The following is a 139,684-nucleotide window of genomic DNA, read 5'->3' as shown; positions in this document are numbered from 1 at the left end:
CCCAAAAATGATAAAAAAAATTTATACCAAAACCATCTGGCCCAGGGGCTTTATTTTCAGCCATATTAAAAACAGTCTAATAAATCTCCTCTTCACTGAAAGGAGCCACTAAAACATCAGCTTTATTTAGCTCCAATTTATCTTGAGTCTAAATCTCCTCAATCATAGTTAATCTCTAATTGGTCACAGTCCCAAACAACTGTTTATAATAACTAGTGATATGCTCTCTAATTTCCTTCCAATTCATAGATTGTTCCCCTTCAATATCAATTGAAAATATGTTATTTCTTTTTTTCCTCCCATTAGCCACTTTATGAAAAAATGAGGTATTAAAATCTCCAATAGTCAACCATAACTAACTAGATATTTGTTGCCACCTCATTTCCTTCTCTTTATACAATTGATATAACTGAACCACATCATTTTCTCTAGCCTGCACCTCCTCGTTTCCTTCTCTTTATACAATTGTTTTTTGAGCCTAATCCTCCTTTAATTTCTTACTACACCCTCTCATGCTTTGTCTTAAATTTTTATCTTTTCAATCCACACATCAATTTCAAAAACTCACACTGTCTCATGAGCCCACCATTTCTTAACCAAATCATCAAATTCAGCTTTGTAAAACCAAAAATATTCCAATCTAGAATAATGAGAATGATATCCCACATCCCTGGTATCCACAAGCAGAGGAACATAGTCAGAGTATAGTCTTAGTAATGCCTTCAGTGAAATTAAAGGATAACATCCTTCCCACTCAGTTGAAGCAAAAACTCTATCAAGTAGAGCAAAAACATGGTCTTCTCTTATATTAGTCCACGAAAACCTTCTACTAGAAAGCTTTAGCTCTATAATTTCCAAATCATTAATAATAGTATTGAAAATTCTCCTCTTTATTGCTTGATTTTTTTTCCTTTTCTATCTCTTTCAAATCTAGTGGTATTGAAATCACCACCTAGCAGCCAATAATTTCCACTTCGATTTTTTATTTCTTTGAGATCTTCCCAAAGAACTTTTTTATTGCTCCACTCTTGGGGCCCACACACATTTGTTAAAACCCACTTTTCTTTGCTGCACAGACTCATAGAAATAGCATGAGTCCCTTTCTTCCGGTCCAGTACTGCTAATTTCTCCACACTCACTCCAATGAGAATCCCTTTAGAAGCACCAACTGAAGGCAAATAGGACCAGCAATAGACCTTACCTCCTCCCATAACCATTAGCATCCTATCTTTACAAGTCTCCATTTTTGTTTCTTGAATGAAAACAAAATCCAAAGCCTCTTGAACAATTAACTCTTTAATTCTTTTCTTCTTTCAAGTATTCTCATAACCCTTATATTCCATAAAATGCCCTTCATATCCCTCTTGTCTGAGCCCCCTCTGTCTCTTTGGTTCCACCCAAATAGTTTACATATTTTTCTGTCATTTTTCTCTCAAGGGCTTTTAAAATTCTCAAATTTCTTCTTTGGTAATACCCAAATTAATACCACAAGTATAAGCAATAGATAACAATTCTTCATCTGAAAATTTTGAAAAACTCAAATAATGTAGAAAAGGGTCTTTACCTGTTTGTGTTCTCCTTCTTCCCACCACTTCCAAAGCCTTAACTTTGCTCACTTCCTCTGTTGCTAAATAGGCTTTTCTTGTCCTCTTTACTTAATAATATTTCTTATACTTCTTCTGGTTGGCATTTGCGGTGATTTATTAAGCCTCTTCCTTGTGTATTTCTTAATATCTGGTGATCCAATTGATTGCAGAGGCTCCACATCCAATATACTATCATCTGAATACAGTGTCATTTGACTGTCATCATGTTCCTTTTCTTCCATGTGCTAAAATTCCACATCTTCAATTTCTTCTTCAGTAGCTTCTCCCCTTTCTACCATCTTGGCCTAAGTCTACTTCTGAATAAGGATTCTCTTTCCTATCCACACTTTCTCAATGATTTCTAACTTCTCAGCACCCTTTACTTCCTCTTCAGGTTTTGGTGAATTAACAGACCAATCCTCTACCATTTTTTGTTTTCCTTTTACATCCAATTTGCTTTCTTGTTTCAGATCCACTTTTTTGCCTTGTTCAACTGGTGGGTCTATTAATTTTCTAGTAATATTTTCCTTCTCAGAGCAACTTCCATAGGCACCTTCGTGGGTCTATCTTTGTATTTTTCCCCCTCGGTGCATTTTTTCGGAACCAACTTAGGGGAAGCTTTCCCCAGCTTCCCCAACCATGATTGCTACTCCTGTCTGACCCTAATCTAGGCCCTTTTTGGACCCATGTGTAAGATTAAAACTATCTTCACTACCCTCCATCTCACGTTTAAATCAGCCCTTCAATCATGAGTGCAAGTTTAACAGGGACATCCCCAATGTTTTTTATCATCAACCCTCAATCTTACCCATAGATTTTCCTTCTTTATTGTTCTATCATCTACCATCACCAAGGTTCCAAAGGATTCTACTATTTTCATGAAATGAATATAATTCCAACAATGAAGAGGAATACTTGATAATCAGAATAACCTTCTTCTCCATCTTCTATCCAAGATTGCAAGACGCCGCATGATGACCGAACTTGTTACACTTGTAACACAAGACACCATTGTGACATGCAGCCACCTAATGACCAGGATCACCACACCGGAAACACCCCGATTGCCTCCTTCTCTTAGCACCAAAATCTTTAGATTATTTTTGAACCTTAGAGGCTTAGATTGCGCTCTCGATGGTTCACCTATAAACATATCTCGGTATAATGGCTTTTTAGCCTCCTTCCCTGAGTTTCCCAAGCCACACTCTCGTGTGAGGCGTGCACTATCCAGAAAGTTCGCTTCTTTGTTATCTCAGCCCGGCGTGAGAATAACCGGCTCACCTTCTGAGGTATCACATCTCCAGTGCTCGCCAGATCCTCCAAATGCTGGTAGCAATCCTGCTCCATAATCTCCGTAATCCGAAGGATGGATTCGGATTTCACCACGGACTGGGCTTTGGGCTTTCGAGTGGGTCAGGGTTTTGAAGGGATCACAAGAGCCCATCGCTCTCTTGGAATAGAAGTTTCTTGGAAAAATATTGCAGAAAGTAGGACATTGTGCTGCAGCTATGATATCTAATTCTCACTGCTACTAATTAATTTGCTAGAGTAATCTTGACATATTGCTACGGAGTCTCAAAATAATTATTAGCCACCCAGCAAAATAAATAGAATCACATATAATGCACTTTATTATTGGGCTTGCTGAATTGAAAAAAGCCCTGAATCACTGATAAAATAAGAACCATCCATCTATTCATTTAAATTGAAAGGTGCTTATTAAAAAGAATATATCAGAAAACTTGTACATATGATAAAGTTTAATCTCTAAATAGACAGTAATGACTGCACATCACACTAACCCACTCTTCACTAGATAACGTTGTGGCGAATCAAGAGATATAACATCCAGGCAACAATCTACACATTCACACACATAAGATAACATTTCTTAAGAAATATGTTTCTGAGTCTTGGAATTTAAGACTTGCTAAGAGGAAAGAAAAGAAGAAGATGAACTAATATATCAATTATTATCTCAACAATTGAGAAACACTAACACAATAGTCTGTAGGTAAGATCTGACCAACAGTTATCCATCTTAAATGCACTTAAAGACTACAGCACTTCAATTGCAAGCAGATCTAAATTGTTTATCTCCCTACAACGGATAACAATCCAGAAATAGATAACCGTCCAGAAACTATTGAGGACTTAACCTTCCTACAGTTATTCACAATCCTTTAACTTTCAAATGAGGGTAAGGCTACGTATATCCTCCCTCCCCAGACTCACGTAGGTGGGAGCCCTGTACAATAGGATGGCCTTTTTCATATTAAATTTCAAAATTACCCTTAAAGAATCCTTGAAATCACACAGAATCTGCTAATCACACTCTTAAAATGTAGTCTCATATTGACCAGTGAAAAGAACAATAAAGGCCAATATCCACAATAGTTTAACAAAAAAGATCATCCTAAAGATGAAATAAAACAAATCTCCAGACAATTACTAAGGATATATACCCAAACAAAAATCATAAAGGAAAGATGGGATTGGAGAACCAACTCTGTAACAAGTACACATAAAATGCTAATGCAGTTACATCTAAATCTTTTCCTAGTGTAGGGTTTAGGACCTTTGCCAATTTAGTGTTTATAATAATTCAACAGGAAAATGGCATGGGCCGTAAAACCAGTAGTATAAAAGTCAAGCCATGAAAACATTTCTTCCTTCTAGTTTTTTGAATAGTTTTCAGTTAATAAGGATAGTTCCACAGGATATAAAGGACTCCAAAAATTCTGTAGCAATCATCTTTTCCAGGAAAAACCCTTGGAGATTCAAATGATAGCCAGCATAAATCCATATTATTTATTAATTAGCCAGAGATGAAGTCCCATACATAATCAGTAAATGAGTAGAATGAGATAAATGATTTACAGTTCTAAAATAAATACAACTTCAAAGTTAAAAAAATCTCACCTTGGTTGTAACCTCCAAATGACGCCAAAGCTCTTCATCATGCCTCTTTAAGAGCTGAGATAATTTGGCAATTGTTGAACGGATACCAACATTGCTATTGTCAAGCTGCTTGCAAAAGTTGTCTCTGAACCCGCTTAGTACCTCTACAAAACAAAAAAATGTGTCTGCTTCGGCGAATGCCTGTTCACCATATAATGATATAGTAAGCAAGTTGCCCACAAGAGAAATATCTAGAAAATGTAACAGCAGTTGCAAGGAGAGAAAGGAGCATGCTGATATGAATGCCAAACTTTGATGCATGAATTCATTCATGTTTTTATTTCTCCAAAAAAGAAATCAATCATGCTTTTCTTCATCAATACAAGTGACAATATAGTACTCCTGAAACCTACTCTTTTAAAATTTCTCCAATATAAGAGACCCTACATCAGACGTCCATGTAAACTTGTAAAGCACTGGCAACCATGATCTCATAAATCAAGGCAGTAATGACAAGCCACGCATATCGCTATGGAATCCAAGACAAATTTACGACATTCCACAATCTCTAGTAAGGACGGTTGAAAGTTGTAGTCTCTACAATGAGTCACGCCATATATGTGTGATGATACAAAGAACAATAGAACACCTCAGTAGGTGTCAGAAGACATTTGTATGAATTTTTTAGAATGTAGATAGACCCAAGGATAGTCGTGCCGACTCATGCTAGGTGCATACCAGACTGGCAAATGCCTTGTGTCGACCCGTGCCGATAGGCACGTTCTTTTATTTTTACATTTCAGAAAATTATAGCTTCATCTTGCTAGATCTATTATCTGTAAGGGTCTTTTTACATAAATCTAGCATTTTGGTATTATATCTCTAAAAAATACTCTTTAAAATGTAGGAATCAAAGGCAAAATTTGATTTCCCCCAGATTTAAAGAAATTTGAAATTCATGTGTTAAATTCATTCAAATTGGTTTCCAATCGGCTTAGGAATATGTTAGACATAATTAGATTTCTTCCAAAAAATTTCCAAATATTAAAAATTCAAAATTAATATGTTAAATTCATTCAAAATGGGTCAAAATTGATATAAAAATATGTTAGATTAACTATGTTCAACTAGGTTTTAGTTTTAACTATTGAACTATTTTAATAAATGTATTCAATCATATTAAGTATTAAATCATGTTTCTACTTGATTATTACTATATCTTTAATAAAATAGGTCATTTACAACAATATCTAAGGATAAGAGATTAATATAGGCTTTAATATTTATATATATAAATAGATATGCATATATTCAAACCAAAAAAATATGTATAAAGACAATAAAATATATATTAAAGACATGTCAAAGGCATGCTAGTGTGTGTATCGGCATGACAATCCTTTGTAGATCAAAAAAGCAAATGAAAGGTGAGCCTACTTTCTCCGTTGCAAACTTGTGGCTTTAATTAACTGGTATTCTTTTTGTGGGGCAAATGAGGCCACCCTAATCTAACATCCATTTTGCTGAAAGCTGCTTTGGGGTAATTTTTGTTAGGATAATTGGTTGTATTTTGGGCCTATGGCCAATTTAACTTAATGGAACCTTAATTTTTTTAAGTTTTAAAAAGTAAATAGTTTGGGCTAAATTGTTGGTGATGTAGCATCACATGCATTGATTGGATTTCAATTTTAGGAGCTAAATGTATGAAGTTTAGCCCTTGCTTGCTTCAATTTTAAGGGGGATCCCTTAGAACCCTTAGCTAAGTTTAGTAACCAAACATTTTTTTAATTCTTTTCATCCCAAACCAAATTCACTCTCCAATAAATAAAATAAAAGTTCTAATAAAAATTCATATTGATTTTAATTTTACCCTTGAAATGATATAATTCTATCACTTTTATTATTAAAGTCAAAAGGGTATTTTGGTCCATTAATTTTTATAAATCATTTATTTCTCACCAAAACTAATATTTTTTCTTTACTTTTTCACATTACATCAAGTAATAATTACATTTTAGCCTAGTTCACAACCAAACACCATATTTTCTTAGCCTAGTTCAAGGCACCTAAATCAAAATTATAAAATTGGGCAAATTAATCAAGTTTGGGGCTTAGAATCAAACCATATGGCCTTTCACAGACTAGTACAGTAGAAACAATGCTCCCAATTGGCCTATTTTGCAATTATGCTATTTCCTAGGTATTTAATTGGACTCAAATGGTTGTTGAAGGAGGGTCTGTACTCCAAGAAATTTAGGGGAAAAGAGCAATCAAACTCCAACAAATTTATGTTTGTCAAGTTCGAAAACAAACACTTTCTTTCTTCCCAGGTCCCACTCCAAGAAATTCATGCCTGTCAAATATAAAAATGAGACTTTTTTTCTTCCCATGTCCCGCTGCTGCTTGTTTTGTACAGCCCTATTTAGATCCCTTCTTCTACCACCGCATCTGATTCTTTCTAAATGCGCTTTCAGTTTATTTACTGCATAATAATACAAATAGAAGTACAAATTGAGAAATTTGTATTTCTCTTAGAATGAAACTAAAATCTTCAACCACAAATATAGACAGACAATAAAGTGCATGAGGTTCCCACCGGGAACTATCATTACTTGGTTGTGAGGACTGAGGAGGCAAGTCTTGGCGGAGGTATAATCTTTCATGTTTGTGAGTCACCTAGTCTGAATCAATCTCTTCCCTGGTCATTCTGTAGGCACACAGATGAGGTATCCATAGATGGTTGCAAGAGTTCAGGGATAGCCATAGCTCCTCATAGGCCTATTCTGGTAGCTTATTATAGGCCTTGTAAGCTATATGAAAGTCAGGTTGGAGGGCTCAGTTTCCCCTCCCCCTCCCCCTCCCCCTCCCCCTCCCCCTCCTTTTGCGGGTTAACACAACAAGTGAACTTCCAGCTTCAAGTTGAGTGTTCTGCCTAAGCCTAAAACATAATCAGAGTTTTGGTGACAAGTACATTGTTATTAAATGCTTCTATTTGGTACAAATCTGACTTACAAATTAGTTTTAGTATATAGCAACTATGCTAATTTTCATCTGGTTTGCTTCTAATATGATTGATCTTTCTTATTTTTTGGCCTTTTGCAATTACAGCAGTTTGATAGTTGAATGCAAAAATCCATCTGGTCTGGTAACCAAGTGAATATTGAATCAATAGTTTACTGAGAACCTTTTGAAAAAGGGTTGCATCCACATTAATTTCAATTTTCAACCATAGGGCAGGTGTATTGAGCTTCTTTAATTCCTCAATAAGCCTTTTTGTTGTTACTCAGCCTACTATAGTAGAAAACTGATGCATTTAAAACTCAAATAGGACACTTTCTTTGACTCATCTATAATTCAACATGTCAGTAACCCTGCATCATCAAGTGACAAAAGAATCAAATCATCAACCAAAAATTATGTACAATTTTGACTACCTAATTTGCTTTATGATTTGATATCACTGTTGTTTTATAGGCATCTGAAAAGAAAAGTTCTGATGCATGAATACAGAAATCAATTTTGGAGCCACCATCACATTCGCAGCTCACCTGGATCTCAAAGGTTTACCAATATCTACACTTTCTTCCTTAAGCTAGTTTTCTTTCATCTAAGTTCTAATTATAAGGCTTCCTCCTTTATGTTTGACTTGTATCACTGCATATTCCCTTGAGATGAAAAATGGCCTACAAATATTTGTTCATTTAGCAGAATGGGAATTCAGGTTAACTCTCTTTTCTCTCATTTAAATTTGTAAGTCCTCTGCAAGCTGCAAGCCTTCAATTACTTCAACAGAAATTTGTAGTCCGTATTATTATTCTCAAAAAATAAATACTATCTAGTGGGGATTTGTGGTAAAGATTTTCTATATATTGCTGAGAAAGCTCCTAAGCAATGTATCACAAACCATGGGCAACACTTTCATTTTATCAAGATCCAGTTCATGGAAAAACCAGTAAAGCCACTTAAAGAGAAAATCAGCAATAAATAAATGTACAAATCCCTTACTGCGTTACTCCAGTCTGGGTCATTCCTGAATACATAGAAGAGAGGTGCCAAAACTTCATTCATTCCTTGTACATATCTTATACCAGGATTCAACTTCGCAAAGATAATGAGTATGCGTCTCAATGATTCCTGAAAGGAATTGCAATCAGAAAGTCGAACTCATGTTAAAAAGTTAATCCGGATTCAACAATGAATAATCACTAATCACCTGGGTAGACTTGGCAAGGGAAGAATCCCCAGAGAAAAATTGCATCTCTGGATGCGTACGCTTGACATCTCGATCAATCTGCTCTATGATCTCTGATTCCTGATATATGAAAAAATGTTATCCCACTCGGCACTTCAACATTCAGTGGTAAAGAGACATCTGCATGAATTTCTAAGCATCTGTGTAACTATATCTATAGAAGGAGATTATGAATTTACATGACATGTCCAAATTCTATCACAATCTTATCATCTCAAAAAAGCTCATTTGCAGCCAGATGGAAAAGGAGACATCTCAAATTTGAGAATAAGGTTGCAACTAATTCACAACACCGTTTGAAATAAACATTTCTATAAACCTCACTTTTTTTACATGCTCAAACTTTTAAACATTCCTCGTTCTCTCCTTTATCTATAAGAAGTCCATTTTTCTTGAGTATCAGAAAACTAATGCACCTGCAACGTGTAGTCCAATAAAATTTGGCAATAGGCTATTTAATTATACAGTGAGGGTGTGTTTAGCTGCAGGATTCGATAAGAAAGAATAAGTCATTCTTAAGTTTATCCTAGATAACATATCTCTTAAGATTACTAGTCATATATTCAAATTTTAGTCTAATGTTTGGTTTATACAGGACTATGAATAAGATAATTAAATAAAATTATATTATTATCCTCAATAAAGAAAAAAACTAATGACACCAATTATTATTTTAAATTGATGTTGATTATCTTGAACTTAACTTATATCAATTAAACAGATAATTTTATATCTAAAAATAAAAAGTAAGTAAGAATATAAAAATACAAAATATAAATGAAATATATATTAAAAAGGCATATAGTAATAAGATCCTTATTTCTCCACTCTGAATATACCATCCCACCCCCAATGTGCGATGTTATATCCTTTCTTTTGTGGATATGACATTCATTATGAACTCCTAGTCTGTTATTATTTTCATACCAAACATAGGATATATGAAGCCCACGGGTTAATTAATCCAATCCCATATTTATATCCCCTAAACAAATGTACCCCAAGGGAAATCAACTAATGCTCCTTAAATTTTTTGGAACAATAAAATATTAATCTCCTATAAATTCTAGGCTTGTAGCAAATTACTAATAAAATAATAAGCGTGATTTTAGTAATTAAGTTGAAGATATGATCAATGCCTCCTGATCGAGTGTAAAGACACCAAATATAGGCCGCCCAAGTTTCTCTAGCTAGCATGTCGAAATTGACAAAAATTACTTAATGAGTTAGCTTACAATGTAAACTATCAATACTAGAGCATAAAAGATCACAACCTATTGTTAGCTAGAAATAATGAATTCACATGGTAAAATTGCACCTTATTGAACATGTAAAGTTTGTAATCTAGTTTCCTTCCAAATAGAAAATGCTTTAGATGGATTGAGTTATAGTCGATCTCAAAGGAGTACCTGGAAGTATTGGTTCCATACACTAGTTTTTCCAAGACTCAAAGGGTGTTCTCCATGAGTAATCTCTGACCTAGGAAGAAAGCCTGTTCCCTCATAATTCAACTCTTGGCTTTTCGAACATTCTGATTCTTCCATTCTTCGGGTAATTTCTGTCTGACCACAACAAAATTATAAAAGACCATCAGCAACGCTAGAGTGAAGCAAACCAACAATTTAGAGAGTTCACAGAAGTGATAAAATATCGCTTAACTGTTCAAAATATTTGTTCATTAAGAACCAAAAACTTACTGGGTTAAGAAGAAGTTCATCTCGAAATGCATTATATTGAGACCGTTTCTTCTCCAATTCATGTACCCACAATGCATGATCATTTGGCAAATATCCCAAAAGAAGCTGCTCTCTATCAAAAGAATTGAATAAATTTCCATCTTAACAAGATAAAGAGAAGCAAATGGAAGTGAAAATTTCCTTTTGACATTCAAATACTTAAATGTTTTTCCAGATTTTTGGTGCATTCATGCCAATATGTAATAGGAATCCTGGAATCATGTCAAAAATATAATTCAACTTTCCTCTTTCAGGTAGTGCTCTATTTAGAACACTTCCCAATATAGAGTCGAAGTTATCATTCTGGAAATCAAACTGAGGGTTCTAAAACATCCCGGTTTCAACTGGAAGTACATCCATATGCATGCCAGCAAGGTAACTAAATTCTCGAAATTATTTTATATTTTACACATATTCAGACTTACTAGGATTCCTGTAACTTTGTAAGTACCCTAGCATAGCAGAATAATTAAAAAAAATCTGTGAAAGATGTAAATTATTTCATCTATTCACTTTTGGGCAATACAGTAACAAAGTAACAAACTAATGTACAAGCAATTCACACAACTCATTTTCCATTTTCTAGTATTCTGTCATACATACATTTGTCCTGAAATTTTGGTGACATCTTCATATTTCTTCAGACCAAAATATTGGCCCTAAACAAATTCTGTCATAGTACAACGAATGACAACAAGGTAACACATTAATTAAATAGCTCTTTCTTTTTGTTGTAAATTTATCTTCATTAATCATGTTCCACTTATATATAAACGAATCATATATGTTCCACTATTATAACGTAAATAAGCTCAAGTTGAAGATTGCATAATTCACAAATTTCCCGAAGATACCAAACTAGGTTAAAAACAGCCAAAAATTAATTCAGCAGAAAAATAGTAATAAATCGGGAAAAGGAACCAATCAAGACCTTCCAAACGGTCGCACGGATCCCGGCCCCATCGGGAACTCCCTGGCATGCCAATCTCCGCAACTCGCCAAGATTCACCACCCTCTTCGACAGCTAATACACAAACAACATCTCAAATCAACGATCAAACACCAACAGGAGTGAGCATCAAGAAGGCAACACAAGCATCGTGCCGAAACCCTAACCGCGATCTTGAACTCGGCCAGGAGGTGGGACAGGCTCGCTTCGGCCTCGGGGGACGCCCCCGACGGGCTCGGGGGCTCCTCGGCCGGCTCCGGCCTCCGCACCGCCGGAGGCGCCGATCTCCGAGCGGGCGGGGGACGCGGAGGCTGCGGAGGAGGAGGAGGCGGATCTTCTGGGACGACATAGGGGGAGGAGAGGCGGGTGTCGGCGGGAGGGGAGTACCAGAGAGGACTGTTGAGCCACTCGGGCAAGGCCTTCGTCTTCTTCCCCTCCCCCATCACGCGATCGGTTTTCCCGCTTCGCGTTTCCCCCCCCAACTCCGGACGATTCCCCTCGGGGACGGACGTGTCGTAACGTATCGGGCACAACGGGTAGTTGCTCTTTTGGGCTGCGGAATGGGATGGAAGAGGTGGGGGGGAAGAGAAGGACGAAAGATCTAGAAGTGGAAGCGGGCTGCTGCCAGCTTGGGATCGGGATCTTCTGTTTATTTTTGTCGGGCGTCGTCACAGCCGTCCATCTACCAGTCAACGGCTGTGGAGGTGTCAATCTAGTAATTTGTTACCGAAGGGTCTAATCCATCCGTCAATTTATCTTAAATGCTATTGATAAAAGAGGATCACAACCTTATAAATTGTAAATAATAATAATATGGCTTAATTAAGATAATAACCTTTCTTCTCTTGTGTTACTACTTTTCCTTTTCTCTACTAATATATTTACTATATAGTTTAATTAAATTAGTTTCGTAATTAGTTATTGGGAAGGGCAACCCACGTCACGTGACTCTTTCAAGTCCGTTACAAATTTTAAGTGTATTTAAAAATCTTATTCCTATCAAATGGTCTACCATAATTTTAAATTTAATCAAATCCTAAAGGAAATAGGTTTGTAGATGACATTCTGACTACAAGATAGAAATAAAAATCAAATTAATAAAATTATTTAAATCTTAGAATACTGATTAGTTTTAATTTTATTTATTTTTAATATTGATAAGGTTTTGTTTTAATTATAGTGATTCTTTTAAAGAAAAAATAGTGAATTTCTATCAATTTCCTAAAATCAAGCATATTTTAAGCTTGAAACTAGGCTATTTTTAAGCCAAGCCTATCGATCCTATCTTTGGATTAAAGATCTAGGCGTTGACTTGAAATTTAAGTGGAGTCCACAAATTTATTTAAACTGAACCGAGCTAAATTTTAGTCTAGTAAAACCTAGGCTGTAGAGACTCGTTTATTTTTAACACACTTAGTCACAACCTACTCACAAAGTATAGATGTTAAAATACATACTTTTGACTTCGATGCTAGTATTTCTCTCATATTTAACTTTTACAAAATAGGGTGGTAGCCTAGATGTTAATCACAATGGAAACACCTAACAATCTTTTTGTTGGAAAATTGACTTAAAATTCTTATGATTTATAGCTTCTTCCTTTCGACACTTATATTAGCTCCCTTATATTTTTAAAAAAAAAAATAAAGTCTATGCTAATTATATACCTCACTACCACTGCACCACACCACCACCATCGCTACCAAACCTTTTTTTTTATTCCCAACCCAAATTCTATATAAATATCATTATCATTGCAACTATCATTATCACCGTAATTAATCTCATTGCCAATAAGGCAACAATCCCTTAATGCCCTACAAATCCTTCAATAATAACTATCTATCATACTCTAGATCAACATGATCTTTAATTGTGGTAACACATTTGCCAAAGGAGTGAATGTTTGAGTGTATAATAAGTATTTCATAATCTTAGTTGAGACTACTAAAAGTGACGGTTTTGTATATTAATTGTATTAAAATTTTTAATTTATAATAATAGACTATGTGTATTGTATATATATATTATCTACACTCCGTTATAATAAAATATAGAGTTTTTGACCAAATTAGCTCTTTTTTATATTTTATTTACATAACATATCACACCTCAATCTTAATATAAAAATATGTTTATGGTACCGTAGTCCTAGATTAAACACTAATAAGTTTAGTGTTCTAACTTTAGATGAAAATGCTAAAAAGTTTAATTTATAATAAGCACAATTATTTAACATTTATACTTAGAAAACGAATTGAACATTATATACAAAAGAATTGAAAAAAGTTAAAATAAAATGTGGAGGAGCTAATGTTTTTTTTTTTAACAATTCTGAGCATAGTTGAATGTGGTAAATAATTTTGACTTATAGAACTTTTTTAAATCTTTATATCGACATATTTTATAACTAAAATAGATAACTCAACACAACACAAAATTATGATATTATAATTTTATCTATATTTTAGTGTTTTTAACAATAAAACACTTTAGTTTTTAGTTTTTTTAATGTGTATCATCCTTTTCTAATAAATACTAAATTGTTGAGCATTTTTTTGAATAAAAATGCTAATTATATCTGCACTTCATATGAAAATATATTGATTTCATTAGCATTTTATTTTTTTACTAGGTAAACACTCAATAATTTAATGTTTTATCTAGAGCTACAGTGAAATAAACCCCTTTTGATATTTAGTTGGGGGTGTAGACTATCTCGATAAATAATAAAATGTGCATCAATTATAGAAAATATGTGCACTCATTATACTAAATTAAAATTTTTTAATATATTTATATTACAAATGCCCCACTAAAGGCATTTGTAATTGCTAAATTGGTGAATATTTAGAGATATAATATATATTATAGATGAAATGGTTATTAATCCTATTTAAAATTTTAAGTGCTACTTTTGAAAGAGTGTCTAGAGATTAAAAATTCTTAGATTTTAGTATTAGAAAGATTGAACTTTTAAAATCAAATTTATATCAACCAACTCTAACAAAGTTAGTAGGTACCTTTTATATAACCAAAACCTTTTATATAACCAAAAAAGTCATGAGTTTAACTCTAACTTTAAATAATATTATGGAGAAATTATTTAGTGGTTTAGTAATTTGGCCCAATCCAGTTGATGACTCGACAGTGCAATTAGTTTAAAAAAACAGCTCGACAACGCATATAATTGAAGCGTAGACTATAGATAGCTGAAAGCTTAATGGAGCCTAAGTGCTTAGTTGAGTCTAGTCCATATCTAGTATCTATTTTTTATACTAATTATATGTATATATTTCTTCTAATAAAAAAATATATAATTTACAACAAAGAGATGCGTTAGGAATGCACACAAAAGCCTAGATTTACTAAAAGTTAATTTTTATACAAATGCCTCCACTTTCTAAATAATAGCTCATATTATTATATTTTTCTTTCTTTTTCTCCTTCCTTATAAATATTTTTCTCTCTCTGTATCTCTCCCACTTTCTCAGCCGACTTCTTGAAGTGACTCCACATTTTTTTTCTTTTATTTTATTCCCCCGTCCTTATCTCCCTCCCCCCCCCTCCCCCACCTCCCCTCTCTCTCTCGTTTCTCTTAACTCCTACTCACCAAACCCACCGCCTAAGCCACACCTCCGTCTCCGCCCTTCCCTCGGCTCCCCAGCGACACCGGAGACTTCCTCCTTCCCGCAAGCCGGTAATCCTTCCCTCCTTCCTCTCCTCTCTTTCCTCCTCCTCCTCCTCCTCCTCCTCCTCCTGTTTCTTCCTCTCCTCCTTCTCTCCCTTGTTATTTCCTATCGAGCCACCACCTCCCCCGGCCGCCACCTCCCCAACCTCCTTCTCCGTTCCTCTCTCTCTTCTCTTCTCCGCTCCCTTCCTCCTCCTCCTCCTCTATCTCGGGTTGTTTTCAACAGTGCTGGGCTCGGCCCATCACTGTAACCGTGATATAGTCTCCTTTTTCTTATTTGAGTAAGTTATTTTTACTTCCTCTAATTTAAATGTCTGTAAATTCGAATTAATTAGTTATTTTAATAATTTCTTAAAGCATACGCAGGTCAAATGCAAATAATATACCCATTAATGCAAATCATCAGCTAGTTATAATTATCTTAATTCTTATTTACTTTTTATTATCATTAGTACGTAGTTAAAGTTAATGATTTAGCTCATTACGATGCAAATTATGCAAGAACTATGGAAAAGATGTATAATAGTTACACCCTAATTAGTGTATTAGATATATGATATAACATATAATTCTATATAAAATATATATATTGAGTGAATTTATTTACCTAGGGCATATTCTCGATAACTTGTTAAAGTTTATTTTTAATACAACATACATGACTAATTACATATTTGTACATTTCAGGACCACTAAATAATATGCAAGTATAAGTACAAACAGCATATGAAATCCTAATTTGTGGTTATTGAGTGAATACATAGATATATATGGAATGCTGGATATATACATATCATTAATTGTGTGTACCTACTAATACATATGTAAGTATAAATGTATAGGTATATATTTACAAAAGGATAAGCGTTTGTTAAGATATATATAATCAAATAAGCACATTGAAGTTAGATGGGAAATCTAACTGATTATTAATCCTAACGACTACAGATTCGTGACATGATTGAATCCCTGCAATTCGAGAGCATGATGACTTGGTCGTGAATTGTGGTAGAGCAATTAAAATTGTAGCGGGCGTCCTAAATCGACTGTGAGTAGTCTCACCCTTTATATATATTTTTAAGTTAATATATGTTATGTAATTAATTATATGCATGCATCTTTTTTACCTCCATAGTATACAAAGATAATTAGGGATGAGCACATTATTCATACTTTATTTGTTGAGTTGATCTTGAGCATGACTCTGCATATCATATGTAAATGATTTTGGAGTGAGTTCGACTCTTCTACTACTTAAATTCTTAAAATGCATGATCTATGAAAGTATTAGATAATCACATAATTTACTCATTCTAAAGAAAATTATGAAATCACATAAGTACGGTTAGAAAGTATGTGGGTACTCGAGTAGGTGTCTGATTTTAGGGTCTTCAATTATTATCGTTAATATGTGATTTCGTGGCCTATATTTGAGGGCAGTTGGGTCTTGTGCATTGACAATCAGACATATATTGTGCGTGGACATTTGACGAGTTATCCTATGTGCTTTCTATATGCTAAAGTGATACACTTGTTTAGATGGATAATTGATGTACTCTTATGATCGATTGAGTAATTGAGCATTCATGTATGATTGTGAGATCTGGTACTATGTGTGTGTGTGTCATTTATAAATGTTTATTATCGTTCTTTCTTTCACAATTAATATTGATAATTGAAATATTAAAAAATACATTAATTCTATTTTTGTGACATAAATATTTGTGGAGTAATTGTCATGAATATCTATTGCTAAATTTAGTCATTTTATGACATAGCTATATGTGTCAGGGCTTTTGTAATTTAATTACATTTAGTTTTTAAATTTAGCATATAAAATTGAGTATATATATTTTCTATAGTTGATATATATTTTATTAGAATGAAGTATACAGAATTTACATATACAGTGAGCACTAAAGTCTATCATTACAAATAGAAAAACCAAAAGCAATTACAAAAATCTCTATATATATCATGTGTTATATGAATTGTCTATAATGTATTTAGGGATATATTTACATATTGCTTTGTTGTTCTGACTTATATTATCCGGTATGTGATTTATATTCTGCTTAGCCTCTAATTTCTATTCACTAACTTTTTAATTGGAATAGCCAGGAGTAGAATTATTTTTTGTCTGAATTGCCAAATACACTTATATGTGATATTTGATTCATGCATAAGGATTACTTATTCATAAATTATGACTCTCTTAAATATATTTTACAGTCCAATACTCACTTATGCATATTTTGGTCAAATCTTTTATAAGGTAAGTTCATAATAAGTTATACATAAAATTTTATCATGTATAGAATGTGTGATAAAGTTATACATATTCTCTAAATAAGATTCTATTACATTTAATATACTTATTTATAACCAGTAACCAAACACAAATTATTACATAAACTTATTCAAGATAGTTTTACATTTTACAACCAACAATAAATTATGAGAAAAATTATAAGTCAATTTCCTCTTTTTTCTGCTCCATCCATCGCCCTTTTTTCGCTTCACCTAATTTATATTTAAGAGATGCGCATAAAGTCACCTTTAAAATATTTTTATGCTAGTTTGATTCGTAAATTTGTGGAATATAAATAACCTTATTCTCAAATAAGCATTTTTCTTCTAAGATAATTAAACAATAACTTAGTTAAATTCATTTCAATAGTTTAAAATTATTATTTTGTCTTTAGATTAGATAATATCTAATTACTACTTGCTAATTACATTCAAGTAAGAGTATTTTCATCATTTAATTTAAAATATTACCAATTTTTTTATATAAATTTACTATTCTTTGTTAGTTTAGTGTTAACTTTATATCGCATTAAAATTATAATATTCTTTTTTAATTGAATGGGGTTTTTTATGAACATGTTCATGTTTGTAGTTAATATTATAGAATCATTTTTTTAAAGAAAGTTCGTAGACCGGTGATTCATTCCATTTAGCAAATACAAGTTATACAATGACAAAAAATAAAGTAGGGTGACTAACTTTTTCACAAGTCCTTCGCTTGGCTGCTTGGCTAATAAACAGACTAAATTACGAATAAGTATAGTATCAATTCTCTTTGTATCTTTGCGAGATAACTTGTATTAGTCTTGTTTTTATTCAACACGAAAGTAGACCCCCTTAATTATATTAGTTAGTGGGTAATAAATTACCTTCATTAGGATTAGGAGGACAAATCTAACCGTCGCAAAATTCAAATCAAAGAGACATAAAATCCCATAGACCTTTTTAGTGAGGAAAAAAAGAAAGAAAGAAAAAGAACTTAATATTTGCCACATTTTACCAAGTAAAATTCTGCCCCCGTACTAAGATTTTAAGATGTTTTGGTTTTTTATTCTTCTCGAAGTGCGAGCCTCACCGCTCTAGACTCTTCCGCTTTTGTCTGTTGGTAGCCACGCAACGACAGCCACCGTGCCTCCTCTCACAGTGCAGGAATTATTTCTGTAGTACTAATTGGTACCCATCTGTAGTCCAATAGGTCCAAAAAGAAACAAGATTTTTAAATTAAAAAAAAATAAAACGTACATTTTATTTTTATTATCATTTGAATCCGAATATTTTGTCTTTAAATGCCCTTAAAATTTATTCTAATTCAGCTTTAACTTAACCACAGACATGTAAATTATTTATGTGGTAATGATTAGTTAAGGAAACTAAGATGTAAAATAAATATGCATACGAATAATAATTAATTTGTAAGGCAAAGTAAGAGGATTATTTATCTTGGCTTGAGGAAGAAATTGGGCCGGAATGCAATTATCCAAGGCGAACGTTTATGATAAAGGTACATGGTCGTTAAAAGACTCTTTCCAGAAATCCGTCCATCGAACGGCCCGTATCACGAGTTCAATCGTTTGTACGGTAGTGATGTTTTCTTATATCCTGATCCCTCTCCGTATTTAACCCCGTCGTTTACGGCGAATAAATCAAACGGTCTGATACTAAAACACCGAGATTTTACTCTTCGCCTAAATAATATTCCCTCGGTCTTGGTTAAACTCTACTGCATGTTAATGGATGAAAAGTACAATGGTGGGCGTGAGGTTATCATTGTAAATGGACGGAATTGCCCAGGAGGACGACGTCGCGTCACCAAAAGCGTGGCATGTTATCCATGGGCCACGGGGGAGGGAAAAGGTACAGGGGTAATCTCGTTGTTCCGTAGAGTGAATAGGGACATTTCTGTCTTATGGACCTTTATATACTGACACGTTTCGCAATCTCATACGTGGCTATGGTCGCGACCACGCCTCCATGTTGTAGTTAATAGGGCTAATTTGGTAAATTAATTGGGTTAATTTGTATTTTGGTGTACTAAGTTTATCTTTGTTTCCAGGGTAGGACACGCAGCGATACGGAAAGATTACTGGGTGCAGGTTTTACTGCGGTAAGAATAGTGAAACGATTACCACGGCTCGTGCCTTAGAAAAAGCGAAGTAGAGAGGTCGGAGACGAAGAGAAGCTCTCGCTCTTTTTCTCTCTTTGGATTCGTTCTCTCTTCTTCCTCCCTTGCTGCTGATCGATGTGCACCGAGGAAGGATTTAGTAAGAGATGAGAACCCTAATCTGTTTTTGTTTCGTAAATCTCCGTTCTCTTTGTAGGCTGTTGTTGATCTTTCGTTGTTCATCTAGATCTTTACTCTTTCTTCTGTGGTCATCGAGATCAGATCTTGGTCATGGAAGTGCTTCGTTGCCTCGATCCGAGGTGGTGCTATATTTCTGTCGTTCTTCTGGTGGTTTGATTCCAATCTTTCGATCAAATGGGTGTGGAGGAATTAAATGGGTTTGTATCTTTTGATCTTACTGTGTTATGCGGCTTTTTGGTTGCAGACGAGGTGTTCGATGTGGTGCTTTGCTAGGCGTGGTAGGTTGACAACGAGAGAGAGCACACCGGTCGGCAGTCATGCTTGGGTTGCCGTGGCTGTGTACTAGCGTGCTCTTTCTCGTTGCCACCCCGGTTTGCCTCGCAAAAATTTGATCCTCCTCCTACCCTACTTCTTCTCGGATTCTACTTCGGTCCAACAAGGTAACTTCTCTGTGCAAGACTTTTATTTTGCACGAATTAGTGCTACAAAGTTATGTGTTGCCGCTTACGTTTGCATTCTATGTGGGTTGTCTCAGTTAGGACTTAGTCGAAGTTTTTGGTCTACCTTTTGACCTTTCCATTTTATCACATTCTCAACGTGTATGCAAGCTTCTTTGTCTTGTCTCTTTGGTGTGTGTTTTTTTTTTCTCATTGTACTTTGTACGTTTCTTGCTCTTTGTGTTTGAAGAAAGATGTTTTTCTGCCTCGAGTACCAGATAATCAATAAATAGAGTATTAGAATATGGCATGTGGAGAAACTATATCGCCTTTTGCTGTCTGGGCGACAGAAGTAGCAATTTAGACTTGTAAATTAGTCTATAAGAAGGATGTTGGCTCTTCAGTGCTTCTGGTTAGTCGTACCAAAGTTTCTTGTAAATGTGACTATGTTGATATACCATACCTGTATAAGATTTCCATGTATTGAAGAAATATAAACTGCCAACTTTATTCGGCTGCAAACTTAGTCAAGTCACATAGTATTCTATCATATAAAAATCTGCTGAAGTGTTGTGTTCATCTAGAATAAAAAGGTTCTTACTTCTTGGACAATATACCATCTTCTTTCTCATTACAAATTTCAGGTGCCTCTCGAAGGATCCTTTTTAGCTTGCACTTATTTTCCAAGTCGTGTTGATCTGCTACAACATCCATGGTACTTTCTGCAGTCCTTGTTTCACTTGAGAAAAGTTTTGCATTCTACATGGGCATAGTGATCAGTTTAACCGGGAGCATTTGGCATTTACTTTACCTTATATTCAACCACTTGACATATCTTTGGTCTAGATTGAACTTTTGTATGTTCTTAATTTCACATTTAACAAGGGTTGAGTTGAAAACATTGTGACTTATGCGAGTATGAATGACTAGAATCTCTGAGCAACCAATGGATTTACTTTGACATAAATGATGTGAATTTGTCTATATTGCAAGGGTATAAGAATTAAATAAGATTTAAGGTAGGTAAGTATATGTTTATGCTATTTATACATCCCACAGCTCTTTCTGGTGTGATATGCCCTCATGATGCGAGTAAACAAGATAAGACTGGAGGAATTAAGTTTTATCTGTGTTCCAGTTGGGTTAGTAGACTAGCTAACATATAGAATTAACCTTGAGAGGGCTGTGTAAATCAAATAAAGTTTAGATATTAGATGTGTACCAATTCCTAATTCGGACATGATTTAGGTATAATTTCTAGTATTCTTTTTAACAACAGTTGGACATTTCAATCTTATGTAGGCATGAAGGCCTGTATTTTTTATTTCGGTCGGGTTTGGATGAACCGACATAATCTGATTTAGCCTATTGTGGGTGTTGTTCATGTCAACTTAGCTTATTTGTTAGCTCAACTATTAGATCACTAACTAACTCGAATTTCATTTAGAAATATATTTTACTTTTATCTTCAATTGGCACTCTTATTATTTAGAGGTAGTGGCGGCTGTAAGGCTTGCCCCCTACATCCAACAAGTTATTGTTTTACATTTTGAATACAACCTTTTCAGAAACATGGATCATTGTTTTAAACTTTCACCTTTTAACGCCTAGGCTCTTGTCTTAGATAGAATATAACTAGACTCTGATTAGGTCCCGCGCAAGTGAATGCCTTAACATTACTATATTTCTTAATAAGAATACATTAGTTTATAGTTTAGATTGTAGGTATTAATTTTAACTGCTCTAACATTTTTTTTTATTTAACCGTTTTGAATTTTGGGTGCTCCCCTAGGCACCCACCTAGTGCCTAGGCGCAATAGTTTTTAAAACCTTGATGTGAGTATAATTGAGAATATCTGTTCTTACTGGACCATTTATAGGTAAGAGCTCCATGCATTAAGACACCCTTTTTTTTTTCTTTTTGAGTAAACCCTTATCAACAAACACTTTACAAACATTTTACAAAGTATGCATATGTGGCATTATTGATAAAGATGAGTGTGAGATGCAGAGATAAACTATTAAGAGTTAAAAGATTGCCACATCATATTATTTGTAGACTAATTATAAAATATTTGTAAGTATTGCATTACTCTTACTTTTTATTGTTTCCTTAATCAAGCCCTCATCCACTTCCCTAGTTGTACCTAAAATTTTCCAATTGGGAGTCCTAATTGTGTCCTGATTGAACATTTTGAAAGCTTTCCTTGTTTGATCCTTGTTAGAGTGATGTCTTTTAGAAATATTTGAGCATTCTAATTATATATATATATATATATATATATATATATATAATACATCCAAAGCCTATCTTAACCGAAAGGTGCAAAAGAGTCTACAGCAGCAATGACAGAAGATTTGAGAATATATATATATATATTTTTAATTTTATGAAGATCACTTTTACTGGGCTTTTCTTCTCCTCTCCTTAGCGCCCCACTGCCCCTTTTTGACTCTTTTTTTTTTCTTTTCTCTCCATAGTGTAAGACCCTTTTTGATGTCATGCAGCCTGCCGTTTCTCACTTTTCCCCTGTCAACCAGTATTTACATCTTCTCTTCACGCTTATGAGTTGTCTTGACTCACAAAAAGAGAGTATGCCTTTATATCTTGGTTCCAGAAATGGAGCTCTTCTTCCTTCCCTCCCTATCCTTTTCTGCTGTTTCTGCTTCTCTCCCGATGCACCCCTCTTGTGCTGCTCATTTTCTCTTCCTTTCCTCTCTTCTACTCTATTATCTACCAAGTTATTTTGTTGGCATCTGACTGCACTTTTTTTGAAGGATTTACTGCTGCAGATAGAGCCTTCTGAGGCCTCAAGAGAAGATAAAGGTCCAAGATTGATAACTACAGATTGCTAAATGAAATTACTGAGATCTAAACCTAAAACATTTCTTAAAAACTTCTTTTCAATATTTATTTCTATTATAATATTCCTATTGGCGAATATTTTTATATGATCTTAGGCCTATGCATATACTTAATACTCATCCTCTTTGTCCAACTGCTGATTTTTAGGCATATCTTTCTTCCAAACGACAGTCTTTAGATGTATTTCATGATGAGTGAGCCTCTTTAACAAATTCTTATTTGCATTACGATGCCCATAACTTGTTGGCAAGGATTAGTTTAACCTGCTGATTGACACGTGGTTGCATGACCATCCTTGAATTCAAGGACATGCCAATCGTGTAGCTTTTGCACAATCTTATTGGGGTAATTCCCAAAGGCATACATATTACATGTGTCAAGAATGAGACACTAGTGAACATTATTTTAACGTACATCTTTCTCATTTTAAAATAATTGGATGCGGAATCTTTTAAAATGAATGGACTACATAACCGACATCAAGTTGCTCAATAGAATTAATATTTGTTATTTGATAGAACATTAATTGGTTACATAGAAAGATAAATGCACATCTCTATAAGCTTGTTCCTTTTATTCAATTGCATGAGGCTTGCTTAGAAAATTAAAACATTTCTTAAAAAAATTAAGGAGTAGGTATTATTTGTCTCCCCCTTTCTTGATAGAGTGTGACTTGGTGTCACCATAAGGCTTGCCTCTTGCGTCTAAATGGGCACAAGTTCATATTTAATGGAAACAACCTTTTCCATATTGAAGGTAAGGTTGTGTAAATCCTGCATCCAGTCCCAAGACCCCAGCATTGGGGGTAGCCTCATGCATTGGAATTTTCCCAAAGGAAATCCACTTTGATCTTGTAACCTACAAATTGTTCACCAAATTGTATCAAAAGAAGCGCAATAAGCAACCAACAACACCACCTAATACTTTTTCTCAACCAAAAAAAAACACCTAATATTTTCTTGCTTACATCTTAATGTCATATAAGAGTTTCTTTGTAAATATATTGGTGTGGTCATTAAGGCTTGCCCATGTACCTATCTGGTTCAGTGCAGGTTCTTCTCATAAATAAAACCCATCCAGCAATAGGGAAATTTTAATATCCTTCCCTCCCCAAAACCTACTCTGATAGTAGCCTCATCCAAAAGTATAACCATATTTCTCTATGCATGACTTTTTTTAGTAAAATTTCTATCTGCATGGTTGTTTAGCAAATTCGATTTGATTCCGTGATTTTGATTTCGCACTATCCCAAGTATGGTTTCATTGTTTTAGCAAGAGATGAGGAGCTGTGTGGATCATAGCATGTCCTCGAGATATTAGCATGTAATGGTACTTATGTTAGTCAGAGTGTACGAGATGGATATATCAGGAACCCATAGTTCGCATGATGACCTACCTTCTTAATTTCTTTCTTAATCTATGTTAAGCATGAGCAGGGGTAGACAACCTATTATGGCTATCAGTCATGATTGAATAGAATGAATGGTGACACATCAACTTAGGGTTTACTTGATTGATTGAATTTGGTCCTCGTAGTACAATTAACTTTTCTAGTACTCACGTGTACTTGTGTTTTTGTTCCTTAGACATTAGCGTATAAATAAAGTTGAAATATGTTGTTATATTAGTCTTGGTTTAGCGTGGCCCTTTGCACTTGCAATTATTAATAGTTTGTAGCCCTCTCATTTCTTCCAGTCTTGATCCAACATCATCTTGCTATTGCAATAAATTTTTAATAATATTTGGAACAATGATGGTTGTGCCGATCGACATGTCTGACACGTCCCTGTATGCCACTGACACACATTTAATATTTTTTAGTATATTTAAAGATGGTTTTAAGCCTTCAGTACGTCAATTCTTATTTTTTATTTGAATATATATAATAAAATCTACAGTCTTTAGATTATTTTTATAAATAATTTATTTTACCAAATATATATTAATAATTAAATAAAAATATTATTCAACATATAATATGAGTGAACATATTTATTAAAACTAATATTAATAATTAAACGTTGTATAATATAATTAAATACTTTATAATATGATTAAAATAGTAAAAAATTTTAGAAAAGGGCTCTATATCTGATATCATGCTTGTCACGTGATAAAAAAAAATTCTATAGAATATTTTAAATTTACCACTCTAATAGATTTATTTCACATCAATAAAATTCGTTTCAAATTAGTAAAATCCGTTCCAAACGTAATGCGGCCTTATGCCAATCTATATGGGTTGGCACTGAAACCGTGCCTTTTGGCATGGCATGGCATGGCATAGCGGCATGGAGGGTGCCGACCGGCACAACTGTCATTGATTTGGATAATTCCAAATGCTTAATGTGGCTTCTTTCATTTCATTTCAGTGCAGCATTCCTCGTGGAACTATTGCGATAGTTAAAATTTTAATTGAAATAGTCAGGTAGGATTTTGGGTATATAGTTTGTTTAACCTTTTAATTTGATTTTCGATTTTCCGAACTTGTGACATTTGTGCATGCTTATCGAATGACATAATTGGGTAATGATTTTTACACTGCCTACTGTTTCAAATTGCCTTTCCATCGCTGGATACATTTGGTTTCTTGTATAATGTTGTATAAATTTGCTGATAAAAAACAACCAAATAGATGTTATATATTTCCGTATCTTATGGCCTGTTTGGCAACTCTGGATTGAGAATCCAAAGTATTACAATTACTAAAGAAATTGGATTGCCTTCCGTGTGATTACTCTGAAGATTACTTTAGCTTAATCTCAGAGATGGCATTGTTTGGGGCCTTTGGGCAGCTGGGAGGATTGTATAGGAACAAAGGAACATGGAGGTTAAACGAGTGGGAATGGGAATCGACTCCTATCAGCTCGTCTTCCTCCATTCTGTGGAGTTGGTGCATGAGTGAGCAACACGTGCCAGAACTGATGAGTCACCTTAAATCTCTCCCTTGGAATGTCCCTTAACCTTTTATCCATGTTGCTCCTGGGAGATATACAAGTATTCCTAGGTGAAAAAGCTGCTACAAAGAGAGCATGGAGATGGGATTTGCTTGCGAGGTACATCTTGGAGTTATAGATGAATGGCAGCTTTGAATGGTTCACAGAACTGCAGTTTGCTACGAAACAGATGAAGAATTCTATACTTGATATTAGGTCAGCGTCATCACTAATCTCTGACGAGATAATGGTTGACTCTCTCCGCCATGTTAGCCAAGCTCACCGATGGTGGGTTGGCAGATGGGCGGGGTGAGGTTCAGGAGAGGGTAAGTGAAGACACAAGCCTGAGCAATGCTGTATTTGCTTAGACAAAGTGACACCAGTGTGATTTGAGTTATACTTCACCCTAAAAGCTGTAATTTTTGTCATGACCAGGATTTGTAATCATGATCGGCCGGCTATATACCTCAATAGACTGGAGATACATGAAGCCTTAACAAATAAGGTTTTTCAAAATCCTTGGTGATAAGAATTCATTTTGACTATTAGCTCTAAGTTAATAATTAATAAAACTTCAAATGGGTAATAACAAATTTTAAATTTGACAACCAATGTCTTCCCAATTAAATTAAGTTAACAAAATAGTGTTTTAGTGGAAATGAGACCAATCCTAAGTAGAGATATAGTTTCGATGCACAGCGTGTAGTCACCACACCAATCAGTATTTGAGAAATATTAAAGGGGAATGTTGTGGTCCAATAAGCATAGCTCAATAAGTAGAATTTACTCAAAAGCTAAATAAGTTTAAAATTCACAAGTATGATTTTAAAATAAATTGAGACTCAATAATATATAGTAAACAAATAATACCAAGCATGCTCATAATAATAATAATAATAATAATAATACACAAGATAATAATGAATCATAATTGATAACATGTTTATTATTTCAATATACTAAACTTCTCAGTATTAAATAAATGACATGTCTCATTTGGATCTGTGCCCTGTGAATAAAATTATCTCAAAATGACAATCTAGTATTTTTCTCTTAGCTGATCTAGTTAGGGTTACCAAGAGGTGTCACTACGTGATAAACATATTCTATCTCTTCCACTGATTGTTGATAGAAATTAGAATCATCTTAGGAAGTATCATAATCTAACTTGTAGTTGTTATAATTCCGTCAAAGCCACCTAAAAAAGTCACCATGGTGATGTAAAATAGGACTGCTCATTGGATTTCCAAGTAGATTTGAGTTACCGTGAAAAATCGCAGAGCGATATTTAATGAGTTTATTATGTAAATCATACCAATCACAACTTAAGTTTTTCACTAATCACTTATGATCATTATAATTTCTATTTGCATGGAGAATAACAATACACAAAGAAAACATGATAATTATGTTGCACACATATGACGTGATGATATTGCATAAAAATAACATGACAGTATAAAGCACAAAATTTGAGATGAATAAAACGCAAGTAAATCCTATTCACTTGAGTCTAAGTGAAATGACTAAAATTTTCAATCTACACCAGAAAAAAATACCACCTTTATACAAATAATATATTTTAACCTAACCATATATATGATTTCTAAAATTAAAAGTAACTAAAATTTTAAATTGGGCCAAATCCAGCCCAAATAGTTTGCCTAGGCTACAACCCACCCAGCAAATCGACTTGGGTCAGGCTGCAGTTAAGCCCGCTGCCCACCAACCCACAAGATGGAAGCAAGTCGACCATGGCGATCAATGGTGAAAGGAGTACTATCCATGACCATCGACCATAATGGTGCTTGGGTCATTCAACAAGGCTACAAAACTCTGAAAGTGTCTACAAAATTCTTATGAGGGAAGTTTATTCAAGAGGTCAGACATAACCGGTGATGACTATGCTGATCGGATGCAAGCCAAGAGGTCAATGGGATGAGGTTTAATGGCGTAACATACCTCGCCGATATTAGAACCAAATGGAAGTACCCATGGTGTGAGGGCAATGAGATGAAGCTTCTCGCATTGGAACGGTAATGACTTGAAGTCGTTGGCTGGCAAATTTTGCCCAGAAAGCTACAAATGCCTGAAAACAAAGGTACACAATATTTATTATATTAAATTTAAGTTAAATATATTGGGTGGGGGAGGACTAACCGTGAGTTGAAGGGTAAGCTCAGATTTGTCTGATGATGCTCTGGCAACCGAAATCTGACAATAAAAACTTCAACGATGGAAGGAGAAGATAAGAAGGAAAGAGAAAGAGGTGACAATGAGGAGAGGAGAGGAGAGGAGAGGAGTAAGGTTAGGGTTTTAAAGAGGGAACTTTAAGATTTGATTTTAATTCAAAAATTGATGGTTTCAACTGAGAATTTTGCAACCACTCCTCTGATCATGTAGTGGTGATGGAGAGGGAAGGAGGTGCATGTGCAGTGAACATGACCTCCAATTAATATTGCTTTTCTTCTGATTATAATTGTCTTTGCTGCTAGATTAAAATGATACTCTAATATAGGCATCCAAACACCACTCTTGAAATTTTTCCTTGGTTGCGAAATCCTAGAGTTTCATTCTAATTGTTCTAGTAATTGAGGGTTGTAAAACATCCTATTAATCTTAAGTTACAACAAGATCTATAATTATCGAAGTGGATAAAAAATACTGTCGATCAATTTAAGATTTTTATCCTTTTCCCACATTCAAAATTGGTAGAGTTTTAAAAGCTTACCTTTCCTATGTTCTCAACCATGACATTATGCATCTCACTATTAGGTGTTGTTAGTCGGAGAGTAAAATGGGTGGCTCTAGTGTTATGATCCAACTACGTGGGTCGACTAGGTCGAATCAGTCGAGTCTAGTTAGTTATTTTGCTTATTGCTTTTAATTTCGAATTAAAGCGGATAATCTGCTATGTAAGCCAATAAGGCAAATTCGATCCAACCCACTATGACTACTCCTATAAATAGGAGAAGTCGTAGGTTGATTGTTATGGTGGAATGAATATTGAGTTAAGTTATTTTAATTATCTCGTATTTGCCATGTTATCGTACTCATTAAATCATTTTTATTTTTCTAGGAGTAGATCTTAAAATAGAATCCTTTCAAGCTTTCAAACCCTAGCCACTGTCATTTTTTACGTGCTACCTTACAATACGGCAGTCCGCCACCCTCCGATGATCGACACAACATCGAATATTTAAAATTTCGTCTAATTATAACCTTCCTTCACTGTTTTATTTGTTTATCTTTCATCCTTAGCTAAGAATCACGTAAAGAGCCAAAAGAACTCTAACTCATGAGGCTATCACCCATAAAATTTTTATAATTTTCTTACATCCAGGTCATTCTAGATTTTATTCATAACTGTGATATTAGAGCCACCACTTTTCGGCTATAAGTGAACACACTATCCAAAACAAATCCGAGGAAGATTGCTGCCATAAAGTACCAAGAACTCTTCTCCATATCGACTAGGTCTTCTTTGGCCCCATCACCACTAGCAGCCACCCGTCAACGATGAGCCATCAATGTGGGCAAAGACATTATTTAAAGAATTCTCAAACGAGTTTGAAGGAGATACAAACCACTGATCATAAGAGATAATCATGAATAATGATAAAGAAGACTTAGCTAAATCGGTTTTTATATCTTTCTCGAATTAGTTCTCCATTTTTGTTGATGTAGAGTCTGAATAGGAAGAACTTTAAGTACGAAAGTTGTAGATGATAACGTCACCGATCTTATCTATTTAATTTTATATTATTTGGCTATCAAGAATATTTGATGAATATTTTTTCAAAACTGCATAGAACTTGATTTAACTATGATTCTCACTAAATTACATAATCTAATTAGATAAATAACAATTAGTCAAGCCTAATATCACCGCGAGGTGATCCGATTAGACCCGGGTAACATCATTATTGGGGCTGTTTTGGGCTTCGTTTGGATGTTTGTTTCAGTGGTAGTTTCAGATCGGATGGGACAAAATATGAAATGTTTTAGTGAAATGGCTCGGTTTTGAAAGAATCTATAGACCACAGTTTCCGGGAGACCTTCAAACTGTCTTTTTTTCAAGTACCATGAATAAACAATGTCAGTTTGTAGTGTAGTTCTTATGTGCTATAACATATATTCTCTTTTTTTCTCCATAAAATATTTCATCTTGTAAATTTCCAGAAAGGAAGCATAAAAAATGCAAGGGCGCAATAGCAAGATAATCTAATCTTATCTTCTCTTGGATTTGTGTTTTCTGATTCATCACACGAGTAATATACTAGCCCTGATGGAGTATCCTATCACCCTGCTTATAATATGGATACCTTCATTATCAAATGAATATTTCCTTCGAAATTCATGTACAGTGGTTAGATACAATAATAGAATATCTTTTTTCCCTGAATGCTTTCTTGTCGATGATTAGTGTCTCGAGCTCAATTCTAAAGTGAAATACTGTAATGGCAATCTTGTCAATTGAATGTCATTAGACTTCGTACGAAAAGTTGATTGTACAAAAGCCACTCTTCTAGTAACAACTTAGTGACTTACTGAATGAAAAATGTGGATCTTCAAAGTACACTCTTGGCCGGATTAGCCAATAGGAACTGGATAGGCCTGAATAGGTACTTCTGAATCCTGAGATGCTTAAGATATTCCTTGACTCTTGCCAGTCTAGTTATGTCACGATAACCGAAAGGTACCCCACATAGGCCTTCCCTGGAATGTGAGAAGATGGTAACCCAAAGTGTCAATAGAAATCCTTACATTATAGCGCAAGTATCCGCAGTTTCTTTTGGAGTACATATTGTAATGATATCTTTGTTTTTGTTTTGTTGCAGATTCAACCATAATTCGACATGGCCTACTAAGCAAATCTTGTAACCATATAATGTTGAAGATAATTTTGTTGCTCTTTATCTATCACATACCGACTATAATCATATGATTACCGCTGTCTTAGCATTAACATCTCAACTTATTTGTCTTTTCTCCTGAAAGTTGGGTTTAATCTATATATCATTACATTTAAATACATCTATGACAGGTTTTTTCATATGCAATCGTAAGTGATTAATTTTGTAGTTAAGTGTAATAAGCTTGGCGGTTAGGTATCAGAGAAAGGGATAAAGGAATGACTTGAAAATTAAAAGAATGACAATCTAAGCCATATAAATTAACTTACATGTAAAGCAAACTCCACATTATATTACACCTGTGAAACCATGCTAGAATTCAGAAGCGTATATTAGGGAAGTCAGCAGATTGGAGCAGTGAGAGGGATTCACCAGCTACATACTTTAAATAGAAGAGACCTCATCATTTCTCTGTGGATACTTTCATTTGATGTCCCATGTGGAGTTCAGATTACATGAGGATGTTGGATATTTATTCTCTTTCGTTTATTGACTAGTATGAAACAGGACCATTTGAAAACTTCAGCGTAATGTTGAGAGACATATCAAGCAGAGGCTCACTCCTGGTACATATGCATTTCTTTTAATTTTCCCAGAAAATCTCTGTTGCCATTGGATTAATCCACCTGAAAAATCCGCTGTTCCGTCTTTACTTTCCTAGACTCCAGCTGTGGAATTGGAAAGCACTCATAGCCAATTTACATGGTTGGATTCAGATGATCAGAAATATGAAACAGGCTATTGGAGAGCTGGTTCTCATCATCAGCGAATCGCATGGCCAACGTATGTCAAGGCAGCCTATGTTCTTGTTATCCAGGCTGCATATATTATTGCTGTTAAATCCATGCCCTTGTTTTAGCAGAATTTTGGGTCTTAGAAGTCATGGAATAAAGTGTGAGGGCCTTGAATATGGAACTGTAAGTTTGCAGTCTACAGTACTTTTTATATCTACGTAGTAGCAGCACCTTGGGATTTACCTACACTTCTGAGACAGGAAAATTGTGAGAGCACTTTCTCTCTGAATTTTGGAACAAGTTCTTTACCATCCTAAAGCTTTATTATTGGATGAAAACATCAATTCTTTTTCAAAACTATTGCTATTAAGTACATGTCCAACTTACAGTTTCTTTAACGCAAAAGAATATTGCTTCACTTCTTGCACAAAAAAAAAAATAGAAGACTTGGGTACTTGGAAAGAATGTTAGGATATCATATTCTTGATGAGTAGTAGTATTTGTGTGGTATAATAATTAATAAGTTAACAGGAAATGTATCTATCAGAAGCATTTGGGTCATTTGCACAAAAGATTAAAATAGTTTTACAGTTGTGCTCTTTTCTTTGTTTTACTTTATAGAACTATCCAAACTAAATTTACTATTTATGGAATTCGACTAGTTCTTCAAAGCAACGGATAGCTGAATCTGACTAGTTCTTCAAAGCAAAATCAAATCCGTCAAAATTAGATACTTTTTTTTTTTTACCTTTTTGGGTAAATGATCCGGAGTATTTCAGTTTGTGCTCTCATTTGTAAAGTTACCCTAAGCATATCTCATTTATAAAGGAAGATCGGTTCTTTTCATCTCATTTTGCGCAATCTCTTCTAAGCGTTCGTTTCTATCTTTCTTTTAACTATCTTCTGGACAGATAAAAGAAGGGAAGTTACAGAAGGGGGACAACAAATGCTCACAAAGTAGATAGCAACTCCAACCCAGTAGCCAAGACTACTGCTTTGGTCGCTCATAAACTAGTAGCCAAGGCTATCACGAGGAATATTTTAGTTACTGGATCGTGATTTTTAAATACACATAATCTCATATTTAAGTTTCAAAATAAATTAAATATATAAAAAAATTAGGAGCCTACTTAAAATAGTAAAAAGAAAAAAGAAAAACTTCAACTTGCACTGCTATTAATCTACCTCCGACCAAATCCAAACCAACCCCAGAAGCGGATCGACGTTTCACGATCCAATCCGACCCATCTACCCAAGTGCGGGGTCGGCTACCTCATAACGGATCCGGATCAGCCTTATCGCGCACCCTACCTCCACGGCTCCACCCGCAAACCCGCTTTTCTTCGTTTGCTCCGCCCCCCCTCTCTCTCCCCTCTCTCTTCGGAGCTTCCAAAGAAACCGAAACCTCCCGCCCCTACTCAACCTCCCTCTCTATATCCATATATACATTTCTCTCTGGCGATCTTCCAATCCTATCACTCTCTCTCTTCTCCTTCCTCCTCCACCCTCCTTCGTTTTCTCTCGAGATCTCTCATGGCCGCATCTGTCGCCTTCAACCCTTCCTCCATCTACGTGTCGAGAGCCGTTGCTGCTCCTCGTAGGCTGGCGCCACTCGTCGCCTCATCGGCCGCCGGCGGATTCGCTGCGCGGTCGCTAACCCTTCGATCCGGGTCCAGATCCGATAACCTCGTCGCCTTCTACTCCGGTAATCATTTCTCTCTGCTCCTGCTACTACTGATGTTGGAGTTAGTACTATGTCTTCCTCTGGTAAAAAGAATTGATTTTAGGTTGTGGCTTTGAACTGAGAAGAGGATTTAGTTGATGTCATTAGATTTTTTTTTTTTTTTACTGTTTTTGAATGTGGAGCTAATATTTGGATGAACTGTGGATCAAGATGCTACTTTGGGAGTACTTGGTTGCGAAAAGTGGAATAATCTTGGATACTACGTACTACTTGACAGCGAGGGGTTGTAAAATTGGGTTAATCTACATCCAAAGCGCCTCTAGAGATAAATTTTCATTTACTTTTTTAATCTTAACTTTGCATCTTCGCTCCTTTCCGCTCTACGTTTTCTGGCGTAATCTATCTTTTAGAAATATGAAGCAGTATACTAGTATATTAAATTCCCAATATTTGCAACCAAACATTCCCTTAGGAAGTTTTTTGTTACGATGTGGGGCTACTTATAGTAATCTATACTTACGGAGGAGCCAGAACCCTCAACTTTGTTCCTTTCTCAGGAGTACTGAGATATTGGCTGTTAATTCTTATTCCAAGATGAAACAAATGTGTACGACTTGAAGCAAAATTTTCGTCATTAGTATATGTTCTAATTAAAGATTGTAGTTGTACTTAATATATCATCTTATTGCTGCATATGTCCCAATATTTCTTTTCTCCTAAGTTAAAAAAATGTCACAAGTTCGAAGATTAATATGGTCACCAGAAGGTGCTTGAACCATCTTGGGAGGGCAGTCGTTATGTCATGTTAGAAGCTATGATCAATATTCAGGAGTTATACGGCTTGTCCATATTTTTGTTACCACTACTGGTTAATATACTGTGGAATCTGTGGATATTACATTTGCAGGTGTAAGAACTCAGGTTGCAGCTGTTGAACAAGCAATCGTTGGAGATGCTCAAAATGTGCAAGCTCCAGTTGTTGTTGTTACTGGAGCCTCTAGAGGAATTGGAAGAGCCATAGCATTGTCTCTAGGCAAGGCTGGATGTAAGGTCTGTATCTTAGTGTCTCTAATACAGCTAAGTTTGAAGTTTCTTGCATATGAAATTCAGACGGCATGAAAAGGATATTTATTTGGTCGTTTCTTGTCTTAATTGAGTAGTTTAAACAGTAACTGTTCAACTCTAGTCTTTGAAATCGCCTATGAATTTGAATAGCAAATTGTTCAAGAACCTTGGATATTTCTTAACTTTTTGGGCACATGAAAAATGAAAATTGTGCATTTTGATGTCATAATATATTTGGGAAATATAAAAATATTTACAAGGTTATCCTGCTGTGGTATATAAAGGATTGCAAAAAAAAAAAAAAAGTTGAAGACTCAGACATGAGAATATTTGGAGTGCTTACTAGGAAAGTTGTTAGATAGAAAATCAACCAATTTTGATATTGTTTGTCTCTTAGAGGATGGAATAACACAAATGAGGCCTGAGTATCAAAGTCTTATACTGAGGGAGTTCAGAATTTTGGTCCATTCTTTTTCTGAATCAATCCTTGTGGTTGTCATATCCTTTTACATTATGAGCGCTAACAGTGAGCAGATACTGCAGAAGGAAATAAGTTTGATGGTTATCTTACGAGGGAAATTATGAAATATTTAACTGCTTGTCTGTTCTAAAATAATATGTCAAGTGTATTATGCTAATTTAGGATCTTTTGTATACTGGCTCTTATTTTGTGCTATTTGTTCTGTGGACCCCTTTTTCATGGTCAGAAAATCACATGACTTTTAATGTCTCCTAGTTGATAGTTCTCAGATTCTACTTTCAGGTCCTTGTCAATTATGCGAGGTCAGCCAAAGAAGCTGAAGAAGTCTCCAAAGAAGTGAGTGCAATCACCCTCTGTTTCTAGTAACTTATGGAAGTATCTTGTCTGTTCTAATGTTTCAGATTATATTCACTGTGTTAACCTTCATATGACAAGAATGCTTACATGAGACAATTGAAATAATTGATCACTCAGTATGTTGTCTTTCTTTTTTTTGTATGTTTTCTCGATATATGCCTGAAAGGTGCCTCAGATCTCAGGATATGCAATTCCCTTTAAAGAGTGAAGAAACTTTACATATTCAAATTCAACAGAAAAAGCAGATCTTTCGCAAATTTCCATGTTCCATTATCTGATTCGATCATGTTCAATTTGGTTACATTTATTTGCCTTATGTCTTCTAGAGTCTGGAGTTCTCAGTTTATGATTGCAACCACCATTTACTTTCTTATCACATGAACCATGTTGCATGTTAAACATTTAAAGCTTGTCTTGAATAATATAGTGCATGTGAAATCCATCTTTCTGTTCCAATTTCCTCTACAATAAATGACCATGAAGCCATCTATCCCAATTGGATAAAATATATAATTTGCACGGAGATATAAGTTTCAATTTGTGCATCTCCTTCTGTTTCATTTACAAATTTGACAGAAAATCTGCAAGATGTTAATATATTTATAAAAGGAAACAAATTCTTCCCAGAATAGCCGCTTCAAGTGGATAGTCTTCTGCAAGCTCTCAGATGGTTCACACCTTGCAGGACATTTACACTACTATAATAGGAAAAATATAATGAATAATGCAAGATTTTGATGTTCTCAGTAAAATTCCTGTGTTGAAGAATGTCAGCATCCAACTGTTGATTTGATCTTGGATGTGTACAAGTGATTTGGCTTCGATGACCAGCATGCTTATTTAATTCCAACTCTCCTGTAATATCTGTCATGTACACCTTGACGCATAGGGTGTTCCCGAGATACTTTATGATCTAGTCATGAAGATCAAAACAAGGCCTGTATTTGAGCTTAATGTTATTGAATCTCAATCTTATTGGGCATTATTCACAGTTTTTTTGGTTCATTAAGTTGGTTCTCTATATCTGAGACCATTAGTTGCACAGTTGCACTACATTGCTATTCAACAATTTTGAACTTTCTCTATATGGAATTCTTTTAAAAGCTTGTTTATTTTTAATGAGGCTGAATATGTGTCCAGTTGCGAATGCAATAGCTGCAGTTTTTGTATATTGAGCTAACCGCTTGGTGCTTCATAAAAATTTGGCATCATAGTGCGCAGATCAGATTGATGATATAAGGCTACATAAAGCATATCTAATTTTGTACATAATACATAAATAGTTAAATAAATGCCAATACCAAGAGCTCTGTTCTACCTAAAAAAATTGCAAGGCTCAGTGGTTTAGAAATATTCGACCTTTGATTGGGTATTGAGGTTTTATTATCAGATCCAGAATGCTAGATCATGTGATTTTGCGTTTGCTTGGCTGCAGATTGAGGCATCTGGTGGTCAGGCCATTACCTTTGGAGGAGATGTTTCAAAAGAATCTGATGTGGAATCTATGGTGAAAACAGTGAGTCAAGTTCACTAAATGAATCCACTGATACTATATTATACTTGACTATTACTATTTTAGTTTGCATGCTGATATCATGGGTACATTGTTCTTGCAGGCAATTGATGCTTGGGGAACTGTTGACATATTAGTGAACAATGCAGGTCAGTGGGAATTAATTTCTCTATGTTTTGTTTCTTCGCCACCTTTTCTTTCTGAAACCTAAATGGTATTTTCAGGTATTACAAGGGACACATTATTAATGAGAATGAAGAAACCACAGTGGCAAGAAGTAATTGACCTAAATCTTACTGGTGTCTTCCTCTGTACGCAGGTGCTTATTCATATTCGTTAGCACTGTCAGTTAAATCTCTCTTGACCTTTGAAATGTTTCTCATCATAATTCAATATTTTCTCTTACAGGCTGCAGCAAAGATAATGATGAAAAAGAAGAAGGTATGCTCAATGAATGTCTCCTTTGGTTTCAATTGTTTCATAAACTGGACTGGTGAGATTTCCGATGTTAATTGGTTCAAACGGGTGCATACTTTTTTATATTTTTTTCAAAATTCTCTTGGTAATGCTCTTGTTGGTGAGTGGATTAAGTATTTGAACTTGCAGTATAACCTACTAAACGCCAAAGATACTGTCATATAATTACTCCATCTATTGTATCTTTTTATTGGTTTTTTCTTACTCCTATTTGTAGGGTAGAATCATCAACATAGCATCAGTTGTTGGTCTTGTTGGCAATCCTGGTCAAGCTAATTATAGTGCTGCCAAGGCAGGAGTAATTGGATTTACAAAAACCATTGCAAAAGAATATGCAAGCAGAAACATCAATGTGAGCTTATCTTTATGTGTATGGCAATGTACAACATCTTGTGATCCTGTGGTGCAACTTTAATATCATTTTGGCTTAGGTAAATGCTGTTGCTCCTGGATTTATTGCATCTGATATGACTTCCAAACTTGGAGAGGACCTCGAGAAGAAAATCTTGGAGAATATCCCATTAGGTATGCATGTTGTACAATTTCATCCTTTTAGTGGCCATCTAGAATATCAGCTGATACTTTTGTTAGCCTTTTATAAACACACAATTTTATTTGGAAAAGCGATAGCAAAGTTAAAAGGAATTGACCTGTCAAGCTTTTCCCTGAGATAACTGACCTTGAACAGACCCAGAACAGGAGGAACTTGAACCTTTTATGTGAAATAATCTCTTCTAATAGGTTGGTGTTATCCAGCTGAGCAGGGGATGTCTTTGATATTAAAAGTTCTCTTCCATGCTAAATTTTGCTTTTATTATAACTGCTCGATACAAGAGAAGTCGAGAAAGGAGAAGATCTGATATGAAATTAATTAGATAACGTATACAATGTTCAGGGAGGTATGGTCAGCCAGAAGAAGTAGCTGGACTAGTGGAGTTCTTGGCCCTTAATCCTGCAGCAAGTTACATAACCGGACAGGTACAACTATTTACTTTATTAGTTTCAATTTAGAGAATTCATGAAAGCTGATCATATGAGGGGGTGTGATTGTCGTATCTTATCTTGCCTTTCCGCCATACTCTTTCCTTTTTGTTTCCTACTTTGCTTGGGCGTTCTTAATGATCCTTGAGGAAGTCTTGATGTACTTCCATTGATAATAACGCAGGTGTTCACCATTGATGGTGGGATGGTGATGTAAAGCTTCAGATGAGTTTTTCCTTTGACACAGTAAGTATTAGGCATTGAGCCTCCAATAGGTATTGTGGTAGTTTCCGCTCTTCTGAGTCTTTGCGATTGTTGTACCAACAAAGTGTTCCAGTTTATCTAAATTCAGCTTATTGTTGTTCTGTTTTCCTTTTCCTTTTGTTTTCTTGGGTTAATGCATGTCAGAACAGAAAATATGGTAGTAATTGGATAATGTTATTGTCAATTCACATCTCTCTCGTTATATATATATATATATATATATTCGTGCAGATTTATTGTGTTGGATTACAGATCAAACCCCACTTTAGTAGTGGACTTAGTAGGGGAACTAAGCATTAATTAGGATTCTTCTCCAGGACACATGGTGAATGAATCTTTGAGTAAGTTTTCCGGATGCAGGAATTTGAGCATTTTCCTAATAAAAAGAGAAAATAATATTAAACATTTGAGATTCCAACAATTAGGCACCACTAAATTCCAATAATTTGAGCATTGTAGCCCTCGATTTTATCCTAAACTGTAAGATATGGGTTGACATTTCCCTTGACATCTGAATTCGCGTTGTGTTTGATAAACCGTTGGCCCTTGTAGATATCGGTTTAGTAATCTCGATCAAGTCAATATCCGTTTGTATAGATTAAAAAATAAATAAAATTGAGTATCAATATCGGCTTTGAGTTTACGACCAAACTACTATTACAAAAAAAATATATATATTTATGCAAATATTCCGAAATTATTATAACTATTGTCAGTTGAGCATCTGTGACAGCAATTCTTAGTAAGATTTATCAATTCCACTCAGATATTAAAACTTAATTTTTGTAAAGAAAATGTTTTGTGAGTGCTTCAGGTGTGAATCCGATGTTTAATGATTCAATTCTGTGGTTCGTAGTCTCCCCAGCGTGCTTAGCTCCAAAACACAAAACTAATACCAAAACAAAAGCTCTATAACTTCTTTCTCCATCTTCAACAAGAGAAAAGAAAAGGTAAATAAATAACTCCATGATCTATTTAGAACGATTTAGGAAGATGAAGAGCGATTTCTTAAGAGTTGTTCTCACTTCGTATAGAAAAAAATAGTACTAAAAATATAATATTTTAGTGCATATTTATTTTAAAGTAGTTTGATATGTTCTTACCCTTAAATCAGTTTTTATTTGTTTCTTAATGAAGTCCTGAGGGCTGAGGCTCCTGGGGTGGTATCAGGAAAGGAGAAGTGGATGTGAATATGGTTTCGCTTCTATCCAATCCGTATCGGATCGGATCCGTTTTCTACTCTGGACCCGATCCAATCCGTATCGGGTCCGTTTCTTTGTCTGGGTCGGTTACCGGGATACATATTAACATATACAACCCTTACTCTCTTTAGCCGCCTCTTTTTCCTCCGTAGCGCTTCGTGTCCCTTGCGAAAACCCTAGCGGCCGGCACGATGATCTACGACGTCAACTCTCCTCTCTTCCGCTCCTTCCTCAGCCAGAAGGGCGGTGCGTCCGACAAGAGGTATTCCTCTTTCTGAATCTGTTTGATGCTCGGTTTTGCCTCCATGGGTCCAAACCCTAAGGATTGGCTCTCGTTGCTATGTGCAGTTCTTTTGGATTGTGATATCTAGGATGTACTTTCCGTTCGGCGATCGATCTTGGAGATTTTGTGGATTTTGAGTTTGCTTTATGATGTTGCTTGATTTGCAAGCTGAGTTATGTTAGAGTGGGTCAAAATCTTGGCACTTCAATTCAGGCAAAGCAAAAAAAAAAAGAAAAAAAAAAGAATTTCATTGAGGGAGAATAACAAAAGAGAAAAAAGAACAGGAAAGAAAGAAGAAAGGAAGGAGAGAGACAATGAGGATGTATTGCTAGGCTTCTTGTTTGTGATTAAGATCAAACGACGGGAAGGAGAAGATATATTCAAGTTTATATTTCAGAGTAGAATATGATTTACTTAAATAAGTGATATTTTTAAAGGTGTTCAGCTATGTGATCACGTAAAACATTCACTATTCAAATCACCATATAAGATAGCCATAAGTTCTAAGATTATGTTAAGAATTTAATTGAAGAACCTTAGCGAAGATACTCTATTTTGAATCATGTGATATGCCCAAACGATACACCCACAGGATGTAGATCATTTTATTTCATGTATAATATTGTAAATTGCTAGCTTACTGTCTTGGATTAACTTGCCTGAATATATTAACATTTAATTTGTTTAAGAGATGACATTTTATTGGAAATTTTTGAAAAATATGACGATTTGCTATATGTATCTTTATGTAAAAGGTTATCTATCTATGTCTTTTTATTTGTTGAATAAATAAGCTAAGTATGATATTTTATAATTTTTGCTATGTATCTATGGAAAAATACAAATATCTTTGGTCACACTAACCTCCTATGAACAAGAAATTCTTTTTTAATCATTTAAGTGTGTCTTTGTTGCTGTTGTTGTCAAATTTTGAAGTTTCAGTTTTGACCCTAAGAAAAATGAATATTTAAGGTTGAATAGAATGGTTTTAGCCTATTGAGGTCCAACATATATATCGAAATAAGATATGTTGATAGTTTGGACCTTAAGCAATGAGTTTTGGCTTTATTTTTCATTAAGTTTTAGCCATTTATGTTCCATTGCAAGTGAAAATTCTAGCCTTAATTGTCTTTGTTCTGCCAAAATTGACGCATGTCAAAATGACATAATATTTGCCTCTTAAAACAAATCAGCTAAGGCTGCTATGCACATGGTATTGGTTATTTTTATTAAGCCATAAATTTGTGATACAATTTAGGGTTGTCAAAAAAGCTTGCTGGCTCGTAAGCTCGGCTTATTTAGAACTCGAGAGCATGAGCCAAGCCAAGTTGAGTTTTTTAGCTTGAAAACTCAATCTAGCTGAGCCAAACTGGTGTTAGCTCACTCGAGCTTGGCTCAAATTAGCTCAAAATATATATTATTATATTAGTTCTGTTCATTTCTCTAAAGTTATTCTAGCACGGTTGCTAAGAATGCCTTTATCCTTACCCATGACCCAAGTTCGAATCGTAGTTGCTACATATTTCAAGTAGTGTGTTAAATTTTTAAAATGAAGTTTGACTTTAGTCCCATATTGGACGTGAATAAAATTGAAGTGGCCTTTATATATAGTCTCTTAGACCATTAAAACATGTTCTCTCAAAATAAAATAATACTTAATATTTCGGAAACCAGACACTCATGCTGAGCCAAGCTTCTATTAACTAGCTTGTCTCAAGCTTGAGCTCAAGCCGAGCTGGAGTAATCTCCATTTCGAGCCGAGCTGAGCGGAACTCAGCTCACTCGAACTCAGCTCGTTTACACCCCTATATTATTATATGAATCTTGGTAGAATCATCTTCAGCCCCAGACTGTATCATATTCTTGGAGCTCTGCTTAAACTAGTATCAAGAAATTTTTCAGTATTGCTAAATGAGCCTACTATTTGCATCAAAATGTATTTCACACCTGCAAAAGAAAATAGTCTGTATAGCGACATCAGTCAAGAAGATGGCATATGAGCCACCGTATGCCTATAGAAGTGGATGAAAACCCAGTGAATAAACCTTTGATTGATCAAGCTTGAGTGGATAAAGGCTCAACATATATATGAATATATTAAATGTGAAGAAATACATAATAAATTATATTAAACCATGTCACTGTTTGTACGGTTTTTGTAAGATTATTTATTTTGTATATACTTTTATGCTAATAGTTCAACTTCAGAGTCCTGAAATTATTACCAGATTTCCTGGTCAAATCCAGGTCTTGTCATTTCTGGCATTGCCAAAACATGCATGTATATCAGCTTACTTATTGATGCTACTGATATTTCATTTCTAGTTTTGAATTTTTATGGGACCTATATCATTCTTGCTGGAAACAGGAAATCAGAGGAACAAAAGCCGAAGGAGCAGAGGCCCAAGGCCAGCGAAAACAAGCCTGTGATGACAGAATGATCCCTATTTGATCACGCTATGCTTAGATAACGTTGACAACTGCTATGCATGCGAATGAGCACTCTTTAGTTCTCCCAGTCCGGTGGAAGCATTGTATTTTTCTTAAAAGTGAGATGTATTTCTAACATATGGGATGGATTTAGACTTGAAATGCCCTTGGCATATGATTACTGGTTTCAATGCTTTTTTTTTATCTGGATGTAGACTTGAACATGATTCGTGCAGCTCTGGGATCTTTATCTGCCATATGAAAGTGAGTTGCCTACTCTAAGCTTAATTGCAGATGAGTGGTTCTGATCCATAATTTCTTCATGTCCTTATTTACCGTTCCGATTTATATTACGTTTTTAGAAGCCGATTTATATTACATCTTAGCTTCTAAAAGTACCCATAGATATTGGTATACTTCAGGCAAACCGGTCCTAGAAAAGTGGTTACGGTGAGACGGTGATTGTTTCCCAAATAAATTAGCTTGCTAAGCAATTTCTTGTTTATTTAGAATTCTCGTGGGTGGGTAATTTTAGGGAATTGCAGTGATGGAATACTGAAAAATCCGACCAAATCTCTCTACATCTTAACTTGGTTACTAATAATCTCTGATTAAATACTAGCATGAGAACTGAGCACAGAAGAAACTTACGAGTTCCATCTCTTCTTCATGCCAAAGATTATTCCGGGTTCATGCTCTTGGTTTTACTAAAACATAAAGGACGCCTTTTCCTTCAAATTATATGAGATGCGAATAAGAAGCTAACTAGCAATCAATAAAGTCTATGGCATGTTCACCGAGTCACTCATCGTAATAGTTTACTACAAGCTTTATATACATCAGTTCTAATTATTAAATAAAGAATGTGATTAGTATGCCATCCTCTCAAGGTTCTGTCTTGAAGGGTGGTGGCTGGAAATTTGGCAGCATCAGCAAGGCAAAATTTGGCAAAACGGTTTCATCGCGAGAAATGCGACGAACCCAAAATTGTAGCTTCACCTGTACACAGATCGTGCTGTAAAATCTAACTCAAGATCCTCAATGTCTTAAAAAGAGTGAAGTTTCAGAGGTATTCGTGGTATCAAACCCCATAAAATTTTCCTCAGCTCGATAATGGAAATTGTGAACTTGTAGGCATCAATATTTACTGGCTCGGACGATCAGACTCTGGTAGAATACTTGGCTCTGTGTTTGGAGAAATTCCCATGTCTTTGGTCTTGTGGAGTAGGAAAGTTCCTGAGATAATGGTAACAAAACCACACAGTTCCGTTGCAATCTGCGATGCATTCTGAGAGTCCCAGTCCTGGAATCAAAACAAGAGAGCGTACTTATTATCTTAATTAACATGAGGAATTCAAATTGAGGGTTGATGGAAGGAAAGTGCATGTATAGTTAATACTTGACAGAAGTAATCAGTAAGTAAAAAGGCTGAACTTGCTAGTTATTGTAATTAACATAAGGAGCTTAAATTGATGGTAAGAGCAGAAGCTGGGCCCAGAAATGGCTTTGGCTAGAGTGCTAACCTTGTGACACTAGCATGTTATTTAGAAATATTTTTAACAAAAGATGATAGCACTTCTAATAGTTGATAATCCAAATGATGAAATAAAAGCTAAGACTTGCAAATGCCAAAGCAAGAAGAGCTAAAGATTCAATATGTACATGCTAAAGACAATCAAAATTGTATATTAGACTGGGTTGTCATAACAATGTATGAAGGAGCCCATATATGAAGGAGCCTCGTGTAGGACACCCTTAATTTTCTGGAAATGGTACCTAGGAGAAGTATTTAACAACTTGGTGTGGAATTTAAATTATATATGACCATCTGGTACATATAAGCATGGATGTGGCTAGGATAAAGAAGCACTAAGCATAGAAAAACAAAGTAATAGAAGGCATTAACACACATGCACACATCCAGGGGAACAACACTCAGGATTCACACTTATTTGGTGCTGTCTTGCTGAGTAGGAAAAGGAAATTGCAACTTGCATCTAACATAAAGGAATTGAAAGAAAATATTTTTTGTATAGTATGTCACCTTAAACATGATCATGCTAGCAAAAATAGTGAGAATAGTGAACATCACATAGTAGACGGGAGATACCACAGCTGTATTGAACGTGTCCAAAGCCTGCACATTGCAGCAATCATTAAAAAACCTTCTCAAAATATTGTTATCAATTTTATGAGAACCAAGCAGCAAGAGAATTCAACTAAAAGAAACTTATGATAGTAATTTCGTCTTCATTAGTATTGCAGTTACATATAGTAGCAGCAAACAGGCTGTGTGACATTTTGCTTCTAGAACTTCTAAATTTCTAATTAATGACAATGTATCGCTATGTATACCTTGTTAAGGTAGTTCAGCTGCACGAGACAAAAAATGATGACAACAGCTATGAAAAACCAAGTCTGAACATATACAAATTGATTCATTCCAGAAAAGGACAGCTTTAAAGCGATGCCTACTGCTTTCACGCTCATGACCTGTATAAATGAACATTTAGAACTATGCATTAATCATGTCTTGACCATATTTTCTCCCAAAATGGTTTATACATACCGTGAGAGAACCCATCAGTGAACAAATCCCGATATATATAATCATCTGCCTTTGTCCATAAAGTGGAACAAACCGGATAATTAGAACAATAGCTACAACCACAACCACACAAGAATAGACAATGAAACCTGTTGACGGAAGATTATCAATTTGGGATTTGATAATTAAAATCAAAGACAATGTAAGAAAAGGAAACATAATAAGAAAAAAAAATTAATGGCTTAAAAAAAACCTAATCTTCTGTCAATAAAGCTAAGAAAACTGAAAATTAATACATGAAAGAAATAGTTAAATTCATATATAGATATTTGAGAAACATCAAATGATATGTAGCATTTGTCAGAAATACCTGGTTGAGTTGCAAGATGCCACACTTCCTTTACTGATTCAATCTCTCTCTCTTTTGGGGCATGCAAAACTATAGTTGTGGAACCCACAACACAAAGAATGCAGCCGAGGATACCAAATATATGCAATTTTTCTTTCAATATAAAATGAGCAAGTACTGCACTGTATCAATGAAAGAATTAGTAGAGAGAAATTAATACTAATAGCATATCCAAAATCCTAAGTACAATTATTACCTCACAATTATGCTTAGAGCTCCTAAAGGAGTAACAAGTATTGCTGGAGCAAATGCGTAGGCAGCAAAATTAGCTACTTCTCCAACAATCACTAGAAGAGAATGAAATAAATTTAGTGAGAACATCACATATTTCAGTACGAAAGAGTTTGGACATCAAAAGTTCCAAGAATGTTATTAGAATGACCATGAAAAAAAAACGGTGAAGTACATTTTACCTTTCTGTTCTTATATCCAAAATTACTTTACGCCTATACTTTAAAAAGTCTCAAACCGGTCATTATACTTACAACTAAAATGATACTGTTAGATTTTCTGTCTAAATTAACGCGGCACGCTCAAATAATTTCAAAAACTGAATGACAAGCTCATTTCTCTTTTTTTTCTAGTTTTTTGTGGACAAAAATGCCCCTCCCATTTTATATAAGCATTTATTATCTTTGATACTCAATTTTCTTCTCTTTCTTTCCCACCCATTGCCTCTTCATAATCTCAAAAACTCTAGTTAGAGAAGAAGTTGCCCAAACAAAAAAACTAGATTAAAACCTCGTCGGTTTTGCCTAATAAGTCAATGGGATATTTTGGTCATGTGGCCGCACCTCATTAATTTAGACAGAAAATCTAAATAAAATCTAATAGTATCACTTTAGTTGTAAGTATAAGGACTAGTTTAAAATTTTTTAAAGTACATGATGGTAAAGTGATTTTGAACATAAGTACAATGAGATAAAATATATTTAATCTTAAAAAAAATTGCAGACTAAAGAAGATAAACGAACAAAGCTAGTACACGTCATGTTTCCACAAATACAATGATCTTTTGCTATATTATGGTAACCAATGCCTTAATGAGTCAAGCTCAACTTTCCAGCAATCCTAAAATTACATTAGAACTGAACTATCCCAAGAATATTCAAGCCTCAATTAGTATGCGTTATTCCGATTTCCGATCAACCTCTAAATTATGACTAATGCATTTGAAAGATACAAAACAAATATCTTTAGTGGGACCACCTTCAGATGACATTTTCTTATGTGGCTAGCAATGAATCAGGCCATATGAAGTTTATTCAGATTAGAAGAACTATATTAATGTGTAACAAGTAAGAGACATTGGATAAAGATTGATCAAACCAAACTCAACAACAGTATCTGTATCCAAATCAACTGGCTACTCAAAATCCTTTACTCATTGGCCTAAACTACCGAGTCCATGTGATCCAACAAAACTGAGAAAGTACTATGTTTCACTATTATACAATCTAATTTTGTCTCTTCAAAGGTGAAATCATAGAATATTTTGCCAGAACAAGTGAATAATTAACAATGGTGATGCAACAAGGAAAATCCTACTGTAGTTATTTCACCCAAGGAAAATGGACCTGAAATTCTACAAGCCTGTAATCATGTATTGAAGAAAAGAAAAGACCATAAATATTCAATTTCATAATCTTATGTATACAAGACCCTGCAGACATTGACTTAGTTGATAGCTCCAGATTGTTCCCACCAATTAAATATCTACACAATTCTATTGGAAAAAACTATCACTAAACTCACCTGCAAAATGCCCACATATATTGTTTAGTCAGGTCCTTAGTTGCCTGATAGCCTCATCAATTTGTAAGCCAGTGGGATACTTCATGTCAGTACTACATGGTTAGGAGTTAGGACGACCCTTATTAAAACCCACCATTCCATAGATACTTGGATCTTCCTATACCATTTAGTTATGGTTATGGCCTATCCTCCTATTCATGGTAAAGGACTATTAAAACAGTCGTATCCCATGTAAATTGTAAAGACATGAAATGATTCAAACCAGAAATCACCTATCTCATGCATCAGAATTTTATTATTTCAGTAGAGTACAGAACACACATTTCTCACTTCTTTAAGCACATAGAAGACAAGTTGTCATGTAGCAAGGATCGAGCTAATGCACATAAAAATGTATCTCCAACTATGTGAAAGTAGATGCAGTACAACTTTTTTAGACAGCTTTGTTTCATCAATTCAAAGTGCAATGACAAAATTTATTTCCGAAAGCATAAGACTCTAGGAAAACCAATATATTGAGAACCAAGTAGTAAAACACAGTCCGGTATGATTTCAACTGACAAGCCTATGAACAAACTAATACAATTTCTTCTAGAGCAAAAGTTGTAGAGAACTAGGCCAATTTCCTGGAGTCTAACTTCTCTAACAGGTCTGACAACCCATATTTTTATTACTTACAAGTAAAAGCTAAAGAAGTCCTGAACCATTTTTCAAAATGAAATTGCCTAATCTTTGTTCTTCTACTTATGAACATTTTAAGCAATTCAATCCCACATGATAGAATAATCAGTTGGCTACTTTAGTGGGCTTACATAGCGGTTACATACCGCTAGATAAATATCTGGTCAAGAAGAACTTATGCTAGGGAATAGATATTTTGGGAGGCAAAATCTGATTAAACATCCCTACAAGGGATTTGGTCACACAGTACTCACCGTAACCTAACCTTTTGTATTCTCGTTGTGTTTTTGTCCTGTAATCATCAGCATTTTTCACTACTACTTAAAATCCCTTTTATCAGCCTCATTGACTAACCTAGGAGATAGACACTTCCCAAGTTTGCACAGGGTAATGGAGGTTTAAGGACTTCCTGTTTGTCTTTAGAGAGGTGCAATCTAGGATTTCTAAAATTTCTAAGAGTTCTCCTGGCATGTCCAACAAACCAACTTTTTGTTATTTAAAAGAAAAAAATAAACCAGAAACTAAAATAGTTTTCACAATGAACATCCCCGAAACTTTTTCTAGTTCAACTTTTCAAAGTTAAGGTAGTTTAAAACATGATAGGAATCACCAATTGGCTACTTTAGTGGGCTTGTATACATTTGACAGAAAAGGAACTTATGCTATAGGAAGGTTTAGTTTGAGAGAAGAACTGGTTTGAATCTCCTATATAGGATTGGATCACATTATACTAATCCTTGCAAGCACCTAGTCTGTGTCGCCCTACAATAGGATAGTATCACATTACATTGACCCTTGTAGGCAGTGAAATTCACCTTGTTTTTTATGACATTTTAACCAATGTGTTCTGATGGGGTCATATTATAATCAGTATTTTTCACTGCTAATAAAAAAAACTGTTTTTCCAGCTTCATTATCCAAGGGGTTGAGCCTCCCAAACACACTGGGAGCATCAAATATTTATGGTTTTCATGTTCCAGCTTCTTTTCTCTGTCTTTGTGACATTCTTAATTTTCTTCACAATGAACATAAACTATTGGCCAGAAAATATAAAATATTTTAAGCTCCTTAGTAATCTTGACATTAGCCTTCTTGAAACTCCTATCTTTCTCTCTACCTATCTCAAGATCAAGGTGTTTGTCATTACACAATGTGCTTGAAGGTTGTAGATGGTAATCAGGCGAACAAGGAACCACCTAATGCCTAGGTGGTAGGTAGATGACTAGGTGCACGCACCCATAAATCAAGGCAGTTCAAAACTAGACAAACAAAATAAATCATATGTAAAACAAAAATTAAATTTTTCATTATAGATCAATAAAATAAACTATCACAGTAATAGGCCATTAGAATCCACAAATCTAGCAACATGTAGATGAGTTTGAATTTCGAGTTCAACCTAAATACTAACAACATAATCAAAAGAAATGATTATTGTAAATTGCAGTCATCAACTCTGTTATGAGAAAGAATTAGTTTCTGATAGAAGCAATCAAGCAAACATCAGGCATAGTTAGTGAATTTAAACTCGCCAACCATTTTTATGAGCATTTTCATATTTAGAAATAATATCAACATAACAAAAATTGGCACATAATAAATGTTGGTCTTCTACTGTCATAGGCATGATATGCACCTCATAACTTCTTTCAGAAAAAAGATAATACAGTTGTCTAGGAGCTCTGCGTGAGAAGACTTGGCCTATGTGGAGTTCTTAGTTTTAAACTCTTTTTCTCCAAATTGGATAAGGAGATAGAGCAAGCATTAAATGGCTATTCATAGCCATCGAGGCTTGGGAGATGATAGCATACAGGGCAAAGAAGTATAGGTAGCGAGAGTGATGCATCCAATATGGCAAAGAGAAGTACAAAAGTAGGGTGAAGAGAAGATAAAGATCTCAGAGAGGAAGGAAACAAGAGGAGAGAAAATTAAGAGTTATAGTTCACTGTTTTCGTCTCATTCTGTTTAATGCTTTCATGCTTGTCCTGTCTCTGTCTCCATCTGCGAACATTCATGTGAGCAACTTTTTTTATGTCTTTTGCTTGGTCTTTGGTGTCTACATTGGCCATAATGTCCAAACCGTGGTGTGTTGATCCTAGATCAACCCTCCTCTTTTAGATTATTTCTAAAAATTCACTATTGATGTGTCTTCCAATCATCATGTACTAGTTTTGTACATACTAGATACTTGTGTATTACAGTTTGTATGTAATACTATATCTGAAAAAAAAAATCGGCCTCAAATAATAATTGAAGTGATCTCAAGTAAGAATTAAGTACCCAGTATGAGACTAGAGTTGTGTACTCTTGATCTTGCGTAGTAGATTTACTATGGCCCCAAGTTCTTTTCCTCAGATTGAGAGTTTTCCATATAAATCTTCCTACTTTAACTTTAATCTTGTTTTATTTTGCATGAGATTGGATCGCATAGGCCATGAGCATTCATTCTAAATAATGCTATCATGTTGCACAGAACAAATAAAATAGAATAGAAACACATAATCCCTAACACTACCACTCTATTCCCTGAACATCTCAAAATATATTCAAGAAAGGTAAAGTTTCATCATCATACTTACTAGTAATCATTCCAAGCCACCACAAAGGCTCATATAAATACGAAAAACCTCCAGAACCTGAAATAAAGTGAAACAAAAAGATCAAAGAAAAAAAGAAAAAGAAAAAGAAAAAGACACGTCTCAAGGGCTAGGTTCCTCGAAATCAATATGCGGATAACATAGCAAAAGCTCATCTTTTTACCTTATATCAAGATCAGATGATAAAAGAGAAAAAGATCCAACCTGCTCTCGTTCCGGAAACTGCAGCCTTCTTCAATCCAATCTTCTTGATCACAAAGCTCGACCCAATGAAAGCGCTCGAAGATAGGGCCAAGGCGAAGCCCCGCACGTTGTCCTCCGACATCACCATGGCCGAGAGCGTAAAAGAGAACGAAACCCACCGAGAACTAAAACCCCCGAAACCCAATTCCTACACGGTGAAAAACCAAGATAAAACCGAATAAAAAGATCCAAAAACCCGATACCCATCTCGTTACGTTTCGAAACAAAAAAACAAAAAGAAAAAGAAAAAAAAAAGGCATAAAAGGAAGGTTAACCTCGGGTTCCTTGTTCTCGGGGCCTCCTCAAACGCATAACAAAATGACCGGGGAGACGAAAGGGAGACGATGGTTGCGAAGGCGAAGGTCGTTGGGCGGAGGACATGGCAGCTCGAGGGGAGAGAAGCGGAGAGGGGAGGACGAAGGTAGAGAGATGGGAGGTTGAGGGCTTCTCAGAGCAACGGCATTTCCGTTACTTTGGGAGAGCCCCGGCCGCATGCGAACTCGTCCACAATTTATTGAGTCGTATACTTTATTTTTTAATCAGAAACGTCCCCCATACCTTGTTGATGCGCTGGCATTAGAAGTTTAAAAATTATATTTCATTTCGCCATTTCTCGGTAAATTGGTCGATGTAACATATGACTCCTATTTTATAGGCGTCAATGCATTGGTTATGCATGATCATAATCACAATCACCTATACGTATCAAATAATAATTACAAATATCTAATTCAGATATCGATTATTATGCCTGAACCAAGCTTTATTTATTTATTTTAACAGAAAATTCGTAGACAAATTAATTCATTATCCTTCAAGAGTTATATCAATGTAGTCTAATCCACAAAGAAGTTGTACATTCAGTTTATAATAGTCAGTCTAGTCATTTTAAACAGAACATCAAACATATAATACAATACAATACTTAATCATGCTTTATAATGTGAGAGTATTTTATCTCTAATCATGACAGATGAATTAATAGACATAGAATAGTATATCTACATCATATCACCCTTAAAATATTTATCCTTACTAATTATATTTTTTATATATTAGGTTTTTATGGAATTCTAGACGACATTACAGAGGAAGTTATGAATAACCCGTGACACTAAGCACTCAAATCAGTAGGGTATAATAAATTGATAGCCACTAGGTATTTACCTTTGATAAAGTTATAAATGTGAATCCTAAAATTGTCCTCATAAAGTAAAATGTGGCATTGTGGCCTTGTGGGTCACACAAGGAATAAGTTTAATTTGCACTTAAACAATTAGTATCAAATATTTCGCTTGGCAGATTAATATACTTAAAAATAGGTATATATATATATATACATTAGAAAATTATAATTTACCCCTACTTCACTCTTTGTGGTCTTATTTATTTCAATTTATCCCTTTATTAGTTATATTTAAGCTAAAATTATTTCTTATCATATTTTATAGTTCACAATCCGTGTCGAAGATACTTAGACAAAATTATAGATAATTGGATCAACTTAATACCAATCAAATTTTAGATAACAAATATATTAAATATATATATTTATAGTCGTTGTTAGTTTAGATGTATTATAAAATTTATCTGATTATTTATAATTTTATCTCTAATAAGTATCTTTAAATTTTATTTATAGATTAGTTAAATATAATAAAAAATAACAGTTTTAGCTTGAATATAATCATATGGAGGTAAATAGTATACTATTTGGTAAATTGTCTTAATCCTCTATGCAGCTTGATTTCAATGGGAATGGCATCATTTTTTATGACCAAAGAGTAGTGGCGAATCTAAGCTACATAATAATTAAGAAGTATCAGGATTATTCAAAAGAAGATATGAATAATATACAAAGATTGAAGCTGTGTATATAAAATATATCTTTCAAGTAGAACATACTATTTTTTATTTATTTATTTATTTATTTATTTATTTATTTATTTATTTATTTATAAATGAGTAGGTTTTTTACTTTTTAGCTTCCAGGATCTCTACAACTGCAACCAAACAAACATTGAAGGGGAAAACAAATATGCCTTTTTCTGACTTTTTAGATATCACACCATGAATATCCTACTCATCAATTCTCTAGCATGCAATCAAATGGAGTAAGGTGGGAAAAAAAAAGAAGGTAGAAAGATAAATTAATTAAAAATAATCTTTGTCACTTCGACCTAGAAAGTTAAAGTGACATATATATAATTATATAAGGATGAGGTAAATTTAAGCCTAATTAAGGAGAGTAAATTGATGTGAAGCGATTCAAGTTGGACCACATCATGGGCTATTGATTTCATTGAGATCATAATCTAGGCAATTTCTATTTCAATTTAGTCATTCTAATTATTTTTTATTAATTAATTTAGTCATTTATTAGTGAGTTAGATTAATGTGATTCAAATCAGGTCGGATCACATCACAAGACATTGGACTCATTAGGTCGATTCAGTTTAACCTTCTATAAATAATGTGAAATGCGACCTAATTGAGTCACCGAATATTGAATTGAGTTCATTTCCTATCTCTCTCCCTCTTGCTCTTGTCAACTCTAGTTGAATTCCCTCAAACCCTAGTCGCTACCACCTTGGCCATCGACTAGCCCCTCCACCTTATTCATTCATTGATCCTCTTAGTCCCTTATGGCTGACCAACTCTCTTCCCCTTTTTCTCTCTCAAATCTACTAGCTACCATAATCCCACACCATCATCCCCACCACGCATCTGACAAACCTTACTGTTGTCCACCTCCACTCGCCATTAACACCACCATTAGCCTCTCATAAAGATTTGACCTAGATAGAATGTAAATTTAATAAAGGGCTAATTATAGAAACTGTAGATTAAAACTTACGAAGTCAATCTATATAATTTTGTAATTCTCCGATGATGAAAAATAATTCATTGGTATTCTCCTCGAACTATACATATCACATTTTTATAACCACAGTACCATATGATGTGAACCGAGTTAGGTCGGATCACATTTAGACATTCGACTAGATGAAGTCTAGTTATTATCTTAATTATTCTGCTTATATAATTTAGTCAGAGTCTTAGTATGTTAGGATTTATTTAATTAGTTAAGTTTATTTTAGTCAAGTTCTACGCAATTTTGAAAAAATAATCATAAGATATTCATCAAAAGTTTGAATATAATGAAACTACTTGGATAAGATCGTCGACATCATGATCTACAACTTTCGAACTCTACTAGCAGTAGAATGAAGAAATATTTCGAGAATAATAAGAAAAACTAGTTTAGTTATGTTAATTAGTGTATTTAGAACTCTTTTATTTTGCTCTCTATAAATATGGTCTTATTGTTGGTATCTTAGTAAACATTAATGAAGGTTTATTTGATTCTCTATAAATAGGATCTTATAGCTTGTATCTTACACAGACATTAATGAAGGATTAATTAGCTAAGGCTTGTCGCCCTCTATCTCCTCTCTTCTTCTCTTGGTTGCCGGTCGTAACTCTTCTTACTTCTAATCGAGCCACCTTCTTCTATTGGCAAGGTAAGGTTCTCAACTAACTTCTAACCCCTTATTTCCTCCTTATCTCCTCTTTAATTTTATTCCCTAATCTCCATCCAAGAGCACATTAATTTTTGCACTAATCCAGCACTAAGGGCAAGAAGCATACAAATAGATCCAAGCATATGTAGTTATCCTAGGTCTCTTTCTTACCTTTGTCCACTAATTTGACGATATCTCTAAATCTAATCATCCAAAACTCGAGATATTAGATTAGTTGGAAAACTATATTTCAGAACTTCAACATATCTATTTTTTAGGAGGATCCAACATTTAGATCATTCACAATCATATTTAAAAATAATTTGCGCATATATGTTTAGAAACTGATTCAAATATCAAACCGGTTCGTATCACCACACTTGACCTACCCTTTGAAACTGGGTTCACATAAAAACATAATTTCCTTTTATTTTACACGCACATAATTTATGTGTTTAACTTTGAAAGTTTACATTGCTTTTTCTTAATACATTTTGCGATATATATAAATAATTAGAAGGAATATACAAAAATAAGAAATAAGAATACTTCTATATGTATACAATTAAAATTTATAATATCTCAATGGGGCTTTTACAATTTAATTATATTTAACTTTTTGATTTATAGTAATTAACTCTAATATATGCACTCAGTTTTATATACTAAATTAAAAGAAAAGAAAGCTAAATGCAATTAATTTGCAAAGTTCGGAAAGTTAGATTTAAAGAGCACTCATGCAAAAAAAATAAAAAAAGGTTTAATGCATCTATATAATTAAAAAAAGAAAACTTTACTCGCGAAAGAAACCCTTTTACAAGTGATTCGGTATTTTTCAGCTAAAAGGACTGAAATTGCAAACTTGCAACCGGCCGTAACTCACAGCACCTTCCTCTTCCTTTATAACACGAATCAAATGAAGCGAATCAGTGGAATTTCCTTTACATATGTTTATATGTCCCCCTCCTACTGGCTGAGAGTGTAGTCCGAAGTCCGACCTCTATGAAGTTCCTACAACTAATTCTGCATACGATCTGAGAACCTTCTGTTAATATCTCTTCTTCTTTTTCCCTTGAGTACCCCTCCCCGCACCAAAATCCATTACGCCCCCATCTCCGAGATCGCACTCCTCCACCTCAAGCCCTCATCCAGGTCAGTCGTCTATCTTCTTCTATTGCCCTTCTCGAAACCCTAGATTTCCTCGGCTTCGATAGTCCTTCTCTCAACCTAGGGATTCCCTCCTCGGAATTAGAAGGAACCCTCCTTACGCTCGTTTCCTCCCCTAGGGTTTCGCATCCATGGCGGATCGCGGCGCCATCGTGCCTAAACCCATCTGGGTGAAGCAGGCGGAGGAGGCCAAGATCAAGAGCGAGGCCGAGAAGGCAGCTGCCGCGAAAGCCGCCTTCGAGGCCACCTTTAAGGGAGTCGAGAAGCCGAGGGAGGACAAATCGGACTCCGACAGCGATGGCGACGAGCACGAAGACCTTACGAACAAACCCATCGGTCCCGTCGACCCTTCTAAGTGCTCGGCCGCTGGGACCGGGATCGCCGGCGGCACGGCGTGCGCCCCCGCTACATTCGTTGTCGTCACGAAGGATTCCGACGGCCGCAAGATCCCTAATGGTGGTGCGCAGCTCAAGGTTAGAGTTTCCCCTGGCGTTGGGGTAGGCGGGTCGGACCAGGAGGGGATGGTAAAAGATCAGGGTGATGGGACGTACACTGTGACCTACGCCGTGCCCAAGCGTGGGAATTATATGGTCCATGTGGAGTGTAATGGTAAGCCTATCATGGGGAGCCCGTTTCCAGTGTTCTTTAGCCAGGGCACTGTCATTGGATCCACAAGCTATCCGGGGACAGGCACCTCGTACCCGAACATGGTGAACCAGACAATGCCGAACATGCCGAATTATGCAGGTTCAGTGTCTGGCGCGTTCCCTGGCCTACTCGGGATGATTCCTGGACTTGCTGCAGGTGCATCAGGCGGTGTGGTGTTGCAGGGTGTTGGAGCATCATTGGGTGAGATATGTCGGGAGTACTTGAATGGGAAGTGCACAAAGAGCGATTGCAAGTGGAACCACCCACCTCATAATCTGCTGATGTCGGCATTGGCCGCTGCAACTACCACTATGGGTACTTTGAGTCAGGCGCCGATGGCTCCTTCTGCAGCTGCTATGGCTGCCGCACAGGCAATTGTCGCTGCTCAGGCTCTTCAGGCACATGCTGCTCAGATGCAGGCACAAGCCCAATCTTCGGGAGATTCTGGTTTGTCTTCTATCTCATTTTCCATTTAGTTATTATGTTGATACCATATTGAACTCATATTTACTGTGAAATGTTGCTTCAAGATTTGCAATGCCCTCATTGGCAACTCTAACGTGACACTGATGTTCATGTTAGATGCAGAAGTCCAATAACATACCAATTTCCATTCACTTTTGCTCCATGTAGATGTTGAAATTAGGGACGAGTTTGCTGGAAATATTTTACGCTTTGAATATCTTAGTGGATGTATTGATCACCTTCCTTAATTAGATGTGATAGCAGGAGGACATGGTAACAACTTTTACTTAGTGTTAGGCTGTTAGCTTCTCTATTTTTCTGCTTATAATTTCTATCTCTGAATATGGTGTGAAATGCTTGCTACTGAATCTCAAGTGGTCAAACTTATTGATTTTGACAAATTGTTCTTGTATGAACCTAGCAGAAATTGGTTGCTTTCATTCATCTATTATTTCTTTTTTTCCTGTTAGGGTGTAGAAAAGGTCGAAAAAAAGTTGGTAAAATTTTTAGTTGTAGTTTTTTTTCTTTTGTTTCTGAAGTTTCTGGAATATTTTACAGGTTTTTCCTCGAATCTTACTGCTTATCATTGGAACAATAGTCCATGACTCCATATGATCACCATAGCAGCCATCTTTAGGAGTGTAGTGAGTTTTTTGATAAGTGGGACGTTAATAATTCTTCAACTAGAGCTTGAATAACTAGAGAGAATATCTCATTTAGGGGTCCTTGTTTGGCATAGCCAACAATTTAGAAAACAGTTAAACTCTCTATTGATTTGATCCCTTGTTTAGTGTTATATTAAGAGTCAAATTAGTCAACTTCATTGTTCAGATTTGAGCTGCTTATCCTTCTCTATCCATCTAATTTGTTCTCTTGCTAAAAAGCTAAAGCCTTGTTATTTTCATCCTTTTCTCCTCTCCTCTATTTGATATAATTACAATTGCATAGCAGAGGTCCTTTTCTTTTTTCTAGATCCAGTGTTTTATTTATGTACGGAATTTTATACAACAAATCTATTTACATTAAATTATGAAAAAGATTAAGCAATCTTCCTATCTTGGCAGTGTCCATCTTTCTATACTTGCTTTATATCTATACAATTATGCTTTAATTGTCTTGACCCTGGTTTAATTTAAAGTCTAACTGACATTCAGATAAGACATTGTACTCCATATGCAGTGTAGGACTAAGAGGTTAAGCCCTTTCATCTGACTTATGGTAGAAATAGATGGAAACTTTTTCCTTCGGACATCCTTTTTGCAGCCCCTGCTTAGAATAACTTGCTGGTGATGATGGTTGTCTTGTTGATAAGATCATTAGACCAATCTATCAGCTATAACATATAAGGCCTGCTTGGCTGTAAACTATGAATGCAATATTGAGATATGGTATGATATCTGTATGTCCAAATACCGATATCAGTGCAGTAGGTCCAAATACCGGAAATCTTAAAATTTGGTTGCATATGGATAGATATATGTATTATTTCATATTTTCATCTGTTAGTTATTTGGTCAAATAATTAGATTACTTTGGGAGCTTCAAATACCTCTAAACTAATTTTTTATCTTCTTGAACAGGTTCACCTGATAAGGCTGCAAAGGCTGATACCCTGAAGAAAACATTACAAGTTAGCAACCTTAGTCCACTTCTTACAGTGGATCAACTTAAACAGCTCTTTGGTTATTGCGGTACTGTTGTTGATTGTACCATTACAGACTCAAAGCACTTTGCCTATATAGAGTACTCTAAACCAGAAGAGGCAACTGCAGCTTTGGCACTGAATAACATGGATGTTGGGGGTCGTCCATTGAATGTTGAGATGGCGAAATCCCTACCTTCTAAATCTTCTTTGATGAACCCCTCATTGCCATTGATGATGCAGCAAGCCGTTGCTTTGCAACAAATGCAATTTCAGCAGGCCTTGGTGATGCAACAGACAATAGCCACTCAGCAAGCTGCTGCTCGAGCAGCAACTATGAAATCGGCTGCAGAGATGGCATCAGCTAGAGCTGCTGAGATAAGCAAAAAGTTGAAAGCGGAAGGTTTTGGTGGTGATGATGATAATGAAGCTAGTAGAAAGTCGAGGTAACATGAGATGTTCCTAGTTGCATGCCTAATCTTTGTTTAAAACAATGTTGTGAAAAGTGCCCGTAGTATGCATTTGATCACACCACAGCATTGTTGCGAAAATTTTACTAGCAATTTTTTGAGTATAATGCACATGAATCAGGCCTCTATTTTGAATTTCGAACTCAATTTAGATATTTTATGTTAACTGACCTTTTTGTTTTATTTTCAGGAGAAAGACATTTTGATTTTCCATTTTTTTAGGTTCAGTGTAATGTGTTATTGATGTCGACGTCATCTAACTAATTCTTCTTTTAGATAGAAATTCTGAAGTCAAACTACTTGGTGTTTATTTCAAACAAACAATACAATGCACACATGTGTGCTATGCACACGTGCATGCATGACACATACACTATACTGTACAGTTATATCCTTGACAAAAGATATCCTAAAATGCTTTAGATTTTGACAGGTCACCGTCACCACCCATCCGACGATCCAAATCTCGGTCTCGATCACCTATCAAGTATCGTCGAAGTAGGCGGTCACGCTCTTTCTCCCCACCAATTAGATACTCTCGAGATCGCAGGTCACGATCGCCAATAAGATCTAACCGGTCCAATTATGGTACTGAGAGGTCATACAGAGATGATCGGGACAGCTATAGAAGGGTTGGAAGGAGAGAGAGTGAAAGATCCCGAGATCATTATTCCTCTAATTCAAGGAGAAAGAGAAGTAGGAGTGCAAGCCCTCGGCAGGGAAAATCATCAAGAACTGATTCCAGATCACCCAAGCATCATAGAGAAAGTTTAAGTCCCAGAACAAAGAGGTTATCTGGAGCCAGTTCAAGGTCTCCAAGGTACGAAAGAGAGACCAGAGGATCTCCATCACGTGATCGTCGGACATCTCATTCCCGTAGACACTCCAGATCAAGATCTCCAGAGAGAAAACCTTATTATAATGACAAAGAAAGTACCAAAAGTTCTGAAAAGCAGAAGGAAGTTAAAAGGTCTGACAGAAAACACAGAGATAGTAAGGATGCAAAGCAGCACTCGAATGAAGCAAAGGAAGATGTAAAAGTAGACTCTTCCGTAGGCTCACATAAAAAGAGCTCTCTGTTACTAGAAGATGAGATGCCAAGCATCGAGAAGACAAACAGGTATAAGAAGCCTAAGCTGGATGATCATGATTATGAAAAAACTGATGTTATGACAAATGATCAGAACCCCACAGGGGAAGACTTAGACTTGAGTGAGAATAAAAGGTCTTTGCTTTCTTCTACTTCAAAATCTCACATAAAAAGTTTGGTGGATGACAATGATGACAACCACAATCAGAGTCGAGATTCAAGCAGGCATGATAAGTCGAGATCAGATTATAACAAACACGACAAGGATAATTCTGCTTCTAGGAAAAGAAATTCTTTAACAATTGATTCAGGACATTGCAATGACGATAACCAGAATCAGAATCGTGATTCTAGCAGGCATGATAAGTCGAGATCAGAATATAAGAAATATGACAAAGATAATTCTGCTGATAGGAAAAGAGATTCTGCAGTTGGTGATTCAGGCCATTCAAGGGATGGTAAGAGGACTTCACATCACTCAAGTTCGAGATCTCATAGGAGCTCTCGGCATTCAAGGGAAAGATCTTCTAAGGTTACTGTAGATAAGCAGAATTCAGAGAAATTTAAAGAGGAATATACTAAACCATCAAAGTCGGATAATGTCCTCAAGGACATCGGTTCTTCAGATAAAAGACAGGAGGGGTCTGAGGATTCTCCAAAGCTGGAGCATAATTGTTTGAGAACTGAATTAGTTGATGAGGGTTTGAAAGCTACCAAAGAAGAAAAAGGTTTTAATCAGGATAATGTGCATTTAGAAAATGATTCGGTGGTCATTAATGCAGGTTCTCGTAAGAAGGAGGATGATGTTAGTCAATCTTTGACATACGTTGGAGAAACTGAAGTAGCAGAAAAGGCTGATGCAAATGCAAAGAATCCAAATTGTATTAATCAAGATTCAATGTACCTTGGAGGTGACATATCATCAGCAGAAATGGATACAGTCAACAAGGGAAAAGAGTCTACTCTCAATGCATCTGATGGGTCAAAAGAATACAGAAATTCTGTGGGATTTATGAGAAAGTCGAATTCACGTAGCCCTGAAAATTCAGGAGTTGAGGGTATATCGAAGTTGGAGCCCAGAGATATTGATGAGAATAATTGCCATGATTACACTAATCAACAAATATCACGCTCAAAAGATATTGATCTCATCACTGAAGAGCAAAGCTATGAATTTGAAAAACTGAAGAAGGATCACTGTTCTGTTAGGCGTGACTCAGCTGTGTTGATGGGGGAGTCAGTTATAAATATTGGGGATTCTAGTTTGGCTGATCTAAATGGACAAGATGCATCAGGCACAAGTGGCGGACTGGATAGTTCGCATTCTGGCAGCAAAGGGTATGCAGATGATGTCCCTGGATGTTGAAGTGAATTTAACATTTCTCCAGTGTCACACAGTGGATGTTCCAACTGAAGAGCCTAATTGTACGATTGAGGCAGATGAAAGTATCAATATCCTCTAATTATCTTTCCTTCTGATCTAGGAGTTCTATTTGCAGGAAATGAAGGTCCTGGAGGAGTTTGGGTAGCTACGGATAGGTTTCGCCTTAGTTTATCAAAATCTGTTTTACAAGGATGGAGGATTCACTCTTAGGAACAAGCTTTTATATATCAACGAACTCTTTTTGTTGGTAAGCTGAATTGATGTAGTCTGAAGTTCAGTCTTCCATGTCTTTGTCCTTGCAGGCCGGCCAAGACCTGGAGCACATCTGGGATCTGATGAAGGTCAATGAAGTATAATTGGGTACATGTTTTTCTAGTCTCAAGTAGTGAGTCTATCTTTGGACTGTAATGAATTTGTTATGGAGCATGTCACATTGCAACTAGCTTGCTCTGGTTGGTGAAATTATTCATGTTAAGTTGGTAAACATCTTGATCAAGTTAATTTGTTGCAGGAACTTTGACAAATTATGTTCCACAATTTTTCATTTTTGTTATCCAACTATGCTTGAAGACTTGAGGAGCATGGTATATCCAGGACTAGGATTTAATATTTTAAACAAATGCAGGGATTTCTGCTGTAGAATTAGCGATATAATATCTCCGCGGATGAAGCATTTCTCTTGATGATGTGCATCACTTTTCGGCAATGTCTGATGTTTCTGTAAAAGTTGAAGGTTTCTGTTTTCCCTGGGTTAATTTTTGTCAATGTCTTTGCACTTCCCTTAGTAGTGATTCCAATTTATCCATTCCTTTTTCTTTCCTTTTTTCCCCCTTTTTTTTTTAATTTCTGGGTAACAGGATGTCCTAATGAGAGGCCATTGTAAATGATCAGCAGCAATTATTGGTAATGTGAGAAATCCTATTCTTCAGGGTGAAACATGATGTGTGCCTGCTCTTGATAGGTCTCCAAGATAAGCATTATTCTTATATATGATAAGTTTTTTTACTTGAAGCTTCCTTTATTTTTTGCTTTATTTAATGAGAAAATCTGGCTTCACGTAAGACACCTCAAAACATGCTACTAATGCAGCTTCATTAGTATGATTGTTCCTATGGTATCGAAACATGTGCAGGTTAAGAGGTGCATTGCTGTTGGGACATTCACAGAGCAGGTTGGATAATTTTCATTCTCCAACACAGGAGAGGTATGCAGATAAAGATTTACATCAGGAGTTAGGTGTGAATGCTATCCAATATCTTTCCAGAGAACCTATAGAACTTTTATTCTGATATAAGATTTGTCATATATTGAGTTCAAGATTATGCTCTATATAGAATGATAATAGAAGATGTGGATTCTTCTGTTCTTGTTCTTTTTTTTTTTCCCCCTTTCCCTTTTTATTTTTCACTAGGTAAGCTCCCTGTATCATAGAGAGTAAGTGCGCTGCTGGATCAAATTTAAGCTGCGGACCCATCATACCTTGGTTGAATTTCCGTTTGTATTAATCTTTTCTATCAGAGCAGGTTTTCTTTTTTAAAAAAATATCTGAAAACATAGATCCATAGCGTACTCTGTCAAATGCTTTTACTTTTTGCTTAAAATTTAGTTGTACTTTTTGACGAATAAAAAACTAGCGGTTGTACAATTCATGGATTAGGCCTTGTCTTTTGTCCCTCCTTGTTGATTGAAATGATAAATGTGCCAGTTTTTTAAATCAATGTGCATCACAAAGTTGGTCTTTTGCTGCATACCCATCTGTTGCAATTAAGGTTAGGCGTGCGGGTTATGTCTTTAAACAATATACACGTATCGTTGTATTGGTTATCTCTGTGGGCAATTCTTTTGTTCTTAACTATTCACTTAGTTGACCATGTTGGATATCTGGTCTATGAAGAATGTTTTAACGAGTTCTTTTTCCATTGTTTTAATGTTTTCTTTTTTTTCCTTTCTTTGAGATGCTGCGATAATGAGAAGCTGTTTCTCATTAGTCCTTAAAATTCTCGTGTCTGTGAAAGTATATTGTTGCTTTACATTATTTTCGCTTTTGTCTGCTCGCCACCTCGATTCACTTGCATTGAGTAGATGTGATGATATTATATATTAGATTGATGGTATGCGAGCTTCTATAATGACTCCTGGAATTGAAATTATCTTAGCTCTTCTTCCTTTCACTGTCGATAGATTAAATCGGAATTACTTAATTTTGTCAAGCACTATATAAGCTCTAGGACGTGCTCGTAATCAGTTCTCTGTTCCTATATATGCTTGGTTGGATGTACTAATATATATTTGTTTAAAATTATATTAATTTTTTTATAAGTGTGGACTAAAATACTCTATATATTTATACTACGAGAAAATAACGGCACATTGCGGAGGAAGGCCAGATTATAAGCTCTGCTTTTGCACTTTATGTATAATAATTATATACTATAAGAAAATATACATTGTAGGAAAATGTTCTTCACTCTATATAAAATAATAATGTATTACGAGAAAATAATTATGTACTATAGGGGTAATAAAGGGTTATAAGCTCACAATGCAAGAAATTAATTCTCTATTTTATGTAAAATAATCTTCTATTGAGAGGTGCCGTAAATAGCCTGCACTATGAGAAGCGGATTTAATCTTTTTTTTTAAATTTTTTGTGGAATTTACTTGTCAACAAAAAAAAAGATAGAATCTAAGGGTATGTTAGATCACCAATATATTAAAAGGAGATGGAGGAGAGAAAATATCACGTGTAGTCGAGATAATCAATGTGTAATTAAATGTTGTTTAATTTATGAGTAAAATTATTATTATTAAATCATATTTTAAAATTCTAATTTTGTCCTACCAAAATTTTTAATTCCGTATGTATTTTCTATTAAATAATTTAGATAGTCATATTTAGTATGTAATTAGTTTTACTGTTTATCTTTTCAACAAAAACCAGCATCCTCGGAAATGTCTCATTGAAATCTTTCGAACGAGTAATATTGAATTATTTTTAAGTTATTTTAAATTATGTAATAAATATTTTTCTTGTTTATTTTTTAAAATTAATGTCTTAAAATTATTCAGATAATGACTCAAAATTATTTTTCAATATAAACACTAAATATAAAATACATTAAATACTAGACTATCAAACATGGATGTAGTCATGGAACAGGAGGTTGGCTACGAAACCGGTGGCTACGGAGATAACCTAATAAACTATTAAATACTTATTATTTTTACTACTAGATATTAATTTCTGTTTATTTTGTTTAATTTAATTTTGTACTTTTAGTAATGATGTATGATATTTATTATTTATTTTAATATTAACTTTGTACAACCTAATTTTGATACATTTAACTATTAAAAAAATGACTAAAATTAATTATGAAATTACTAAATATTAGTTTTATTTTAAAGATCTCGATTAATATTTAATAATCATATATTTCTTATTAAAAGAATGATATTGATAATACCTATTAAGTGACTTAATATATATATATATATATGTATTATTATTATTATTAATTAAATAATCTCACCCTCCATCTCCAACCGATTTGGCCAAGAGCCCGATGCACACACCGAGTTCCATATTTATTAAAATAATAATATTATATATATATATAAAACTTATTTTAAATTAGTTAATAGGTTCTTTTAGTTTATTTTTTAATAAAAAATATATGGTTAGAAAACTCTCATCGAGATCTTTAAAATAAAACTGATATCCAATAGTTTCAAAAGTAATTTTAATTACTAATTTTTTAATTAAATACATCGAAATAATATTATACGAAATAAACATCGAAATAAGCATTATATTTTATTAACTAAAAATATCAAAATTACATTATATAAAACAAGCAGAAATTAACATTTCATAATAAAAATAATGGATATTTAATAGTTCGGTAAATCATCTCCCTAGCCATCGATTTCGAAGCCATGGGTTTCGTAACCACCCCCTCTTTCTTGATTGTATCGATCTCCTCTATATTGATGTAATTTTTATTTGATGTATTTCATATCTGATGTATTTCATGTTTGATGTATTTTAATATTTAATATTTATATTAGGAAATAATTTTGAGTAATTATATTTTAGGACACATTGATTTTAAATAGTAATAAATATATTTATTTTATAAGTAATAAAATATTAAAGTTATTTTTATAAATAATAAAAAAATTAAATTTAAATTAACTCAAAAATAATTTAATATTATACTCATTTTAAAGGTCTCGATGATAACTTTCTAATGGTACTATTTTTGTTAAAAATTAGTTAGTAAAAATAATTATATACTTAATTTAACTAATTAAATTATTTAATAAAAGATACAAATAGAATTAAAATTATTGAATGTAATAGTTATTGGTCTAATTTGAAACTTTTAAAAAGCTTAAAACAAAATAGAGCAGAGCTCCAATTTTTTGGTGGGGCTCCAAATTGTTGTTAGCTCCAAATCTAGAGCTAGCTATGGAGCCCAATCGGAGTAGTTGCTCTTAGGATAAGCAATTTTTTTTATTATTATATATACATATATACACACACCTATATACAACACGCAACCCAATATCCATATATAAATGGCGCATTCAATAATCATGTTTGCTTTAGGAGCATCTCTCGTTGGGCTCCAAATTTGAAATTTGGAGCTAGCAATAGTGGGATTCTAAGTTTGAAGCCCCACCAAATAAATATAGCCTAGCTCTATTTTTTTAGATTTTTTAAAAATTTGAACTTTGAACTAGTATTTAATTTAATAATTTTAATTTTATTTATATTATTTCTTAAATAATTTAGTTAGTTAACCTAAGTGTATTATTAGTTTTTCTAATCAATTTTTAATAAATATAGTACCATTGGGATGAGTCTAATATTAAATTAGTTTTGAATTATTTTATTTTTTTAATTAATTTTGACTTAGCAGACTATTAAATACTTATTGATTATATTCTTAAATATTAATTTCTGTTTATTTTGTGTAATACAATTTTAATATTGTAGTAACGATGTGTAATGCTTATTTTGATATTTATTTCATACAATATTTATTACGATATTTATTAAGTATAATATAATTTTAATGTATTTAATTAAAACAATCTAAAACTATTAAATATTAGATCTTGATTAGAGTTTATTGGCCATATATTTTTTCATTAAAAATTAATACTACTAAGAGAGTCTATTAAATAATTAAGAATAGATTATATTATTTTTTAATAAATATAGAGAGTTCACGTGTTATTCTGAGATGCTGTAATAAAACTCTCTCTCTCTCTCTCTCATAGTTTGATCAGGAACCACCGGTGGAAAATGTCATGCATTCATCTGTCCGCTCTAATCAGCTGGTAGCAGCTTCCAGGAGGGATCTGAGGGAATGCCGTTGCTCGTTGGGGGACCAACTGCATCCGAGATGAGGCATATGAGCATATCGTATATCGAGACGGGGACGTTTAATCTCGTCGTGGACGCTCTCGCTCTAACCCACCCCCTCTTCTGCCGACGACGGTAGCATGGCGAGACGACCACCACCGGGCACCAGAAGGATCTACTTGTACAAAGAGTTCATGAAAAAAAATACCCTTACTCGTATCAGTATCATTCCCTATACCTCCTTCACCTGATGGCTTGGATTTATTTATATAAATCGCTATGATTGTATCACTGGGCAATCGACCTCTAGAGTTACTATTTTCTCTCGCTTTTCGGTGATTTAAGTATGTCTTATTATTATTATTTTTATTTTTGTTGTATCAAATTAGCAATTTATTTTTTTACAAAATATCGTTAAATTGGTAGCACTTTCTAGCAACTATAGAATATTAAATTTGAGATGGAATATGTTAAGATTTGTAAAAAAAATATAGAAAATGTGTAGTTTGGTCTAAAATTATCTGAGTATTACATGCCAAACTTTAAACATAGCCTCTTAACTAATAACAACTTCTTGCCTTTTTCCTTACTCGGAATCTGATAATACCCCGTCTATTAATAAAATTATGATTTATACTTTAGATTTTTACTATTTATAAATTAAGCGAATATATACAGAAAATATCCTACTGTTAGATGAGTTAATTAAGATTAACAAAACCTCTTATTTAAGTTAATTATACTAAAATATTTATAAAAACATATTCAATTAAGCATTTTAGTTATCTTAATTTAATAGAATATTCTTACGGTGTCGGTCAAAATTTAATGCAATATATTTTCAGTACATATTCAATGAATTATAAAACTCAGTTTATAAATAATAAAAATACATGATATATATACTGAGTGGTCGGCAGAAAGAGTTAAAAACGTACTCACGAGGCAAGAGACCTGTCGGTTTGATTGAGAAAGAATGCAAGACTGGGTTAAGAATATATAGCCAAGTGGATTTGAGGATTAGAAGAGTAAGTTTTAGTTGTCCAACTAAATATACCATGAAGAATTGCTTCTTAATTTTGTCTAATCTATAATTAAATTATCAACTAACATTCTATTAAGTAAAATGAAAGGGAAGGGTAATCCTCAAATTATCAACTAACATTCTATTAAGTAAAAATGGGGTGTAATTATATAATTTTTATTTAACACTGTGATACTACTTAACCAACTAATGTGATTAAATTACTAGAATAACTCTTACCATTACCACCTTTCTTTTATCTTCCACCGTCCCTCCTTCCTTCTCCTCTTGGGAAGAGAAAATAAGAATAAAAGAGGCATAAATAATTTAAATAATTATTTTATATATTATAACAAAATAAATTTTTTAGTATCATTTAAGTTAACCCATCGTGCTAAAATTATTAGGAGAAAGGAGTAATAGGATTACAAAATCTTCAAAAATGAGATATAAATCACAAAATAAGTAAAATAATTATATTAACTTAATATTTATCAAGTAAAAAATATATATATTTTTAACCGAGAGTAATGATATATATTATAATAAGAGTATTGATGTCTTTTTATAATTAACTTGATGAAAGTTTAATTATTTAGGTATATCTCTTGTTAGTTTAAGATTAATTTATATTAAATTTAATAACAGATTTGAGATAAAGGATTATATTTAAATTAAAATTTATCTCTAAAGAATCAAATTAGAATAGTTTAATACCAGTTATTATAGTGGTTACATTGAGGTTATAAGTTTTAGAGGGGTTATTGAATTATTTCACAAGAAATGCTCATATAATATTCTAAAAAATATAAATCACATGCACTTGTTTTGGATTTGTGTCGACAAGATCATCCAAAGAAAACTCCACCAACAAATTCAGCACCTCATTCGGCAGTAGCCAACTCCTTCAAGCTATCCACAAACTCCAATGTGAACTTCGTCTGCACCTCTTCATCCGTGAAGAATTCCCTCCACTTCTTATGCTTCTCCCTCTTCCCCTCCTCCTCCTCCTTCACCATCACCTCCCTCACCGCCTTGCTCACCGCCGCCTTCCCGAACCACCCGTCCTCGCCTCGCCGCTCCACCTCCACCCCTATCCCCAGCTCCGCCGCGAAGAGCTTGGCGTTCAGGTACTGGTCGCCCTTCTGCGGCAGCATGACGAGCTGGCAGTCGGCGAGGAGGCCCTCGACGACGGAGCTGAACCCGGCATGGCAGAGGAAGCAGCCGACGGCGCGGTGGCGGAGGATGCATTGCTGCTGGACCCATCCGCTGTGGACCGCCCCTCTCCCCTCCACCCTCTCTAAGAAACCGTCCGGTAGTCTCTTCCGGATGTCCTAGCAGAGAGTAGAGTGTATGCCATAAATTAGCAACAAATGTGAAATACCATTTTTCAAAAGAACACCCTGCAGTTAACTTTTATTATTATTTGGGTGCCAACAAAGATGCGAAAAGACTTAATTATCCTCACGGAAATATAATCTCATTTGAAGATAGCAAAGTAATTTGGATATTTTAGCAATTTTACTTACGGTGGAAACTATTAGTGCTAATGGATATTATAAAATCAGTGCAAACCAATGAGAAGTAAGCAGTAATTTGCTTAGAATCTTCTATATATGTTTGTTACTAAAATCAAGAAGTTAATAATAATGATAATAAAACGATAGGGTAATAGATTTTACCACTTGTTCTCCTTCTTTCGGGAAATTGAGCACCACCAAGAACGGCTGGCCGGATTCCTCGAGTCCTAACAGCAGCTCGGCGGCGGCCTCGTCGGTCAAGAACGTCTCGCTGCCGAAGGAGCTGAACACGACGGAGCCGTGGGGGAAGCCGCCGAGCCAATCCCTCCACCGTGGCTCGAGCTCCGCCTGTGGCGGCGGCTCGGGCACGAGCGGACCGGCGAGGAGGATCTTCTTGTTGTACTGCCGCTCGATGTACTCGACGTAGCTCTTCTCCATCTCGAGGCAGGTCTTGATGACGACGCCGTCGCAGTTCTCGATGCACGCGGTGAGGCTGTCGAAGACTGACGGGCGGCCGTTGAAGCTCTTGAACACGTAGGAGAAGTCGGCTGCTTGGTATGTGGGGATGGATTTGATCGCGGAAGAGGTGGGAAAGCCTTCGGGAGGGGAGGAAATGGAGGAAAGAGAGGAGGAGGCGCGGGAGGGGACCATAAGGAAGGCGGTGGAGACGGCGGCGAAGACGGAGAAGAGGAGGGTCTTGATCCCGAGAGGGGCAGTGATGGAGCCGACCCAAGGGTGGGAGAAGTCGATGAGGACGACGTCGGGGCGAAGGTCACGGAGCAGTGCGGAGACTTGGGGCTTCGTTTCGTCGAGGGCTAGCTTGAGAAGCTCGGCGCCGGCAGCAGAGACTTCGGCAGTGCTTTCCGCTCCAGCAGGAAGGCCTGGGATGGGGGGGAGGTGGAGGGGGACGACCGAGATGGAGGGGGAGGAAGGGAGGAGGGCGGCGACGCGGGGGACGTTGCCTGCTGCGGTGAGGAAGGTGATGCGGACGCCGGCGGCGGAGAAGAGCTTACGGGAGAGCTGAGCGAAGGGGCTGATGTGGCCGAAGGCGAGGAAGGGGAACATGCAGATGTGGAGGGAGGCGGCAACGCCGTTTCCTTCGCCTGAGGTAGCCATTGGAAGGGGAGGTGGAGGTAGTTGGTTTTATTTTGAGTCTTATAATATATATATATATATATATACCACATAGAGTTTGGCGAGGATTGCGTTTCAACCTACTACCTAACTTTCCTGTCCTATTTTTTTTTTAAATAAAAGGAACAAAAACAATAATAATGAAAAACTTTGTTACTTGTGATCGGGCATATTTAGGCCTCCATTACTTTAAAAAAAAAATCAATTCTAAAATATGCATTTCTCTATTATTATTATTATTATTATTATTATTATTATAAAAATAAGAATAATTATTTTTTTATTTACTTGTATTCTGAAATAAAATTGTAATAAAACAAGTTTGATGAGATATAAAGTGAAGAAAAATATGAGAAAAACATATTTTTATAATTGATTAAATTATTAATTCTTTGATTTGATATATAAAAGTAGGTTGATGTGATATATATATATATATATATATATATATATATATAATAAGGATAAATTTATTATTGAGTTAGTATGTGAAATAAGATGTAATTTTAATAAATAATATTTATATTAAAATGGAGATATTATTGTGTTTAATTATTATTCTAAAATAAAGGTGATATTAAAAAATAAAAAAGTTATTTCTAAAGCGAACGAATTATTTAATGCTAGAAAACATAGGAGGATATAAAATTAGAGCAAATGTGATTGAGATTTGTCGGATCTACCTAACTAAGATTCCACAACAACTACAAATCTCCATTGGATGAAGATTCGTTCGTTCTCTTTTTCTTTTTATATTTAGTATCGATGAGGTTAATGAAATGCGTTAAATATCTTCAATAAATATATAAGAGCTTGATTACGATTTTGGCCTATTAAATGAAAGGGTTTTTTTTCCTTCCTTCTCTTAGAGCATCTCCAAATTATGCTCTATGTATAGCGCCGAGAGACTTATTAAAAATTATATATATATAATTTATTTTAAATTAGTCCTCTTAGTGTTATTATTTTTTAATAAAAACTATATGGTTAGAAAACTCTCATTAAGATCTTTAAAATAAAATTAATATCTAATAGTTTCATAAGTAATTTAAAATCACTAATTTTAAATTAAATACGTCGAAATTATATTACATAAAATAAATATCGAAATAAGCATTATACGTCATTATTACAAATATTAAAATTATATTACATAAAATAAGTAGAAAATAATATTTAATAATATAAATAATAAATATTTAATAGTCTAATAAGTCATCTCCATAGCCACTAGTTCTGTATCCTAACTCCTTTATTTTGATCTTTTAACCAACCTCCGACAAAAATAAATATTACTTCTTCTACTAATTTTATTTCTTTTTTTTTTTGAAAGAAAGCACTTTTATCAAATCTTTAATCTTATTTAAATCAATCGGCAAGATTTCGCTATCCTCGTGATCACGATCAATATTCAAATAATAAAAAAATTATCTATTTTATGAATAATAAAATTTTTTATTTAAATTAACTCAAAAATAATCTAATATTATATTTATTTTAAAGTTCTCCATGATACATTTCCAAATGTACTAGTTTTGTTAAAATCGAATTAATCTAATTAATTATTTATTCAGGTTAACTAACCATATTATTTATTAATAATACAACTAAAATTAAAATTATTAGATTAAATATTTATCGAACAAAGTTAGAATTTTCAAAAAGTCTAAAAAGAAATGGAGCCGAAGCTCCAAATAATTTAGAACCCGACTGTAGCTCTATATTTAGCTAGCTATGGAGATTTAAAGCTCGGTTCGAGATACTCTTAGATATCATCTTTTTTATATATCTTTCTTAATTTTTATAATTACATATATACTCTTCAAAAACTATATTTCATTCTGTTGATAGATAATTATGATAAAATCTAAATAATTTAATAGATGAACAGACACAATTGGTCTTATTTGAGAGTAATGTATGGAAAAAAAGAATGATAATTTTCTTGTTGTCTTTTCAATCAAGTTTTATAGGCATCCATTGCATAAATCAAATGTTTTAGAAAATATTATCTTTACAATGGTATCAGACCAAACTAGCCTTATTTAAAATTTTATTTATTAAAATAAGTTGCTCCTCAAACTTACTACTGAAATAGTTTCTTTAACTGTATCAATACTTAAAACATTAAACTCATAAGCATATTACACTTTTACTCGAGCGCTGAATAGTTTAACGTTTTTATCTTATGAGAAAATATTAAAATGTTCAGTATTTTATTTATAAAATTATATTTAAGTTAGTATTTCACTGCTTAGGTTAAATTTTATTTTTATATAAAAAAATACTTATCTTAGTAGTGTTTTATTCTAAAGATAAAATACTAATGAGTTTAATATTTTCTACGGAGCATAGTGTAATAAGTTTGAAGGCCAATTTATATAGCTAAATAGAGTTTGTGACGTCGGTAAAAACCCAAGGGTATGCACATATATAAGGATTTAAAAAGGTATGCAGAGTATTTTATAAGTCATTCTTTATATTTTATTTATCTTGTTATTCATATTCGTCACATTATTTTGACTAACTAATCAAAATACTAAAATACTATCACGGCTATTTTTTCTCCTCTTTACTACTCCTGGAGCGATAGATAATTTAGATATTTATAATTATTTTATATATTATAATAAAATATTTAAATTAATAGAGGATGTTAAATAAAAAATATAAGAAAAAATTAGGATTTGAATTATAAAATTTTAAAAGATGAAGTGTGAATTATAAAATAGATAAAATATAGGTAATGAGTCATAAACCTTTTTTTTGCGGTGGATTTAGCGCGACGAAGGAATAATGAATTGTATTCTGAAATAAATATTTTTATTATTCCCAGAGTGAAAGAGTGCTATAAAGTAACATAGTAATAAAGACCTTTTATTCAATAAAGATTAATTATAGCACTGGGTCTGGGTACATAAATTGGATGCATAAATTAACACGTTCTAGGATACTATCATGCAGCAGCCAACTCCTTCAAGCTCGCCACAAACTCCAACGTGAACTTCTTCTGCACCTCCTCGTCCATGAAGAATTCCCTCCACTTCACATGCTTCTCCATCATCCTCTTCCTCCTCTCCTCATCCGCCACCATCACCTCCCTCACCGCCTTGCTCACTGCCGCCCTCCCGAACCACCCATCCTCATCTCTTCTCTCCACCTCCACCCCTATCCCCAGCTCCGCCGCGAAGAGCTTCGCGTTCAGGTACTGGTCGCCCTTCTGCGGTAGCACGATGAGCCGGCAGTCGGAGAAGAGGCACTCGAAGAGGGAGCTAAGCCCCGCGTGCCCGAGAAAGCAGCCGACGGCGCGATGACGGAGGATGAGCTGCTGCTGCACCCATCCGTTGTGGACCACCCCTCTCCCCTTTACCCTCTCCACGAAACCAGCTGGTAGTCTCTACACCACCGTTAATAAATTAAAAATTAAAAATTAAATAAAGCTTTATTTGAGACATAGATTTTATATGTACTCTTAAAACTCATACCCTTAAAATTAACTAACAGTCAAAATTTAAAAAGAAAAAAATTAAAATTATTATAGTTAATTATTTTTATATTTTTCCAATAGAGTATTAAAATTTAACTTAAAAATAAATATTAAATTTAGAGGGCGAAGAAAGTTAATTATACTCGCATAAATATTGTGTAATTTGAGGATGATAAAATAGCTTAATTATTTAGCAACTTACTTATCACAAAAATAAACTTTATTAATCCTAACATCTGTATCATTAGTCAAGAGTTGCAACTTAGTGAACCACGGTGAGTTCAATGCTGATGTTTGAAGTATATAGGTGAGTTAAAATCAATCCAAATTACAGAGGGATGAAATATAATGTGAGTTTATTATTAACAATATCTTACTTAGAAATAGAATTCTCCGTCCGCATAAGCACCTTCGTAATCGATGCATAGAATGATACCGCATCATCATTTTTCACCGAACGTTTGTAAATTCTTTACCTTTATTGCCTAATAATATACTACCACGTAGATGAGTTATATCTACACAAGTTTAGTTGCCCTCCAAATCACCGGGACGGATAACTGTACGGACGGGTAGTTTAGGCATTTAAATTTTTTTTATTAAAAATATATAAGAATCAATTATATTCTATTTGAGACAATAAAAGTACAATATATGGAATATAAATATAAATATAAATATAAATGTAAATGTAATAGGGTGTTAGTAATGATAATAATAAAAGCTAATCGTAAGTTTCTATTTTTTTTTTTCATTAAAAAAAAAATACCTCTTCTCCTTTCGGAAAATTGAGGACCGCCAAAAAAGGTTGCCCGGATTCCTCAAGGCCTAACAGCAGCTCAGCGATCGCCTCGTCAGTGAAGGTTAAGGTCTCGCTCCCCAGCGAGCAGAAGACGACCGAGTGGTCGGGGAAGCCACCGAGCCAATCCCTCCACCGCAGCTCGAGCTCTGCCTGCAGCGGCGGCTCGGGCACTAGCGGGCCGGCGAGGAGGACCTTCTTGTTGTACTGCTTTTCGACGTATTGCACATAGATCTTCTCCGTCTCGAGGCAGGTCCTCAGGACGACGCCGTCGCACACCTTGATGCACGCGACGACGCTGTCGAAGACGGACGGCCGGCCGTTGAAGCTCTTGAACAAGTAGGAGAAGTCAGCGGCTTGGTAGGCGGGGACGGATTTGATCGGAGAGGAGGAGGGGAAGCCTTCGGGAGGGGAGGAGAGGGAGGAAAGAGTGGAGGAGGAGGCGCGGGAGGGAACGGTGAGGAAGGCGGTGTTGACGGCGGAGAAGATGGAGAAGAAGAGGGTCTTGATGCCGAGGGGCGAGGCGAGGGAGGCGACCCAGGGGTGGGAGAAGTCGATGAGGACGACGTCGGGGCGGAGGTCGAGGAGGATGGCGGAGACTTGGGGTTTGGTCCCGTCGAGGGCGAGCTTGAGGAGCTCTGCGTCGGCGGCAGAGACATCGGCCGTGCTCTCGGCGCCGACGGGTAGTCCAGGGATGGAGGGGAGGTGAAGGGGGACGACGGAGATGGAGGGAGAGGAGGGGAGGAGGGTGGCGACGCGTTGAACGTTGCCGGCGGCGGAGAGGAAGGTGATACGTACGCCGGCGGCGGAGAGGAGCTTGCGGGAAAGCTGGACGAAGGGATTAATATGGCCAAAGCCGAGGTAGGGGAACATGAGGATGTGGAGGGTGGCGGCGCCACCGTTCTTTCCTTTGCCGGAGTTAGCCATTTGGAGGGAGGTGGCAGGTTTGTTTCGGGTTTTTATGTTTTGTAGGTTGGTTTGGGTTTGGATCTTATAAGCCCGTCACGGGTTTGGTGAGCATTTCATTACAACCAACGACCAGTGTACCAATTAGGTCGGTGATTAATCTTCGTTTCATAGAAAACATTATTGATATTTATTTTGTTCAAATTGAATTTTATTTATTTACTGTATAATAATAAAAAATAATAAGAAATGAGAGATGAGCTATTGGTGATAAACTATGATAGGATGTCTGAAAGAGAAAATAGGATGATAAACTTAGTTAAATAAAGGATAGATTGGTATTTGAGTTAGTGTGGTATATGATATAATTTTAATAAAAAATATTTCTATTTTGAAATATAATTATTTTTGTTGTTTAAATCTCATTCTCGAATAAAGACTTTTGATATTCTTAAAGTGAACAGGCGCCTAAATCTTTACATCATGGAGCTGATCTTAATCAAACCACCAACATTTAGATAGTTTATTCACAATAAATTTATCTGAAGTTAAAAGCTAAATTTATGGCCTCATGGTGTTCAAAGTGTGGTCAATAATTATCTGATCCAATGAAGTTGATTAGCATTCTTAATAATAAGGTTATGTTGGTGATTATGGCGCCACAAAGAGAGCTTAACCACCATACTACTACCAGATCCAGATGGTCGGATGAAGTTATGTCTCGTTATCTAGTTATATATTAGGGGACATTATATTGACCCAATTTTTCCACGTAAGACCACCTAAGAAAAAGATAGGTCCACTATCTCTTCTTCATTGCAAAAGACACGCTGAGCACTCCTAAACCACGTATAGAATACCTACCACCAAGTATACTTATCATTTATGTGCGTGAAACCCATTTGATCCTCAAGTTGCACATTGGTCACCGCTTTCACAGTATATTTAGAGAATAAATTTAAATACTATAAATAATAATAAATAAATACCACAAGCCGTAACAATCTTTTTAGAGATACATAGTCTGCAGGACTATAGCCCTAATAGTCCAAAATAAAATAACTGAACAAAAGGCAGCTACCTCTCGATATCGACATTGTCTTAACCTCCCTAAATCAACGAATATTCCATCAAAAGATGAATGCAGGATGAATATTATAATCATAGATGATGTGATTATTAACGAATGCTTGCTTAACCATAACACATGTTTTAACTTAAATTAGATTTTCAATCCACATGATAATCTCACATAGACCTCATGATCATATAGCATAACTGCTCACTCAGAGACCCACAAACATCGAGGAGAGATAGGCTGAGTGAATAAAAGACACTGTCTAGATATGACTCGACTACTTAATGATACATGCATGCGGTGCTTTGTCTCTTATCACATTATTAATAATATTTTTATCATAGTTAACGTATGCCATAAATAAAATGATAAAAGTATAAATAAGTTGGCAATGCACATATATGTTATAGAATGTAATAATGATATAAAAGTAATCATTATTAATCATTTACTCTAATCGTAGACTAATATGAAATCTAAACTCGTTTGGTAATGATTCCAGTAAGCTACAAAAGAAATTGAAACATAAGCAAGAAACTCACATATGACTAATTAATTATATATATTGCTAAGAATTCGTGTGGGACTAATCGATGTTTTTTCAATTATTCGTTCAAATAAAAAAGAAATTAATATTTTTGACCTAAGAGTTATTAAGATTATGAAAAATATACAATTCTGCTATAATTGATGCTAATCAATTGACTACATATACTACGAAATTTAATTTATTTAGAATTAACATGTGTCACAAGATGGTAACGACGAATGCTCGATGGGAGACAACATGTATTTATTATAAATAATAAGAATCACACACAACTTCTAATAATTAATCATCAAACTATATTTTAATATATCTTAAATACCAATTCAGGAAAAAGAATTTAAAATATAAAAGCTAAATGGGTCGTGTCCAGGGAGTTAGGGGAAAAATGTAGGAAGATGAAGATACTCGACAATGATGGAGATAACCTATAATAGAGGGAAACGATACTAGTTGGGAAATAAGATAGATTATTAGCAAAATAAGGAAACTTCGTGTAGTCTCATCCAAGGGGAATGATAAACGGCGAAGAGTACCATTGATAAGGTGACACTGAGAGAAAGCTTTCCAGGTTGAATATAGGTCGACGACTGATGTATGTCAAATTTGATTGGAGAATCCAAGATATAGATTTGATATTATAGTCTTCAATGCAAGATCAATGAGTTGGATGGGAGGTTTGGTGGGTCGGATGGCGCATTGATTGTGAACAATCACACCTTTGAATAATTACGAGAAAAGAAGAAGAGAAGGGGGGGAAAGAAGTAGTTGTGAGAGGAGAAAAAGATGAATAAAAGGCAAAATTAGTAGCTAAGTATATATATATATACACATAATTCTTCTGCATCACAGTAGAGACCTATGAGTAAATTACTTGAGTTTAGAAATCTCTGTCACTGCTTAGCTAAGAGTGTTGTATTTAAATCCAGCAAGTCTACTATACTTATGACATCAAATTCTTTTTCTTTTATTTTTCTAATTGACTAATAAATAAATTCCTTTAAATGTGAAAATGACCGTTATAAAAATAAGTACCTCTCTAAGGGTATATTTGCAAAAAGATCACAAGAGATTGCGGTCCCCACCGACTCCCGCCAAAAACCCTTTCCCTCCGTATTTCTCATTTTCCCGCGACTGCTCCCTTTCTTCCTCCTCCTTTCTCTTTCGCTCCAACCCTAACCCCACCGGTCCACGGCCATGCCGAAGAGACGATACAAACCCGAGTTGGAACCCTCTCCTCCCCTTCGCGGCGTCTTTACCCGCAGCAGATCCGAGATCTTCCTCCACCGCACCCGATCCGGCCGCGCGCGACCCGATCCGAACCGCCGCCTCTCGCCGGCTGTTCCATTGCCGTCTCCTAACCTCACTTCCATCAAGGATCTCCGGTTGAGAAGAGTCTTCTCGATCCCTGAACGGACGGATGAGATCCGATCCGGCGACGATCGGACGATAGAGATGGAGGAGGGAGGGGAAAACGAGAGGGGCGATGAGTTCCCGAAAGGATCTCGTCCATCCGATGACGATTCGATGCAGTGTACGCCTCCCGAGGCTGTAGCGGCCTTAGGGTTCGGTACGGTGACCGGAGGTCGAGAGATTAAGGATTCTAAGAATCATGTTGAGGGCGGCGCCAAGCTGGATTCGAAGAATCCTCCTAAGGGCAGATTGGTAAAGATTTGATTCGATCTATCTATTAGACCGTTTGTTTAGGGCATTACAAGATTCAGAGATTAAAGAGTGAATTAGGGTTATTTTACATGAACAAGCTAATATGGATCTGAAAGAAACTTTAATTTCACTTTTTATTTTATTTGGAACAAAAGAATTGCATCAAATAACTTAGTTTTGATATTTCCCTGTCTAATCTCGTCTAGGGCCTTGCTCCATGCTCAAGATCGAAGCTGGTTTGCAATCCAAGCTCGTTTAGCTATAGAAGACTGCTTCCTTTTCTTACGGATCTTGCTAAAGATGGTTGGCTAGTTTCCATTTTCCATCTTACGGTTTCTCTTGCTTGGGTCTGCTCATTGTGTAAGTTCTGTAGGTTTATCTTGGCAAACATACTTATCTCAGGAATTTTTAATCTATTATCACAGAAATCACTCCTTGCGAAAGTAATCCTATGAAAGTTGAAAGAGTAGTAGAGGAAAAGCTGCCGTTACCTTGTGAAAATCTTCCACCTGAACCAATGGTTCAGCTCAGCAGCTCAGAAGATCCCTTGAATGTGCAAATGTGCAAAACTTTGGATTTTGTTGAAAATTCAGCTTGTGAAATCTCAGCATTGGATCCTCCTACCAAATTGACTGCACCACTTAATTTGTGTGATGGCCAAGATTGTGTTCCTAAACCAAAATCTGAGGTTTGTACTGAAGGTCCCATTTTTGATGTGGAACATCTTCACAGGCCTTATTCTCCTCCTGTTGGTGAAGCCTTGTCAATTGAGGAAATGTCTGGTAGTATGCCAACCATTGTAAGCCTCCCAAAAGAAGCCGAAATGGGCCATGGAACTAGTGTTGCCACATTGGATATTGATAAAAAACCTCCAATAAGTACATCAGAATTAGGAGACATCCATTCTCTAGAAACGCATGCCAGTTCTCCTCCAAAGGGGATATTAAAGAGATATACAAGAGGATGCAAGGGGATTTGCATGTGCTTGGACTGTGTTTCGTTTCGTATTCATGCAGATAGGGCTTATGAGTTCTCCCGGAAGCAGATGGAAGAGGCAGATGAAACGATAACAGGCTTATTGAAGGAGCTGGTGAATCTAAGAAATCTAGTGGAGAAATCTATTGTGTCTATAGGTGGCAATGGAGGCTTTAGTGTTCTTCAGCTCAATCAGGTGAGTTTGCAGATGGAACATTGATTTTAAGAATCTTACACTTCCATGCGGTCAATCTGAAATTGCTTGTTATCCATTATTATTGATTATGTCTGTTGTTTAGTACTTTATTTTTTGATTTTGTTACTTGAACTAATTAGGGAAAATTAATCCTTATAACTTAGATAGAATGACCCCCCAATTTAGCTACAAGATATTACCAATTGTATGGACAGCAACTGTAAATGCTACTCTTCAATTCAATTGCGAGAAAGTGGAGCTCTACTGAGTTATATCTCACTGTACACCATCTTAGTTATTGGATGTCAACATCCTATATGGTTAGTACCAACATGTTAAATAGTAACTACAGAAAATAAGAGTTTGTAAGAACTACATATGTTCGCTTCATATCACATGTTCAAGATTTCTATATTTAATAGCGGTCCTCATCATATGTTTCATGTTAATGTTTTAGAATTTTCAAGAATCCAGTTGTTATTGGACTGTGCAGCTCTTGTCATACAATTATTCAATATCTATAGATCTCAATATAAGCAGTGTTCATAAATAAAAGATGTTGGATACTTGGTTATTAAAAAGATTATGGAAACCTCTTGTATACTGAAGGATACTCTAAAATCTAAATATAAAGAACCTGAATAAATTTGGTCATAGTGATAGTAACTTAGATCATAAATGCCTTGGAGGAGAATCAAAAGATGCAAAAGTAGATAAGAATATCGTGGGTAATAGTCCAAATAGATGCTATTCTTTTCCATAAATAGACAACAGAAAATTGCAATATCAAATACTTTCAGTCAGTCTCCTTCAGTTTCGGCCACTAGCAAAAGGGTTTATTGTTAATAATGCACCAAGAATCATATATAGAATCACCAATTCTGTTGTATTATCCAGTGGCACCTCATGTTCACAGGAGGAGCTTATTGAAGGAGCTTGCCGACGAGCCTCCAGGGCAGAGGAGATAGCAAATAACCGCCGCAGGCAAATGTTTAATGATCTGAACGTGCACTGCAGAATACCTGTAAGCGATCCTTGCTTTAGAATTTGTTCTTTTATTCATTTACATTTCATGAAATTAGAGCTATCTGACATATCTGTACTCAGGGGCCGAGAGTAACGTTTGCAGAATGTATTGAAGAAAAGGATCTTTCCATCACCTGAGAGCTCCAATAGTAGGTAACTGGGGAAATTCTACATTCTGAGTTATCTAAGGTGTTATATTGTTTCATCTCTTCTGATTGTGAGGTTTCGTAGACTAATAAAGATATTTCATGTCCTGCAACATTGGTCTATGCCAAGACTTGCATGAAAGGAAGTAACTCTTCCACGCGCTCTTAAAATCATGTGCTCAGATGTATATGTTTATCTGATTTTTTATCGATGTAGAACTCAATGCCAAAATTTTGCAAGCTACTGAATTTTCTATTGTTGTGTTCCTCGAAAAGTTCACAAAGATTGTCTTTCTATGAGGAAGAATGTTCATGAACAGTAAGCTGGCGGCTAAACCAGAAGGCAGACATGCCTGCCCACATAACCCAAAGAGAAGAGGTTAATTTTCTCGGTTTAGTTCTTCAAGCTTGTTACATGTCGGTCTCCTAACGTGAGCATGGACAGTGGAGTTATGAACTGTCGAGGCCAACTGGGCCTATTGAAATAATTCTTCTATGTATGTTTTCTTCTGTCATAAAGGTTGAAAAGTTAGAGGAATTATTCTTGCAGGGTGTTGGCAGGAAGAAAGATGGAAGAGTTACTAGGCTCCACATGGAGACTATTTTTGAAACAAAGGAAAAGTTCCTTGGATAATCTGGTTATATTTTTGTAACTCCTCAATCTCCATTTCACTTGAAAGGAGGGATTTAGCCAACTTAATTACAGTCTAATTTTTTAAGGATTTCTTTTTTGTGTGTTATGATATGATTCGATTGGATTGGATCCCCTCGCAGTATTGGGTTAATTGGGATGGGTTTATTTATTTAGTTTATGTTTGCTTGAGAAAATAAGGTCTCTTGTCAAGAGGGCGTTCAAATGCCATGGATCTGCGTTCAAACGTAATCGTTCGAATGTCTACATGTCTTTGCAATGACAGAGAACGGTATTTATGCATTCGAATGTGATCGAGTACGTACGAACGCACCGCGGTGAAAATTATTAGTTTGTTAGGATTGTATGACTTAGTTGATGAGTTCTTAGGGTGAGTCTTTATAAATATGTAGATGAAATCTTAATTGGAGTAGAATCTGATAATCGAAATTAGCTTTGGCATTGATGTCCTATCCCATCTCTTTCTTTTCAATGCCTAAGTCTTTAGTTGGTCTTTTTAAACTCCCAATTCCTCTCTTCTATAACTTCTTCTCGTTCACACTAAGGAGTTAATCAAGTGTTATCTAGTCATGGGAGGGCTAATAAGTTCGGGTTTATAACTTTAGGTCATTGTTTTGTCGATATCACAAATCCTTTCAAAAATTACGAGCCTAATTGAGTTCAAAACTGTTCGGATAAGATCTAGTCGGTTTGTAACATGTTATTCTTTAAATTTTTTTTTATTTACTTATATATCTCTCAATAGTTAATATTTATATGTATATCCCTCACAACATTTACTTTTTACATATCAGTTACATTTTAAGTTAAATCTTAATAATTTAATAGAGAAATATGAATATCTTTAACTAAGAAAAAATTGTAAAGATTAGAATAAAAATAGTTTAATCCTTTTAAGTCTAAATTATTTAAATTGTAATAGTTGGTGTATTATAAGATTCTAATGGGTATACATGCAAACTGGTGTGGTTTGAAAGGGGCATATTATATATATATCAAATTTAAAAATTGAATGTACATATTTTCTACATTAGATGTATATTTTGGCATATTTGAGTGTATATAATTTGTTTATGAGATACATAAGAGTTCATTATTATCAATTGAAAAAAAAATATATAATTAAGTTGTAAAAGACCTCTTCTCTCATATGTGGCCATCTGACCCCAACTATTCATGTCATTAAACAGTTTTTGGCCCCTCAGGTAATGTTTGTCTGTGATTATTATATGCAACAATAGAGTTTTCTCTTCCCCCCTTATGATGATATTGGCTTTATTAAAATTCAAATTAATGCAGTCACAATAATCAAGTCAGCTCAGTTCGTTTTTAAAACAAGCCGAGATTGATTAATTAAATTAGGCTAAAATTTAAATTTAAGTCAGAGCTCAGCTAAGCTGGCTAGATCAGACTAAATTTAATTATGCTTAATTTATATATTAATTATATTTAAATCCCTTGAACTCTGACCTTATATCATCTGTGCATATTTAGATGTTATGAGAAGGGATGGAGTTAATAGAGATTAGTATAACCATAGAACTTAGGATTATGCTTTGGACTGGGAGAGAGAGATGTAAGGATGGGAAGGAGAGAAATTGAGAGAGATATGGGAGTATAGTAATTATTCGGAGAAGAAAATGCTGGGAGAATAAGAGAGGGAGACGATTAATAAAGATTGGGTACTTGTCATAGTTTAGAGGGTCTAGCTAAAAAATAATCCATGATTAATTTAATTTACGTATTATTCGAGCTGTTTGATTTGAAATAAATTTAAATTTAAATTTACTTATCATGCGGTTTGAAATAGGCTTAACCGCTTGAACTGAAATTAACGATCAAAATTAAATTAAGCCAAGTTTGAGAGAGAGAAAAGAAATTCTCTAATAAATAGTGGTCTTATAAATTATTGTCTGAGAGAAAAAAAAAATAGCGGTTAACGAACTCTCTGCTCTCCGTAGAACCGGGAGAAAGAAAGGCGGGAGACGCAGGACGAAGCCGCGAGCCGCTCCGAGCTCTCCCGCCCGCCTCGCCGGAGAAAGGCCGTTCCCGGATAAGATGGAAGGCCAGGGTTCGTCGAGGAGGACTATGTCTACGAGCAGCTCGCCTGGCCAGAAGCTTCTCGAGAGCGGCGGCCCCGATGCCGCGCGGAAGCCATCCATGTCTCGTTCCATGTGAGTGAGCCTAGCCTTCCCCACCCCTTTTTTTTTTCTCTTCCGCCATTTTTTTATCCTTTCCGATATAGATTACCTCTCTTCTCTTCTTGATGTGCATTGGATTTTCTTTTGCGTCGATAAAGTTTGCGTCTTGGTGACTAAAGTCACGTTGTTGAAGTGGATAGCTGGTGCGCGCGTTCGATGTTTGGTTCATCGAGATCTCGGCACCTTCTTGATACTTTTTATTTATGACTTCCTCGTTCTTCATGAGCATATCTGGTGGATTCGATGGTTTGGTTCAACGGGTTTCCACCCTATCTGATCCTATTGGACCTCTCTTTCTTAATTCGAATGGGCCACAAAGTTTTAGATTAATACATCAAATCAATATACTGAACTTATTGCATTCCAGTGAGAACCATAGTAGGCTATTAGAATCCTCAAATCTAGCAACATCTAGAATGAGGTTGGATTTGATGTTTAGGTTCATCAATTTTTCCACCTTTCAAACTTTTCTTTCTTTGTGTGTGAAATTGATTCTCCTTTTCATTGGTTAAGATTTCATTTTTGTGGCAAAATCACGTTCTTCACGAGGACACATAGTGGATATGATGTATGGTTAATCAGAGTTTCCTGTACATATCTTTTTTTATTTAGAACAAAATAACAGTGACTGTTGATTTGAATTAAGAATCTGGCTTTAGTTTAGGAATCAATAAATAGATGCCTCCATAATAGTATGGTCTGCAGTAAGTTTTCGATTTTGTTGTATGAATGTTGTCATTATGATGTTCCCTTCTGCACGACATATTGTCATGGGAGTTCCAATAGAAATGCTTCATTGTTTAAGACTTTAAGTTGACTTGAATAGGGAAAGTATATAAGATGGGTTTGTTGTCATAAAGTGCCTCAGATATTTGAATTAGTTCTGTAGGCCAAAACCAATCTACAACTTTTATCAACTAAATATGAGTGTTTCTGATTAAACAACTGGAGATTGGAAAATAATATAGCAGAAGATGAATGCTTACTTTCCATTCTTCAATCTTAGATTTCTAGCTTATAGACATTGCTATGCTTCTAACAGGTACTTGGCTTCTACACTGTATTACCTTACTTTATGGTAAGCAATCTGATTGTTTTAGTTCTGCTGGCATTGTGTTGATTGTTTTAGATATTTTATGCCAAAACCTGATTCTTTCTGTATTACCTTACCTGGCATTGTTTTGATTGTTTTAGATATTTTATGCCAAAACCTGATGCTTGCTGGCATAATACCAACACTCCATAAAGCTAGGAGTTTGGCACGGGGTATATTTAATAATCCAATTTACATCTAGTTCATAGAATATCATGCACAGCTGATTCAATTTTGGTTCATAAATGTTCTGCAATTATACTTTTTAACATATAGCATACCAATCATTAGACACATACGTATGAGAAGAAAACCAATGTGATTTTATAGTTATGCAAATCGGAAACCTTAATTCCCTGTTTGTTTTAGGATTTTCTTTTTTCCTATTCTAAATTAGGAAACACCATTCTAGATCAGAAAAAAATTCAAATTATCCTATATTTTAGATTCAAAATACTATTCAAATTATTACACACATAAGCTCAATCACTATTTTACTCTTGATTTGAAGAAAATTAATTTAAAAATCCTCTCTCCTCTCAAAAAGTTTCTGACCTATCTCCTCTCTCTTATCACCCACATATCTTATTGATACTAACAATTATGCATGTACACCTACAAGTGTGCAATTATGCAATGCTTATCTATAATAAATAAGAATAAGTTAATTTAAATTTATATGTCAAATCAAAGGTGTTTGAGTCAATTTTCATTTTTTATTGTACTTTATCTCTATTTTATGTCACATCAAAGATAGTTATTACACCGCTATTGTAGATTACAAGTAAGCATAATAATACCATACTCTAGATTAGAAATACAATTTTAGGAGTAAGAATCTAAAATTGCTATTCTAGATTGTTTTCCCTTAATTTTGATGCAAACAAGGTCAACTTATCATGCTATAAAATTAGTACAAGATTATCACATGGAATTAAAATGACTTTATGCAAATCATGTGCTATTGTTGGGAGCAGGACTCTAAGCGGTGAAAGAACTGTAAAGAGGTTGCGTCTGTCCAAGGCTTTAACAATGCCTGAAAACACGACTGTTCTTGAAGCTTGTCGGAGAATGGCGGCACGTAGGGTTGATGCTGCATTATTGACTGACACAAATGCACTGCTTTGCGGTATCTTGACTGACAAGGTTTATATATGCATATCCTCTTTTCCTGTGTTATATGACTTGGCTATATCTCTAATGTTAGTCACTTTAATCAACATCTTCTTGAAGGATATAACAACAAGAGTCATTGCAAGTGAATTAGGGCTTCAAGATACACCAGTTTCCAAAGTGATGACTCGCAATCCTGTTTTCGTTCTTTCAGACACACTAGCGGTGGGGGCATTGCAGAAGATGGTTCAAGGTGTTCTTTGAGCATGTGAATGCTGTAAAGTTTCTCCCTTACCTCATGAAACAGAATAATTAACTAGGATTTTTTTTTTGAAAAAAAAATTCAGGCAAGTTTAGACATTTGCCTGTTGTTGAGAATGGTGAAGTTATTGCGCTGCTTGACATAGCAAAGTGTCTATATGATGCCACTGCACGAATGGAGAGGGCATCTGAGAAAGGAAAAACCATTGCAGCTGCTGTTGAAGGGGTGGAGAAACACTGGGGAACTGCTGTTTCTGGTGTGTGGTATACTGCATTATCAACATAACAAGTATTACTATGTATTTGTTGTTTTTCCTTTTCATATTCCTTTCTCTTTCTCATTTGTAATTTTAGAAGTAATTGTATTTCTGATGGATATTATTGCACAAATTGATATCTTATATACAACAACGGCTAGATAAAACTTTTTTTTGAAGTAATTGTGTTTCTGATTGATAATAATTGATAATATTGCACAATTGATATCTTATATACAACAATGGCTAGATAAAACTTTTTTTTTTGCCACTTTTTGAAAAATTCTAAAAAACATCTCTTTCCCTATTTTGTTTTCTTTCTGTTTAGGTCCCAATACACTTTTCGAGACCCTTCGAGAGCAAATGTTTAGACCTTCTTTGTCTACCATCATTAAAGAGAATTCAAGGTAGGTAATACTGAAAAAGAGGAAATGCTCTAATATATTAGTAGCGGTAATTCTATCAGAGCAAGGTCAGAATATTCTTATTAACACTTGATATTGATTATTAGGGTTGTTAAAGTCTTACCAAATGATTCAGTGTTAACTGCAACCAAGAAGATGCTTGAAGTTCAAATAAGTTCAGCAATAGTAGCAGTTGGAAGTAAACCTCAAGGGATTCTAACGTGAGCTCCTCAGCTGTTGTTTCCAAATTTGACCTTCCTGAAGTGCACTTCCTTTAACATTTGAATCTGCTAACACTATGCATTCTTCATCTCTTACATTGGCACTGCATCAGTTCAAGGGATATTTTAATGCGTGTTATTGCAAAAAATCTTTCTCCGGACTCAACTCCTGTTAGGAAGGTATATGCCTTACAAACTCTTGTTATATTACAAATTTAATTCTATGCAGTAGAATGTGCAGTTCACTTCTCCTAGTACTTATTTTCAATATCATTGTTCTGTTCTGCACTAGTTGATGAAGGACATAGCGCACTCACTATCTAAATAATTTAATTACCATAGTTGATCCCATGTATGATGTCATCTGAAACATCAAAAATTCAAAATCAGTAAATCACCTTTAAGTAGTTTTAGATTAGTCGCTCACTTGCTCTGGTATTTGTGGTTTTTAATACTCCACATTGTTCTAACCTGTCCAACAACATATAGGCAGCATGTGGGATTAATTTTGCTAGTTATCTTAATCCAAGTTTCGACTCTTGTGGATTGTTAAACTTGAAGGAAAAAACAATGGAACTTTAAGACATTCGTTACATTGATGGATTACATCATTACACTATTAACAAACAATGTATCTGTTTTGTCTTTCAGCCATTCAGATCTATCTTCAGTCGTGTTCTTCAGTGGGTCAACAAGTTTTTTATTCTTATGATTTCCAAGTCATTTCATGTCTTCTCCTTCTCATGACATCTCAGACTGAATTGTTCTTCTTGCTAATGCATATAAAGTCCTATTGGGTGTACCTGGACATTCTTGTATTGAGTGCCATCTGTTTTTAACTGCACCAATTAACCAAAGCAACAAAGCAAAAATGCTGTACTTTGTTGCCGACATTTATGCCTCGGTCCTGCTTTTCCTCACAAAAATAAAGCAAAGCAAACACCACAAGATTTCTCTGTGGAAATTTTCGTAACACCCATGGTTAAAAACCACAGGTTTTTTTTTTCCTAGGATCAAATTAATCACTAATAATGTTGCAAATACAAGAACCACTTACAAAATCACTGAATCCCAATAGAATATTTCTATCAAAATATGCCTGACACCATCATAAAGATTTTGTTTTGGTGTTATTGGTCTCACGATATACCATTTTGTACCATGTAACATTAAGACCAACACGATATACCATTTTGTACCATGTAACATTAAGACCAACCTCTACATGTTAGATGGCAACAAGAGAATACAGGAGGAGGGCAATTAGGGTCCAAAGACAAACAATCTACACTTTGCTTTTTGTGGTTTTTCACATGTTACTAATAATGTTATGGCAATGTAAGATTACTATAATCATTTAGTGAAGTCCCTCGCTTGGTTTCATGTATGGAAATCCCCATCCAGGTGATGACTCCTAATCCTGAATGTGGAACAGTTGATACACCGATCCTTGATGCTCTTCATACCATGCAAGATGGCAAATTTTTACACCTACCAGTTGTAGACAGAGGTTCCTTTCTTTCACTAATGAAGCAGATATATAGGCAAATCAATAAGTTTATATAATTAGCTTTAATACTTGCAATCCATGAAAAGCTTCTGACATCAATTTCGTTTCTTATTGTTTCTATAGACGGGGACATCGTTTCTGTTGTTGATGTAATTGATATAACTAATGCAGCTGTAGCAACAGTAAGTCTTTACTTCTTCATCAGGCCAATTTTTGAACCTCTCTTTCTGTTCTGTTCCAGAAAGTTTACGCTGTATATCATCAGGTATGCATATGACAGAATGCTGCACTATTAAAGTTAGTTCACTTTCTTGAGGCTTTCTTGGGCTTCTTTTTCAAGTTTTCTGTGTGCATATACATGGGTTGGGCTTAAGAGAGATGAAAAATGTTCAAGGTCAACTGTAAGGTTGCTGGAATCATTAATATATAGGATAGATCACAGTTGTTATAGCGTAGTAGGAAGCATGACATGCATGATGTCTAAGAGATAACAACAACACTTAAGTTTGATGCACTGGTCCTACAATTCTCCTTGTAAAGATAAGTATATAAAAGTTATTTCTTCAGTTGAATCATCAACAACAAAGCCAACCCCAAGAATATCTCTAAGTTACTTCATTTGAATCAGCAAAAGCTAATTATATAAAAGTTGATACTTGACATAATTGTTTTTTCTCTAGTTTGACACGCCCTGGTTCTGCCTTTCTCCTTGTAAAGGTAAAGACTAATACTAGCACTATTTTGGTGTATCGGTCTCATGGTAGACACTGAAGGTCATGTCAAGAACTTTGTCATGTCTGATAACCTTGGGACTGTTTAGCGTTCTGTTATCCTAATGGGGTTAATATCTCTTGTGGAACAGTGGCTTGATATTCTTTTTCTTACTCTTTTTCGCCATTTTTAGCTTACTAAAGTTGTTGCTATAACATATTAGTGATAACATCTTCTTTAGATATATGATTATACAAGTATCTCATTCATCCCAAGTAAACAAGTCCAACTCTGCACAAAAACATCTGTGCAAGCACTGAATCCAAGATGTTACACCCTATTTGATGCATTATCCTGTTAACAACCCTGCGCTTTCATCATTGTCCAAGGTTGAAAGCAGTGGGGGAATTGGAAATGAGGCAGCAATATCTTTGATTCAGAAGTTCTGGGACTCTGCTATGGCCATGGGGCCTTTGGATGACGAAGATGATGCAAGGAGGTAGCGTTCTTTAATTTGCACCATTTGTAACTTACCTAACCTCAAATATGCATTTCCAACCTTATCAGAATTAGTTATTAACTCACCCTTCCTTCCTACTTCAGCGAAGAATCTATAAAAATGACGTCTGAAGGAACAGAAACATATGGTTCACCTTATCTTTCATCTAGTTTACCTACTACTTTTGCCTTTAAGCTTGAAGATAAGAAAGGCAGGATGCATAGATTCATTTGTGGTCTGATTTCTGCTCTGATACTCTTTATAAGTCAACCATATCAACATATATCTTAAATGATGATGGTATTTAATTAATTGCAGATACGCATAGTTTGACGCCCCTTATCGCTTGCATCCTTCAGAGAATGGGTGATGACATTGACCAGAAACATCTCCCGCAAATTTTGGTATTTTGAAAATGCTTCAACTGATCCAGAATCCAGTATATGGCGCCAAAAAGGTTCACTAGTGTAATTCTTTCCTTTACGATCTCTTGCAGTATGAAGATGAGGAACATGACAAAGTCATCCTTGCTTCTGATAACGACCTTGTTGCAGCTGTGGATCATGCAAGACTTGCTGGTTGGAAGGCATGGTTGACCTATGCATGAAATCCTGTCCTCATTCTCTTGTGAACTTACCACCATATTCTCCTTTCAAGGCTAAGTAGTTATACTAGTATTGAATTATCAGACATTGCCTGCTGATTCTACAATAGCAAGAAAGAAGATGAAAAAGAAATTCCTGTGTAAAATTTAGTGATCAACCTTGTTTATCTCTATTAACTAGTATGCACTGACACCTTCATTTGCCTGCAGGGTTTAAGGTTGTATTTGGATTACTCTGGCATGAGTGGTCGGAAGAAGGGCCCATTATATGGATATATGGAGTATGAAAACCAGGATACGTGGCCAGCATCATACAGTGGAGTTGCAGCAGGAGCTGCTCTTGTTGCAGGGCTCAGTCTGATGGCTTACATAAAGAGATATCATTCTTAAGTCATTTAAAACACATGCAGTTAACCATATCGACCAACTCAATTTTCTTTTGAGCTGGTGAACAGTGAAATTTCCAGATATAATCAAATCAATAAAATTAATCAACTGGGTTGATAGCCTATTTGTCTACAAAAATATGGCCTCGCCATTACTGCAGCAATTGATTATTGCAATAAATCTTGCTCTGCTGATGGGGAACTGTGTATGTTCATATATATATATATATATATTCCGTCTCTCTCCTATACCAGTGCTAACTGTTTTTGGATCAAATGAGCAAAAATGTGTCTATTGTTTATAAATTGTGAATATTTTACGGACTTCCATTTGATATGAAGTAAAGAGTTGGAGTGCAGATACTGTCCTTTCACTTGCCAGGGCGGTATATTTCTCTACTTTTGTGAATTGATGTAAGTTTAATCATCATATGTGGAATTATAGTTGTTAACTACCTCAACATACCACTTCACATTTGTCCCTGATCAAAGCAAGGACAAGCATAGCATGTGTAGCTGGTTCATGAATAGCCACATTCTTTGGAATCCTTGAGATTTGAACACTTGATAATATCCTATTGCCAACTACAAAACATCAGGTTCTGCCATAGATCCCCATTCATCTACTTCTGCAGCTTTAACCAATAAATTATGCTCCACAGCCTCTGACCCACCAAGATTTGCAGCTGTAACTCCAGTTTTTAGTGTCTTTTTCTCCTTTTTGTTTTCCAAGTTCAGCATGGGCCACCCTGGTTTGTTCTCTTTGCCAGTAGGTTAATGCTTGTTTTGAGGTCTCTCTCTCTCCACAAGCATACAATCTTTTGTGGGTCTAAAACTTCTTGTGCTAATCACGCCACATATTCTTTAGATCTTTGTCTGATTTGTCATCAATTAGTGCAGGATTTATGCTAGTTATATTGTCTTTTAAATTGTCCACCAGGAACCTCCATTGAAGATAGCCTGTCTTGCATGCCTCGTGAGATGAAGTGTTTGACCATCTAGTCCACATATTTCCCTCTATGACTCAATTTTATTTCTATGAACTCCAGCAAGAGCATCTTATACATAAGTTGCTTGTTTGGAGTTTTTTCTGACTGCAATTTTCTTATTATTTTAAACCATTTTTCTGAGATAACAAGTCTCTAACAGAGATAACAACTTCATAAATTGCTTACTTTGAGAGCGATTTAATAGCGATTTATTGAAGAAACCTGCATGACTGCTTACTTAGAAAAACTTACTGTTGGCTACTTTTTCTTCTTGCTCTTAAGATATCAAATTATTGTATTTCTAAAATTTCTCTTCATCCTTGCTATTACTTACCTTCAAGTTATTTACCTGATTTTATGCTTCATTGTTATTCGGTCGGTCTGTATTCAACTAAGTATGAGACCTGTATCTAGATCTCAAGTCACATTAGATACAGCTGTTTGATTGCTTGGTATTTGGATGAATTAAACCAAAGTATTATCCAGTATATCTGTCTAATGCTGCATATATATATATATATTTTACTACATGATTAGTTGTGCCATGTTGTAGAAGTGTTTGTGGACCCTGATCAAAGGAAGGAAGGCTATCACCATCCTGAATCCTTGGCCTCTTCTAGTGTGGGCTGGCACCATTTTTGGAGTTTAGCTGTAAATATGTAGATCTCAATCTATGGGCTAGCACCATATAGATCACAGGATCAACATAAGATCTAAATTCCAACATGTTACACCCCTAAATTATATATGCTAATCTTTTCATGAAATTAGCCTCTTTCATGAAAGGATACTTTTCCTCCCCTTCTCATATGTTAGGTGTTAGAAACAAACATGATTTAATTTGAATTAGTAGAGTTCTTATATTTTCAAGTAAAGATGAGTATTATAGAATATGAACGCCTCCGATTCTGATACTATGATAACTCAAACAATTGTCCTAAAAGATCAAGAGTATTTTATATTTTAACATTGTGTATACTTATAATAAACCCATTTTATTTTTCTTATCATTATATTTGACACCTAAAGTTTGTTAAGAAAATACATCATATTGAAACTATTCTGTGGATTAGTAAGATGACCAATGTAGCAAGGGTTACAAACATACTCTTTGGAGAGGTGGTGAATATTAATAGGGTGGAAAAGAGTCACTTTGGAATGATGTCAAGTGAAAAGAGTTTTCAGTGATAAAATTAAGGGAAAAATCTATTTGACCCTATCATAGTTTAGTTAAAATTCAAAGTAAACCTTTATTTTATAATATTTAATCCCACTTATAGTTTTGACTAATATGCAACATAATATTTTCGTTTCAAAGAGGGTCAACTTTTTGACATTTTCATTCTTTATTTTCTTCTCTTTTTCAGATTTTGTAATCTTTAAAACTAAAAAATTAGGTGAAATAATATAATTAGAAAGGGCATTTTTTCTTTGAATTGAATTGATGACTATAAAATTAGAAAGGGGAATTTGGGTGTTTTTATTATTAAAAGAAATGGTTTGTTAAGTAGTTATAGATAGCTTAGGGTTACAATTAAGTTAACAAACAAATGTTTAGTACTTCAAATTTTGGCCACGCTATAAGGCGGTAAAATATATATATATATATTTTTCTTATAAACTATTTATTTATTTGTGGAAAAAATTCAATTCTAGAAGAAGAATAAACAAGATAGTCAGTATAAGTTATCTTATTATTTAGTTAAATATTACCATATAAAATAATAATTATATTTAATGCGATAGAAAGTTGATATTAAAATAATAAAAAAATAAATTTATATTAAGAATTAGTGATATTTTAAAATTAAATGATAAAGATATTCTTAATTGGACGTAAAGTAGTAGTAATTAAGTATTGTTTAATTTATAGGTAAAATAGTAATTTTAAATTATTGTTAAGGGATTTTTATAAATCACACTCTATATTTTGTTATTTTGTGATTCGCACCCCGTCTCTGGGGATTTTATAACGCGACCCATCATTTTTTTTATAATGTTTATTTAACATCCCAACATTATTTTTTCTAACTGACATTAACCATGTTATATAGTTTATGTGACTCTAGTTCAAAGATTACTAAAATACCTTTAAAAAGTTTTGACTTAAAGTAAATCCCCACACTAAACCCTAACTCCATAAAATTTAAATCCTCTTATCTATAATTAAACCCTACCTCACAAAATTATAATATCAAAACCCACAAGAATTCCTCAAAATCCCTATCACGTACAAGCATTAGAAGCTTCCCTCAACTTTACCTATTTTTCTTCATCTCTTTAGCTTAAATCCTTTTTTTCTCTATCTTTCTCTAAATTTTCTTCATCTCCCTCCCCATCTTTGAGGTCGCAAGTAACAAAATCGGCTTGGCGTTTGGGAAGCTCTAAGATCTCAGTTTGAAAGTTCTAAGATTGGCTTGATATTTAGGTAATGTTCTCTATGGTTTGAGAAAAAGCAGCAAATATTGATGTTTATGTTATAAATAGAATTAGAGATAAGTACAAGAGTAATTTAGGAATGTTATAAATTATATAGTGGATTATAACAGAATATTCTCTTTCTGGTATCATTCAGTTTGGTTAGGATAAGTTAACTCAGGATGTTAAATGAACATTGTTGGAAAAATGAGGGGTCGTATTATAAAATAATGAGAACGTAGAGTGTGATTTATAAAAATCTCTATTATTAAATTAAAATTTAAAAGTTGTATAAAATAAGATTATATATCAGGAAAAAAAATTAAGTTACTATTTATTTGCTATATAAGGATAGGAAAAACTATTTCTATTCAACGGCGACTAGAATAGAGAACGCCGAGTAATAATAAGAAAGGGGTGCGCCCTTTACGGTAGTCTAAAGGTGCATGATACCGACTTACCAAAGGAACAGCAAGGAGATAGCTCATTAAGGTTGGCCTCTTCCTGTGTGTGGACAAAAGCTTCGTTCCTCACTGCTTTAATGCGGTGGGCAGCGCATGGAAGGATCCAAAAACCACTCCATAAAGCAAGGGAAAGAGAATCCAAACCTCCAGAATGAATCCCAATCAAGTACTCATTGCAACCTAAAGAGAGATAGGAAGAGAAAGAGAAAGAGAAGGAGAAGGAGAAAGAGAAAAAGCTCCAATCTCCACTTCCTCTCTTCAGTTCAGAGAGGAATCAGAAACAGGCAAGAGAACCTCTTCCACCTTGACTAGATTTCCTCTCATTTCATACTGTTCTCTTCATTACTGGGCACTGAATGTTAGAATAAAGACTAGATTTTTCTTTTTTTTGTTTTTGTTTTTGCCTTTTGTAGCTGTACAGTAGTTGTTGTCTTCGTGAGATAGAGTAGTTGCTTTGTCTATTGCAAGAATTAAGAGAGACCCAGATCAAACACCATGCAGAGATCCAACACTAGACCCAAATGCCAAACCCCCATCCTTCTCTTCCTCATCATTGCCCATCTCCTCCATGAGCCGCATTGTATTGAAGCATCCCAACAACCCATCAAGGCCATTGTTGTCCTGGTCCTGGAGAACCGTTCCTTTGACCACATGCTTGGGTGGATGAAGCAATCCATCAATCCCTCTATTAATGGCCTCACAGGGAGAGAATGTAACCCCAATTCCACCCAAGACCCGAAGGCCAAGCTCATATGCGTCTCGGACAACGCCCAATTCATCGAGTCCGATCCAGGCCACTCCTTCGAGGATGTCCTCCAACAGGTGTTTGGCTCCGGCGCCACCCCGTCCATGTCGGGGTTTGTGCAGCAAGCTCTCTCCGTCTCTAGCAATCTATCAGTGACAGTCATGGAGGGGTTCAAGCCGGAGAGCATACCAGTGTTTGCATCCTTGGTTCAAGAATTCGTGGTGTTCGATCGGTGGTTCTCGTCGATTCCTGGGCCGACGCAACCAAATCGGCTATTTGTGTACTCTGGAACCTCCCATGGGGCTGTAAGACACGATAAGTGGAATCTACTTAGGGGCTATCCACAGAAGACCATCTTTGATTCCCTCCAAGAGGATGGATTGGACTTCAGCATCTACTTTAGGAACATTCCCACTACTTTGTTCTATAGGAATTTGAGGAAACTCAAGTACATATCAAGATTCCATTTTTATGAGAAGTTCAAGGATCATGCAAAGAAAGGGAAGCTATCAAGTTTAAGTGTGATTGAACCAAGATACTTTGATTTAGAGGGATTTCCAGCGGACGACGATCATCCTTCGCATGACGTTGCTAATGGGCAGAAGCTTGTGAAGGAGGTCTATGAGACACTGAGGGCTAGTCCTCAGTGGAATGAGAGTCTTTTGATCATCACATATGATGAGCATGGGGGTTTCTACGACCATGTCACTACTCCTTATAGAGGTGTTCCAAACCCTGATGGCATGAAAGGACCAGAGCCTTTCTTCTTCGGGTTCGATAGGTTGGGGGTTCGCATACCAACGATCATGGTATCACCTTGGATCAAGAAAGGAACAGGTAATTCTAGAAGTTTGTTGTTCAGTATTATTGCTTCAAGTTAGTATTCACAATAGTTAACCATATATTCTGTGCTTGGATTTGTTCAGGCAAGAGAATAAAATTCATATCTTTACTACCCACAAGGCCTTAACATAATTACTGTAAAAAAATTTGGGGCATTTTGGCCCAAATCTAGATGAAAAATATGAAATATTAGATTCATATGCTGAACACCAATTCAATTAACTCCTTTATCATCCATTAGAACTGATTCATGATACTGGAGGCTAGCTATGAACTCATCTCTATCCACATGAATCTATCTTCATTGCCATGAATCTGGAACTAGTAATCTGTAGCCATTGCAAAGTAGTATAGTTTTCTTGAGAAATTAGCACTCAATTGTGTATGCAAATTACACCGATTTCTTAACAGATATTTGCTTCTGATGCAGTTGTAAGCAGTCCAAAGGGCCCTACTTCCAGTTCAGAGTTTGAGCACTCATCAATACCTGCAACTATAAAGAAGCTGTTCAACCTCTCATCCGATTTCTTGACGAAAAGAGATGCTTGGGCTGGGACATTTGAACATGTTGTTAGTGACCTAACATCACCTAGAACAGATTGTCCAAGTAAGCATCACCTCTTTTGTTCTGTTCTTTTTGACTCTTTTTGACATTACTACAATCTAAGAAGATAAAAGGCAGCAAGACAGCATCTTATGGCGAACTGTCTTCCATAAAATCAAATGAAACTGCTTCTGTTGTCTATTGATGTTCCAAACTAATCCTGAGTTGGAAAAATCATCTTTGGAGAAGAAAAAATGTCTTCTCTTGCATAATGTATTCACCGAATCATAATTCAATCTTGTAGGTCTGTCAAATGAGGTTGCTGTCTTGCAACTTGCAAGCTGCTTGAACTCAAATAGGACAAAGCTCTATGTATAGATATCCACTTGAATCATGATCCAAGTTCCATAATGTCTTTCCATACCAGCTCTAACCATAAATTGCAAATTTGCAATCCACCATTAATGCTGTAGTCTGGCACAAACCACCATCAACATCATAGCCTCAGAATCCTTTTCTCTACCTCTCTGTCTCTTCCCTCCATTACTCATGCAATTCCACTACTAGATAATCACTGCCTTTGCTGCCAACATCCTCCTATTACTCCTACAGCATCTCTCATTGCCCTGGCTGAACTGAGGTTGCTCTACCTTGGCTCGTTTTCAACCCATCTAGAGTACTTTGTTCTGCTAAAATACATACTTATAATCAACTTGTAAGAACCTGGAAGTTTTATATGTAACTGGATGGGCAAAATTCAGAACTTTGTAAGTCTCATCTCAAGATCAAGAACATTTTGTAGCAACAATCAACAATACACTGCAAGAGAACATCAGTCATCATAATATTATTTTCATTGATGGCAGATGAAGAACATATAAACCCTCCCATACTTTCTCATCTGTTACTGAATCTGCCTTATGTTTTGCAGAAGTATTACCAGAAGTGATTCCTTTGAGAACAAATAAAGCCAAAGAAGGTAGCTGGCTCTCAGAGTTCCAGAGTGAGTTGGTTGAGTTAGCTGCTGTTCTTAATGGCGACTATTTCTTAAGCAGCTTCGGCCACGAGACTAGCAAGCAGATGACTGTCAAGCAGGCTAATACATACGCGAGGCGAGCAGTAACAAGATTCCTGCAAGCAAGTAAACAGGCCATCAGATTAGGTGCAGATGAATCAGCAATTGTAAATATGAGATCATCTCTTACAACCACGACGACGTCTCCGTGACTAAACTAAAAACTTTTATATAATCCTTATCATGCATTATACCATGCAGATTATCTCTTCATGAGGTTGTCTTCTAACCCATAGTAAGGGAGGAGACAACTTTGAGAACCTGTAGACTGCATAGAATTGTAATTGTTAGTACTGTAAGAACCTTCATGACCTAAGTGTAAGTTGCTTCTCACTGAAGAGCTCCTATATGAGTTGATGTGTTCTTAGTTGTTTTGATGAAGAAAAGTAAATCTCTACTTCCAATTTACAAAATGTAAAACGACACATTCCTGGAAAAAGATTCTCTCTCTTAAAATTTCTCATTTTCATGGTTGCTTTCGATTCTAAGATTAAAAGAGATTCATCAAAGAATCAATCATGTCAGAGTTTAGAACTACAAATGATAAAGAAGCCAAGCCCACCACGCTAAGAATCTGAATATCTCGCCAGATTGCAAAGTGTCAACAGTTGGAATAAACAAACTGCTCGTTTTTTAATTCTAGAAAATAAAAGAAAATAATCAAAATTTACCTTTTGTTATCTCATTTGAGCAAATTTACCTCCCAGAAATACCACCAGCAACAAAATAAAAAATAAAACAAAAAAAGGTCATCCAAAACCCTAGAATTTGGGGGGGGTGACGTGTTCTACTGTATCGCGGAGGATAGTAACAAAGTAATATTTCGTACGCCAAAAGACAGGCAGCTTAATAACATTTTGCCACGTGGATAGCGCCCTTGTTGGTGCAGTTCCGGAGGAACATTAGAACGAAGGAGGGTTCTTGTTTGTTCTGGAGAAAGGGAAGGGGTAAAGATTAAATAGATAGATATATATATATATATATATAGGCTTCCGTTTGGGAGGGTTGGGATTTGAGTAGCTCATTCCGGCAGGATTCCCCAGGGATTTTAAGGTGAGATTTATTCTGTTTACGATCAAAGTTAGGGTTGAAATTTTTTTCTTTTGCTTCAGATGTTGAATAACCTAGTGGAGATCATCGTTCTTGTTTCATTTCATTGTTCTATTTCGTCTTCGTTAAGATCATAAACTGATATCCTTGTCTGAAAGGAAAAGGTTTTGTTCGAAGTAGCGTGAATGTAAAAGGTTAGATCAATTTTACTTCTCCTGGATTTGGCGGGCTTGGCGGATCGGGTAGAGCTAAAAAAAAAACCATCTCCTTAACCAGAACGAGCCCTAGCTCGAGCTCTTTCCCCTCTCAACAGTAACGGCGAGCGTCGCACGGCGAATCTCCCCTCTGTCTCGCGTAGGCGCTAGGCGGTGGGTGACCGCCTGCCACCAGTGGCAGCCTTTTAATACAATGATTTATACTCTCTATTTTATACAAAGTAATAATTTAGCAGTACAAAAAAAGACTCACACTTGCAAGTCCCACTTCTTGCAACCAAACTCTGTCTAATAAGGGGGAAAATGAGAGAGGGGGAGCTAACGCGATACTTACAGGAAATAACTCTGATGCACTTTATAGCTGCCCATGTTCTTGTTCTTTGAATCATTACACTTTCTGTAAGATCGATATTTTGGTTGTAGGAAGTGGAAAAGCTGAAAGTCACTCTAGGTTATGTCAAAACCTTAAAAACTCTTCTAAGTCAGTCACTACATCTACGTTGTCGCAGCCATTGGTGGAACTAGCATCAAGAGCCAGTCGGAATGGAGGAAGGGTGAAATGGGGGGAGGGTGATGATGGAACTGCCTGTGGGTGGTGGGATGGGGAATATGGAGGTGAAATGCTGAAGGATTGTCATAGAGAAAAGGAGGTCACTTTGTAACAATCCTATCAAGTATTAGAAAAAAACCTCTAGCACTCCAATTTGTAATGCCTCTGTGAAGTTCTTCCAAAAGTTTTCTAGGTTGGTCTGCCTACCATTCTTTTAACTCAGTTGTTTTTTTATTAAATTAGTTCTTCAACTAGCCAATAAGTATTTTGAGTTAGCATAGAATTAGTGTGTGGGTTTCTCATACTATCTTAATTTAATCACTAACAACACTTAGACTAAAAAACCTATGACTAGGTAATAAGAACTATTCTGATTTTGCTATGGCACATCTTTTATAGCAGTTACTCTCCAGTTACTGTAGTCAGAACTGTAGCAGTTACATAATCTGACAATTTGAACTTTGAAGGTCTTGTTTCCTTGTGGGAGTCAAGTAACTTTCAAATTGAGTCCTAGGCTACTCTTCAGTTGTGTCCAACTAACTCTGTTTAGGACTCTAGACTAAGACTGGAAATATAATCCTAGGCAACTTAACTGAAACATTATTCATTTCCTTTTTATTGGCCGTTTATGTTTGTTACAGATTATGTATCCTCCTATTTTATTCTTTCTCTTCTCTCTTCAAATAGTTTACGACAGCCGTATAGATGTTTGCTTCATCCTTCTTCCCAGCCACTATATCCTTAATGGCCTGGTATCTCTCTTTTCCTTACCCCATTTCTCCACTTCTATGAACTGTTAATGCTACTAATTAGAAATTTGAGTGCATGGATTTAAAGAGCAGACTAATTTTCGCTGTCAATTATAGTACCCTCCATTGGCTAACCTAGCCTTTAAGATACATCTTTTGAAGCTTATTTTCATGCCTCTATTGCACATGGATTTGTCAAAATTGCAATATGGATTGTAGGATATTAGCTTAAAATCGTAAAATCTTGATTGAATGATCTCTAATCTTATTTTTTGTGATACTCTTATTCTGTTGCATCTAAGCTGTTGGTTTTTATCCAATGGCTAGGGAACATTCTTGAATAAGGTCCCAAATCCAGTCATGGAAGGATTGCATGATTGGATAAATATGTGGAATTGGTGGTGATAGAAGGAATTCTCTACTCTGTCTCATGCGGCTGTAGAATTCTTCAATTTTCTCTCTACCTCTACCTTTATTTCTCCCTCCTCTTACTCACCCTCTAAATCTCTATTTTTCCTCTTGTCTTTCCTTTTGCTTGTGGGCTTGTATTATTTTCTTTTCCTAGTAGAAGTATCCATGCTTCCTGGCTTTCCATTCATGCATTTGGAAGTGAGAAGAGGCATAATCTAGAAAGGTCGCACTAGAGGGATTTGGAACTTCACAAATAGAGCATATTGATTCAGCTGGAATCCTAGAGATTCTTGGTTAATGAAATAATTATTGTGATAGTGGTGACTATGGGCCCCTGTATATTGTACAGACTTGTGATGAATTATTCGATACGCTATTTTGTATTTGAAGATTTATTCTATGGTTTGTCTAAATTTTGATGTTCATTTTATAAAATAATGACATTTTATATTTCAAGAGGTGTTCCACAGCTTGTATCAATTTAACAGAGTTGTCTTGACTGACTTGATATGGCCTATTGTGTTTGGAGAGATATTCTATGGTTTGTATCACTCTTGAAGCTCATCTTACAAAATTATGAAAATTATGATAGCAATTACTGGAAGCAGGTCATAGAGTACCTGGAAAGTCCCTAGTGGAATCAATGTGGACATGCTCAATAAGTAGTCATCATGACACTTCATATCCTATTGATTTTTTCTTTGCCAAAGCCAGGTATATTTTCTGGTATATTAGCCACATATTTATGAAGATTTGGAGATACCCAGTGTCCTTGAGAGTTTGATTGTTCAATATGTATCCTACATTAAACAAAATATATCTGAAACAAGCAAGTAATAGTGAAAGTTGAAGGTGCACTAAAAGCACAAGTCAGAGCTTCTAATTTCAGTTCTTTGTTTGCAGATTATTTTAACCGTTAGGCTAAGAACTGGACGAAGTGCATTAGTTAGTTGCTTTCAACTATTAGATATGGTTCTGATGATCAACCTGAAACTTACTCCCTATGCAGGAATTTTACTGCTAGCATTACATCCAGAGATTATGGCCAAGCACCATCCCGATCTCATTATGTGCCGAAAGCAGCCTGGAATTGCTATTGGCCGCCTATGTGAGAAGTGTGATGGGAAGTGTGTCATCTGTGATTCATATGTGCGCCCATGCACGCTCGTGCGTGTCTGCGATGAGTGCAACTATGGTTCATTCCAGGGAAGGTGCGTCATATGTGGAGGTGTCGGGATATCTGATGCCTACTACTGCAAAGAGTGTACGCAGCAGGAGAAGGACCGAGATGGGTGCCCTAAGATTGTGAATCTGGGGAGTGCCAAGACAGATCTATTCTATGAACGGAAGAAATATGGATTTAAGAAGAGATGATTTGTATGTAGCCGATTAATATGGTGGAGCCCTGGAGCCTGTGGATCTCGCTGCTGATTGAGATGATATATCCACGAGTTTCGCCAAATTTTCTCACTGTAGTCACTTATTCATCTTTTGATTCCGAGGTTTTAGATGGATTACATGGTTCTCTTGTTGTCTGAAATGTTTTTACTTGCTCCTCTATCTATATTTCTTAATGATTTCGCTTATTGAAAGCTGAGACTACATTCAGATGTATTGTACTTGTAGAATATTAGTTCCCCCTTGATTTTATAGCCCCATCGTAATAGTTCTTATAGTAGTTCAAAATGTTTTTACCCAGTTTCATCATATTAGCCAAACTACATATTTGTTCAAGGTCAGAGCTAACTTATCTGATCATACTGAACATCTCTTACTCGTTTTTCTTTTTTAGTTTATATCGTCCTTTACATAATTGAGTCCTATGAATTATTTAGATAATGGATGTGAATAAGTGCTATTTGAATGCTTTTAAATTTACAAATAAATTAGTTTATTAGTAGACAATATCAAGAAAAAAAAAATCTATATGAAAATATGTTATATATTGTTTAATATGCAATTAATGTAAGCAATAATCTTATTTAGATTTTTTGAACTACCATTTTAACTGCATACACTTCTTAATTTTTTTTTTATAATATACACCTTCTAAATCATAGTTAAGTATACATGACAAATAATCTAAGTAAAACTATATTTAAATTTAGTTTTATATTAAGATTCTACGGGCCATATTATTTTTCCAATATAAGTTTTCTTTTATGTTTTCCTGTAAAACAATATAAACTATTTTTGAGGTACGTAGACGTAGTACTCGGTAGTAGTACTTAAAATTTGAGGGACGTAGTAGTACTTGTGACATACGAATAACACTTTGTTGGGCTACGGTGAGATCTCCAACAACTCCTATGCTTCCAACCACATTGAATGCTCCTCCTAGGTACTATAATTTATAAAAGATGATAAAGATATAGCCATATACATAGGACACACATTAATTAGGTTAAATAATTAGGGCACACGTAATCTAGATTACAAGGTTTCACCATTAATGCTTCTACCCTTACTTACACCTTAGCCTTGCATTTTTATTTATTTCATGACATGAGAGAGATATAAACTTAGGTCTCAACTAAAAAGGATAATTATACTTAGACCATTTAAAATTATATTGCATATTTTTATATACATTCTCTTAAAACTAGATTTTTTTATTTAAAAATTATTATGTGATTAATTTTAGATGCTCCGAGATCCTAATGAAAGTTTAATTAGGGTTTAATCCCTAACTCTTTTTTAAAAGAAATCTAATGGCACAAAGCTTCGCCATTTTCATATCATTAGACTCGTTTAGAAAGCTCATAGCCAACCCCTCTAATGTCAGATATTTAAACAAATTAGGCTTCTAATTAGCACTAAGCACTCGAGATTAGAATTTTTTATCTCCAAATTTGACAAACGAATCGGTCAAACATCTCGACCAAACTTCTAAGCAAAACTAGATATTCTTTTGTTTGGCGTAGCCAAATTGTAAAGCTTTGTTGCTTATCGACAGTCGTATATAATACTGCAGACTTTGACTTTTTCAGACAAGCTTCTGTCATTAAATCTTAATCTTTGATTAAGTGTTTGAGACAAGTAACTTATATCTCTTTGATTAGTTGATGGTAGGAATCCAAATCCATAGCTGAAAGTAAAATGTAGAATAAAAATAGAACATAGACTATGGAAATTTATCAAAAGCATCTTATGTTTTTATTTTTATTATTATCAACACGTTACTCGTGCACTTTGTTTTAATTATTATAAAATTATCTTGCGTTAGATTTAATTTAATAACAACCGATAAAGAAAGAAATTAAAAGCAAACCACAGGGATTGAATGATAATAAAAGTAGAAGGTAAGATATCTTGAATTAATTTTCCTAAATTATGTTAGATGCTACTCTTCACACATTAAAGTCCAAGATTTTTGGGTTTGAATGGTTGGATTTTATGTTCAAGATTAGACAATTGACAATTCTTACACCCAAACCTACAAACTATTCTTTTGGTGGGGCTCACTTAGTCATCTTCTAGGGTAGACAAAACCCCTCTCTTTTGTAGCATAATTACAAATACATTAAGCCTCTTAATTAGATTGACTTGCCACCTAATGTCATAAAGCTCTAGCCTAATCATTTTCTTTATGTAACACAAGGGATTCATTAATTTATGGATTAATTCCACTTAGATCAACTTATTATCTTATAATTTTTTATTGACATATATCTTTAGAATTAAGAAAAATTCTTAATTCAGGATGCCTATATAATAATTTTTTTTTTTAGTTCGAAGAATCTATTTAGATTAAAAGAAAATAAAAAGAGTACTTAAAAAATGGTGGTAACTCATATGTCTAAACAAAAGTATGCCTTAATTTATTGGTGTATTCTTATCTTGCATCAAAGCATATCTAATGAGATACTTGGAAATATTTTTTTGTCTATATATATAATAAATGGGGCCATTTTGATGAACAAATCTTGCATTAGTTGAGTGTGTCCAATAACATGGAGGAGATGTATAAGTTTCTGTCTCACTAAATATAATATTTTAGGAAGAATATTATTATTTTTATTGGCACGAGGATCTTGTGATGATATGCAAGAAAGATACCGATCTTATGAAGAAGAAAAAACTATAGATCTTCTTCCAAAAGATTCTAATTTGGATTCTAATTCCTGGTCAATTGATTACCACTTAGATTAGATGATAGATGTGAAATCCCAAATTCCCATAGATTCTATATCTCCACAGAGTTTGGTGACCCTTTTTTTTTATATTTAATTATACATTCCGCATCTAAACTATGACTTGGTATTCCAATATACCCTTAAAAAAAATAAAAGTATATAATTTATCTTTCTAAAGGATTAATTACACTTAGATCTTCTTATGTATCTTTTTTTTTTATAGAACATTTTGATACCTCTCACCATCCTAATAATACTCAACTATCTAATATAACTAATATTTTTTATATAGAATTTTTTTAATAAAAAAATAGCATTACAATAGCCACTCTTCTAGAAGGGTGCATTTTTATTCTTGTGATCATACTATATGGATGAAAATATAGTTTACTTTTCTTTTTCATTTTAATTTTGTTCATGAGATGAAAGTGAAATATGGGGCCAGTCTTTGAGCTCCCTTCTATGGCTACAAAATGATGGATGCCACTATCTTCATGCCAAATGCCACTAGTTTAACTCCCAACCAGAGATAACTTTTATTTTTATTTTTAAAGACCCATGATAGTGTCCACCAAAAGATAAATCTAATGATGGCATGGATAACTTTTTTATCCATGAATAGGCCTTTCTTTTATTAATTAATAAGTCTAACTAGCCGCCTGTGTGAGAAGAATTGACCACCTTTTGAAGACTATTAAACCTTTTGGTCCCTCCACTTAGATAGATAGGAAAAGAAAGAAAGGAATCTTGCTTCCTAATCATTAAATTGATCACTTTGAGGCTAATTCATGACTTTGATTAGTTAATTTTACCTTTTAATATTAATTTTTTAAAGAATAAATTTGAATAGATATAAAAACAAAATTTAGTTATTGAATAAAATTAGAGGTCTCCGAACTAATTCAGGGGTTTCCTAAACTCAAAGCAAACAAAGGCCGGGCAGAGCAATAGTAATTTAGGGTTAGGCTAAAGGTTAATAAAGGTTTGTCTTGCTTCAGTCTATGTCCAATTAAACTGAGTTAAAAGTTAGACAATGGGTCCTAATCTTTTAATTTTGTCCACCAAATGTCCAATTAATGGAGGACTTAAAAGTTAGACAATGGGGGCCTAATCTTTTTATTTTGTCCACCAAACTAAGCTGTGAAGATTCCAATCTCTTTGGAATCCAACCTTGATGGCATATATATATATATATATATATATATATAGCTTTCATATGATCGCTTTCCAAATGTGAGCCAATGACACTCATTCTTCTGATTGACTACAAAATCTTGCATTTACCCACCCCAGCTGCCACTATTCTTTAATTGCAATTTGTAAATTAAGAGGGCTTTTTTTATAATATAATCATATTTAATATTATTTTTTTTATTACTAATAAATATAATTTCTCATGTGGCGTGTAATTAGGAAAAATACATTAGGTTACTTATAATGTCCTTATAAATAATATCCTAGGCGCCATAAATTTAGACCTATTTATTGTAAATAATATTATTCTACTCTACATTCACAAACACACGACAATTAAAAGCACATTACATCGAACCAACATGGCCACTTGGTTTTATATTATTCGGCGAAATTAAATATTGGGGCCCTATTGGCTTCCCAAAGATAAGGTTGGCTACGTTTTTGCTCTTATCTTTACCTCCACACTATTTTCGTTAAAAAAATAATAAAATAAGAATGAAATTAAAAGAGAGAAAATTAAAAACGCACTCACTATTTGAGAGAAAAGAGCGCCGATTATTTACTACTCATCGCCGCCAGCTGGCGAGGAAATTGACATGTGAAGGTCGTCCCTCAAGAAGCACGTGCTCTCTTACGCGCCTGCCTTTTGTGCGCACCGTTGTCATACGCCGATGGCAGTCGTGTAGTTTCCGGTGAAAACTGCGCCCGGTTTAGCGTCGTCTCTTGTTATAAAACTCCGACCACATGCTGCCTTTCTTCCTGCTCTTCTTCGGCTGCTCCTTTCTCCTTCCGCAACAAAATTTGGGTCGTCTCCCAGATGATGTGAAGAAGAAGAACTCCCCGACTTATCACCCAACTCCGAAAATCCATTTCGATTAGACCACCAAGATTCAATTTTCTTCTTCTTTTTTTTTTTTTGTTCTTTTTGTTTTGTTTTCGAGGAGGTCTAAATCTCAACCCCATCTCAAAACAGCTCCCTTGTGGCCATTTCGCTCCTAAATTTAGAAAGAGCGAAGAAAGGAAGGTATTCTTGGGAAAAAGAGGTAAAGGAAGAGTTGCGTGAGGTTGGAAAAGGAGAAATATTTCAACTCGGATAATCTTAGCATCAAGTTTCCATCTTGGTATTGCTCAAAAGAGATCAAAATCTCATATTTTTCTCAATTCCTTGGATTTCTTTTTCTTCCTCTCTCTCTCTCTCTCTCTCTCTCTCTCTCTAAGAGCAGATGGGTAAGTCAGAAGGAAGACTGGGGCAATTTTTGAACAATAGATGGCTAGTTTTTGTGGCTGCAATGTGGGTGCAGTCCGTTGCGGGAGTTGGGTACCTCTTTGGAAGCCTTTCTCCAGTGATCAAGATCTCTCTCGGCTACAACCAGCGCCAGATCGCCCGCCTCGGCGTGGCCAAAGATCTCGGCGATAGTGTTGGGTTCCTCGCCGGGAGCTTGTCGGAGATCCTGCCACTTTGGGCCACTCTCTTCATTGGGGCGCTGAAGAATTTTATTGGGTATGGCTGGGTTTGGCTCATCGTCACCCGGAGATCGCCAGCTTTGCCTCTGTGGGGGGTGAGTGGAAATTCAATTGCTATCTTTCCAGTTTGGAACTAAGAAATTGGTGAATTGTTATGATCTGTGTAATTTTACAACGAAGGTTAACTGTTCCAATTTTTCTTGTCCGGATTTTCATGGAATCATGACAGAAATTTATGATAAGAATAAATCTATGTGTTTATATCGATTAAATGATGTTGGTTGAGATTATTGATTCACATTCAATCCCATCATGCTCTTCTTTTTTCATCCAGGACTTGTTTATGTTCTGAGGAAATAAGCTTTACTTCTTTCGTGAATTTACTTGAATTCTACTCAATTTGGCCCCAATACTACTCCTATCTTGTTGTTAGTCAATATTTTCTGCTAGTGTAACAAACTAGATGTTCAACTCTGCTGGAGATTTTCCTATTGCCATAGCATGTTCTGATATCTAGGAATTTCTTATTTACAAATTGTAGACATATAAACAATCACTGACCACTGAATCATTTATCCCATCAGTTCCTTCCCACTATCTAGATAATCTTCATCGATTTAGGAGCTAAACTGGCCCTTCTAGATTCCTATTGAAATTTATGCAAATATATCATATTACCTATACGTTTTTTTTTTAATGATTAGTGCTATTTTATGTTGTTCTTAAACCGAAGTATTTACTTCTTGCACCCATTTTTATCTGTTCTGCAGATGTGTATTCTTATCTTTATAGGAACAAATGGGGAGACCTACTTCAACACTGCTGCACTAGTTTCGTGTGTACAAAATTTCCCTAAGAGCAGAGGCCCTGTTGTTGGAATACTGAAAGGATTTGCAGGTCTCAGTGGTGCAATTCTGACTCAGATATTCGCAATGATGCACACACCTGATCATGCTGCACTCATCTTCATGGTTGCTGTTGGGCCATCAATGGTGGCTATTGGTTTGATGTTCATTGTTAGACCTGTCAGAGGCCACAGACAAGTACGGGCTTCAGATAAATCTAGTTTCATGTTCATATATAGCGTTTGTGTGCTTCTCGCAGCTTATTTGATGGGTGTCATGCTTGTAGAAGACTTAGTGGACTTAAGCCATGCAGTGACTGTAGTCTTCACTGTGATGCTTCTCTTCCTCCTAGTGATTCCTCTTATTGTTCCTATACTGTTGTCATTTCATTTTGATATTGTATCCCCTATGGAAGAGTTTTTGCTACCTGAGCCTTCAAAAGAAGAGACGAGTACATCAGGAGAAAGCGTCAACCAACAGGAAGTCATTCTAAGTGAAGTCGAAGATGAAAAGCCTAAGGAAGTTGACTTATTGCCGGCCTTGGAAAGGCAGAAACGGATTGCGCAGTTGCAAGCAAAATTATTTCAAGCTGCAGCTGATGGTGCTGTTAGAGTCAAGAAGAGGAGAGGGCCACACAGAGGGGAGGACTTCACCTTGACGCAGGCATTGATAAAGGCAGACTTTTGGCTTATTTTTATCTCACTTCTATTAGGTTCAGGATCTGGTTTGACAGTAATTGATAACCTAGGTCAAATGAGCCAGTCCTTAGGTTATGAGGAGGCACATATCTTTGTATCAATGATCAGCATCTGGAACTTCCTTGGCCGCGTAGGAGGTGGATACTTCTCTGAGATCATTGTGAGGTATGGCCATCATTTCATTACAATTTTGGATCCATGCTTCCAGCTATCTAATGATATTTCTTTTCCTTTAGAAACACGGAATTTCTCTTCTATCACTATTTCCTTCTGTATGAACACTAATGCTAGTAATTTTGAATTAAGACATAGCTTAACACTTACAGAAAATAGATTTTTACATTGATCTTGTAAATTTTACAACTTAAATGATTATATTTCTTATTTGCATTTCAAGTTAAGATTGTGAACTGAGAGAGATAGATCGTGATATGTAAGATTCATCATCGCAGATCAAAATTTCTTATTCTATAACAATCATAATTAGTTCCTGTAAAATGAGAAAGGGAAAAAGGAGTTTGTAAAGGATAAATTACCTTAGATTGGTAAAAGCATTACTAGCAAAATGTGTAGCAAACTTGCCATGTTTCTGGTAATTCAGTACAAACTTTCGGGTAACCTCTGAGTTAAGTTCTTAAATCTTTCCTATCTAATACATTATTCTTTCCTTATCAGAGACCATGCATATCCAAGGCCAGTGGCTTTGGCTGTGGCGCAAATCGGCATGGCAATCGGACACTTTCTCTTCGCTATGGCTTGGCCAGGAACAATGCACATAGGGACTTTGCTGATTGGACTCGGATATGGAGCTCATTGGGCTATCGTGCCAGCTGCTGCTTCTGAGCTGTTTGGATTGAAAAACTTTGGAGCTCTGTATAATTTTCTTACAGTAGCCAATCCTGCGGGCTCATTAATCTTCTCCGGTCTTATTGCGAGTAGCATATATGACTATGAAGCAGAGAAACAAGCACACATGCATCAGAATTCGGTGTCCTCACTTTGGACCTTACTCCCAGGCACAAGTCTTCTTGCCGACGAACCTCTAAAGTGTGAGGGGGCTATTTGCTTCTTCCTCAGTTCCTTAATTATGTCAGCATTCTGCATTGTTGCAGTAGTCTTAAGCCTCATTCTTGTTCATAGGACGAAGATCGTCTATGCCAACCTTTACGGACGCACTCGCACATGAGCCTCAGTAGCGCAGTCATAAGATTATTTAAGTTGGTATACTTATGCAGTTGCGTGTGCAGTTCCTCCCTTACATATGCATTATGCAGTGAACTCTCTCTTCTGGAGAAGGTATGTGGCAACAGTAACATCCTTCTCAGAGAGAGATCAAGTTGGGATAGTCTAGTGGCTTATTCTTATGTAAAGATGTCACTCTATTTGGTGTGTATGTTCTTAGTATACTCAGCATTATTTCATAGTCCAGATTGCCTGCTTCCACCTGAGTCCGCCTTTTCCTTTCATCTTCTGGTGCGCAGAGAGGGAAAAAGGGGGGGCAGTAGTACTCCCAATTCATCCGTGGGAAATTCCCAATATATGTCTCTAGAATCTGAGGAATAAAAGTTATATTGTGGCATGAGATACTGTTCTTCTTCGCATGCAGTGGAATGTGCTTCATAATCATAAATTTCAGTTTAATGTTTTGAGACCAACTGATAAGTGATAGGTTCATAAACTACAATCTCAAGTTGCATTCTTTGATTCTCTGTTTAAATAGGAGTACAAGTTTTATTCCAATTAATTCAAATAATTATAGAGCACGTATTTAGAATGGGCCTTTTCCATATCTATATCCGGGTTTGATAATAACATAAGATTCCTCTCAGTCATGATAGAAAATCCCTTAATATTTCAATTAGAAATTTTGATCATTTACACCCTACCTACTATATGTTTATTATTCGACTCTTATATTTTACTTCAATATCTTAAAAATATTTGACTTAATTTTTACCTAGCAATAATAAGCGGAATAATCTTAAGTTCATTTTACACACACATTTACAGAGCTCATTTAACTCATTTATATAGTAATTTTCTACTACAAAGGTAACGAGTAATGATAGGGTGAATAATAAATAAATAAATAATAGGATTTTATTTTGCAAAACATAGTATAACCCGTCGTAGTCCTACAAGGGTAACTATTTTCCAATGGAAAGGCATCGACGAGATCTATTAACTTTAAATATAATTTAAAAATATTTAAATTACTCTTCCGTGGAGTTTATAAGGAAAAAAAGAGAGAGATATAATTACAAAATCTACATAGAGAGAGGAATATTAATGATATAGTATGAGTTGTTATTTAAAAATCTCTTTAATGAGACAATAAAGCATGATAGGAATATTAATCACTACCTTTTTGTGCAATTTTACGTACTGCTTACCTTTTTGCAGTCCGTCTGACCGGTGCTTCGGGAAGCTTCGTCACCACGGTGACACGGGACGATGTGACATGACACCACGTGGCATCCAACCTTAGACGCCAGATAATATCTCGTTGGCAACGGTACGAATTGTGGTCCGAAAAGACGGTGCAACTACTTGTTTTCTTTTCTTTTCTTTAGTAAAAGGGGCTGTATTTAGCTTAGTCCCTCCTCTGGGATGGAGGCTGCCGGGCATACTGAAGGATAAGTATACAAAATTCTGGGTAGGATGGAACTTTAGGTTCAAGAATACATATGTCAATATACAACCTACCTCGTTGGTTTATCCGGTCAGCTTGCCAATTGCACTTTCTAAACACACGATAAATTTATATTCCTAAATCCTAATGCTAGCTACGACATTATGCAACCAAATTCATGACTCTCCGTGAACTCGTTCCATCGTATCTTAGCAAATTGATTACCTCCAAACAGTCGAATTCAACATCCAAGTGGTACTCCTAGATCGCCAGCATCATTCTAGTATGATGGCACAATGTTCTAGTTGTAGGGGGACTCATTGGTGGAAGGTTCCCAAGTCACCCCTCGAGTTTCGGATGACCACGTCTAAACCTCCTTGATAAGCTCCCTCAATATAAGAGTCATCAGTATTAACTTTGATCTATCCTGTGTCCAGAGACCTCCGCCAAATGCTTTGCCTGAATTTATTATTTGTAGCGTCTTTCACTTTATCTTCTTTTATGTAGTTCTTTACTAATGCAGCGGCCTGATTAGCCTTGCTATTGCTCAAGGGTTTGCAGCTGCCCCGCTAAAGGTAGCCTTCTTCATTTGATTCCATATGGACTATAGCATGGTAGCAACGAGTGCCTCAAACCCACCATCCTTATTTGGTTTTCGTGCCAACTAGCCATATCGAGCCTACTTGTAAAAACTTCAATAGAGAAGTCTAAGCTCCTCCCATAGCTACAGGTATACAACATTTGGATTGTCGTCTCCGTGTGTAAGCTGCAAAGTGCACAATTCTCCTTCGAGGTTATACAACGTTTGTATAGATACTCTTTAATTGGCAACTTGTTTCAAAATAGCTTCCAGTAGAATGTGACTACTCTTGGCGCTCTCGAAAGATGCCAGAGTTTGTACCAAACTTCCCACCATTCCAATATTGGTGGAAGAAGAAAGGAGTACATGGCTTTAGTTGTGGGCTCTCCCCTAAGGTGTGGCCACTATATCCATGAGTTAGCTATGTTAGGCTCACCCACCATAAAGGAGGCAATGCTAAAGGCAAGGTCCAGCCCACCTCTTGAATAAGTCTATTCGCACTCCACATGCATCAGTCTTTGATGTCCGCTACAATCTGTGTGTCATCCAAAAGCGTTGGGTGTAGTATTCTCAGGTGCATGCTCTATGATATAGGTAAAATATGTGGTTTGTAAGCATCTAACGGTTTTTTTAGGGAATAAGTAGCTAAAGTTGACTGATCATTTCCTACCGGTCTCCACGATAATATTTTCGATGCAACTCCCATATTTTCTTTTATCATTTAGGAACCTGAATGCTAATATAGGCTAGATAAAGAGCCAACACTTCTTTGATACAAAGGAACTTAAGCATTATTAAATTTTAGTCAACAAACATAGCTATCAAATCTAAGCTTCAAGTCATTGTGCTGCAAGCTGCTCTTCCAAGCCGGCACACTACTGAGCCATTAAATTGAGTCAAGTCGAGCCATTAAGCTAAGCCACTAATATTTAAATAATTTATCCACAATAAATTTGTTTAGAGATGGACTTGAACTTGTGAACTCGTAAGTTAACAGTGGGTGGTACCCTGATCGGTTGCACTACCATCGCCACATTTTTTCTTTTTTTGATCATTTAAGAGCCTAAAAGCTAAATGTGGGCTAAACAAAGAGTCAATAATTTCTAGATACAAAGGCACTAAAGCTCTATCAAGCTTTAGCCAAACTAAACGTCGCTGAAATATTACTCCAAGCTATTACACTATCAAGCTGCTTCTCTAAACCAACCACACAACTGAGCCATCAACCAAGCCAAATCATTGTGTTATCATCAACCATTAAATAATTTTCTCCATAATAATTATTTAGAATTGGAGCCGATCCCAAAACTGATACTCTTTGGTTATGAAAAAAATACCTATGAATAATGATACTACCATCCACACTAATATGGCAATATCGGAACAGTCTCCTCTTTCCCTCTAGCAACATGTTACACCGGCTTATTTGGCGGCCTTCCGTTGGGTTTCAGTCTTGTATTATAATCCAACTGTATTAACTTCCGGCTTCCCATCCGGACTTCTAAAACCTAATACCTGACGCCACGTAATGATCGATCAACCATCTTGTTCCCACCAAACTCACTTGCGCGGCCAATGACGAAACTAAACGGATCTGCAAACCTTTTTAGCTACCCCCGGCCCCGGCCAGTCAAAGTCAAAACGTGCCAGCTGTCTCCAGTCGCACGTGTACATTTTTTTTTTCATCTGGCGGAGAGGCCGTAGAGAGACCACTCGGTTACCGAGGCAAAAGAGTAAAAGCCGCAACCAACGGATACATAGTTGGCATCGTGCCCTGGCGGCCCATCTTAACGCATCTCCCACAAATCAGCCGGTGGCATTTGGACACGTGGCATCCGCCAACCCACCTTCCCCCTCTCGTCTATAACGGCTATGCTCTCTCTCTCTCTCTCTCTCTCACACACCAATTGCACAGGAAGAGAATTAAAAAAAGGGGGAAAAAGGCAAAGAAGGGGGAAACGAAACCCTAGTAGATGGGGAAGCTCCTCTGTGATTCGAGCGCCGTCGCCGAAACCCTAGCTCCGGCGCCGCCGCCGGAGATCCAGTGGCCGGATCCGAGCCCGATCCCGCTGGCGCCGGCACTTGGATGGGGATCCGTGCGTGGATTGGAGGACCAGCAGCGGCGGAGCCTGGAGAGAATCTCGGAGAGGGGGGTGGCGTGGAAAAATCCAGCCGATGCGGGGGCACTGGCTGTGGTTTTCCGGCTGGATCACGGCGGCGACGTGGAGGCGGACGGGAACTGCTTGTTTACGGCGGCGAGGAAGGCGATGGGATCGAAGGTGGGGGCGAGGGAGCTGAGGCAGAGGACGGTGAGGCGGTTCGTAGAGGACTACGGCGGTGCTGCTGCGGAGGAGGGGAAGGCGGCGGTGGATGCGGCGATCCGGCACCTCTACTCGCCAGATCTGAAGGCCGGGTGGGGAATCCAAGTCGTCCAGGATGTGAAGCTCCTCGCAAGGAAGGAGGACCGCGAGGGCTTGGATGCCGCGATCCAGGAGCTTGTAGATCTAGGGCTTCTCAGGTATCCTTTCCCTCCATTTCGTGATTCACTCTTTTTATGTTCCATTTTTTGTCTTTTTTAAAATGAAATTTATGCTGCTATCAGATCTGCTTCTATGTCGGGTACCAGTTTTATTGTTCGTGCTATTTCTTGCTTTATTTCTGATTTTTCTTAAATATTTGATGTCGCACGCATTCTGGAACTGTAATATGATATGCTTATGAAGATTTTCAACGCGGTTAAAAATATGAAAGTAAATATGGGAGGAAAGGTTTGTACTTGGGTGTATCGTATCCAATTTTTTCTGGCGTTTGGCGTATGTTTGACCACATGTGGGATTTATTTCTACTATAAATTTTTTTTTTGGGGGGTTATAGACATTTTGTCATTGAGCTGGCTGTGCAGGAGGTGGAAGAACCTAGTTTTGTGTTAAAATATTACTTAGTGAGAGACTTTCACATGGGGGATGGAGATGTGCTGAGGTCAGGTGACTTTACGAAGTAGGATATTGTGTTTACACTAGTACAAGCCTGTGTTTGGTTGGGTTAACTTAGACTGGCTTGATCTTGGTGTGGGCTCTGGTCATGTTTAGACTGGGACAAGACAGGCTGATCAAACTCAGTATGATTTATATTCTAAAATATTTGTCTGAAGTCTGAACTGAGCTTGACATGATACGAGTTTGGTAAATGGTCCCTATATAGATGTGGTATTGTCACACTGTTCGAACATTTGAACAGTCAAGAAAAGTGGAAAACTATAAGAAGTGATAATAACTTTCATACATACATGAGTTAATTGCATAACTGTGTATAGTTAAGGTCATTACTGCTATTATTGACACAATTTATCATTTGTGTAGCTAGACTTCCTTTACTGATGTAACATATTCTGCTTCACACTTCATCAATCTTGTGGAGCTATACTATACCACATTCTAATGTTAAATGTCTTATATGATTGTCAGTGTATATTATATGGCCTTTATGGTATTCTTTTGATTGCAATAATCCTCATGAACTTGATCAAATCTATGACACTGGATTTATCGTTTATACCTTTAATATTGATTGCAGGGAGGTGGCCGCAGAGTCTATTTACAAGGAGAGATGCATTGCTGTGAATGATGGGTCTAGTTGGGCAAAGTACATGTCTATCTCTGGCTCAGTGGAAGATGATTATGACATCATAACGTTGCAATACACAGAGGAGGGATTATTGAGCATAGATGAGAACCGGGGTGGCCATGCTGCAGCATTTGGGGATGACATTGCTATTGAGTGTTTGGCAACAGAGTTTAAACGAGAAGTATATGTGGTGAGACTATGAAGAATTTGGTGAATTTCCAATTTTCTTGAACTGCAAGTTTGTTTTGTGTTCACCACAAAATTCTCTCAAGTGGTAGCAATCTTATTACTACAAACATTCAACGATCAAAATTTGCTTGAGATCTCACTGTTTCACAGCTAACGGAAATCATGTATCACTTTGTTACAGATCTTAAGTGGGTTCTGCACATTGGTTGCTTTCTTCATTTTTTATGACTGTCAGACTATTTCATTGCCCTGAAAGTAATTTGCTGCATATACTGAAGATACTTGAAGTCTTGAACTGTTCTATATTTGATTCTTTTTATAATTATGAAAAATTCTTGTTGGCAAACAAAACTATGAAAGGAAGAAAAGCATAAAGATTTATTTGGCATTTTTTATGGAAGCTCAAGTAAACAATTATAGGATTAATTGCTCCAGATCACTGTCGTAGAATAATCAAAAAGGATGAGCAAGATTACTTTAGTTATATATCTGAATGCTGGAAAAAAATTTGTTCCAATAGACAATAACATTAATGCAATTTCTTATGTATCCAGAAGATTTTCGCATACTGGGATCTGTCCTCTGAATTTCTTTCATCTTTTCTTATTATCAGGTCCAAGCTCATGGCTCGGATGCCATGGTAGATGAAGACAATTGTGTCTTCTTTCTTCCACACCGCCCCAGGGTCCAAATTTGTGAGCCACCAATATTTTTGTTCATGAAGGGAACAGGTGCATTTTGACTCCACAAATAGAATCTCTCACCATCTTTTACACATTCTTTACATCTTGTAGGAATCTCTCATCATCTTTTTTTACCACCATCTGGTACCTAATATTATTAATATTGTATTGGAGTTTTTTTCTATAAGCCAGATCATGTGTTGAATAAATTTTGGTTTTATAAATTTATGCTATTAAGGTGTGAGACTTTCTTGATCTGTGGTATTAGCTTTACTATATAATGGCTTTGTTGACCTTTTCTGATGGTAAATCATATGCAAAAAAAAGTGCACACATTTATAAACGGTGGTTCTTTGGTGCTTAGTGTCATGATAGATATTTTATAGCATTGCTTAACTGTCCCTCCATCAAAACCATGGATGTACCATTGTATTTTGTGTCCTGAGAATGATTATTTGTAGTTGCTTACATGACTTTCCTCTGCTTTTAGTGAAATTAGAAGTATTTATTCTTTGAAGTGCTGGAGGAAAAAAGAAAATGAATTGAAGTCTGTTTCAGTCAGGGTAATCTATCCTCCTACTCCTAGGTTAGTACAACTGTTGGCATCGTCTACTTAATTGGTTTCTGCAACACGTGAGTACCTGCTGCATGCTCATCTCCTAAACTAAGACAATAATAAAAATTCATGTATATGGAATCTATAAGTTGCACAGTTGGCAGCATGATATTGGTTGCTACTGCCAAAAGTTATTGGTTCGTCTCCATTGGGAAAGGTAACCATGCGATGTACACATTTTAAGTTGCTAATTGTGATTGTTTCCCCTAATCAAGTATTTAGAGCACATATATCTTTAGAGAACCTCAAAATTTTCCTGCCTCAGTGTGTTGATGATGATGGCACAAATAGCAACAGCATGTGTGTGTGGATCATGCTTATGTTTTGTTTTTGCTGAACTCAAGTTCTCTCTATCTTTTTTTTTTTTTCCCTTTTTTGCTTTATCAAATATTTTTAACTGCATTCTGCATTTACAGGTTGGTGTGGTGCTGGAGCGGACCATTATGAACCTTTAATAGCAAATATTATTCCTCTTGTATCTCAGGAGAAGGCCGCTGTTGTACTGTGACAACCTATCAGCCCCATTTTTTAATGGATTAGATGTTGATTTGTCTTTCTGCGGGGAATTGTCAACTCATTTTTAGGAGTAAAGAAAGATAACATCGCATTCCAATTTTCTAACATGATCCTTTTGGATCAGCTTTGACTCTAACTTGCAGGTTCCTACCTGCTTCGGAAGACCGCCAACTATTGCATTTTTGTAACTTTATTGTTATCTTTGAGTGATAAGAAAGTTTTGGAGCTGCTAGGGGATTTTTGTCCCATTGTATTGTTCTCAGGCATTACTGGAATTGGAGTTACCCTTTTTCAGAGATGAACTTTCCAAATTGGACATTGCTTTTGTTATAGTGAAATCAATTTTCTTTTCATCCTTATCCCCCACCTCTCCATCGCCACACATTTGTACCATTTTCAGGCATTGTTAGAATTTAGGTTATTCTTTCTCACATTTAACTTGTTCACCAGTAGTTCTGCGGCATTCATGGAGAAACTTTACTTGTGGATACTTAGTTACCATGTCTATTCATTTTGACGCTGCATGTGATACCAGGCCAGCTCCAGTGTTCAGAGCTGCAATAGCTGGGCTACAGTTTCTAAATCTGTTATTGAGAGATGAAGTTGTCAATCACTGAGGAGATTGATATAGCTGTTCAGTGTTGAAGGTAATGCTGCAATTACACCGGCTTTCAGTGCAGTCAACCAGAGGAGCATGTCAAATTCAGGTAGTCATCCGCACTGTAAGTAGTGTCTTCCATCCATTTTAAATCTCAGTAATCAACCATATCACGTTATAAGAAATTTTTGAATTTCTAAGTGATCACTAGTTTTAAATTTTATTTTGGAGATTTTAACCATATGATGTCTAATTTTGGAACTTCTTAAACTTTCTTCACGTGATCATTAAAATCGGTGGTAAGTGATCACTTAGTTTTAAGGGGGGTTCTTTTAAAAGGTGAAGATAAATGGCAAAGATGCTGGAGTTAGTAGGGGTGTAAAGAGAAAAAGTATGTGATATTTGTCAATTTACTTCTGAAAAATTGATTCTTGGCAGAAAGTAAAAGAACAAACACAAGGATTACTCGCTTGATGGAATAATTATTCTTGTAGTTTCATGATGCAGTATGATAATATTTAATTGTTATTATATGTTAACCACCAGATCAAGTGCTAATTACTTGGAATCAGCTTCAACCTTTTTCTGTTCTGTTTGAAATATTATTAAGCTATCCAGACCATAAAACATGAAGTTGTAGAACTGGACATATATTTAACCTAGATGCACTTGGATCACCTCACATATGACAGGTTATTCTATATTTTGTAAAGATAATTTCACTTAAACCTTCTGAATTATTACTCTTTTTTATATGTACCTTTTAATTTTTTAATAGTTTAGGGCTCTCTATACTTATTACTATTATTTTGGTTTAAGATAGTTTTTATGGGTGGTAATAAAGTATATATGTGAAAAAAAGTGATAGTTTGAAGAGTCTAATTAAAATTATTCCCATTTTGTATGGTTTCTGTGGGCTTGTAGGAAGATTTTCTTAAGCATATTCTTGTAAGCCTTATCCCAACTTCTCATGTTCATATTAGATTAACAATTCCATACTTCAGAGCCGTATCTTTTCTCATTTCTCTTCTCCTGTGAATTTCCCTACAACTCTTCTCATCATGCCGTATGTAGCTGAAGAAACTTCCTTACCATCTGCGTAGTAAATTCTCTTATACTTGTATGCCATGAAATTATCATCATCATTCCATACAGCCATTAATTTCTCCCTTGGGTCCTTCCATGAAGCTTCCTTCTCTCTTACCTACCTATATAGATAGGCCTTTCACAGTACCTAATAAATTGGAAAGGATAAAGTGATGAACATGGTGGTATGAGGGACTCTGATGTTGACTACAAAGTATTTGGAAGATTGATTCCTTTACAATTACCACCATGCTCTCCTCGAGTTGTAGAGTAACTCTACTGTTGTCATGGACCTATATGTTCCCATGTTTCCTTGGGCCCAAAAGGGTTAGAAATTTGGACAACCACATGAATAAAATGTTGGTGAAGAGTTTTTATTTATTTATTTTCTGTATGGGAATCTGAAATCAAGACCATATTTTCGAGATAATTATATTTTCCTTATAGTTAGTATGATAACATTTTCATCTAAGACTAAATATAAATGAAACTACCATTACCATCAAATCAAATTTTCTTTCAATGGGGGTAATTAGGTATCTTTATATCCTTATTAATAGTTGCAACTTGTCTGAAAAACGGGAGTTAAAAGTGCTTAAATTTAAATTACATGGAGCCATGGAGGATAACTACAATTGGGCCAAACCACAAGAGGATAAATTTATAATTTATCCCCTTTTTAATAGGTCATAAGTCCTAGGCTAAACATTAAACTAGACATTACCTCTCTTCAATATATAAATTAAACAACTAACTAAATCTTTTTACAAAAAAATTGGGCCACAACGAGTTAAACAAGTTAAAAGTCCACTAAGTATCATCTCCAACGTCTGTGGAGGATTTGAATTTGTCACCTCTATCGTCTGTTATAGGATCCGAATCACTAGGCTACAAAGTTTAGCCTTAGCAGTGGTATTTAATATTTGGGAGAGAAGCATTACTTCCACTCTCATTTACTTGCCTTTTCTAAAAATAAATAAATAAATGTTAAAAAAAATGAAAAATAATAATATGAGAGAAAGAACACATTGGGCACACGCATTCATACATATATACACATGTATAATAGTTGTGCTAAAAATTATATTTAAAATTTTGAAGTAAAAAAACTAACACTTGTATTATTTTGTAACTATTTAATGCACCTTAGATATATTTTTCATCTTGGATGAGCTTCTACAAGTTCCAAAACACATTGATGACTATAAAATAATACAAGTGTTAATATTTTATGTTCTAATATGGAACGTGTACATCTAGTAATATACAAACGCGTAGAGAATTAGTACTACTTTTCTCTGCTCTTTCCCTTACGATCGCCGCAAAAAACCTAGTTTCCTTTCACAACCTTTGACGCACTACTGCAAGTATGTGGGTGTGGGACCAAGACTCCAAGCAGATTCCAATCACCTTCCATGGCTTTTCCAAAGAATTCCTGCATGCTAAGGAGAGAAGCAAACAATGTTAGGAGCAAAGCTACCCAACGTGATGAAGTCCTTTCCCTTACCTATAAAGCCCTTTTAGTCTTGCACTCTTCTATGCTCATATTTCTGAAAAGAGTACTCTCTACCACACTCTACTTCTCTCAAGATTGCTTCACATCTCCTTCACAAACTATGGATTCCATCAAGAGTGAGAAGCTTCAAGCCATCAGGAGATATAAGATGAAGCAATTCCTTTCAGGTCTCATGACCATGCATGCTCTAGCTTCAGTTCTTGCTTTGACATTCCATGCAAGGCCAAGTTGGCTCCCCAAGTTGTGTTCCCTTTCCAGGTTCTTCTCAGTATGCCTTCCTAGCATCGGTTACGTACTTATAATACCCAAGTGGTTCTTCATAATCGTCAACATCATCATCATCTTCCTCGTCTGCGAGCCGGAGTCAAAGCTCTCGACAGCCGAAGAAGAGGAACCTGACATGCAGGAAGAGTACGTAGAGAGGAGGGCGAGCCTTCGGGGGATGGCAACTGGCGAGGACAAGCGGCGGCAGGAAAGCACGGCGGAGGACAGTTTGATTGAGGAGGAAGAGAAGGATGGAGAGGTCGTTGAGAAGACCGAAGAGCAGGAAGAGGAGAGAAGTCATGGGAGAGCGTGTTTGGAATTGGATGGAGAGGAGGAAGAAGAAATAGAGAAGTTGTCTGCAGAAGAGTTTAATAGAAGGGTGGAAGACTTCATTGCAAATATGAACATGCAGATGAGGTCCGAAGCTCGGGAGGCTAACTTGTCATGGCCACAGTAGGTAGAGAGAGTAGTTTTGAAAGATAGTGTTGATACATAAAATATGGGCTGCATGTTTCATAAGTAGAGAGCCGTCAGTTTTGTGAAAAAATTTGAAGGGCATTCATTCCCTTTCTCTGTGAGATCTTTTGTTGATATAAATATCTCATATTATATATAACAATGAAATAAAGTTTGGGCAACAAAAACAGCACAGGAAGCTTAGACATAGCAAAGTAAACTATTTGTTTTGGCACACAGCAAGAAAGAAGAGAGAAGAACTACTAGTAGTAGCGCAATTTCATATATTTGCTCATCTTGCATACTCTCCCACACCAAGGGGAGGAAAATCACTACTCCACCCCTTGCATGTCCCTGAAATGCTGATAAGATTATTTCCTACTCTTATAATGTCTTGTTACCAACTCACGATCCGCCCAAGTGTAAAGCCGATGATTCATTCTAAGAAATAGGGGAAAAAGAGGGGGAAAGATATCATGATCATCTCAAAAGGAGAAAAGGTTATCTCTCGATCAGACTATTGGAAGCTCTCCGCAGTCACTGATGACGACTTTCTTCTTGGGCCGGTCACCCCTGTCGGTCTCCTGCGACTCAATTAGCTTCACCACATCCATACCTTCAAGGACCTGGCCGAATACAACATGTCTTTGGTCTAACCAAGGGGTCTGCATCCAAAAAGAGTTCATGCATCAGCTTCTAAGGTAGCCAAACAATAGCTCACTCACTATTCTAACAAAATAAATGAACAACTTCGGTACAGATATGGAAAACATATATTAAGGTATTAGTAGCTATTCTAATAGTCAGATCCAAGGGCTCCCGTGATAACTTTTGCATGTCGAAGGTGCATTCCAGCAAGTTGGAGCCATTATGTGTTATGGGGCCAACCAAATGCACATAGATCTTCTCATCTATCCCAGATTTTTTTTAGAAAAAAATTCTAGAGTTAAGCTTAAAAAATGTATTTTTCATGTTTGCAGCAACTAAACTTTGGATTTGATAGGTGAACATCCAAAACACTAAACCAATACAGATAAATCCAACTTAAAGACGAAAAGAAAAAGATGACAATATATATCTCAATCAATTAAAAAAAATAACAATATACGACAAAAGTAGTCATTTTCTCATCAAGTTACTAAAAGTCATAAACTTAAGAATCTCATAAACCAATGAGTTTTTTTATTGATGCATATATTAACCAACACTTCATCCAACATTATTACCTTTCATTATCAAATGAATTTACGTGGTTCATTAACAAAAAATATTTGATGTAGCATGTACTCTAGTTATTCACACTTGAATCCTTGTTTAGGAAGCAAATATCATCCTGGGAGACTAATCAGCTTATGATAGAGGTCATGGGTTCAATTTCCCCTTGCCTTTGTTGGGATTGATGTTTAATAGATTTTTTGCTAGAGCATTATGTGTCTCAGCCTGTCTCTTGAAAAGGTTGGACCAATTATCTAACTTAATATATCAGAGAAGATTAGCCCCCCCTTTGTGTAGCCTACGGAATGATCTATCAGAAAAAAATTGACCTGAGGCTAAGGCCCAACACATGTAAATGTTTTCACAATTTCATCACCTAGCTCCTGCTCTAATTAATCCCTTTACATTTTCATAGCCTCGTATCTCTACAGATATAAGGAAAACAAAATCTTTCCTCTTCCATAGGAATCAATCTTTCATTTGATCAGGTAACAGGCATTTTAGTAGGCTACCATTCTTTCCTGCTCCACTTGTCAATTTTTCTTGGTCTTGAGACTCGTGAACTTTACAATTGCATTAAAAGGTTTATTAAATCAAAAACATGAAAAAGTACAAAAAGAATAGACAGGGCCTACCGAGCACGTGATAAATAGGGTCAGCAAGAGAGCTACTTATAGAAGAGAAGGCATTGAAGGAATTGACAGATTCATATAAACAGTTGCCAGACCTAGCATCAACCCTTTAGATACTGGTATCAATTTCCCGATAAAGCAAAATAAGATAATAGAAAGACTTGCTAAGAGTTGAAACACCAAGAAGAGGGTATAATACTATAATACTTATCATCAAGCCAAAACAATATACAAGATATAAAATTCAAAGATTACTTATAAAGTGACCCAAAAATTACCTTTACAGTGCAAATGAAGAATTGACTACCATTGGTGTTTGGTCCAGCATTTGCCATGCTAACAATTCCTGGTCCTGAGTGAACCACTGCAAAAAATATTTAAGCTAATATCATTACCAACTTGGCATGGATATTGTGTGAGAACAAAGAGTTGTCTGAGTTGAACATACACTTGAAGTTCTCGTCTTTAAAAGTACGACCATATATGCTTTTACCTCCAGTCCCCTGCAAAAAAAGAAAGAAAGATAGTATACAGTCTAGAGCTATTCAGAACCATAAACATACTGAATTTTAAAACTAGATTGAACCAGTAGCAGTTATTCCATTTAGCAGTAGACTGAGTAACCAATAAGACTTGGGAGTGTGCAAGTCTTTACACAATACAATGAGGTTCGTTAATTAACCTCATAAAATTAAGACAATGTGAAGGAATAATTATCCTACTTTCTAATGGACAATCAATCAGAAACTTCTTCTAGAAATTGATGGTAAGATCATACCATTAGCTCCCTGTCAAAATAAGTAACAATGGCATATATGTTTGAAAAAAGAAAAATCAGGCAAGAATGCAGCTTGTGAAGTAGCCTCGAGCCAGTTTCTGTGTGCTTCTCTAGCATTCCAATATGTCAACTTACAGTGAACCATAAGAAAATATTTTTCAAGCATGTTTTAGAATTCCTTTGTGTACCTGTAGTACTAATGGAGGCTCTAGTTATGGCGTAAAATGTATTATACATATCTAATTATATCCGCACATTGTGGCCTTAGTGTGCCACTTCAATCCATGAAAGAGTCAAGGGCTGATGGAGAAGTATTAAATATACTAATTCAAGTGAGAACATATATAAAGGTTAAAAAAAGAGATGCAAACAAAGAGAATGCAGTTACTACGTACAAATAGAAATTTAATATAAAATCATGTGCATGTGATGGCAACCATATAAGATGCAAACACTCCATTTCTGAGAAGGCCTTGTGTCAAATATATGAGGAACACATAAATCAAGGGACTTAGTAAGGTTCATCTGCATGCACATAGTTTAGGCCTGCAAAACTTTAGGCCTTGCAAACCGTTTCAAACAGAAATTTCTTGAATAACAAGGATGGGGTAGGTCAACATTATGTATTTAGCTAGAAGATACATCTGAGCTCAGAACTTTCTATTATCATGTTACATACTTTTTCTGATAATTGATCAGCAGAACCATATATTTTATTCTTAGAAAAACAAGATAACTATTATCAAAGTTACAGTGCTCTAACATGCACCTTTGTAACCAATGAGAAGTTTTCTTTCGGCAGTCTTCCTAAACATATGATGAACTTCTAGGTTCTTTTTAATATGAGCTAATCAAGTTATTGAAATGTTAATCTCTGAAGCTGATCAAGAGGACAAGAAACATATATACATGATGACAAAGAAAGATAAAATAACTAAACCAAAGCAATAAAATAAAATGAAGGCAATAGAGATCACAATTCAGCACAAAAACAAGAGTTTTTAAAACTTATTGCAACAGATAACCTAATAATGACAACTCTGAGTATAGGATTTGGAGGCACATACATTTCCCTTATCAAAGTCTCCTCCTTGAATCATGAAGTCCTTAATGACACGATGAAACGTGGATCCCTTGTACCCAAAACCCTTCTCCCCTGATAGAAAGACAATAAAATGCTCAACAAATTCCATATTCACCTCAAAATCAACCAAGAGACAAGAAGATTAGCAACTGATACCTGTACAAAGAGCACGAAAATTCTCAGCAGTCTGGGGCACATCATCTCCAAACAACCCTATCACAACCCTGCCCACAAGCTTCCCCACTGGGTTCCCGATGCTTATGTCGAAGTACACCTTGTTAGTGACCTTCGATTGCAGGTCAGCTTCCTGGTTTCCATTGGGGAAAACAATTGCCAAGAATCAACAAACTATATTCAAAGAACTTATGTCTTGTTAGATCTTGAGCATTAAAAAACCAGATAATGATGTTTACCGACAAAAATACTATCTGAAAGGTACTGTGGATATTCTTTTTATTTTTTACTTTTCCTTTTCTTTGCTCTGCGATATCAGATTCCTAAAAAGCTGTCCAAAATTTTGACTTTCCAGAAAATTGCAACGAAAAAAAGATTTACTACCCAAGCTGTAACTTTAATCCCAAATTTAGAAGGAACCAAGCAGGGGAAACCAGAAACTGCGACCAGAAAAACAAATGCTACCGAGATTCCTTTTTGAACCCTAATCCCCGAATGTTGAGAGAACCGAGAAGGCAAGAAGCGGATATGAAGCCCTAGACCAAGTCTCTCACCTTGAGCTCGGCCCGAGCCGAGGTAGTGAAGCGGGAGCTGCTCCGAGACGAGGGGGAAGACGGCGAGATGACGCCATGGACGCTGGAGAGGACGGAAGCGGAGGAGAGAGGACTCCTACGAAGACCCAACAAAGCCTGCGAAGGGTTCGCGACGCGGGACACGGCGAAGCTTCTCGGGCCCGAGATTGCAGGACGAACGCTCGCCTGCGAGAGAGAGAGAGAGAGATTCTTGTTAGGGTTTAGGAAAGAGAAGAAGAGAGGAGGAGGAGGAGGAGGAGAGGTATTACGAGAGTGGTGAAGGAAGCCGCCATTAATGGTGCAGGAGAGTGGAGAGGTGCGTTATGTCCAAGGGTTCGTTTCCATTTGATGATAAGAGAGTATCTATGAGTGGGGGAGTATCCGGGAGAGGGAGGAGGGTAGTCTTGGAATTTGGAAACTTGCAAATTCCCACTTTATTTACTATTTAGATTTTAGAAGAAGAGAAATGCTGTGAGATGTAGATGTTGCAAATCTGGGAGTTGCTGTTTTACTCTTTTAAGACAAAATTGCAAGAATTTGATAAATAGTAATTCCATTGCAATCTTCCAAATTAGCCTTTACAATTAGGATTAGGATAATTTATGTGATATAAATCTATTATCAATCACACGTAATATATATATATATATATATACATCTAATGCATAAAATAGACAAAGTAAGTTTTTAGGATAATTTTACTTACTATTACTAAAAGAGATTATTTTACTTAGATTATCAAAATTATCACAATTTTACGAATACACTTTCTGAACTTTTTTTTACTACACACGTACACCCTTAAAATTAAGACCCTCTTTAAACTAAGAAAAAAGAAGTAATTATACAGATCTCTAAACTAAAAAAAATTGAATCAAAATATATGTGATAAAAAAAATTTAGAGATTGTATATTTAAAATTATAATAGTTCGGTAAGTAGAATTACCCCTTGCGAAAAGTTTTAAGAGTTTTTTGATACAGATATCACAGTTTTAAGAGTTTTTTGATACAAATATCACAGTTTTAAGAGTTTTTTGATACAGATATCACAGTTTTAATAGTTTTTTTGATACAGATATCACAGTTTTAAGAGTTTTTTTGATATAGATATCACAGTTTTAAGAGTTTTTTGATACATATATCACGATGGAAGTCTACCACTGTGGAAATCCCATAAAGCCTGAGCATTGGGCTGAATAACTCTTGACCAAGACCGACTGTGTATCAGGTTTACTAAATCGGTCTACTTGTGCTCTGGTCTAGATACAAACTGCAATTAAATCATGGGGATCCATAGTTACAAACAATTATAACTTTACCAGCAACTTGTTATTTTGCATAACTAAGATGAAGGTAACCCTTGTAAATATAGTATGTTCATATAATCTGGCTGTATGATCTAACAACTGCAGATCTATAGTCAGTGGACAGCTTTTTAAATGAACCTTTACATTTTGTTATGGTAGCCTTTGCTATAAACAAATTGGGTCTTTTGTTCAAGCAATTTGACAATTACATACCATACTCAAAGTAAAGAAGTAGAGACAGTTTAGATTCTTCTTCTTTTTCCTTCCGTTTCTATAGTTCAAGAAAAATGAGACAATAGAGTGCAATGAGCACAAATTGAAAAATGTGAAAGAGAAAACTTGAAGATTCTCTATTGTTGTGCATTCTGTACACCTATATTTATATGTATGGCATAGTCATCTGATGAACTCAGGTAAAACAATCTTAATCTTTAAGTTGGTCCGGTAGTGTAACGCAAACTCATCTTAGCTTCCTTAGTGGCAGCGCACGACCAAAAACTTTCTCGACCTCGGTTGCTTCCATCTTCAGCTCATCCAAAATTTCCATCTCTTCTTTACTCAGCCCTCTGAAGAAGTTCTGTATGTCCCCCTTGAGTTCCGTGATCCCCTCCTCAAGCCTCTGAAACAAGGTGGCCTCAGTCTTGCCTAGCTCCTCGACCTCCCCTTCTATCTCTTCTACTTCTCTAATTATAGTCTTCTCGCCTACCTCCACGGTCTTCTCCAGTCTTTCTACAAGTGGAGGTTCAGGCCCACATGTATTGTCTGTCCTGATGAACCTACTGAAGTCTCGACCGACATTCCTTGCTGCTTTCTCTAGTTCAGGTCTTATGGTCTCAGGTAAGACAGCACTTCTTGTGTATACAACAGCACCTCCATATCCATCCCAAGCATCATTTTTACCACGATAATATACAAATATGTAATCATCTGGTTTGTTCTCTATCTTAGATGATATAATGTACCTGCAGAGGCCATAAATAAAATAATCAGTATTTTTTACCATGATAACTATAAAATAGTTATTTTGTACACTCTAGTGCATCAATAATAACCCTCAAGAAAGGTTAAATAGTTTTAGATGACAAGGCAAACCCAATTAACTAATGAGTAAGGATCCAAAATGAAAAAATTCACATAAATTTAATTTTAACATTTTTACAACAATGTTAGAATGTGTCTCCACTTGCTTTCTATAGACAGGGAAGGAATATATCTTAGAGAGAGAGAGAGACACGGACCAGTCATCTTGATAATGGAGGTACTCATTATCATGATTGTATAGTATCCCAGGCTGCATGGGATCTTGGACAAATCTCTGTACGGTGGACCTAGTGAAAAAACCACTATCTGGAGTCCTTATCCGCCATGATATATTTCCCACAAGTTTGTCTGACTCCACATGAAACTCATGTAATTGACAATCAAATGCATCAAAGGTAGGATTTAAGCCACTTGTTATGTACCACTTCCCATTAAAGTCTGACATATTAAAGCTTTTAACAAGAACAGATGGATCAGGAACAGGAAATTCGCCAAGATCAGACTTCATTGGAACACATTTCTTGCGTGCAACTGCACACTCGTTGAATTCATCTACGACATTGTTTTCAAATAGGTCTCCACATTTAATCTGTATGATAAAGGGAATAAAAGAAAGTAAATACTACCGTCAATTTCTAGCTATCAATATTCTTAGTCTGGCAGGGATCATTAAATACTAAAACTCTAAAAGCAACCTGACATTCAGTCTCATCAGGTCGATCATTACATGTCTGCAAACATGCAATATTTGCTGCACAAGATGGATTAGCAATGCACTTCACCAGCTCCACCCTGAAACAAAAAGAAAAAAGATTATACTTTTTCCAACTAGAAAATGCAGACCAGCATGTTTCATAAGAAAGTAGGAAGAGTGAGATGAATCACACTAATCTCCTTAAAAGTAGATGACAGACATTTCTCATATATATAACCCTCATCATTCTTAAATATAATGGTCAAGTTATGCATCAGTTATTCACTTTACCATCTGTGAAAAGTTATCCTGTTTTCTAGATCTTGCATACATTATGTGACTCCCTTTGTTGGGATTTCCTCTCTTATTGCGCACAGAATACCTTCTCAAATGTGAAGATGGGTTGAGTATCACTAATATTTTTCTGCATGATGGCATATAGAGATTGGTTCCTAATTCCTGGATTGGCATACTAATGTAAGAGAAGTGACTTGCCACAGAAACTATAAGGCCAATAGGTTAAGAATAATCAATTTTGTTGTAATTAAAGCTTGTGGCAACTTGAAAGCATGAGGATTCAATTTGCTGTTCCAGTTTATCTAACCAAAGGAGAAGATTTCCAAACTTTCCAGTTAATCTCCAAGATGATCCAAAAAGAACAAGATCAACCCCGTGCAGAAACACAGCATTGATGTTCTACAGTTCTAGCATCTGTCTCGTAACTATATTGTCTAGCAGAACCACGAATTGATGTACAGAAGTACAGAACAGAAGGAAATTAATACCCTTAAGAGAATGTGCTACCTTTGTACTGCATCTGCAAGTATTGAACATTGGAGAATCATGCAATTCTAGTTTGAGTATTGATAGTAAAAAAAAATCTCAGAATTATGGCATGATTAAGAACAGAGAAAAGTTTCTGTCAGTCACCTGCATTCCTTCAATAGGCAGGTGCATGTCTTAAGCGCATCAACAGCATGAGCTGGAGCAACAGCTAAAATGATGCAAGACAGTAGTCCAGTTAAGCTTATTAAGTGTAACTGGCTCGAAATCTGGAGAGTATTCAAAAAAACAGATGTCGACAATGATCCCTCCACCTTTACCTATAAGCATCACACTTTAACATGTGACTATATAAACATTAATAACGGAAATTAACGATGGCTACAAATTTATAAATGGCGTCGCATCAACTACCTTAGAATTATGAATACCCAGATCAGCACATTCGTTTTCCTGATCAAAGTTTCCTCCTTGAATCATGAAGTTCTTAATGACACGTTGAATCATCGATCCCTTATACCTAAACACCTTCTCCCCTGATAGAAAAATGATAATAAGCTCAACAAAATTTTATCACCTCTAAACCAACCAAGAAACAGAAAAACTTAGCAGCCAAGACATGTACAAAGAGCACGAAAATTCTCAGCTTTCTGGGGCACATCATCCCCGAACAACCCTATCACAATCCTCCCCACCGGGTTCCCGATGCCTATGTCGAAGTGCACCTTATTAGTGACCTTCGATTGCAGCTCAGCTTCCTGGGTTCCCATTGGGAAAAACCATTGTCAAGAATTAACAAATTCCTACTAGAAAAACCTACATCCTGAGCTAAAAAAGGAATAAAGGGTACGATTTCGAGCAGAGGTGAAGCTCTAATCCTAAATGTAGAAGGAAAACAACGAAGGGAGCTTTGCTGAAAAAAAGCAAGAAGGAAAGATGAAACCATAGGCCAAGTATCTCACCTTGAGCTCGGCCCTAGCCGAGGTGGAGCTGCTCCGAAACGAGGGCGAAGACGGCGAGATGGCGCCATGGGCCCGGGCGCCGGAGAGGACGGAAGCGGAGCAGAGAGGACTCCTGCGATGACCCAACAAAACCGACGAAGGGCACAGTACTCGGGAGACGGTGAAGCTTCTCGGGCCAGACATTGCAGGACGAACGCTCGCCTGAGAGAGAGAGAGAGAGAGAGAGAGAGAGAGAGAGAGAGAGAGAGAGAGTAATTTGTTAGGGTTGGAGAAGAGAAGAAGAGAGAAGGAGATGGAGGAGAAGAGGGCATACGAGAGCGGTGAAGGACGCCTCCATTAATGGTGGAGGAGAATGGAGGAGCGGAAAGCTGCGTTATGTCCAAGTGTTCATGATGTTGCTGATAAGAGTAGATATACAAGTGAGGAAGGTCCACGTCTCCACGAGAGAGATGAGGGTAGTTCTGGAATTCGGATTTCGGAATTATTTACGCATTTAGGTGTTATTATTCTTAACTCCTTTTCTTCTGTAGGTTTACCAATTCTTATTATAACTTAAGACCAACTCAATTATCACTAAATTATTTTAAATGCATTTAACCTTATTATATTTATCCATAAAATCACTTTATTCTTCTATGTATAATTATTTTTAAAGATATCAGTTTAAATGACTAAAGTAAAACTATTAAAATTCATGTCTCACTTAACTAAATCTTATTTAAAAATACCAAAATGCCCATGTTATATTTGATAGAAAAATTAATTTAAGAAGAAGTGCAATTCATAAATTGCAATTTTGGACCGAAACTCTAAAACAATTTTGTAATAATTAGTTAAAAAGATTATACAATAGATAAAATAATTTAATGCTATGAGCCCAGTAAAATGTATTTAACCCTTTCTTATCTTACTTTGCTATCATCATTTAGCTGAAAAATACCCGGATTACTGCTAAATTGTACGTCCGGATCTCATTTATTATTTATCATCTGTGGATTGATTTCGCATTATCTCTGGATTTGGTATAGACATAGTTTTGCAAAGTGGAACAAAATGGGCGATCTGCAAAATTGAAAATTAATTTGATATTTCGTAAAATTAAGCTTAAATTTTGTGATTAATTTGTTTGTAAGAGTGGTTAAGGGAGATGTGAAATATTTTATAATTAGAGGAGTTCCTAACAAAACTCTCTTAGAAATATTGTGGATGATATCGGTTGAGTTGAATTCCTTATTTGCAGATGCTTCGTGATCTGTTAATTTCCTTAACTTATAGGTAATGCAAATTAGAAACTATCCCACATAATTTTAATAATTGATTCACCTGGATCAGATTTAGGTAATGCATTTTTTTGAATATATAAAACCTTGCAATATAATTACAGAGATTTATAGAGAACAAGTAAATATATGTGAAAGCTAGATTAGAGATTCACATATAAAAATATATTTTATATCAGTATTTTTACAATATAAATTAAATTATATGTAGATATTATTTTTCAACTTGTATTTATATCTCATAGACTATATCCGGATAGAAATATCTCAACCATATCTAACAAAACTTGGATATGGAACCGTATTAGGTCTGATAAATTGAGATAGCATTACAGAGCTCAAAGTATTCACAACTTAGCTAAGTTACAGGGAGATAGCATGAAGTCATAGTTTTCCAAGAAATAAAAGCTATAGTAAATATGTTACTACCAACAAAAAGGAGTGCAGAACATTTAACATTGCACTCTGGGGAGGGATTTGATGAATGATACCTCTCTGATCTGAGAGAAAGTAACCCAACCCTAATTTTTTCCATGAATAAAAGAGACAACTGAAACAGCTATAATAGCCTATGTATCCTTCCAATGCCCAAGTGAAATGAATTCAAGCAGAGTATAATGAAAGAATGCAAAGAGAACAGAGCCCAATTCTTGCACTTGCTCAGGATACACCCATTTTTTTAGTTTCTGGTCTACTTCTTAGTTCAAGATCCCTCTTACTAACTGAAATAAAAGAATTTGTGGATCTGTTTGCCCAAAATGGGAGTCAGTTGGGCTCTTATGAACTTACAATTATGAAATTGACTCGATCATCAGATTACAATTAAATCCATACCGAGCGAATGTAAACAGATACTATGTTTACATACAGATCCCTACATCCTTACATTCTAACTTAGGATTAGGAATAGCCATAATCATATAACTTTCTTCGGGATTTTCTTGCATCGAAAAAAAAAAGGTTTGATTGCACATCATTTTGATATGTATTAGGTATCCTCCAGATAAATCAAACCCAACACTAGATGATATAGATCTCGCAAAGTGCACTATTAAAATGTAAAGAAAGATGTATATATATAGCCTACAAAATGGGATAATGTGAGAAAGAGAATAAATATAAATAAGCTTGAGATCAGCTATGAAGAAAAGGAAGAGCTACTTTACATCCATTGATCTTGGAGAAATTCAACCCTGTCGCCATGCCTCCTCAGTCTTCTTCTCCAACCGTTGCACGGCCTGCTCCAATTGCTCCACTCTCTCGACCAATCTCTCCATCAGACTGCTCTGCTGTGCGCTACTCATACACAACTCCGCAACCCAGCCTTCTAACCTCGCATTCTCTACGATCATCTTGTCTAATAGATCCCTCAGTATTGGGGCTTCTTGGGTTTTGCCGATCTTCTCAGGAACTTCTTTGGAAAAATCTTCGGCAAGCTCCAATTTTTCGACTGTTTCTTCTGTCTCCATCGTTTCCATCTCCACCTCGATCTCAGTCGATGCATTGTGGCGGCCTTCTACTACCGAATCCACCATGACCCAATCTTTGAAATTTGTCGTCCAATTTTGGATTTCTGGCAGGTTCTCGTTCTCAATTTGTGGAGTATTGGTTGTTTCTTCGACATTACCTATCTCCAATCCTTCTTCCCCTACCTTTCCTCTATTCCCATAATCAGGGTCCCCATCTCTTGCGATGTCTTCTCGTGGTCCCTCTTCTACCTCCGAGATAGAATCGATGGTTTCTTTGACGTCCTCAACCTCAATTTGAGCGGAATCGATCCTTTCTTCGACGTGCTCGACACCAATTCGCGCAGAATCAATGGATTCTTCGACACAATCCATCTTAAATCCTTCTCCCCGTACCATCGCATCAAAGCCTCCATCCATGCCGGTGTCTCCTCGAAACCTCTCCACCTCCGCCGCCGCCGAGATCGAATCTACGATCTCCTGCAGCGCGATCACCTTCCGGATCACCTTCTTCCTGAGTTCTCTCACACCGCGCGCCGAATCGAGGAGGAGGAGCAGCCCCATTAGCATCTCGCCCACACAAACTCGTTCCTTAGCGTCATACCAGATCGTGGCTGCCGACGCCGCAATAACGCTCTCGATGTTGTCCGCCTCCGCCGCCAATTTCCTCACAAACTCCACGTTCTTCCGGACCAAGAAACCTCGGAAGACCTTCTGCACCATAACAGCCGCCGCCACCGGAGACGGCTTCATCTCTCTCTCCCACTCTAAAACTCTTCTCTAGAGTAGATTGGAAATAGCCGAACGTCCACAGTAAATTCTTTATCTAGGGTTTGGTGTGGATATGGAATTGGGATCGTTTTGGGAATTTTCTGGGAGCAGCTCAGATTACGAATTTAACTAGGATATGATTGACTTCGAGATCATCTACAAACCAGGATGAGTGAAAATGTTGCAACCGGGCTACGCGGCAGATATCTTTTTAGAGAGAATATAGGGAGAAAAAGTAGGAAGTTAACGTCGAACTTGGCATTATCCCATTAGCTTACGTGTACAGATAATGATTGACTAGTAAAATCTTATGTTAACCTAAAAAACGTGATAAACTTGGATTATTTTCTAGCATAGGAGTGTAATATGCAAAGTGTTGTCAATTAATTAATTAATTAATTGTGGTCATACTTACGGTTGCAAATCACAGAAGATATGTAGGTGCAACAATCCTAGATTTTTATTTAAAAATAAATAAAGAGAAATTATATTTTATATTCCGGTAGTTAAGCATTTGATGTGAAAAGAGTAAAATATTATTTTAAATATTTATAACAATTAGAAAAAGTAGTCTTTTTTCTAAGAAAAAAAATCCGAAGTGTTAAACTTCTTTCACTCAAATTCTTCAGTTTTGCATTTTTAAACATTGAAAATCTTCAGCAACAAAAAAAGAGCAAATATTACATGTTGAATATAGAGAGGAACTGCAAGAAGATTAAGCGAGACAAAGAATTCAAGAAGACAATCTAAATTGTAGCCTTATCACAGGTATAAATTGTATTCCTCTTAAAAAACAGAAATAAATTTACTATCCCTTCCCACAATATGTCAAACAGACTACCAATGACCTCCTTTCATCCCCAGGAAGTTGTGATCACAGAGGTGGGATAATGATGTACTAGGAGAAGAACTAATACAACAGGACTTCCAAGTTCCAAAATTATTTCCATTTGAACACACAATAGCTTAACAAACTAAGATAGGACTGCATCAGAATAGCAGCAGCATGTAATGGGTGCACCGAAAATGCTGTCTTGGCCAGACTCAACTTCCTCCAGGAAGGATAACTCAATTCCATATTGTGATGTTCCTTTGACACCTTGATAAAGCTGCGCAAAATAAATTCCCCTTCAGTTTATCTCCGTGACTGACTAATCATGCCTTCTCCCCTCAAACAGAATCCAAAAGTATGATCTGCCTGAGTTCTTCATTGAACAGTTCCCTCTTCCATTTATCGAAATTGATGCTGCTTCATACTTTTTGCAAACCAAGTATAGATTAGCTTGGGCATTGCCTCCAAAACAGAGTATATAGAAGAAAATCAAAGCCACAAGTCTCCAACAACTGTGTTGTCAATGAAAGTCTGGCGCATCAGTTGAGATCTTTCCACGTATAATATGCATCACTCATATGAAAGTGGCAGAATACAATTATCACAATCAGGGATTGGCTCTGACTTGAACAAAGCAACCATGCCAATAAGAGCTATTTTAAATTAAAAAGAATGCCAACAATATTTATATCAAGTTTTCAGCTGCATCAAACCTGTGATTCCAGTACGCATGTTCTTCTAGTTGCAATTCTTGTTACAATTGCCTTATCTCTGCCTTCTAGTTCCTGGCAAACTATCTTGAACGACATGCCTAAAACACTAATGATCATTACCACTCATTCTTGCAATATAACCTCATCTTTTGCAGTCCTCTAGGCAAAACCTGCACTAGATTACAGCTCTTTCTGTTGTATCAGGTATTCCAAATCTGAATTCATAATTTCAGGTTCCGGGAAAGGAAGCCAAAAGGCCCAAAACATCATATTTGGGTTCACTTAAAAAGTTCACAGACCATTATTTTTCACGTAGTGAATCCACATAGCTTTCATAATTATCCTTAAATATAGGTCCTTGACTCCTTGTTCTTTCGGAGACAACGCCCTCATGTTGATTCCATTTAATTGAACAAGAATACCAAAACCTATATAAAACCAAACTCTATTCTTTTTCATTCCCATTCAACTCTCACATGCCTGATCATATCAATCTGCGATAGTCACAACATAATGTTCTGAAAGAAGTCCTTTAGCTTTGGTGTTCAAGAAGAACTGATGTGCCCAGGATCCATCTACCTCTGCTTTTCAAAAAGTAGTGGATCATAAAAAATACTCAAGATCACTCCATGTAATTCAACATGAAAATCACCTCTTATATGGTTTGAGATGATAATGCTGGAACTCAGCACCAAATTTTAACGATTCTTGGTCAACCCTGTTTTTCAGTCTCCTCCAGGTCCTTAGCATATCTGCTTGTATCAATCCACGGTAGAGAGTTTCAAATGTGACTTTCTGTGGAAGAAACCCTTTCTCAATCATCTCCATGAAGAACTGGCATGCCTCCCTCCACTTCTGCTTCTGACAAAATCCATGGATCAGCAAGGTATAGGAATCCATATCTGGTCCGACGCCACTCTCACCCATGTCATTCCATAATTCTCTGATGGTATCTAACTTGTTCAACCTTGACAACATTCCGAACAATATGTTATATGTGTGAATATCTGGCGTGCACGGTGAACCCATCTCCTTCATCTTCTTGTACAATTTTATTGCACTGTCTGCATCATTCCTCCCACGATACTCTTTAAAGAAGCAATTATATGTAGCTGGGGATGGGCATACTTCACTTCTAATCATCTCATTAAGCAAGTCCTCAGCATCATCTAATCTCCCACACGAAGCAAGACACTTGATCACTGAAGTATATGTTGCCACCGTTGGAGAAATGCCTTTCTCTCTCATCGACTGCAACATACACAGTGTTAGCTCAGGTTTGTGGGCTCGACTGTAAACATGAAGAATGATAGAATAGCTTGTGACATCAGGTTCAATCCCTCTGTTGCGCATTTCCTTTAGAAGATCTTCAGCTGCAACAATTGTTCTATCAAAGCGGTTTTCAGGGTGCAAGCTTGCATGCCTGCAGATCCCATTCAATAGAATGTTATATGTGACTATATTTGGTTCTATTCCATGATCAACCATCTCTTTTAGGAACCGTTGGCCCATTTCATTTTTATTTACCTTGCACCATCCATAAATCAAAATTGTGTATGTCTTCTCGTGAGGTTCATACTTGAATTTCCTTTTGTTGAATATCTCTGTAGCAACCTGTGTCATCAAACCATCATTACGCTTAAAATAAAGCATTAAAAAGCATAATATCTTACAGGAAATAGAGCACAGAAGCCAAGTATTCCCAACGTAAATCAGGTTACACCACTCAATCTTAAAATTGGTGAATACTCTTAAGGTGTTCTAGGACACAGTTTCACAAGCTAAACTTCATCGTTTTTGGCATCTTATTGTATGTATGGAAAGAATAGTGATATACTGATATAAGTAGTAAAAGAATCCAGAAAATTTGAGGTGCCATTTTGTCAACTTAAAAATCATTGGATAATGGACTAGAAGGAAAAAGTTGGTAAAAATAAAATATGTGCAATACTCTATGTATATGTACATATGAAAGAGCATACATATATAAAAACTATGTGCCAGTCAGCACATGCATAAAATTAGCACTTGACACACAAGATTACCCAAGAAGCACTTGACCCAATTACCATGCAATGCAACAAAAGAGCATGCTTACTGTGCCCACCCAGTTTCAGTACCTCAGTCAACTTGATCATATAGAGAACTCTAGCATAATTGTGTGAATAACTCCATAAACAGTAAAGATATTGTATAACGTTTGTAAAATTAATGGTTTTGCTCAAAGCATCTTAATGAGAACCACCATAAACTTCTCTAGAATCCTTGTGAAGTGTGACAATCGAGAACAATATGCAAAGATCGAAATTTCACATCATTTCTGATCAAGAGAAAGCGAAACTTTGCACTCTTCAAAAATCCCAACTAATATCCCAACTATTATCACCACAAGTATTCTAAGGAAGATAACTCAACACCAACACCAGCTCGAACTATTGGCAGATTGAATAGAAAATGGAGAAGCGGAGTAGTAAAGGTGAGACCTTTGGATAGCCATACTTGCAGAGGGTATCAAGCAGTATCTGGAACTCCGCCACACTCGGTTCCCTCCCAACAAACGCCTCCATATCATCGAACGACCTCACCGCCTGCCGCGTCATCCCGGCCGCCACGTACCTCCTCACCAACACAGCGAATATCCTCGCCGTCGTCGCCCCCGCCCCACCCCCATCCCCATCCCCACCACCGATCTGTCCCATCTCGATGACGAGCCGCCACGCCGCGTCGAACTGGCGGACGCGGCCAAGGGCGTCGACCATGATCTCGTACGCGGCGGCGTCGTGGGCGTGGCCAGCGTGGTCGCGCGCCCAGACGAAGAAAGCGAGGGCGACCTTGGACGCGTGGCGGAGGCGGAGCAGAATTTGGAGGACGAGGTGGTGGGAGAGTGCGATGCCGGAAAGCTGGAGGGAGGACTCGAGCGGGTGGAAGGGGTTGTGGTGGTGGAGGAGGAGGCGGGCGAGGGTGTCGGCGGTGTCGGAGGGATCGATCGGGGGAGGGGTAGGCTTAAACCCCAACCCTAGGTCCGGGGAGTGGGAGAGGAAGCGGAGGGTGAGCAAAGTGCGCACCGGCGGCGCAAAGAGCCGGCGCGTAGCTAACGTGCGCCACATTTAGGCCTCAGTTTGTTTGCTCTTCCGGACTAGGGAGGGGGGTAGCAGGCCGGGTGTAGAGGAGGACTTTTATGTATATAACACGTGTGCTGCGCGTGTGATGAGATCCAGAAACGAAGCCCAATACAACATGGGCCAGGCCGAAAGATATTATCTGAACAAGGCCCATTCCGACCCACGACCAATTACTAACTACGATCACTTCTTAGTTCCTGCAACTTACACGTGTCCACAGACAATCTGCAGGGCATGCAAACACGTCGTAGAGATATGAAATGAAATGATATGATATGATATGATATGATATGATATGTAATGTTTTGTTACGTTATGATGCATGCCATGATGGGT

At 35.9% G+C, this 139,684-nt stretch overlaps 18 protein-coding genes and 1 long non-coding RNA gene across 31 annotated transcripts in view; 11 read left to right on the top strand and 8 right to left on the bottom strand.

Moving 5' to 3' along the window:
* The window catches only part of LOC140764836 (uncharacterized), a 16,413-nt gene extending 4,375 nt beyond the window's left edge, over positions 1–12,038 (bottom strand). The window contains exons 1-7 of the mRNA XM_073103636.1: positions 11,592–12,038; positions 11,407–11,499; positions 10,437–10,541; positions 10,149–10,301; positions 8,701–8,799; positions 8,493–8,621; positions 4,509–4,688 (exon numbers count right to left, since the gene is read on the bottom strand). Coding sequence (XP_072959737.1) covers positions 4,509–4,688; positions 8,493–8,621; positions 8,701–8,799; positions 10,149–10,301; positions 10,437–10,541; positions 11,407–11,499; positions 11,592–11,867 — 1,035 coding nt within the window. The 5' untranslated portion in view covers positions 11,868–12,038. The remainder of the gene's footprint in view (positions 1–4,508; positions 4,689–8,492; positions 8,622–8,700; positions 8,800–10,148; positions 10,302–10,436; positions 10,542–11,406; positions 11,500–11,591) is intronic.
* A 2,956-nt stretch (positions 12,039–14,994) lies between these two features.
* Positions 14,995–31,986, top strand: LOC140772998 (uncharacterized). 5 transcript variants are annotated; one of them, XR_012106411.1, is made up of 9 exons: positions 15,005–15,396; positions 16,064–16,163; positions 19,479–19,686; positions 19,774–19,846; positions 19,972–20,167; positions 20,809–20,879; positions 25,403–25,458; positions 30,808–31,448; positions 31,544–31,986. It is a non-coding gene; the product is annotated as an uncharacterized lncRNA (long non-coding RNA). The 5 variants fall into 5 exon arrangements; XR_012106397.1 differs by lacking the exon at positions 25,403–25,458 and having other exon boundaries at positions 14,995–15,124; positions 31,380–31,448; XR_012106376.1 differs by lacking the exon at positions 25,403–25,458 and having other exon boundaries at positions 31,380–31,448.
* A 991-nt stretch (positions 31,987–32,977) lies between these two features.
* On the top strand, positions 32,978–38,622 carry LOC140767597 (3-oxoacyl-[acyl-carrier-protein] reductase 4-like). The gene is made up of 11 exons (XM_073107584.1): positions 32,978–33,321; positions 34,208–34,350; positions 35,129–35,182; positions 36,639–36,719; positions 36,820–36,865; positions 36,941–37,035; positions 37,125–37,157; positions 37,411–37,545; positions 37,625–37,718; positions 38,089–38,171; positions 38,359–38,622. Exons 1-11 carry the CDS (start codon positions 33,150–33,152, stop codon positions 38,389–38,391), a joined length of 969 nt encoding a protein of 322 aa, XP_072963685.1. The 5' UTR covers positions 32,978–33,149; the 3' UTR covers positions 38,392–38,622.
* Positions 38,623–39,762: 1,140 nt separating this feature from the next.
* LOC140760848 (wound-induced basic protein) lies at positions 39,763–42,668 on the top strand. The gene is made up of 2 exons (XM_073097892.1): positions 39,763–39,902; positions 42,292–42,668. The coding sequence occupies exons 1-2, from the start codon at positions 39,832–39,834 to the stop codon at positions 42,362–42,364; spliced, it is 144 nt and encodes a 47-aa protein (XP_072953993.1). The 5' UTR covers positions 39,763–39,831; the 3' UTR covers positions 42,365–42,668.
* A 130-nt stretch (positions 42,669–42,798) lies between these two features.
* Positions 42,799–51,058, bottom strand: LOC140760842 (probable magnesium transporter NIPA2). The gene is made up of 9 exons (XM_073097878.1): positions 50,862–51,058; positions 50,548–50,734; positions 50,326–50,382; positions 45,507–45,597; positions 45,272–45,432; positions 44,923–45,050; positions 44,709–44,846; positions 44,398–44,490; positions 42,799–43,656 (listed from the first exon to the last, which is right to left on the bottom strand). The coding sequence occupies exons 2-9, from the start codon at positions 50,672–50,674 to the stop codon at positions 43,498–43,500; spliced, it is 954 nt and encodes a 317-aa protein (XP_072953979.1). The 5' UTR covers positions 50,675–50,734; positions 50,862–51,058; the 3' UTR covers positions 42,799–43,497.
* Positions 51,059–55,105: 4,047 nt separating this feature from the next.
* LOC140764792 (uncharacterized) lies at positions 55,106–62,340 on the top strand. 8 transcript variants are annotated; one of them, XM_073103605.1, is made up of 7 exons: positions 55,106–55,262; positions 55,397–56,372; positions 57,971–58,478; positions 58,936–61,017; positions 61,279–61,336; positions 61,602–61,709; positions 61,834–62,340. In XM_073103605.1, the coding sequence occupies exons 2-4, from the start codon at positions 55,409–55,411 to the stop codon at positions 60,956–60,958; spliced, it is 3,495 nt and encodes a 1,164-aa protein (XP_072959706.1). In that variant the 5' UTR covers positions 55,106–55,262; positions 55,397–55,408; the 3' UTR covers positions 60,959–61,017; positions 61,279–61,336; positions 61,602–61,709; positions 61,834–62,340. The 8 variants fall into 8 exon arrangements, with proteins under 8 accessions (XP_072959706.1, XP_072959714.1, XP_072959697.1 ...); XM_073103613.1 differs by having other exon boundaries at positions 61,488–61,709; XM_073103596.1 differs by having other exon boundaries at positions 61,279–61,709.
* Positions 62,341–68,120: 5,780 nt separating this feature from the next.
* Positions 68,121–70,029, bottom strand: LOC140762388 (anthocyanidin-3-O-glucoside rhamnosyltransferase-like). The gene is made up of 2 exons (XM_073100152.1): positions 69,060–70,029; positions 68,121–68,711 (listed from the first exon to the last, which is right to left on the bottom strand). Exons 1-2 carry the CDS (start codon positions 70,011–70,013, stop codon positions 68,262–68,264), a joined length of 1,404 nt encoding a protein of 467 aa, XP_072956253.1. The 5' UTR covers positions 70,014–70,029; the 3' UTR covers positions 68,121–68,261.
* Positions 70,030–72,896: 2,867 nt separating this feature from the next.
* On the bottom strand, positions 72,897–75,262 carry LOC140763688 (anthocyanidin-3-O-glucoside rhamnosyltransferase-like). The gene is made up of 2 exons (XM_073101990.1): positions 74,288–75,262; positions 72,897–73,428 (listed from the first exon to the last, which is right to left on the bottom strand). Exons 1-2 carry the CDS (start codon positions 75,242–75,244, stop codon positions 72,988–72,990), a joined length of 1,398 nt encoding a protein of 465 aa, XP_072958091.1. The 5' UTR covers positions 75,245–75,262; the 3' UTR covers positions 72,897–72,987.
* Positions 75,263–77,993: 2,731 nt separating this feature from the next.
* Positions 77,994–81,377, top strand: LOC140764235 (uncharacterized). Its single transcript, XM_073102733.1, has 5 exons — positions 77,994–78,513; positions 78,720–78,816; positions 78,939–79,684; positions 80,601–80,708; positions 80,792–81,377. Exons 1-5 carry the CDS (start codon positions 78,046–78,048, stop codon positions 80,846–80,848), a joined length of 1,476 nt encoding a protein of 491 aa, XP_072958834.1. The 5' UTR covers positions 77,994–78,045; the 3' UTR covers positions 80,849–81,377.
* Positions 81,378–83,470: 2,093 nt separating this feature from the next.
* On the top strand, positions 83,471–90,892 carry LOC140764164 (CBS domain-containing protein CBSCBSPB5-like). The gene is made up of 15 exons (XM_073102609.1): positions 83,471–83,682; positions 84,752–84,787; positions 85,780–85,948; positions 86,036–86,168; positions 86,263–86,433; positions 86,762–86,840; positions 86,945–87,058; positions 87,172–87,238; positions 88,463–88,568; positions 88,692–88,750; positions 89,669–89,778; positions 89,883–90,013; positions 90,097–90,182; positions 90,275–90,364; positions 90,593–90,892. The coding sequence occupies exons 1-15, from the start codon at positions 83,567–83,569 to the stop codon at positions 90,770–90,772; spliced, it is 1,647 nt and encodes a 548-aa protein (XP_072958710.1). The 5' UTR covers positions 83,471–83,566; the 3' UTR covers positions 90,773–90,892.
* A 3,800-nt stretch (positions 90,893–94,692) lies between these two features.
* LOC140764244 (non-specific phospholipase C6) lies at positions 94,693–98,195 on the top strand. The gene is made up of 4 exons (XM_073102711.1): positions 94,693–94,923; positions 95,053–96,221; positions 96,658–96,834; positions 97,703–98,195. Exons 2-4 carry the CDS (start codon positions 95,135–95,137, stop codon positions 97,996–97,998), a joined length of 1,560 nt encoding a protein of 519 aa, XP_072958812.1. The 5' UTR covers positions 94,693–94,923; positions 95,053–95,134; the 3' UTR covers positions 97,999–98,195.
* A 628-nt stretch (positions 98,196–98,823) lies between these two features.
* Positions 98,824–102,471, top strand: LOC140760934 (PHD finger-like domain-containing protein 5A). Of its 2 annotated transcripts, none has more exons than XM_073098075.1 (2): positions 98,824–98,899; positions 101,831–102,471. In XM_073098075.1, exon 2 carries the CDS (start codon positions 101,863–101,865, stop codon positions 102,193–102,195), a length of 333 nt encoding a protein of 110 aa, XP_072954176.1. In that variant the 5' UTR covers positions 98,824–98,899; positions 101,831–101,862; the 3' UTR covers positions 102,196–102,471. The 2 variants fall into 2 exon arrangements, with proteins under 2 accessions (XP_072954176.1, XP_072954263.1); XM_073098162.1 differs by lacking the exon at positions 98,824–98,899 and adding an exon at positions 99,707–99,854.
* A 4,431-nt stretch (positions 102,472–106,902) lies between these two features.
* On the top strand, positions 106,903–110,743 carry LOC140758402 (protein NUCLEAR FUSION DEFECTIVE 4-like). Its single transcript, XM_073094551.1, has 3 exons — positions 106,903–107,713; positions 108,389–109,326; positions 109,837–110,743. Exons 1-3 carry the CDS (start codon positions 107,378–107,380, stop codon positions 110,345–110,347), a joined length of 1,785 nt encoding a protein of 594 aa, XP_072950652.1. The 5' UTR covers positions 106,903–107,377; the 3' UTR covers positions 110,348–110,743.
* Positions 110,744–114,257: 3,514 nt separating this feature from the next.
* LOC140766208 (uncharacterized) lies at positions 114,258–118,296 on the top strand. Its single transcript, XM_073105681.1, has 4 exons — positions 114,258–114,891; positions 115,947–116,187; positions 116,800–116,917; positions 117,902–118,296. Exons 1-4 carry the CDS (start codon positions 114,347–114,349, stop codon positions 117,991–117,993), a joined length of 996 nt encoding a protein of 331 aa, XP_072961782.1. The 5' UTR covers positions 114,258–114,346; the 3' UTR covers positions 117,994–118,296.
* A 2,427-nt stretch (positions 118,297–120,723) lies between these two features.
* On the top strand, positions 120,724–122,029 carry LOC140780203 (uncharacterized). The gene has a single exon (XM_073125613.1). The coding sequence runs from the start codon at positions 121,101–121,103 to the stop codon at positions 121,920–121,922; it is 822 nt and encodes a 273-aa protein (XP_072981714.1). The 5' UTR covers positions 120,724–121,100; the 3' UTR covers positions 121,923–122,029.
* A 139-nt stretch (positions 122,030–122,168) lies between these two features.
* Positions 122,169–126,803, bottom strand: LOC140780211 (photosynthetic NDH subunit of lumenal location 5, chloroplastic-like). The gene is made up of 7 exons (XM_073125625.1): positions 126,646–126,803; positions 126,359–126,562; positions 125,787–125,937; positions 125,614–125,702; positions 124,217–124,271; positions 124,047–124,132; positions 122,169–122,586 (listed from the first exon to the last, which is right to left on the bottom strand). Exons 1-7 carry the CDS (start codon positions 126,667–126,669, stop codon positions 122,434–122,436), a joined length of 762 nt encoding a protein of 253 aa, XP_072981726.1. The 5' UTR covers positions 126,670–126,803; the 3' UTR covers positions 122,169–122,433.
* Positions 126,804–127,920: 1,117 nt separating this feature from the next.
* LOC140780176 (violaxanthin de-epoxidase, chloroplastic) lies at positions 127,921–131,792 on the bottom strand. Its single transcript, XM_073125579.1, has 8 exons — positions 131,478–131,792; positions 131,165–131,365; positions 130,828–130,960; positions 130,617–130,738; positions 130,350–130,522; positions 129,421–129,517; positions 128,923–129,314; positions 127,921–128,646 (listed from the first exon to the last, which is right to left on the bottom strand). The coding sequence occupies exons 1-8, from the start codon at positions 131,499–131,501 to the stop codon at positions 128,145–128,147; spliced, it is 1,644 nt and encodes a 547-aa protein (XP_072981680.1). The 5' UTR covers positions 131,502–131,792; the 3' UTR covers positions 127,921–128,144.
* A 1,026-nt stretch (positions 131,793–132,818) lies between these two features.
* On the bottom strand, positions 132,819–134,786 carry LOC140780194 (uncharacterized). Its single transcript, XM_073125603.1, has one exon. It carries the CDS (start codon positions 134,661–134,663, stop codon positions 133,632–133,634), a length of 1,032 nt encoding a protein of 343 aa, XP_072981704.1. The 5' UTR covers positions 134,664–134,786; the 3' UTR covers positions 132,819–133,631.
* A 627-nt stretch (positions 134,787–135,413) lies between these two features.
* Positions 135,414–139,364, bottom strand: LOC140780186 (pentatricopeptide repeat-containing protein At2g13420, mitochondrial-like). The gene is made up of 2 exons (XM_073125591.1): positions 138,710–139,364; positions 135,414–137,840 (listed from the first exon to the last, which is right to left on the bottom strand). The coding sequence occupies exons 1-2, from the start codon at positions 139,331–139,333 to the stop codon at positions 136,875–136,877; spliced, it is 1,590 nt and encodes a 529-aa protein (XP_072981692.1). The 5' UTR covers positions 139,334–139,364; the 3' UTR covers positions 135,414–136,874.
* Positions 139,365–139,684: the final 320 nt, after the last annotated feature.

Source organism: Typha angustifolia, chromosome 1 (genome assembly GCF_048772165.1).
Source record: "Typha angustifolia cultivar Huaian chromosome 1, ASM4877216v1, whole genome shotgun sequence".
Classification (NCBI taxonomy): Eukaryota; Viridiplantae; Streptophyta; class Magnoliopsida; order Poales; family Typhaceae; genus Typha; species Typha angustifolia.
Note: the sequence above shows the minus strand (reverse complement) of the source record. Positions and strands in the feature narration are given on the sequence as shown.

What these genes read in the sequence shown, in the direction of transcription:
- LOC140767597 (XM_073107584.1), top strand. Translation starts at nt 33,150, where the DNA reads ATGGCCGCATCTGTCGCCTTCAACCCTTCCTCCATCTACGTGTCGAGA. An exon ending in CATATTAGTGAACAATGCAG is followed by an intron (nt 36,866 to 36,940) that starts GTCAGTGGGAAT and finishes TGGTATTTTCAG; the next exon opens with GTATTACAAGGGACACATTA. An exon ending in CAAGTTACATAACCGGACAG is followed by an intron (nt 38,172 to 38,358) that starts GTACAACTATTT and finishes ATAATAACGCAG; the next exon opens with GTGTTCACCATTGATGGTGG.
- LOC140760848 (XM_073097892.1), top strand. Translation starts at nt 39,832, where the DNA reads ATGATCTACGACGTCAACTCTCCTCTCTTCCGCTCCTTCCTCAGCCAG. An exon ending in GGCGGTGCGTCCGACAAGAG is followed by an intron (nt 39,903 to 42,291) that starts GTATTCCTCTTT and finishes TGCTGGAAACAG; the next exon opens with GAAATCAGAGGAACAAAAGC.
- LOC140760842 (XM_073097878.1), bottom strand. Translation starts at nt 50,674, where the DNA reads ATGGTGATGTCGGAGGACAACGTGCGGGGCTTCGCCTTGGCCCTATCT. An exon ending in GCATCTTGCAACTCAACCAG is followed by an intron (nt 45,051 to 45,271) that starts GTATTTCTGACA and finishes TTCCGTCAACAG; the next exon opens with GTTTCATTGTCTATTCTTGT. An exon ending in CACTGATGGGTTCTCTCACG is followed by an intron (nt 44,847 to 44,922) that starts GTATGTATAAAC and finishes TCATTTATACAG; the next exon opens with GTCATGAGCGTGAAAGCAGT.
- LOC140764792 (XM_073103605.1), top strand. Translation starts at nt 55,409, where the DNA reads ATGGCGGATCGCGGCGCCATCGTGCCTAAACCCATCTGGGTGAAGCAG. An exon ending in CCAATCTTCGGGAGATTCTG is followed by an intron (nt 56,373 to 57,970) that starts GTTTGTCTTCTA and finishes CTTCTTGAACAG; the next exon opens with GTTCACCTGATAAGGCTGCA. An exon ending in GAAGCTAGTAGAAAGTCGAG is followed by an intron (nt 58,479 to 58,935) that starts GTAACATGAGAT and finishes AGATTTTGACAG; the next exon opens with GTCACCGTCACCACCCATCC.
- LOC140762388 (XM_073100152.1), bottom strand. Translation starts at nt 70,013, where the DNA reads ATGGCTACCTCAGGCGAAGGAAACGGCGTTGCCGCCTCCCTCCACATC. An exon ending in CGAAAGAAGGAGAACAAGTG is followed by an intron (nt 68,712 to 69,059) that starts GTAAAATCTATT and finishes ACTCTCTGCTAG; the next exon opens with GACATCCGGAAGAGACTACC.
- LOC140763688 (XM_073101990.1), bottom strand. Translation starts at nt 75,244, where the DNA reads ATGGCTAACTCCGGCAAAGGAAAGAACGGTGGCGCCGCCACCCTCCAC. An exon ending in ATTTTCCGAAAGGAGAAGAG is followed by an intron (nt 73,429 to 74,287) that starts GTATTTTTTTTT and finishes ACGGTGGTGTAG; the next exon opens with AGACTACCAGCTGGTTTCGT.
- LOC140764235 (XM_073102733.1), top strand. Translation starts at nt 78,046, where the DNA reads ATGCCGAAGAGACGATACAAACCCGAGTTGGAACCCTCTCCTCCCCTT. An exon ending in TACGGATCTTGCTAAAGATG is followed by an intron (nt 78,817 to 78,938) that starts GTTGGCTAGTTT and finishes CTATTATCACAG; the next exon opens with AAATCACTCCTTGCGAAAGT. An exon ending in ACGTGCACTGCAGAATACCT is followed by an intron (nt 80,709 to 80,791) that starts GTAAGCGATCCT and finishes ATCTGTACTCAG; the next exon opens with GGGCCGAGAGTAACGTTTGC.
- LOC140764164 (XM_073102609.1), top strand. Translation starts at nt 83,567, where the DNA reads ATGGAAGGCCAGGGTTCGTCGAGGAGGACTATGTCTACGAGCAGCTCG. An exon ending in CCTACCAGTTGTAGACAGAG is followed by an intron (nt 88,569 to 88,691) that starts GTTCCTTTCTTT and finishes TTGTTTCTATAG; the next exon opens with ACGGGGACATCGTTTCTGTT. An exon ending in CTAATGCAGCTGTAGCAACA is followed by an intron (nt 88,751 to 89,668) that starts GTAAGTCTTTAC and finishes TCATTGTCCAAG; the next exon opens with GTTGAAAGCAGTGGGGGAAT.
- LOC140764244 (XM_073102711.1), top strand. Translation starts at nt 95,135, where the DNA reads ATGCAGAGATCCAACACTAGACCCAAATGCCAAACCCCCATCCTTCTC. An exon ending in TTGGATCAAGAAAGGAACAG is followed by an intron (nt 96,222 to 96,657) that starts GTAATTCTAGAA and finishes CTTCTGATGCAG; the next exon opens with TTGTAAGCAGTCCAAAGGGC. An exon ending in ACCTAGAACAGATTGTCCAA is followed by an intron (nt 96,835 to 97,702) that starts GTAAGCATCACC and finishes TATGTTTTGCAG; the next exon opens with AAGTATTACCAGAAGTGATT.
- LOC140760934 (XM_073098075.1), top strand. Translation starts at nt 101,863, where the DNA reads ATGGCCAAGCACCATCCCGATCTCATTATGTGCCGAAAGCAGCCTGGA.
- LOC140758402 (XM_073094551.1), top strand. Translation starts at nt 107,378, where the DNA reads ATGGGTAAGTCAGAAGGAAGACTGGGGCAATTTTTGAACAATAGATGG. An exon ending in CAGCTTTGCCTCTGTGGGGG is followed by an intron (nt 107,714 to 108,388) that starts GTGAGTGGAAAT and finishes TCTGTTCTGCAG; the next exon opens with ATGTGTATTCTTATCTTTAT. An exon ending in TTCTCTGAGATCATTGTGAG is followed by an intron (nt 109,327 to 109,836) that starts GTATGGCCATCA and finishes TTTCCTTATCAG; the next exon opens with AGACCATGCATATCCAAGGC.
- LOC140766208 (XM_073105681.1), top strand. Translation starts at nt 114,347, where the DNA reads ATGGGGAAGCTCCTCTGTGATTCGAGCGCCGTCGCCGAAACCCTAGCT. An exon ending in GTAGATCTAGGGCTTCTCAG is followed by an intron (nt 114,892 to 115,946) that starts GTATCCTTTCCC and finishes TATTGATTGCAG; the next exon opens with GGAGGTGGCCGCAGAGTCTA. An exon ending in TTAAACGAGAAGTATATGTG is followed by an intron (nt 116,188 to 116,799) that starts GTGAGACTATGA and finishes TCTTATTATCAG; the next exon opens with GTCCAAGCTCATGGCTCGGA.
- LOC140780203 (XM_073125613.1), top strand. Translation starts at nt 121,101, where the DNA reads ATGGCTTTTCCAAAGAATTCCTGCATGCTAAGGAGAGAAGCAAACAAT.
- LOC140780211 (XM_073125625.1), bottom strand. Translation starts at nt 126,669, where the DNA reads ATGGCGGCTTCCTTCACCACTCTC. An exon ending in TTTTCGTGCTCTTTGTACAG is followed by an intron (nt 125,703 to 125,786) that starts GTATCAGTTGCT and finishes TCTTTCTATCAG; the next exon opens with GGGAGAAGGGTTTTGGGTAC. An exon ending in TCTTCATTTGCACTGTAAAG is followed by an intron (nt 122,587 to 124,046) that starts GTAATTTTTGGG and finishes TTTTGGATGCAG; the next exon opens with ACCCCTTGGTTAGACCAAAG.
- LOC140780176 (XM_073125579.1), bottom strand. Translation starts at nt 131,501, where the DNA reads ATGGAGGCGTCCTTCACCGCTCTC. An exon ending in TGCCTATTGAAGGAATGCAG is followed by an intron (nt 129,518 to 130,349) that starts GTGACTGACAGA and finishes TTTTTGTTTCAG; the next exon opens with GGTGGAGCTGGTGAAGTGCA. An exon ending in CTCCATTATCAAGATGACTG is followed by an intron (nt 128,647 to 128,922) that starts GTCCGTGTCTCT and finishes TGGCCTCTGCAG; the next exon opens with GTACATTATATCATCTAAGA.
- LOC140780194 (XM_073125603.1), bottom strand. Translation starts at nt 134,663, where the DNA reads ATGAAGCCGTCTCCGGTGGCGGCGGCTGTTATGGTGCAGAAGGTCTTC.
- LOC140780186 (XM_073125591.1), bottom strand. Translation starts at nt 139,333, where the DNA reads ATGTGGCGCACGTTAGCTACGCGCCGGCTCTTTGCGCCGCCGGTGCGC. An exon ending in GCAAGTATGGCTATCCAAAG is followed by an intron (nt 137,841 to 138,709) that starts GTCTCACCTTTA and finishes TTGATGACACAG; the next exon opens with GTTGCTACAGAGATATTCAA.